We start from the raw sequence: 144,179 nt of genomic DNA on the forward strand, positions 1-144,179 counted from the left end.
AATTTTGTTGAATGATTTCTTTTGATTAGTAACTTATTCTTCTTATTCTACCTGTTCTTATGGAATTTTTTTTTTTATTATTAAAAAAACGGGGGGGGGGACTTCAAATGTGGTCACCCTAGGGCACTACACTGTGTTAATCCGGGCCTGTCAGTGATGCAAATCAGAATTTGTATCAGCTGTTACTCCAGTTTTCAGTGTAATATGATCCTTCAGAAATCATTAAAATATATTGTTTTATTACCAGTGTTGTTGAAAAAAAACAAAAACAAAAAAACAGCATATGCTGGTTAGATATGTTTTGAAGCTGGGATGCTGGTTTGTGCTGGTCATGTGCTGGTCTTGAGCAGGTCGGACCAGCTTAGGACAAGCAAAGGACCAGCTTAAATCAGTTCAAACCAGCATCCCATGCTTCAAAACATACCATACCAGCATATGCTGTTTTTTTCAACAGGGAACAGTTTTGCTGCTTAATATTTTTTGGAACCTGTGACATTTTGTTCAGGATTCTTTTATGAATAGAAAGCTAAAAAAGAACAGCATTGATAATAAATCAGGCTGATAAAAATTCTGATTTGCATCACTGAAATAAATTACATTAAAAAAAAATTAAAGGTATTTTGAACGGCTGTGTGTGTGTTGTGTGTGTGTGTGTGTGTGTGTGTATATATCTAAATAAAAATAGACTATATTCAGTATATGATCCAAAGTAACTAGTAACTAACTACTTGAGTAGTTTTTATCCGATACTTTTTTACTCTTACTCAAGTAACTATTCAGACTATTACTTTTACTTTTACTTGAGTAAATATTTCTTCAAGTACTTTTACTTTTACTTGAGTACAGTTTTTGGGTACTCTACCCACCTCTGGCAGTTATTGAAAGCAAAGGATTTGCAACTAAATATTAAGTCTTATTCAGTTTAATCTAGTTTAAGTCAATCTGTTCCGATACTTTTGCTCACATGAAAAATGGGTGGGTTCAAACAAAAGGTGATGTCTTCTAAGTTGTGTGTCAGATCCAGATATTAATACCTGGAAATAAAAGCTGAAATACTGCTCTCTCGTCTCATATTCATCTTTTGATGTCAAACCCAAATGTTTTCAGTCTACAACAAAAATAAAGGAACTGGCCTCACTGTTCCAATACTTTTGGAGGGCACTGTAAGTGCTGTATATAAGTGCGAATGAAGTGGACATTTCTCACTCAGTGCAGGAGAAAAAATCTAATTTTGAAAGAAAAAATAGTACAGTAGTTTAAATCTACAGATGCAAATAGACAAAGAAACACTTAAAGGGACAGTTCACCCCAAAATGAAAATTTGCAGTTTATTTGCTTACTCTGTTAAACGGTCCGGAGTGATGTCCGGTTTGTGAATGAATCACTTGAACTGGTTCTTTTCAGTGTACTGGATGAATCAGGTCATCAAATCAGACTGAATCGTCTGAATCAGTTCACAGCTCGAGCAGCACAGATCTACAAGTTACTCAATCAAAACTCACTTGCGGTAGCCTGTTAGCTTGTCATTCGCGGTTCCATTAGCATTTCTATTTGCACCTATTATTCTTTTCTTTTTTCTCACTCTGTTTCATTTCTCCCTCGCTCCGTTTTTCACAAGTTCATCAAACAACAGTGGTAAGTGAATCATTCATCAATCACGGTGAGTAATGGCTTCTTGTTGTTTGCACCGCTTGCCACATGTAACATATAGTTTATCTCTCTCTGTCGGCGACGAGGGATTCACATGTGATAAATGCAGGGAAATAGTTAGGCTGACAGAGAAGGTTTTAGAACTAGAGACACGCATCTAAACTTTAGTTGAGGACAGTAAGAATGTGAGGGCTGTAGATACTGCTTTGGATGCGACTAGCTCAGGGAGTACCGTACATTGTTCAGTTCTGGTTACAGAGCCTCCGCAGCAGGGCAACTGGGTGACTGTGAGGCGGCATAGTCGTGGGTCAAAACACAGCTCTTCCATTCCGATCAAATCATAAAACAGTTTCTCCCCACTCAGTGAAGCACCCGCTGAGAAACCTGATGAAAGTGCTCTAGTTATTGGCTAATGATGTTCGACTTCACCAGTTGGAGATCACTAAAAATTATGTTAAAGAGATGATGTCAGACACTGTAATATGCTCTGGTCCCCTCCCTGCTTACCATGGTGATGAGATTCATAGCAGACTGTCGTCACTCAATGGCTGGATGTCTAAGTGGTGCCCGCAGAATAGCATAGGTTTTATAGACAATTGGACATGTTTTTGGGGAAGACCTGACCTGTTGAAAAGAGATGGTCTTCATCCCTCCTGGGGTAGTTCCACTTTTCTCTATAGAAACATGGCACATAGTCTTAGAGTTCATACTTGACTAACTGGGGCCCAGGTCAGGAAGCAGACCGACCATCTGCTAGCCGCCTCACATCACAGAAGTCAGTTCATTCTCAGCACATAGAGACTCTTCCACCTAGATATCACACTATAGAGACTGTGTCTGCTCCCCGAACTATAAAATACAAAAAACGTTCAAACCAATTTAAGAGTAACAATTTAATTGATGTTCAACAAATAAAAAATGTATATACGGTAATACAAAGAAACAAATGATAAAGCTTGGCTTACTGAATATCAGGTCCCTTTCTACAAAAGCGCTTTTTGTAAATTATATGATCACTGATCATAACCTAGATGTGCTCTGTTTGACAGAAACCTGGCTAAAACCAGATGAACACATTATTTTATATGAGTCTACCCCCCAAGATTACTGTTATAAAAATTAGCTGCTTCCAAAAGGTAAAGGGGGAGGTGTTGCTACAATTTATAGCAATATCCCCAGTATTTTTCAGAGGGCAGGCTTTAAGTATAACTCCTTTGAAGTAATGGTGCTTCATATAACACTATCTAGAGAAACAAGTGTTAATGATAAATCCCCTGTGATGTTTGTACAGGCCACCAGGGCACCATACAGACTTTATTAAATAATTAGCTGATTTTCTTTCAGAGTTAGTGCTGGCTGCAGATAAAGTTTTAATTGTTGGTGATTTTAATATCCACATTGATAATGAAAAAGATGCATTAGGATCAGCATTCATAGACATTCTGAACTCTACTGCTAGATCTGATTACTTTTTGTCTCTTTTAGAAGAAAACAAACATAACCCCAGGTATTTATTCAATACAGTGGCTAAATTAACAAAACATAAAGCATCAGCAGGTGTTGACATTTCCCAAGAGCACAGCAGTAATGACTTTGAACTATTTTATTTCCAAGATCGATACTATTAGAGATAAAATTGTAACCATGCAGTCGTCAGCTACAGTATCGCATCAGATGCACTGTAGATCCCCTGAGGAACAATTCCACTCATTCTCTACTATAGGAGAGGAAGAATTGTTTAAACTTGTTAAATCATCTAAACCAACAACATGCATGTTAGACCCTATTCCATCTAAACTACTAAAAGAGATGCTTCCAGAACTCATAGATCCTCTTTTGGCTATTATTAATTCATCATTGTCATTAGGATATGTCCCCAAAACCTTCAAATTGGATGTTATTAAGCCTCTCATTAAAAAACCACAACTGGACCCCAAAGATCTACTTAATTACAGACCGATCTCAAATCTCCTTTTCTGTCAAAGATACTAGAAAAGGTAGTATCCTCACAATTATATTCCTTCCTAGAGAAAAATGGTATCTGTGAGGATTTCCAGTCAGGATTTAGACCGTATCATAGTACTGAGACTGCTCTCATTAGATTTACAAATGACCTGCTTCTATCATCTGACCGTGGTTGTATCTCTCTATTAGTGCTACTGGATGGGAATTAGTAGAAGTGCATTAGAATGGTTCAAATCATACTTATCTGACCGCCATCAATTCGTAGCAGTGAATGAAGAGATATCATATCAATCACAAGTGCAGCATGGAGTACCTCAAGGCTCAGTACTAGGGCCGTTACTTTTCACGCTTTACATGTTATCCTTGGGAGATATCATCAGGAAACACGGTGTTAGCTTTCACTGTTATGCTGATGATACTCAGCTCTATATTTCTTCGCGGTCCGGTGAAACACACCAAACTGAGAAACTAATGGAATGCATAGTCGATATAAAAAACTGGATGATGAGTAATTTCTTACTGCTAAATTCTGAAAAAACAGAGGTGTTAATTATCGGACCTAAAACCCCCACATGCAATAACTTAGAACACTGTCTAACACTTGATGGCTGCTCTGTCAATTCTTTGTCATCAGTTAAGAACCTAGGTTTGCTATTTGATAGCAATCTTTCCTTTGACAGCCATGTTCCTAGCATTTGTAAAACTGCATTTTTTCATCTTAAAAATATATCTAAATTGAGACCTGTGCTCTCAAAGTCAAATGCAGAAATGTTAATTCATGCGTTTATGACCTCAAGGTTAGATTATTGTAATGCTTTATTGGGTGGTTGTTCTGCATGCTTAATAAACAAACTACAGATGGTCCAAAATGCAGCAGCTAGAGTCCTTACTAGAACCAGGAAGTATGACCATATTAGCCCGGTTCTGTCAACACTGCACTGGCTCCCTATTAAACATCGGATAGATTTTAAAATCTTGTTAATTACTTATAAAGCCCTGAATGGTTTAGCTCCTCAGTACTTGAGCGAGCTCTTATCACACTATAGTCCTCCACGTCCACTGTGTTCTCAAAACTTTGGTCATTTGATAATACCTAGAATATCAAAATCAACTGCTGGTGGCAGATCCTTTTCCTATTTATCGCCCAAAATCTGGAACAATCTACCTAACACTGTTCGGGAGGCAGACACACTCTGTCAGTTTAAATCTAGATTAAAGGCACATCTCTTTAACCTGGCTTACACATAACAACACTAATACGCTTCTAATATACAAATCCGTTAAAGTATTGTTAGGCTGCATTAATTAGGTCAACCAGAACCGGGAACACTTCCCATAACACCCAATGTATTTGTTACATCGTAAGAAAAATGGCATCTACGCTAATATTAGTCTGTTTCTTTCTTATTCTGAGATCACCGTAGCCACCCGATCCAGTCCGTATCCAGATCAGATGGTCACTGCAGTCACCCGAATCTGTCCGTGTCACCGTAGCGCCATTTTGGAGATTATCTACTGACCGAAAACTGCGTATGCTCTTCTGTATCAGCCACAACACAAGGATACACTATTTCCATTCAAATCAAAGCGTAAATGGATAATATCCAAAATGGTACTACGGTGAAGCGGAGAGACAGAGAGGAGATGAATTGTTGAAAAAAAGTAGTTATTTTTATTTTCTTTGCGTATGAAAAGTATTCTCATCGCATCATAAAATTCAGATTGAACCACTGATGGCAGATGGACTATCCTGATGATGCTTTTCATACTTTTCTGTGCCTTGACCGAGGTAATTACTTGGCAGTCAATGGAACAGTCACAAGCCTCCTGGTTTTCATCTGAAATATCTTAAATTGTATTCCGAAGACGAACAAAGCTTATACAGGTTTAGAACGAAGTGATTAATGACAAAATTTTCATTTTGAGGTGGCGTAACCCTTTAAGCATAAAAACAATAATAAAATATTAAGAATATAGTTTTTTAAATGTATAAAAATGATGTGAGTGTGGTAAATGGTTTTAGAAACACAATGAAGCTGAATCTACAAGTGTGCTCATGCTTCATTTCAAATTTGAGGATGTTATCTTTAAAACTGTGAAATTTTCTAAGATCATGTCTTGTGTGATTTTGGAAAAGGCTAATAAAACGCTAATTAAAAAATGTGTTGCCCCGATCTCTCCTGCATGCTGTTGTCTCATGTCTGGCCCAGCAAACTGCTCCATTCATGTGTCTGTTGTTCTCACTCGACAAACCTTTCACACCTCTGCCAGGTATGAGACATAATCCTCATTATTCTCTTCTTCTTATTATTATTCTTTTGTTTTTATTCAGCCACTATTAGCCTTTATTCTGGCATTACATGTCTGACCAATCCACACAGCTTTGATCCCAATATACATTTAGCCACCAATTATCAAAAGTCTAAAAGTCTAAAAAATACATCAAAATGTTTTCTTGTGATCTTGCGTGAATTATTCTGACAAAATACATCATGAAGTAAGATTGCACCTGTTGTTCTGCAGGTGCATTAGAGCTAACATTAGCATCAAACTATAGGACAGTTTATGAGATTCATAGTATGTTTTTATTTAAAACTCACGTTTGCGATCTCATGTGAATTTTGGTCATTTAATGTAGTTGAAATATGCTATTTATAGCATTTTATAAGCATCTAATCTCTGCACCAGCATTTCACATGTACACATTCTTTACTGTTATGAAAAAAAACAAAAAACACATTAGGAAAATGTGAAAACTTACCAAAGTTTTTTGCCTGTATTGTGTTTGTAAGAACCTTTGGTTGGAGAACCTTTCCAGAACATTCTGAGTCCATTTCTTATTACAGTAACTGGGTTTATACCTATTGAAATGAATCCACCCACAGATGTAGCCACAGTAACATCTATTTACATGCATCACATGCAGATAGAAAGAAGCACCTGAATCCCTCTCAGAAATGCGCATGTTTGTAGACATAAGTTATGTTTACACAATGTGACCAAGCATCACTGATACTGACAGTCGACTCTTTCATAGCAGGTTGATTCGAAGACAATCCTTAAAGCATATCACATGCTGACTACAATGTAAAAGTGGGCCTATAGCATTCTCCGGTTTTAATAACCAACGGTTCACAATTCCTCCAAAAATAACCACCCTGCACTGGCAAGACAAAGCAAGCGAACTGAAAGGCTTTTGTCAGTGTTTTTTCTCATGGTCTCACTGCCTGATGAGACTCACTTCTCGACCCGCAGCTCCTGAACTGGGCTCTCATTGGACTCATGCAGCGCTAGAAACCCCACAGACCAGCTAACGCTCCCCAAAATAGAGCTTTTCATGTGTAGCAGCACCTGCACTGATTGCCTCTGAATGGGCTCAGCTCAGATGAAATGACTGATTTTGGCGCATCAGGACACATCAGCTCCCCTTTCCTGTTTCCTGTTGAGTGACACCATGCTACACTGCTTTTATGTGTAATGCATTCAAACAATGTATTGATGGTTATTTATTTATTTTTTGATAGAAATGTGTGAAAAAGCTCCAAAAACATATTTCTTTCCACTGCCCCTCAATATTCCTAGAAGAAATGACTTGGTATATCATTATTTTTGCAAAATTGAGTGTAGAATTATATTCATTCATTGATCAAGGTGCACGGCACGTTCACATTTTGTCAATCTTTGAGGATCCTTATGCTAGAGAGATACAATTTGGGAGTCATTATGTATTTTGAAATAAATAAATAAAATGTATATATATTGTTTTTCTTTTTTTCAGAATATACAAAAAATGGCCAAAAAATATATTTGCTAAAATATGTTTCAAAATATATTTACGTAAAATATATTTTCTACCAATGGCCATTTTTTAAAACATTTTTGAAAACTTTTGGAACTAATAAGTATTAATATTAAATAGGTATTAATATGCACCGTTTAGGCGTAAATAAGGCACAAAGGTGTATCTTTTGAAAAGGTTTACCACCACAGTGACAGCATTTGTACCTTTTTTTCTGACAGTGCATCAAGTTTATATATTAAATTGTGTATATGAAATATGTGTAATGTAATGTAATGTATAATAACGATGGTAATAATATTTAATTCTTTTGCAATTAGAGCAATACGTTTTAAAATAAAATCATCCTCCTAACATAAAAACATTTCTTCATTTCTAACTTATTTTTGACACACTTTTTTGAGGTTTGAGGTTTATAAGAGAGTAGAAGGATAGGAAAGGATGACAGAGGGCCGTGACGCACACTGGACTCAAACCCACGTCCCTGTGAGCCGCTCCGCTCTCCCGGCTAACCTGCTGGAGCATCAGCAGTGACTCACATACGGGAACATGATGACTCTGCCCTGACTTCTGCTCACATAACCTACTTCACAAAATAAAGCCAACACAACACAACACAAATTATAACTGCAAATTCGCTTGAAATACAGCAGGCGTTAAACCAGACAATTTGAAGTTTCTACCAACATATTTTTTGGCCATTTTTAAATTTTTTGAAAATACATTTTAATTTTATAAATATATTTTTAAAACTATATTTTGCCCTTTATATATTTCAGTCCAAGATAATGCAACCACATATATGTCACATTTGAAGAAATGGTGATTTGTTGTCTATAACATTTGAATAAACTTCAGCAAGGAACAATTTAAAATGCTCCAAAAATATTGCAATGTATAAATGATTAAGCATTACTAAATCATCATAAATATGCTTTTGAACTCTAGTAGGCCATCCACATTTGTATTTACCTAAATGTAGGGTACTGTAAGACATTTAGATACATTTAGATGTAAATACATTTAGAAATACTTTTTGGTATATAAAGGTTGAAACTAAATATATTTTCTATTTCAAAAATATATTTAATTGAACTTCACTGTTTGCAATAAATATTTTAAATATATTTTTTGGTCACATGGGGTTTTGGGGATGGTCACTTGGTCTAGTCATTGGTCTAGTCATTGAATATCAGTGTTGGGGAGTAACTAGTTACATGTAACGGAATTACGTAATTTAATTACAAAATAATTGTAATCAGTTACATTTACTGAGTAAAAATGTGTAATTAAATTACAGTTACTTATGAAAATGTTAAGGATTACAAAGGGGGTTACATATGATTTTCTTTCACACACACTATGTGATTAATAAATATATAGATTTAATTGATTTCTTTCATAAATTGCATTGACTGCTCTAAAATATGAAACACCAATGTTTCAAAAGTTTATAACGTGCTTATCCAATAACTCTTATATTTAATATTCTATATTGTTTTAAGATTAACTCTTTTTTCTGAGGCATTGTTAGATCCAGTGTTTCCTGTCATAGCTATGCAAAGATTTGATTTCAAAAACAGTATCATAACTATTAAATTATTTCTTGTTATGATTTTAAATCTGTATTTGTCACGCAGTCGTGGTTGTGGAATAAGGCTCACAACGAAAAGAGATCTTTAATAAACATCAACTCACGTAGACCATTGAGAATGACATTAAACATGAGACAAAGACTAGACAGAAACTGAAGGCTTATAAAGACATGGAACAAAGGAGCAAAATGTACAATATGTAGTTCTGATGTTTGAGTTTTTACAGAAATTTCTCACCACAGCAAAATTAGAGATGCTGTTTATATACATGTATAAATAATGAAAATGTTATACAAAGAAGTGAATGAGTCTTTTGAAACACGTTGTCTCATTCTAGAAGAGAATTGAAAAATGAATTGAAAAAATATGTATTTATTTTTTCCTCAAGGAGAAATTATTCTTTTAAGAATATTCAGAATCTATTTGAAGGATTCACCAAGGCAGTAAAATAATAATTTAAAAGAGACTGAAAGTTGTACTTGTAGTTCAATCACAGTCTAATACAGTGCAAAAAGAACAAGGCAAACATAAAGCATTGTTGTACAGTATAAAATAAATTAAATAATGAATAAGAACAACAAATATACAAAATGAACATATGTCAAAATAAACAAGCAATACGTGGGCAGTTACATAAATTTAGGAAATAAATTACAATTTTGATTTAGTTCCCATGTTTGTTTTAAGATCAGTATTGTTTTTACAGTTGGTTTTGTCAATATAAAAGCCAAATTAATGAAAAGAATAATTTTGCTTTTCAGAAAAACATGGGTCTTGCAAATCAAGTAAAATGTCCAAATGCAACATAAAAATAAGTGACGGACACTAGGTTTAAAAATAACAAATGAAATGAGACACAAAAGTAGTTTATAACAATAGAATTAAAAATATATACAATAGAAAAACTAAACAAAAATGGACACGAATAATGATTTTTTTTATAAATAAACAAACAAGCATAAAATCATGAGATTTAGGGATTAGCTATTATAAAACAAAAGCCAAACTATTATTATTATTGTTTTTTAGATTAAAACACGTTCTGTGGACGTGTGCCTTCAATTTATTAAAAGATAAATACAGATTCTGAGTGTACAAGACCAATTACAATTCGTTATGCAAATAAATACAACAAAGAAAGAAGACCAATCAGAATTCAGTATGTAACAAAAAAGTCCAATACGAATTCAGCATGAGGAATATTAATATATTATTCCTTGCGAGTGAACTAATAATCTGTTTTAAAACAAAACAAAACAAAACAAAACAAATCCCTACAGAAGAAGACTGATTTGAAGTCCAGCGTTTTAATGACCGGAAGAAACTCCATTTCCCACATTTCCAGGCGATTTAAGTAGGTCAAAGGTAAACTGTCATGTCCGCTGTGTTGGTAACATTAGCAAGTTCCTCAGCATTTACGGCTATAACAGTGTTTATGGTTTACAGTGAATGCTGGTGACATGCTGCTGAAAGAGAGCAGGCTGTCTGTTTGAAACACGGTTATTTCATGAGCGCAGAGTCGCTGTTCGACGCAAATCCCGCGCTGGATTGCTGTGGAGGCTTGAATAACGTGGATTACAGTCAGGTCAGGAAGAGCAGCCTTTAGTTTCCTCTCTGCTCATGCGTGTGCTGGGCACTGCTCGTTTAATCCCGATCACTGTGTCGTAGTATTTTTCAATGCACTTGTTTGCTCAATTCATATTGTGAAATATTTACAAACGTGCGTTTGATTATTTCATGCACCCGAGCGCTGATGTTGCACGTGCTGTCATCGGGTTTATATTGCAATCTGATCATCTACAATATGAGGAGCTGTTGAGGGAATTGATTTATGTGTACCGATGGTTTGCACAAATTATATTTGAAATGCATTCTAATTAAATATTAACACAATGCAGGAGGATCTGGAGTGCTTACAGTGACTGATGAGTAGCCTACAAGAAGTCATTTTTATGTCTGGACATAACCAGAATTATTATAATTAATAATTATTATGTTCAAGCACGAATAATAATAATAATAAAAGATTAAAATGCATTTCAAACATGCAGTTAATTTAATATTCTTCTTCTTTGATATATACATTAATTTCTTAATTCAAATTTGTTTTTGTTTTTTTGGGGCATAAAATATGATATGATCATCTTTAGATGATAATGACATAAATAAATAAATAAAATTAAAGGCTGGAATTCTTCAAGAAAATTAAATGTATTAATTTGTTCAAAATAGTTTCTACATGCATGTTATTATAATTATTGTTATTATTGTCATATTTAAATATAAATATGTGAATATTTAAAAAGTAATGTTTTTGTTAAGCATAAAACAAAAACATGCAAATAAATACAGAAGGAAACAAACATCTCGGAGAGAAAGAATGAATGAAAGTTGCTAGTATGATTGAGTAAATTGTTGGATAAAAGAGCAAAATTGAAATTTTTCACTATTCATGATTGAAATATTTAAGCTATTTGTAATTGAAAAAAAAAAAAAAAACTTTGTGGAAAACCTTTCTGAAAATGATCTTCATGTCCATATTTTAGTTTGTAATACTGATGACGTCTTTTATGGAGAATGTGGATTTTTATAAAATTGAGATGCTCTTGATATTTAATTACTATAATGAGTTTATTGTTCCTAACAATAAAACAAGTTTGATGATTTGCAAAATGTACAGCAGGCCATAGGCATGGCATGACATTTAATTTAATGTTTTTTTTTTATTTTATTTTTTATTTTTATTTTTTAAAGTATAACCCAGAATTATGTTTTTTATTTATTTTATTTTATTTTTTTGGAGGCCGATTTCACTGACCACGTGAAGAGCGGTGCTACAAGCGCTTCAGGTGTAGAGCCTAAGCTGTATCCGAAATCGCCCCCTATACCCTCAAATAGGGCACTATTTAAGGGGGCAGCCATTTTTAGTGGTGTCCGAAACCATAGTGGACTTTCTCGAGTGCAATCATTCAATCCCACAATGCACAGCAATAACGAGTGTACAACCGATGTACACTCAATAAGTGTGTTCGACTTGAAGCGGCGCTGCGCAGAATGATCAATTCAATTCAATTCAATATTGCTTTATTGGCATGACTGTAAAAAATACAATATTGCCAAAGCTTGAAATATATGTGGAGAAATATAATACCAATGAAAAGATCAAAATAATAGAATGATCACTGTATGACATCAAAGTACCGCGAGAGCGATTAGAAAGCATAACCATCCATCTGCTCTCGCGGTACTTTGATGTCATGCACTGATCATTCTGCGCAGCGCCGCTTCAAGTCGAACACACCTAATGGCTAGAAAATCCCCATAATGCACTGTGTGAGTCGCGCGTCGAATGAATTGCCGCGTCTCGCCAGAAGAATCATCCATCCATTCATTTTACAACGTGCGCTCGTCCACAGTGTAATACGGCTTAATACAACACAGGTACAAATTCATTGTATATTGATTATTATAAAATGAGTAGTTCCGGTCCTTGATTCTGATTGGTTGAGTAAATTACACTACAAACCTACACCTTTGTTTACTTTGTGTGTTGCTTGGCAACCACTTTGTTCCAACCACAACTGTTTCTGAGGAACTACATACATTTTTATTAATATCATTACACTTATTTGCTCTGTTGTATTTTGTGAAACTTTACTAAGTGTAAGGGAAACGGGTCAGTTTAGCTCAAAGGGAATCATTTATGATTTTATAGGGAATTTGAACAGAATCATTGTTTTACGGCTCACGGAGTTGTACAGCGATTCACTGAACGAGCCGCATAACATCAACTCTGCTCTGGATATTAAAATCCAAAATATAGTGAAAACACTATTTAATAGCACAGTAATAAGATCGGCAGTTTAAGACTAACTTGTAAGCACAAAACACAAGATACTTCTCTTTTCAATATAAATAAGACTTTATTGGATAAATCTAAGACATAATCTAACACATGGACACACACATTCACACACGTTGCAGGAAGAGAGAATGTGAGGAAAGAATGAGTTTAAGAGAATGAAAATGTGAAATCCCAAGTTTATGGAAATATGTGCTATTGCATAGACCTGAACGACCATCAATCACTTATTTAACCCTCGCATTGAGTTTCTCAATGAGGCTAAAATTTATATTAAATGCACCTGCTCAGCCTGGAAGTTTGTACTTGCGTTGCCTTTGTGTTAAGGGATTCCCTTCTGTTGTTGTTTTTGCAGAAAGGGGGTTTCCCAAGTTGCTGATTGGCTTGAAGTTCAGTAGTCGTTGAAGTGATGTCTTGGGAAGCCAATGGTTGGGCGTCAGTTGCTGGTTGAAGTTTGAAGCGGGTGCAGTCGGAGCTGGACTTTGCAAACTTAACTTAACGAAACTCTCAACGGAAAGAAAATAAATTAAAGTAAAAGAATAAAAGGATTTAACGGGACTAGATGGGCTTTCTTCTCATCGTGGTTAAGTAGCAGCTGGCATATAGGCCAGAGCACGCTGGAACGGCACTCGAAGAATTCACGGGCAAACAGCAGTGAGAATATGTTCTGTGAAGACCAAAGAGGTCAAAAGGTCTCCTAAGGAATTTCAGTCTGGTTCTTGTCCTGTAGGTGGGGGGAAAACCAATCTAAGGAAGCTCATGATTTTAATGATGTGATGTTCATGCGGTGCATCTCTTTAACCATTGGGGTTACTTGCCCCAAATTTGACAATCTCCTTTCTGAGTTGGGATTATCAATAAGTGTTCTTTGTGTCAATGTTGTACGATGTTCTGTGAAAGAGGCTTGTATGTTAGGCTTGCTTCAGACTGGCTGGCTCTAGGGTATCGTGGACGGATTCATGACGAACATCCTGTTGTCTCTGGGCCTCTTTGTGGAATTTGCTCTTTTGGTGGTTCTAACACCAATCTGATCGATTCTTAAATTGTCTGATTTGCTCTGATATCCTACATAAGTATATGGAATAACCATTTTATAAAAGCAATAAGCCCCGTGGTTTAGAGTGAATTTATAACAGCTAAGGGGGTTTTAGGCACTCTGCATCGCCTAGTGCCTAACAACGCCCCTTAGCAGTTATAAATTCAATGTAAACCATGGCTTCACGGGGCTTATTGCTTTATTAAATTGTCTAACCAGAGTCTATACATAATTTCCATGACGGAGTACAAGATAAATCCTGGAGTTACTACAGGAGCTGCCAGTTTTAAATGATTATTAAACAGCAGCACAAACTCACTTGTTTTCATTCACTCCTTCAAGTGAACTATATGAATGGACTAAAGTAGGGAATAGTGAATGAGGGTATAGGGGACGATTTTGGATACAGCCCTAGTTTATACTCCCTTTCACAGAATTGAAATTACAAATAATACTACTGATGAAAAAGAACGGGTTGAATGTTAACCACTTTCGTACCTACTATAAACTATGATAAAAGTTCATCAGCATGCATTGATTAATCCCATGTTGTAGCAAAAATAAATAAATAAACAATTGTGACCAAATTATGTGCTTGTGTGACCAACTGAGAAAGTTGGTTGCAAAAGAGCGACCATTGGGAAAAATGAGTCTAGAGCCCTGCTGAACCAGATCTTCAGGATCACTAGAAACTTCTAGACAGGTGACCGTTGGAGCAGGTATGCCAGCTTTATCATTCAGATCTCAAGAAATCAGAAAATGCTTAATCTGGTTATGGCAATCAGGTTAATGTGTTGCTTTGCTCTTAACATGACCGTTTTTGTGCATGTAAGTGCAGTCAGTGGGCTTTTGTGATGTTGGCCTATCTAATATGTGTTAGTGAGACTATGAAGTGTCGATTGCTGAGGGCGAAATCAGTCCCTCTTTGCACAAACAAAGAGCTTCAAACAGTAAGTGTTTTAAAGGCTGCTTTGTTTCTTTCTAATGCCCTGTTGTACTCAGTGGCGTCAATAAATCACAGTTCGTTGCATAATACAAGAATCCCCTGAGGATAAAATGGTATGGTTGCGACTAAACAAAAGTCTTCTGTGTAAACACATGGGTGTCTGATTAATTGGATTAAACTGCATTTATTTGAACAGTCATGTGACCACATCAAAACAGTGACATTGTTGCTGTTTTATTGAACTCGACATGATCAAATGTTCAGATGTTTTGCTCAGTCAGCATGCTATGATTGTACTATCAGTAATGGGTGTTCAGCTTTAAAGGTGCATTATGCAACGTTGGCCTCTCCGTCGCCTTCTGTGGTGGAACGATAAACTTACAAGGCATTTTTTTACCTCAAAAATCTGCATTTGATTTAAAGTGATGTGTGTAATTTTTCTGATGTTATATTTTTAATCATGTCACCGTCCATCCTAGTTTAATGTGCAGAGACAACTATAAGCTAATTGTAGTTTAAGTGTAAACACTGACTTCGACTTTATAGTGCTTTGTTTGAGTGGTTATAAAACAACCACTCGCTCAGCAGTTCAAAACAAAGCAAAATCTACGGTTCTGCTCAAGCATTTCTAGTTTATCTGCTACTAAATGTCTCAAACAATATCTCTTGGGAATGGGAAAGGGATGAATGTACTGTAATGTGCTGCAGTGATGACGTAGACCAACCCATGAGTTAGCATCGCTTCCCTCCTCAAAAAGGCAATAGGAATTTGGATTATTGCTGAAAATGAGCTCTGTGACCAATAAAAAGTTTATGATTCTTACACATTTTGTTTTGTCAAGATAATCTACACATGAACAACTTTAAGGCTACACTGTAAAATATCAAAAGTTGAGCTCACTTAAAAGTTTAAGTTTGCCTTAAACTTTTCAATTTTCTCAATTTTCGATTTTTTAAAGTGTAAATGCATTGTAAAAATCAAAATTAAATGCGGTCACATGACACCACTAAGCTTCTGAGATGCTTATTTAATCTTTATTTAAAATCAGAAAGTTGTAAAGTTAGAGCTAAGTCACATTTACTGCAGTTCAGTGAATTTTTGTGGGCGAAATCCAGTCATTTCAATATGCAATTGGGGATTTTTCGCATGCAGAATTTGAGACTGACTAACAAAATGCTGCCTGTTTGGCCTTTGACCGGTTCAGTAGTTAGGGTAAATGCTGTTTAAGCATTTAACTAGTGAGTAGGCAGACCTTATTTCAGGCATTTAACCACAAACCCATTAAAAGACCCATTGACAGTGAGACAAAGAACCTAGAAGTGCTAAAATGCTCCTAAGGGCCAGATACCAAACAGGGCAAATCAGTGTGAGACTGTAATCCCATAAAAACGCTGATGGGAGTGTAAAGTTCTGCTTTTTGATTCTTGTGAAAGGAAAGGATGTGACGTGTGGCTAAGTATGCTGACCCATACTCGGAATTTAACCCATCCAAATGCACACACACAGCAGTGAGTAGTGAACAAACACATACACACACCGTGAACACACACCCAGAACACAAGCCATTTATGCTGCGGCGCCCAGGGAGCAGTTGGGGGTTCAGTGCCTTGCTCAAGGGTCACACCTCAGTCATGGAGGGAGCGCTGGACATTCACTCCCCCCACCTACAGTCCCTGCCGGACCTGAGATTCGAACCCGCGACCTTTGGGTTACAAGTCCGACTCTTTATCCATTAGGCCAACTGCCCCCAACTAAGTTCACGTATGCTGTAAAATAAAGTGTAACCAAGCTGCTGATAAGTTACTAACAACACAGACGCAAAATGGGTTAAAGGGGACATCAGATACAAAATTCACTTTTATATTGTGTTTGAATATAAATGTGTGTTAGCAGTGTGTGTACACAACCACCCTATAATGATAAAATCCACCCAGTGTTTTTTAGAATCCCCTCAAATTATGAGCATTGTCTCAGATCAAGCCGTTCTAAGATTCTTGGCAGTGTTAAGTAGTTCTGGCATGACTATTGACGAACACTGCTGTTTTAGCACAGACCCGCCCTGAGTGAGCTGTCATCAGTCCGCCATTGTTTCGGCGCCGGAGCAGGTGTAGACAAGAATGTCTCCTAAGTGATTGAGGTGTTTTGTTGTTGATGTTTCACTACGTGTCTTTAGTAAATCCTGACGGTAGTTTTTTAACATCAATAGGAGGTTTACACTGGTGCATTTCTGGGTTCCAGGAGAACTATATAAGGTTATTTGAGAAACCTGTTTGCAAACTGTTTGATGTTGCTAGTGGCTTATAGCAGTTACACTTAAAGAGGACATCAGATGCCTATTTTCCACAAGTTGGTATGATTCTTTGGGGTCTTCATGGAAAGTCTATAACATACTTTGGTTAAAATTTCTCAATGGCAGTGTAAAACAACAGCCTTTTTACCTTGTCAAAAACAGCTCCTTTCCATTCCCTTCAAAAACAAACGTAATCCACTTCGTCTTCAGCAGCTCAGATGTCGGGAGTAAATGACGACTGCTATGTTCATTATTACATCCAACAACAAAACCCCTCAATCACTTAGGAGACATTCTTGTCTACACCTGCTCCGGCATTGAAACAATGGCATCTGTGCTAAAACCCGGGTTGCCAGTTGGTGGAAAAGACAGCTACTGCAGCCATGGAAGCAAGCAAACAAACTAGGTCAGAGATTGCAGATTCTACCCGACCTAAAAATCCTCGTCAACCATCTAAAAAGCTCTGTGAATAGAGGTGTATTAAAATACGGCTAGAACAACTCATCAACTTACAGTGTAAGGCACATTGCCTTCTATTGTTAATTGCACTCCTTCCTTTGTCACTCTCTTTATTTTTTCAGTTGTCAATATTACATACTGCACTTTTAACATCTTAAATTGTAAAAAAAAAAATAATAATAATAATAATAATTTAAACATCTTTGCAGTTCAAATAAATGGTGTGTATACAGTAGATAGATAATTAGTCTGAACAAAAACAGCAATACGTAGAATAACAGACATACTGCGGTTACCCCTGCACACAGTGTTATAAACTCTATTATTATGCATCATACAGAGGTAAAATGATGAGAATTCCATTGAAAGTAATCAGTTCCCTTCAGATATAATGTACATTCATACAGTCCCCAAAAAAACAATACCCCCCAAATTAAAAAATCTATTTCAATGTCAGAATGACAAATTTCAACTAAATGCAACGTGTTGTCAGAATGCACATTCATGCATGTTCTGTGTTTTACCTAAAATATCATGAGAGCTCACACACTTCTGTTGGGTTTTATCGTCTCTTTCTGTCCTCAGATGGACATGTCCGTGTTGGAAGAGCTGTGGCGGTTAATAGACCTGACAGAGCCCCGGTTCTGCGTGGCTGTTATTGCCATCATCTTCAATCCGTTCTTTTGGAATGTGGTGAGTCACTGTATCTGCATCTCTTCAGCTTCAAGGGACGATCAGGTTGTGTTTATGAAGCCTTCCATGATCTGTGTGTTTCTTGTTAGCTCACGTAATGCTGTTACGTGAGCAGCTCTTTCTTGCATAACATTCATAAACATTACTCCGATATCTGCCATGCTCCCGCTGTCTCAATTTTAAAAACATCTACAAACCATTGGGAACGCTGAATGTTCCTGCTGATTGCTCTTGTTTGAAACAGAAAAGCGCAGGCCTGGATTACAAAGCTGCTCTTTTATGATCATATAAATGAGTGTAGTTGCAGAACAGATGTGTTTGTAAGGTGTAAAAGAGAGAGTGTTTATATTTTATCTTTTATTTTGGCAGTTCTGACAATAGATGTTCAGCTTTCACTTTGGCTGTAATTTAAGGATTTGTATATATCCCTGAGAAACACAACTAATTGGTGGGCCGGTGGACATGACATAGCCTTATTATACTTAATAATACTGACTAGTCATTCAGACAACCTACCGACTAGTTAATTAAGAACATTTATAGTTTTGCACATCCCTAAATAGAAGAACCACATGAAGTCATTTGATATGCTGATTTCTTTCCTGTGTTAATGCATTTTCTTCTGAAACATGAAGTTTGGGTACATCACAACAATGAAGCAGGATTTCCTGCTTGATAATTGGTGGTTTTGTTGGTGGGAGGGGCTTTCTCATTTTACAGAGCATTTGATTGGCTGCAAATCTAGTGCAGGATGAGTCATCAACGATTTTGGTAATCTGTTATTATTGTTAACACCTATTATTGTTGTTTTACAATAGAGTTTTGTTTTTTGTTAACATTACACTGTAAAAAATATTACAGTATTACAATTACATTTTTACAGCAAATAGTTCTATCTGCTAACATTAAGTAACACGCTGTGAACTACCATGAATGTGTTTTTATGAATATTTATTTATATTTCTCATTATTGGTTCATGTTATCTAATGCATTACCTTATTTTAACGAATGGGACATTACTGTAAAGCGTCACCATGTTATTTAATTGACCAGAGCTCATATGAACTAATAACTGAATTAGTTATGAACTAAATATGAACTGTATTTTTATTAACTAACCTTAAAGATTAATAAATATTGTAAAAGATGTAAAAAATGTATTGCTCATTGTTAGTTAAGTTAAGTTAAGTTGTGACGTATTGTCAAGTATGGTGACCCATACTCGAAATTGGTGCTCTGCATTTAACCCATCCAAGTGCACACACACAGCAGTGAGTAGTGAACAAATGCACACACACACACACACAGTGAACACACACCCGGAGCAGTGGGCAGCCATTGCTCCAGTGCCTGGGGAGCAATTACGTGTTCGGTGCCTTGCTCAAGGGTACCTTAGTCATGGTATCGAAGGTGGAGAGAGTGCTTGAGAGAGTGGAGAAAGTTGATGTTACTTATGGAACTAATGGGACCTTATTGTAAAGTGTTACCAGTTGTTTATTCAAATCATTGAACTCAAATTGTGACTTAATGAGGTCTTTAAAAGCATTTTTTACTGTACATTACTTGTAATGTTAACCCAGAGGAGTCCATTTTATTACATTAAAACATGATCTTGAACATTTCTATTCATAATTCACACTTCAAGCACGTTCCTATTTTTGGGTATATTTGCATTACGTCCCATTAACACATCATATCTCAGAGATTTCCCTTCCTCTGCTTCGCTGTATTTGTGAAGTGAGTTTATTATCTGTGACTGTGAATATGAGTCATCCTTCATGCTGAGCTGGGTTGTGATCGTGTATAATTCAGATCTGTGTACCATTGTCTGGCAGGATCATGGGACTCAACTAATCTTTAAGCTGCTGATGATCAGAATCAGTCTCTCAGTGTGGCGTCTTTGTGCCGTTCCCAGGTGGATCTGCTTTACGGACGCACTTGCTTCCTGTTGTTTTGTTGTCAGCCTACGTGAAGGTCTTGCTGCTGTTTTCAAAATCAGATCCGGGATCTGGTTTAGATTGATTTAGGACAGGTGGTCAGGCTTGAGCTGGTTAGCATGACCCAGTTAACCTCTCATGTTAGATGCTATGCCAACGGTACAAATGGAAGTTAATCTCAATCGATAGAGCTTGTGAGATAATGGTGATTGCTACAAATGACTATAATTTTTACTTAACCCTGGTGATGAGGCATTTACAATGGAAGTGAATGGGTCCAATACTGTTATAGTAGGCACAATAAGTTACATTATCTATATTGTAAGCGGCGTTCAGTGCTCATGAACCCGCTGAGAGCCGCCTCACCTCGGGCCAGATCTTCTGGAATTTGCCACTGGCTCTGATGCCTGTATAGTGGCTAAACATGAGATATAATTAGTTTTGCCTAAATCTAATAGGCACTCTTTGGTCTCATTAATCTATTATTTGTTCCAGAGCAAATAGTTTTGGCTGAGGGCAAAATCACATCATGTTATATTTGATGTAACTTCAATGCTGTATATCAGAGCGCTGCCTTTGTACTTTTGACTGAATTGCCTAGCAACATTTATAATGCTTTTTCTTGTAGTTTATTGTGTTCGTGATGATGATTGGTTACATTGTTCTGCCATTAGATGGTGACAAGGGACTGTTTTTATGTGTCAGCAGTAAAGATTTTTATATTGAAAGAGACTGAAACAGGGTTGCAAAAGGAAGTTATTTTTACTTTCAGCAACAGCTTGTAAGACGCAGCCAACAAATGCGCTGAGCAATGCTGTCATCGGAAATCACCCACAATAGATGAAAGGATAGTATGACAAAGAGCCTATCGCTTTGCTCAGCGGACATTCAAACTAATGTTTTATTGTGAATATGAGATTGACATGGAGAATGATTGCAGACACAGATGCAGATGCACAGATGATACAGATGCAGGTAATCAAACTTGCTCAGTTCATCTCTTTCATAATTAACTACTCCACATAATACACTGCTTTTAATACAGTAATACAGTAAGCTTTTAATGAAGCAACTCAACTTTCCTTTGTTACTATTTCTAAAGTGACATTTTCAAATTCGGAGGCTTGGGCTCAGCTGTTAAAAAGATTTAAGGAGAAGGATGAAGAAGGAAGAAGTAGGGAGAAGTTTGGGAGAAGTAGTTGTTACGATCGCCAGCAAGAGTGACCATGAACTCCACCCCAGACTCTCGCCATTGTTTGAGATTGAGGTCTCTGCAGAGCAAAAGAGGGCGTTTCTGAATTTCTAGGTGTTTTCAAACCGCAGGGTGTTTCTTAATCATGCAATCAAAATTATCCCCCTTACTTAACCCCACCCCTAAACCTACCGTCACTATGACGTAAGCCAATCGGGTAACATGGTCCGATCTGGTACATATTACTTTCCAGCAGAGACCTATACTTGCAATGCTCATGTGATCTTGTCATGTGCTATCCTTGTTTGTGTGTTATGTTCTGATTGGTCCCTTGGTTGCATTTGTCTTGTTCTCATTGGTTGGTTTTGTCATGTGTTCTCCTTGGCTAGTATAAAAGATGCTCACACACACTCTAGAGTAGTGTTGGGCGATATGCTCAATTTTCATATCAGCCTATCGTCAGCCTGTGAGATGGCCGATACACAATATTATCGTGCTAAATTATTTAATTATTTATTTACATAGTTTCATTGCGGGAAAGTGAACCAACACCAGTGTAAGGCTAAAAACAGCCTAATGTTTTTAATATGACTGAATTTGTATTTAACATTATAACAAATTAATAGAAACATTGTAAGTAGGGCTGCACGATTAAATCGAATGTGATTTCCATGCGCATTTTGTCAGTAAAGCCGGTTCTGTAATCAGCAGTAAATCTCCATCACCTGCTTTCAGATGGAGCAGCATTTACTACACAGGGCCGTAGTTCACTGACAGGTAACGCAAAAAAATCGGAGACGATATTATTTCACGATTATGAAATCGAAGAAATCGTCCGCCATAATGATAGTTGTTTGCCTAGCTTCTCAGTGAACTACGGCTCTGTGTAGTAAATTCTGCTCTATCTGAAAGCATGCGAAAATACCACATTTAATAACATGTTTTTACTCCAAACTCACTTCATAACATCAGTAGAGTGTTTGAAATAAATCCTTCTGTGAGAAGATGTGGCTTCTTACACAGAATAAGGCACGCAACATATTTCATAGTATTCTAAGCAGTGATAAAGGCATTGCATTGCTTTATTATAATGAAAATTCTAATAATAAGAACTCAGATAAACCATGTATTGTCGTAGTCGTGTGTTTATTAGTCATGTTGAATCAATGAAAGCAGTTAAATTAATTTTTAATTTTAACAGTAAACCTCTGTTGTGCAGCGCTGTGTTTGCCAAAAAATAAAAGGGTTTAATTTTCATTTGATTAGGATAAATTAAATTAATGTTTTATGCCTTCATCTGATTACCAGAAAACTTAAGAAGAACATTTAATAGGGCTCTATTATTGTTTAAGAAAGGACCCTATACAAAAAAAGAATTGGTTTAAAATACAGGCCTGTGGTTCTTAATTTCTTTTTATTAATTCACCATTTGTAAACTGATGTTTACTGTTCATTTTTTAGACATATCAATAGCTTTTGTATTAAAACTATATTCCCTGAATGTAATCAAAAACAAGAATCGAATCGAATCGGGACATCTGAATCGATACCCAGCCCTAATGATGAATAAATCTCATATACTTACATCACACGTACATCTGCACTTTGTTGTTTATGATGAGAGAACTCGCGAGTCAGAATTCAGTCAGCGCGCGCTGAACAACGGAACTCCGCTGTTTCAGCGATGACTCATCTGAATGCCTCTGATTGGCCATTGCATTCAAAAGCTCAGCATAATCGTGTGTGATTGGTTATAATAACGCGCAACACTGCAAAAATGCAGAAAAAGAAATCTAATGTAACAAATAAGCCCTAATATTAATTAGGTTGATATCAGGTTGATATCTCTGACTATCATCGATACACGATACAATCGTCTATCGACACAACCCTACTCTAGAGGGCTGAATATTGTATAGCCATCCCTTGTTCCATGGTTTCCATGTTTTCCTTTTCCGTGTTTCCTAGTTTACCTGTGTTTTTGATTCTTGGACTGTTTCCTTGTTTTTTGATTGTTTGCTGCCTGCCCTGACCATTGCCTGTTTGTGGATTACTCTTTTGCCCCTGCCTTGGATTATACTGTTTGCTGGTGTTTGACCCTGCCTGTTTTGACCATGTTTCTTAACAAAGCCTTGCATTTGGATCTCCATCTCCGCTGTTATGACTCCCACATTACAGTAGTTCGCACAAAAGAGGTTTCTTAAAGACACTGTTTTCATTTTAATTTTTAGTAATTTTTTAATTGTTTTACTTTTTTAAAATCTTTACTTTTTTTGTAATCCTTGAATTTTTAATATTTGGTATGTTTGTGTGCTGCTGCGCGTCCTTGTGTGTAATAAGCAGACGTGCGTTGTGGACCTGTCTATCGCCGCATATTACTAACACGCTCTTTAAATAACAAAAGTTAGTTTTGAGTTGACAAAACCAATCCACTCCAATCCAGCTTTGTTGGTACCATGATGCTGATCATCAACTTACTATGTCAACTCAGGCTTTGATCCTGAGTTTGTGGAGCACGTGCACATGAATGTGTGACATCACTGGCGAACAGCCAATCACGAGCCTTGGTTAAAGGTTTTGCTAAAGGTTAAGCGATTGAAGAATATGATGAATTTAAATGCATTTACAATGAAAATAAGTACTTGTTCATGAAAGAGGACAAATAATAGAAATTATCTTGCTTTATCAGTCACAAGTGAAACTTGTTAAGTTAGTTTATATAGTTGGAAATATACAGCGATAGAGACTCGAACATGTAAGGTCACATAGACATTTTGAAAGCGTTATCTATTGATTCTACAGCTTATTTATATTATATACGATCTGTATATATTAACATTCATTTAAAATAAATTATTTATAATAACTGTTAAGCTAAAATTGCTTGTGTGTAATGGATTAATAATAATATAAATCATATTATTATATAAATCTCATAAAATAACTCTGGTTTTAGCCAGACAATTTTTTTTAGTACTATAGTGACCTTTAATTTGGAGCGAGAGAAACTGGGGAGTGACTTTTTTTGTGTCAGACATGTGTCACTTTGCTCACATCTGATTGGTCCAATTTCTTTTTGAGCTCTCTAACTCAGAACATAACCTGCCTCAGAGCAGGTTATGTTCAAAAAGAAATCTAATGTAACAAATAAGCCCTAATATTTCAAAGCCTCAGAGCAGGTTAGCTGTGGAGTGTAAGTTACTATGGCAATGAACGCAGCTAAAAGCCAAGCCACTTTCATGGTACCTAAAACCCAGGATTGGTGCAAACTAAACTGAACCTTAACTAGCCTTAACTAATCTGGCTTCATGGTACAGGCCCCAGGTTTTAGTTGGTCAAAGGCGCAGTCTATTTCAGTTGCCTCAAAATAGCACTGCGTCAACAATGCACCTGAGTAACCAAATTATAAAATTATAATAATAAATAATATTTATTATAAAATATAATATTCATTCATTCATTCATCCGTCTTTTTTAGGAAAAACAAGGCACAAGCCAAAATGATTTTGTTGTTTTGTTGTGTAATTGTGTCACAAATGCTTGATTCAACTTAGCTTGTATTGAACCCAGTGAACTGATCTGGATCTGTTGTGTAAATCTAGAGTTGAATTCTGAGGCAGTTCAGCAGGGATGTGTGTCTTATGGATGCAGGTTTGCAAATGGTGCACACACACACACACACACACACACTTACTCGTATGCTCCTGCAGACACACTTAAGTGCAGCGCTGAGTGAGGTTTCAATGGGAGATGAGTTTATCAAAGCATTACCAACACACATCTCCACTTGTTTTTTGTTTTTCTTCTATTTAGCACTTTCCCTGCTTTCAAACTGCATTATAAGTGCACACCACTTACAGTCTGTAGTTCTTTTAAAGAAGTTTTGGGCAGTTTTTTTTTTAGCTACGGCTTTCATGTGCTCTCAAGCAAACATTAGGCTTCCTTTTAAAGGAATTACTGCAGATCAAACCGATGCAGGGCTGTTTCAGAGGTAATGCGTGCAGTGCAGGTCATGTCGAGATGCTTTATACTGCCTGTGATAATACAAATAAAGCACAAACATTGCCTGTCTGTGCATTTACAGTAATTGGCAGAGTGCTGTACCGTACATGTTATGCTCATGTACATGCATTTTTATACTTTGCAAACTTGAACATTTGGTGTTCTGTATCATTTGGTTCTGCTTATCAGTGTTGTCAGGTTAAAATGTTGTCTTGCTGATTGATGTAAATTAGGTTTTGTTGAAATTGTGACTGTTGTGATAGTATTGGGTTATTATATAAATAAAACTGAATCTAAAAACCATTAAAAAATTTATATTTTTGAAATAAAATAAACGTTACCTGAAATAAAATATATTTCATAAATAGTAAATTAAATCAATTTAACTGTATTAACTAAAACTGAAAGTGATTTATTTTTTCTTTTTATACTATATAATGCAAAACAAATAATACAAAAATGACAAAAACACAACAAAATTACTGAAACTTTAAAGATTAAAATAAAAACTGATTCAAAATATTAATAAAAACTATAATAGTATATCAATGATACTAAAATGATGCTGCTTGGTAGTGATGCACCGAAATGAAACTTCTTGGCCGAACAGAATGAAACACTGGGCCGAAGGCTGAATGCCGAACACGGTTTTTCACATTTTTTTCACCATTGCATAAATTAAATAGCCAAAATGTGCTTTTTACTGTTTTGTCCATCTTTTCAAAGAAAAAATCAGTTACAAAACAACAATTTAAAAATATTTACTTAACACTGAACATTTTTTAACATTCTAGCAGACATTATACCAAAAAGCACAATTTAACTTATTAATAAGTTAGTAAAATAATATTTTACTAACTTAGAGATCCTTCTTCTTGAATCAGGCATGTATTTGTTTTTACTGTACAAAGAAATGCAGCCTGACTGAGCAGAAGAGAATTCTTTTAAAACATTAGAAAATATTACAGATCCCAATTTGAACACTATGCGTGAGTGTTATAATGTATTATCAGAGCTGTTGTAATTATTATTATCATTTATTATTGCATTAGTGCACGCCTCTATTTGACTGCGTCCCGTCATTGTTCGATTGTACAATTTATTCTGTCTTTTCGCTTATTCTTCAAGTGAACAATTTCGGTTGCCGAACATTCGGTGCATCCCTTCTGCTTGCAAGCATCAGTATATTTATGTTTTCTTATAAGAATGTGTTGAACATTAACAAACAATTTTAGTTTAATTGTATTGTTTCAATTTTTATAGTAAAAATGTAACTTTAAATTAAATTAACAGCAAATTTTCATTTTGGGGTGAACTATCCCTTTAAGTGATGAAAAACAATTCAGTTCATACACTGTTTTTTGCAGTCTCTTATGTTGCATTAATTGTATTTGATCAAAATACAGTTAAAACAGTAATACTGTATTTAAAATAACTGTTTTTTTATTAGTATATGTATTTTTTTAAATATATTCACATAGAAAAGTTATTTTAAATTGCTATAACTCATATGTTTGAAAATTATAAAAACATTTTTAACAAAATATTGCATAATATTATAACATGTTATAAAATACACAAATTATATACAAATTAGACCTCAGGTTAAAATTTAAAAGGTAATTATGACATAATTTGTATACATTTTGTATTTGATAAAATTTTCATTAATTCAAAAAAATTAAAGTCTGTCATTTTTGTTTTAGCACTAAAAAGAAGCAGGATTTCAGAGATCTGAACTTCATTCTGTAGCACGGGTGTCATGCCGCAGGACGAGTTACTGTGCAAAACTTCATGAGCATTAGTGTTAGTGATGCTTGTAAGTCGTTTCACACCACACTGAAAACACACTAAAATGAGCTGCAGTACAGCGCAACTGAACCTAATGTGCGAGGGATTTTGCTGGTGTGGACAAACATGGATGTGCAGGTTCATTTTCCACGCTGAGGGAACAGCCTGTTTGGTGGTGTTGTGAAGGGGATCGAGATGTCCTCTCCTTCAGCCTGACCTTTCCATCTCACACAGATCCTGCCTGAGCTTAGCATTCACTCCTGTATGATGTTCACTCACTGCACAGAAAGCACACAGTGAGGCCTGTGCAGGTCATTGCATAACAACCTGATACAATTATTTCACTTAATTAGGATTATTGTGCATTTTTAATGTGAATTGTACTTTTCCATCTAAATATACCCCATGAAATGAAGTGTTTTGTGGATTTTAGTCCATTTGCTTTAAGGCATCAGTACTGTGGTGGCGTTAACACAATAAACTATTGTAAAATATCTACGGTCAGATATACAAACAGAATCTCTGAGGTCTTTGTTTATGCAAAATGAAACTGATCACCTTAAAATGACCTTAAAATAAAATGTGAAATTGAAGAATATATTATATCATATTGTATCATATTATATTATAATTTATATTATATTATTCTCTGCTTAGAAAGTAAACAGACAACAATAGTGTTAACAGGAAGTGGACTGAAAATAGTAAAAGAACAAATATTTAATATTTAAATATTCCCGTCTTTCTGAAGAGACATTAAACTGAGGTCCTGACTCGCTGTGGTCATTAAAAATCCCAGGATGTCCTTCGAAAAAGAGTAGGGGTGTAACCCCGGCATCCTGGCCAAATTTGCGCACTGGCCTCTGACCATCATGGCCTCCTAACCATCCCCATATCTGCTGATTGGCTTCATCACTCTGTCTCCTCTCCACCAATAAGCTGGTGTGTGGTGGGCATTCTGGTGCACTATGGCTGCCGTCGCATCTTCCAGGTGGATGCTGCACACTGGTGGTGCTTGAGGAGATTCCCCCCTTCTATGTAAAGTGCTATATAAATGTAAGGAATTATTATTATTAATTATTATTATTAAAAGATTCATGTGATTCTACCACTGTAAAATATTTGTTTACAAAGGCTTTTTGTATTTTTTTTCTTGAAATTTCTTTATAAAGAAAATGAAACATTTGATGAATTTTTTAAATATATATATTTTAAAATAAATAATAAATAATAAACTTTATAGAAAATATAACAGCAGTGTTAATGGGAAGTCAACCAAAAAAACATTAAACTAAAAAGAAAAAATTAAATAAAAAATGTTTTAAAAAATATATATTTAATTCTACCCCTGGGCAATATTTGTTCACAAAGTCTTTTATTGTACATGTTATTGTATGATTCAAAAATGTCTTTATAAAGAAAATTTGGCATTTGATGAAAAACTTTTTTCATCAAATGCCAAATTTTCTTTATAAAGACATTTTTGAATCATACAATAAAATGTACAATAAAAGACTTATTATTATTATTTTTTGTTGCAAAACCATTATTGTATATAATGTTAATGCATATTATTGTATGCAAAACCATTTTATTGTATGATTTCAAAATTAAAAATCTAATGGAAAATTTCTAAAATTAATATTAAATAATAAATGTCAAAACTAAAACTTTATATATTTTTTAATTCATTCATTCATTTGATTTGACCTCTGTGAAATATTTGTTTGCAAAGCCTTTTATTGTCTTTTATTATGTGATTAATAGTAAATCTCCATCACAGGCTTTCAGATGAAGCGGCAATATCGCATTCATAATCGCAGGTGATTCATCGCCGATAGTGAACGTGATATTGCGTAGCCTGTCACTGAACTACGGCTCTGTGTAGTGAATGCCGCTCCATCTGAAAGCAGGTGATGGTGATTTACTATTAATCGATGATGAGATGCGCATGATCATCGAATTTGATTAGTTGCACGGCCCTAATTTCTAGGGATGCACGATATTATCGGACCAATATCGGAATCGGCAGATAATGGCTTTAAATGTAAGTATCGGCATCGGCCCGATATGAAAAATTACGCCGATATGTCTTGCCAATAAGAAGAATACATTGACTCACATGTGCTCAGGGTGTGATGATGATAAGATCACATCAGAAGTGTGGTCATTCTTGATGCGAACTTTCGCCTGAATAGTGATTAGATTCACTGTTTTGGATTGCTGAATATAAACTGAGAATGCACATACAGAATGACACGTTCAGTATGTGATAGAGTCAACAGTAATAGCACGTGCAGTGGCAGCCTCCCCCGGGTCCTAATGCCCTCTCAGTAAGGAGTTTTAATTCCGTAGGGGGCGCTGTTGGCCTACTTCTAATAAAATGAAAGAAAAATACACAAATAATATTTAGACAGTTTCTGATTAAATAAAGCAGTAATTGATGCCATAAAATCATGAGTATGTTTTGATTTAGAGGTCAGAAGCTATAACTTAACATGACACTTAAATTAAATAATTTTATATATACTGATTTATTAATGTGTAATATTTTTTTAAACAAATTATGAGCTCTCAAAGATATTCAGGACTCTTTTGCTTTAGACAATATACAAATGTTAAATCTTAAAATAAAATAAGGTTATCACTGCATCTTTCTGAAAAAAATGCAGCGATTTGATATATAGTTTATTTATAGTTATTTTCAAATCTTCAGTGTACTGTCATTATAAAAGAGCTTCATTATTGTTTATTTAATTTGAACAAATAAGTTCTTGTTAAAAACTAACAAAAATTTAAAATAATTTGCTTATAATTTCTGCACAGGAGAGACTTGGTGTTGTTTCCAAACAACAGGAAATATATCAGCACATCGGATATCGGCAAATATCCAATATCGTGCATCCCTACTAATTTCAGTGTGGATTAATGACTTGTGTATTGTTGAAAAGTATTAAACTTATGCAAGTGACATGAGCAAAGCATTTAAATCATTCACAATAATCAGTGTGATCTAAAAAAAACTCTCGCACGAACTAAAAAAAAATCTGACGTCAAAATCGTTTCCACACCAAACGCTGTAGTGTGAAAATGCCCTAAAAATAAGCCTCAGTCTCCTCTGGTGCTGTGCTTCCTCATGCATGTCTAATATACAGTATGGCATCTTTTCTTGAGATTTAGCACTTCATTGTCACAGGCAGATTGATTTTTATTAAGAAACCATTAGGAAACAATACAGAGTGTATATAAAACACATCAAAACTCAGGGAAACACAATAAGCATATCGCTGAGAACAAAAATAAAAAATTAATATAAATAACTAAATCGCTGAGAAGAGAACACTGCATAGCCCATACACCACTACATTTGACTGCACACGGGAAATACATTAGCCTAAGCGTTTAAACAATTATAAAGAAAAATTTAATATATTTTTTTAATACATTTTTTATATATACAGTGGGGCAAAAAAGTATTTAGTCAGCCACCAATTGTGCAAGTTCTCCCACTTAAAAAGATGAGAGAGGCCTGTAATTTTCATCATAGGTATACCTCAACTATGAGAGACAAAATGAGAAAAAAAAATCCAGAAAATCACATTGTAGGATTTTTAAAGAATTAATTGGTAAATTCCTCGGTAAAATAAGTATTTGGTCACCTACAAACAAGCAAGATTTCTGGCTCTCACAGACCTGTATCTTCTTCTTTAAGAGGCTCCTCTGTCCTCCACTCGTTACCTGTATTAATGGCATCTGTTTGAACTCGTTATCAGTATAAAAGACACCTGTCCACAACCTCAAACAGTCCAACTCCAAACTCCAGCATGGCCAAGACCAAAGAGCTGTCAAAGGACACCAGAAACAAAATTGTAGACCTGCACCAGGCTGGGAAGACTGAATCTGCAATAGGTAAGCAGCTTGGTGTGAAGAAATCAACTGTGGGAGCAATTATTAGAAAATGGAAGACATACAAGACCACTGATAATCTCCTCGATCTGGGGCTCCACGCAAGATCTCACCCGTGGGGTCAAAATGATCACAAGAACTGTGAGCAAAAATCCCAGAACCACACGGGGACCTAGTGAATGACCTGCAGAGAGCTGGGACCAAAGTAACAAAGGCCTCAAATCCTGCAGTGCCAGACGTGTCCCCTGCTTAAGCCAGTACATGTCCGGCCCGTCTGAAGTTTGCTAGAGAGCATTTGGATGATCCAGAAGAGGATTGGGAGAATGTCATATGGTCAGATGAAACCAAAATAGAACTTTTTGGTAAAAACTCAAAGAATGCTGAGTTGCATCCAAAGAACACCATACCTACTGTGAAGCATGGGGTGGAAACATCATGCTTTGGGGCTGTTTTTCTGCAAAGGGACCAGGACGACTGATCCGTAAACGAAAGAATGAATGGGGCCATGTATCGTGAGATTTTGAGTGAAAACCTCCTTCCATCAGCAAGGGCATTGAAGATGAAACGTGGCTGGGTCTTTCAGCATGACAATGATCCCAAACACACCGCCTGGCAACGAAGGAGTGGCTTCGTGAAGCATTTCAAGGTCCTGGAGTGGCCCAGCCAGTCTCCAGATCTCAACCCCATCGAAAATCTTTGGAGTCCGTGTTGCCCAGCGACAGCCCCAAAACATTACTGCTCTAGAGGAGATCTGCATGGAGGAATGGGCCAAAATACCAGCAACAGTGTGTGAGACTTACAGAAAACGTTTGACCTCTGTCATTGCCAACAAAGGGTATATAACAAAGTATTGAGATGAAATTTTGTTATTGACCAAATACTTATTTTCCACCATAATTTGCAAATAAATTCTTTAAAAATCCTACAATGTGATTTTCTGGATTTTTTTTTCTCATTGTGTCTCTCATAGTTGAGGTATACCTATGATGAAAATTACAGGCCTCTCTCATCTTTAAGTGGGAGAACTTGCACAATTGGTGGCTGACTAAATACTTTTTTGCCCCACTGTATATATTATTAAAAAGAGTATATATATATATATATATATATATATATATATATATATATATATATTTTAAGACGAATCACCTAGTCCTAGCCACAACCTACAGATCCCACAACACAAACATAACATTAACAAACATAAAAGCAAGCATGCAGTGCTGCGTGCATGATTTGGCATGGCAGAATGCGCGCATCAAGTATGCATCAGTTTAATAACTTTGATAATGTTAATTCTTACAACTGTTAAATTAATGGGCAAAGGGTAAATATTTCGAAGAACAGATAGAAATAGAAAAATAGCCAACGTAAACTAAATATTATAAACATCGGAGCAACCATAGAAAATGTTTAAATGTATCTTTATTATAACAATTTTCTTCTGCTGTCGCTGTAACCACGGTCTTTAGCTGAAGAAGGGACGACGTTAGCAGACTGGACAGCAGGACCAGCGTTGACAGGGCCGCCGGTGGTGGAGCTGGACACGGAGTTGGTGGTAGTTGAATCATCCACGCTCGTCCTTGAAACTTTAATATTTTTAGGGTTTTTGAAATACTCAGAAATTCTCTTTTGCGACATGCTCAAATTCACACTGCGCTTCGTGTGTCTAACTGAAATTAGGTCCCTCAGGTAACCTTAAAGTTACGCGTTGTAATCGGCAACAACAGATCTGCTTGGTTAATAATACACATCTTGATTTGATTTGAATTATTGAATAACTCAGAACTCAAACATAATCAAATCTCTTTTCATAGTCAAATCCCAAATATTCCAGTATAAATATACAGTGTATAATAATATACTTTTTTTTTTAAACAGTTGCCCACATAAAAAAATATGGGATGCTGCAGCGTTCTCAGCACTCCCACTTTCCGCGCCTGTGGTCACAGGCCCCCGCTGTGGTTGTGGATATTGTTATGTGGGCCACAGCACTGCAAATTTCTCATTATTACAGCACATCCGAGTTCTTTACATCCTCTGACACACTAACACACTGCCATAGGACTCCATCTCGTCTGGGCAATTAGGTTTTTAGGACAGGAGATGAACGAGTCAGAGATCATCATCCTCTTCTTATGTCACCGCTTACAGGCAGGGTAGATGATTCAAAAACATTTTTGCTTCGATACGCCGTCCTTCCTGCCTGTCAAGCAGCACTTGCTTACCATTTTGAATATCAGTTATGTTTCTTCATTTTAAGCATCTCATGTTTTTATGAAAATATTCATGTACTGGAATGCTCGGGTAAGATCAGGTAACATTACAACAGCCTTCTGTCTGTGCCGTCTTGACCTACTTGCTCGTTTTCATCTCTTTCGCTTTAATTCTCGGCGACTGACTTGTTCGCTAAACTGAACTGCCAATCAGAGTTCTCACTCTCATCGACGGCCCTGATGCGGATTCAGCATGCTGAAACGGGCGGCTGTTGCTGCTGTGAGCCCGTAGAGAGCCTTAATGATTTTGATTCCAGTTCTGCTTAATGATTCTGGTTACTTAATGCTTACATTCTTTATTTTAGTGCTTTTGGGGTAAAAAAGAAATTCCATTACTGCTACTTTTTTTTGCAGTTCAACTGCATTGCATTAATTTAACCCTATATGGCATGAATTTTTATTTTAAGTGGAAATAAAATATTTCATCCCATTTTTTGGTAGCTTGGGGGTCCCTGATAATATATCCATCATAAAATGTGTGTGTGCGCGCACATTATATGTACTGTTAATGAAGATCGATACATTTTGCGAGAAAACACCACTCATTTAACCAGTTCATGAGCTGATATGCTTGAGTGACAAAATTACATTTCCCATAATTCTCTGTGGCATAATAATAATAATAATAACAATAATGCACATTCTTTAAGTTTTCTGAGCTTGTAAAAACTGCCCTGGAGGACATGAATGCATCATATTCCTGATTATGCATCTGAGCACATCTCCACTCTATAGCATGATATTGGCTAAACAAAAGTGGTCTAACTGCACAATGTTGCCCTGAGGCAACGAACAAAAAACCCCCCACTGTTTTAGTATATAAATAAAAATAAAATAAGTCTTTAAACAATCAAACATACTTCCTTACATACTAATGCACATGCATTTTAAAAAAAAAATAAAGTTATTTAAATTTAAACATGTTGAAAAGTGATATTTATCTTACCAATTGTTGGCACTGTGTCCCATGTGGCTTTGTTTCCTGAAAGGATTGCCCCACACCCCCAAAAAAGGCCACACCCACTTTAGACCCTCATTTCATTGAACAAACATGTCAGGTGATTTTATATATGTATATTTTTTTTATTTAAAAATTAAAGGGGCGGTGAGAGGTCCAAAAAGGTAGTTTGTTGCCTGAGGGCAACGCCATAGAGGGTTAATGATTTTGGTTGTTTTTAATTTAATTTAACTATTTTGTTTCCAGTACTTTTTAATGATTTTATTTATTTTGTTTTATTTTATTTTGACAGTTCAACTGTAGAACATTAATTTAATTATTTTGGTTCCAGTTAATTATTATTTTTATTTTATTTTTTCAGTTCAAATTCAGGACATTAATTAAAAAAAAAAAAGTTGCTGTTTTTAATTTAATTTAATTTAATTTAATTTAAACTACTTACTAACTAACTAATTAACTGACTACAGTTCAGATGTAGGACATTAAAGGATTAGTTCACTTCCAGAATAAAAATGTCCTGATAATTTGCTCACCCCATGTTATCCCAGATGTTGGCTTTCTGTCTTCCATTTTTTTAAGAAAAAAAATCCAGGAATTTTTCCATATAGTGGACTTCAGTGGTGGCCAATATAATCATAATGCGTAAAGATGCACTTCTCGCTAAAGGCGTGTCTAATGAGATGGCGAGTCAGGATCGGCAACTTCATCCTTGCGACATGGACTCAGAAAACACTAGTTTACTAGTAAATAATTCAAATATCTCCTTACTATTTCCCCCTGACACATTCATGGTAATTACTTTTGACGGTGCTTTGCGGCAAGCTTTAGCCTATTGCGTGCATTTGAACGCAGAACTCTTCAGCTGTGCTGACGATATTTGCATTCGGGAACTGTTGTGAACCCACGTCATGCGGTCAAATGAGCTCTCCATACAAGTGAAACAGACAATTGTTAGGCTTCAAAAACAAAGCAAATCCATCAGAAAGATGGCAGGAACATTAGGAGCGGCCAAATCAACAGTTTGGTACATTCTGAGAAAAAAAGAATGCACTGGTGAGCTCAGCAATATCAAAAGGCCTGGACGTCCATGGAGGACAACAGTGGTGGATGATCGGAGAATCCTCTCCATGGTAAAGAAAAACCCTTTCACAACATCTAGCCAAGAGAAGAACACTCTCCAGGAGGCAGACATGTCACCGTCAAAGTCTACAATCAAGAGAAGACTTCACCAGAGCAAATACAGAGGCTTCACCACAAGCTGCAAACAAGGCCAGACTAGACTTTGCAAAAAAAAACATCTAAAAAAAAGACTGGAATTAAGATCAACCTGTATTAGAATGACAGGAAGAAAGAAGCATGGAGAAGGCTTGGAACAGCTCATGATCCATGATAAGACCCTTATTCCTCGGCTGGGATCATGTAGAGCCCTTTGAAGCTGCATTGAAACTGCAATTTGGACCTTCAACCCACTTTATGGAGAAAAATCCTGGAATGTTTTCCTCAAAAAACTTAATTTCTTTTCAACTGAAGAAAGAAAGACATGAACATATTGAATGATATGGAGGTGAGTAAATTATCAGGAAATTTTCATTCTGGAAGTGAACTAATCTTTTAATTCAACTATTTTGTTTCCAGTTCTGCTTAATGATTTTATTATTCTGTTTTATTTAATTTTTTGCAATTCAGCTACAGGACATTCGTTTAATGATTTTGGTTCCATATCTGCTTAATTATTTTTTGTTTTACTTTTATTATTTTATTTTATTTTATTTTATTTTGTAGTTTAACTGCAAGACATTAATTTAATGATTTTGGTTCCAGTTCTGCTTAATGATTCTGTTTACGTCTGGGGAAAAAAGAACAAAATAACATCTTTGCTATATAATTCATTCATTAATTCATTCAGTTCACTGAGTCAAATGGTGTCTATGAAATGGTAACTATGGAGTCTATATTTAGGTTTTTCATTGTTTTCTGCTTCATGCTAGAAATCATGTCCAGTCAGTGGCATCCGTTCTAATTGGTGCTCTACTCCACTTTATTTGACTGATAGAGACTTAATTGATTTCTTGGATGCCGTCATCTCAGTAGATGTGGAGGGGTTGCCATTTTTGGATGCATTTTCTACCTTACTGCAGCCTGAAACAGCCTTACATGGGCATGAAAGTGCGTCACGCACTGCATTCTGGGAGAGACACTTGTGGCAGAGTCAGCCAAAAGCATCGCTCTGTAATGACAGTCTGAAAATAATTACTTGGAAAATCTAGTCCTGGAATAGGTTCAGATCAATGAAGTGAAATGCATTTAAAGAAAATCTGTACGGTATCAAATTGCATGTAGATTTATGAGGATCCCTATTAGGGCTGCATGATTAATCGAAATAAAACGGAAATCGCTTCATAACTTAGTGCGAATAACATGCATGTAATATAAATTTTTAAAGGAGCTTTAAAGGATATTGATGTATAATCACAAACACAGCTAAGGGTTTTTTTTTTTTTTTCATTTTAAATCCATTTAAAATTATATTTAGCAGAAAAATTGCAGTGAGCACCCATTTGACATTAGTAATAAAAATTCATCATCTGTATCACAGATCTTTAATGTCCTACAGCATGTTCCAAAACACTGTTGTACAGTAATCAAAATACAGAAATCCACAAAAACAGCCTGAGATGCATATAAAATATGGCACTTAAGTGAAAGCCGGGACAGCTGACCTGCAGCCCAAAACAAATAAAGGAAACCAGATCAGATGACCTCAAATGACTGAATGTTGATGAAGAGCTACTGATTATCTTACAGGAGAAAAGACGAAGAGACGTGAGCTCTCGACTCAGACTCTGTGAATAAATGAAAGTTTTCGAGCTCTCAGTGATTGCAGGAACAGCTGCCGTTGGCTGTAGTGTGTGATACAGAATTGAAGAGTTCATGAGAGGTGATGTGAGGAAGATGGGATCTGTGATTACTTCTCAATCAGTATATACTTGAGAAATGATGTCACCCTCATTTGTTACTTTCATTCTTTAGTAAAACACAAAAAAGATTTTGTGTTGAAAAAAAATTTTTTTATTTCATAGAAAACACTGAAAAGAAGTCATATAAACCATATTTATGGTTGTAATAGTATAAATTCCTTGTATGGAAAAGACAGTAATTAAACAATCAATAAATCAGTCAGTCAATTAAAATGACTGATTTTGTGGCTGTAATTTCCAGAATTTAGCAAATAATGCACAAATAATGAATACAAAAATTATTTTCGCTACTTGAATTACAATAAATGTTACCTAAAATGAATAAAAATAAAATAAAAAATTGCATGCTTCTTCACTGTATGAATGCATGTGTGATTGCATAAGTTATGTAGTTATGCAGTCAAGAGCAGTGACTGATTTTCTTCTTTTCTTTTGTTTGATTAACATTAATGCATGATTCATCACACTATCATGTCAATAACTTGAAGTAGTGCTGCGCTTTTTGAGATTGTTTTGTGGTTAAATGGTGGATTATGCAGGATCTCATTTTGTTGAGGTATTTAGTTGATTTTGCATTGTGTTCTGTGATCAGAATTGTGAAAAACTGGAGGGACTAAAAAGAGCTGTTTAAACATTCAACATTTGTCTGTTCAAAACAAACGCATCCAAATTTTAAACCACATGAGAGTCAGTACTGTAAATAATGAGAGAAAAGTGCATTACTCCGTATAGTACTGTCCACCATAATTCAGATCTGAAGATCTTCCTGTCCATCAGTTCATCACAAGCCTCTCAAACAAGAGAAATGGTGTGAGTGAATCTCTCAGGCGGAGTGTGTTAACCCTATATCACATGTTGACTGGAGTGTGTTAACCCTATATCACATGCTGAGTGTGTGACGCATCAGCAGGCATTCATGCGCATCCACACCAAAACAGCAGAAAAGCCTGGAGGACACGAGACGCTCTCTGAGTTCAAGACAGTCAAACTCAATCCACAGATTCCCCAGGTTATTTTAACGCACTGGGTTTCTATGATGTGCAGTACAGAACTGAACAAAGAAATCTCACTTAAGATTCAGAGCCAAATTGCAGGGGGGGTAAAAATGACTTCAGAAATTTTGCAGCATCACTTTATTAATTTTACACAGAGATTGGTAGGTCTATTAGTAAAATCTGTTGACTTTAGAAATCTTTGTTTCATTATATGCCAATGGTGACCATTCAAAAATGGGGAAAAAGCACTTTTCAAGTTTTTTTTTCTCCAAAGTTTGCATGCCTGTAACTCAAGAAGTCTTAAAGATATCTTAATGCATTTTAGATTTAGCTTTTTTGCAAACTAGTCTTTTGACATCTTCATTTTTAAGGCCCTATATGGTTCATTTTTAGAGATACAGGGTTCTCAACATGCCTCCAGGAGTAAAATTGTACACATTGTCAGTGGTCAAAAACCAAATGTGAGTCACTTTGCAGACACTTTTTGTTTTTAAAGAATAATATCTGAAGAGCAAATAATATTGAAAGTAGAAATGCATCTTGTTTCTCTCTATCAATACAATTGCATAGAATGAGTGCCAAACATGTCCTTTTTCCGAAGTGTGATATATCGGGATCTCAATGCGGCACCAGGTCCAAATGGTTGAATCCCATTTTCACTTGCTGAAACTCATGTGATTTTGTGTTTGTCTAGTCATGTAAATATACTATTGTTCATTGTTAACTAGCATTATTTCATAATGCGTTAACAAATATACAGCATTTAATTTTTAAATTTATTAGAAAATGTAGAAACTAACATTAACAAAGTATTGTTCGTGTTAATCCATTGTTAATGGTTGCATTTAATCTTAATTTATAAAAAATAAAAAATATTGTAAAGTGTTACCAGTTTCTTCCGACACTGTAAAAAAGAGATTTTTGAAGCTGTAGATAAAGCAAAGATTTCTGAAGTTAATTTCAAAATAAAATAGTTTCATCACTATTCTACTTAAAAATGTCATGTTCAATTCAATGTTACTTGCTTAATATACTTAATAATTAGTAATATTAGATACATGTGTAGTTTCACAAGTTCAGTCCAGTGATCTTGTTTGTTTCTGATAAAGCCTTTGGGTTTGTTCTGTTGACCTGTGTTGTGTGTGTGTGTGTGTGTGTGTGTGTGTGTGTGTGTGAGAGAGAGAGAGTGTGTGTGAGTGTGTGTGAGTGCGTGTGTGTGTGTGTGTGTGTGTGTGTGTGTGTGTGTGTGTGTGTGTGTGTGTGTGTGAGAGAGAGAGAGAGAGTGTGTGTGTGTGTGAGAGAGAGAGAGAGAGAGAGAGTGTGTGTGTGTGTACTGGTTTTTGTGGTTTACGGGGACAAAATTTGTATAATAACATGGGTATGACAGAGGTATTACAATTTGAAGGTGGTTTATGAGGACACTGCCTATGTCCCCGTAAAACAAAAGGCTTAAAAAACATACTAAATGGTGTTTCTTTTTTTATCTAAAAATGCAGACAGTCTCCTGTAAGGGGTAGGTTTAGGTGTAGGGTTGGTGTAGGACAATAGCACATACAGTAAGTACAGTATAAAAACCATTACGCCTGGAGAGTCCACGTAAACCACTAAAACAAACGTGTGTGTGTGTGTGTGAGTGAGTGAGTGTGTGTGCGTTTTTGTGACAAATGAGGACATAAATTTGTATAACGACATGGGTATGACATAGGTATTACAAGGAGAAGGTGACTTATGAGGACATTGCCCCATGTCCCCACATTTCAGAATGCTTATAAATCATAAAGAGTGAGTTTTTTTGAGAAAGTAAAAATGCACAAAGTTTCCAGTAAGGGGTAGCTTTAGGTGTAGGGTTTGTACAGTATAAAAACCATTACACCTATGGAATGTCCCCACTTTTCACAAAAACGAGTGTGTGTGTGTGTGTGTGTGTGTGTGTGTGTGTTTCTGCTCGTGCATTGTTGGCGTCACATGATACATTTATCAGAAAATTCAGTCAGATTCTGATCCACAGTATATGACATAATGCTCCATTTGCTCTGATATTTGAAACACCCAATACAAGAATGATGCATGCACTTCTCAGACACTTCTTAACCTAAAAAGCATGTGGGTCAGAAAATAATAAAAAGATGAAATAAAAAATAAAGTCAAAAACTTTTTTACTTTATTTTTTGGGACAACATAATTCATCTGACATTGTTTGAATTCCTCAAGAATTTTTAAAGAGTTTATATATATATATATATATATATATAATATGTATATACAGAAATGGTCAGAATTATCGGCACCCTTGGTAAATATGATCAAAGGCGGCTGTGAAAATTAATCTGCATTGTTAATCCTTTTGATCTTTTATTTAAAAAAATCACAAAAATTTAACCTTTCATTGGATAATAAGAATTTAAAATGGGGGGAAATATCATTATGAAATAAATGTTTTTCTCTAATACACAATTAACGGCACCCTTTTATTCAATACTTTTTGAAACCACCATTTGCCAGTTTAACAGCTCTAAATGTTCTCCTGTAATGCCTGATGAGGTTAGAGACACCTGACAAGAGATCAGAGACCATTCCTTCATCCAGAATCACTCCAGACCCTTTAGATTCACAGCTCCATGTTGCTGCTTCTTCTCTTCAGTTCACTCATGTTCTACAGGGTTCAGGTCAGAGGACTGGAACGGCCAGCAGAAGCTTGGTTTTGTGCTCAGTGACCCATTTTTGTTTTAGTTTTGGTGTTTGTTTGTGGATTGTTGTACGGTTGGAAGATCCAAACATGGCCCATTATAAGATTTCTAACAGAGTCAGTCACTTATTGATTTTTTTTATCTGTTGGTATTTGATAGAATCCATGATGCCATGCGTCTAAACAAGATGTCCAGGACCTCCAGCAGAAATATAGGCCCACAACATCAAAAATACAGCAGTATATTTCATTGTACACATGGGGTACTTTTTATCCCTGTGTTCACCAAACCCATCTTGAGTGTTTGCTGCTAAAAAGCTCATTTTTTAGTTTCATCTGACCATAGAAGCCAGTCCCATTTGAAGTTCCAGTCGTGTCTGATAACTGAATATGCTGGAGTTTGTTTTTGGATGAGCGAGGAGCATTCTTCTTGAAACCCTCCCAAACAACATGTGCTGATGTAGGTGCTGTTTGACCAATTTTTTTTAAGGTTTTCTGACCCCGAGACAACTATTTTCTGCAATTCTCCAGCTGTGGTCCTTGGAGAGTCTTTAGCCGCTCAAACTCTCCTTCTCACCGTGCATTAGGACGATATAGACACACGTCCTCTTCCAGGCAGTTTCCTAACATTTTATGTTGATGGGAAATTCTTAATTATTGCCCTGATGGTGTAAATGGGAATTTTCACTGCTCTAGCTCTTTTCTTAAAGCCACTTCACTAATTTGTGAAGCTCAATTATCTTTTGCTGCACATCAGAAATATATTCTTTGGTTTTTCTCATTGTGATGGATGATGGAGGGAATTTGGGCTTTGGGCTCCTATTTATATTTCTGTGAAACAGGAAGCCATGGCTGGATAATTTCATGTTCATAATCACCCTGGAGAGCTCAAAATTGTGAATATGAATGGGAATATACTTCAGAGATATTTTAATTTCTAGGGGTGCCAATAATTGTGTCCAATGTGTATTTGAGAAAAAAACATTTATTTCATAATGATATTTCCCCATTTTAAATTCTTATTATCCAATGAAAGGTTAGACTTTTGTGAATTTTTTAAATAAAAGATCAAAAGGATTAACAATGCAGATTAATTTTTACAGCCTTCTTTGATCATATTTACCAAGGGTGCCAATAATTCTGACCACTACTTTTTATGTATGTATGTTTATATACATGTGTGTGTGTGTGTGTGTGTGTATATATATATATATATATATAATTATTATTATTTTTATAATCATACCAGTAACCTATAATATACTGTCTAATCTATGGATAACTGTTGATGGTCCTGATATTTCTTGCATGTGTGTATATATGTATATGTGTGTATACAGCAGGGTTATTATAGTTAATTAAAACTGAAGCTAAACCCTTTCATTACTTAAAATGAATTTTAACTGAAATAAAATAGTATGAAAATAATCTATTTGCCAAGTCAACATTTCTCATGTAATTTCTCGTAAAAAAAAAAAAAAATTACTAAAACTTAATAATAAAATAGAATGAGTGCCAAACATGTCCTTTTTCCGAAGTCTGATATATCGGGATCTCAATGCGGCACCAGGTCCAAATGGTTGAATCCCATTTTCACTTGCTGAAACAATAAAACTATATTGTCATGTAAATATACTACGAGAGTAATGTTTTATTAGCATCAGAAAATATAAAAGTAAAAATTAATTCAACATATTAATACAAAAATATAAAAGTATCTAATTTATTCTAAACTTACACTGATAGGGTCCTGTAAAGCATTTGTAGTGTTGACGAAGCATCAGTATATTTCAGATCTTCTGATGTGTTTTTCCATGAAATGCTGCTCTCAGTGTGAAATGAATGCAGTATTTTGTAGTGTTTGCAACAGGAATGTTTTAAAACGGCCACTAAAGGCTTCAGAGGTGCCTTTGATGGAGAAAGCAGCAGGGAAGATGGATGGAGATGCTGTGTGTCCAATTAGACGGCAGGATTATGTTACATAAGGTTTTTATGGAGCTCTGGAGACAGAGACGCCCTCCTGATGAGTCTGAACCGGGCGCCGTGAATGAGCGCCGCTTCAGCCCACAAAATCACATCAGCAATAGAGAAAAGTGGATGAAAGGAGCATGGAGGAGAAATAGACAAATGGTTGGATTGGTGAGGTGTGGCTCACAAAAGACAGAGAGGAGACTTGCTATAAAGCGGCCACACTTAAAAATATATAAATGTATGTGCATAATACAAGAAAAAACAATCTAACTAAGTGACATTTATTTATTTATTCATTTATTTTGTTTATTCACTTGTTCATTTACCTATTCATTCATTTGTTTTTTATATATTTATTTATTCATTTATTGATCAATGTATGCATTATTATTAATTATTCATTAATTATTTAATTTTTTTATTAATTCAGATGCACATTTTTTAAGTAACATTTTACATAGGGTATCGTTTTTAAAACATTAACACACTTTTTGGACAAAAATCACTGCAACACAATTTGGTCAAAAAATATTTGCAAAATTGCAAACAAATAAATAAATAAATAAAATAAACTGACAAATAAAACTGACAAAATAAAAAAATTTTAAATTAGTGAAATTAGTTATGAAAGTATTTTAATTTCATTGTTTTAATATATTTTTATTTTTGTATTTTACGTTTTTTAATTTTAGATGTGTTTTTGTAATCGGTAGTTATTCTTTTAATGTCTATTTAGTTTAGTCTATTTAGTATTTTTTTTTATTAATTTTTTTACATCCAGTTGAACTAAATTAAAATGAGAAATGATGTTTTGACAACTAGATATAATAAAATAAATTAAGTTTTAAAATACAAAAAAAGTGTTTTATACTTTATTTCAGTTAAAGTATATTTTATTTCTAGTTAACTATAATAACCCTGACTTGTAGATGACACTTGATGTAAGAGAGTGACGATGCTGCAGAAATCTTCTGCATGTGCCAGTTTTATGAAGAGCTGATCTCTTCATGCAACCCTTGATGCATGATGGTATTTGCAATCAACTTATTAGAAATACACTGACATTTGATGCAATCATGAATCGAATGCATTTCCAGGTTTTGTTGAGTCGAGTACATTCCTTTCTGTTGACGCCACAGATACACAGACCTGAAATAGCTAGTAATAACAGTTTAATCAGATATAATACGGACCGAAACTCCTCAGAGAGCCGGCTTACGCAATTCTTAGCTTTTTAAATGACTTTTAATATAACCTGGTTCTCTCTAGACATTCATAAGCCGGATCATCTCAGTCTGTACAATGAGAAGTTAGTGTTTCTTAAATGTTTCCCTCTGAAACACAGTAAAGTTTTGTTATTTTCTCAACAGATTGTCTTGAATAACAAAGTCACATGTTGTTGTTTTTATTCGGCATACAGACGCAAAAGCATTTCTTCAGCTTCATAACATACTCACTGTTGGCATGTAATTTCCATAATTTAGTAAATGCTAATTGGATCCTAAGTGGTTTAGTTCATATTTGATATTTCAGCATGGGGACTTGTCATTCTCTGAAGCCACAGAACAAGTCAATTAACAAAAACTCTAATAGTCTTGTGAATCTTTGTTGCTTTGGCTGTGAGTCATGGTAAGCAGCTCTCGTAAGCAGACTTTAATGAAGGATATTTTTAGTGTAATTACAGAGTGCAGGCTGATGGTGCATGCGTCACTTGAGGATTGAGTTCATGAGAGGTGTCAGAACGCCTGTATGTGACGCTTCACCTTTGACAAATGTGTATGTGTGTGTTACCTGCAGTATCTTTTCATATTCATCTCTGGCATCATATGCAGACACTGTAAACTCGGTGAGATTATTGTGAGCTATTTTGGTAAGAGGTATGAATATGGATGTTTCTGCCATAGAATAAAAATAATAATAATTGTGACTTTATCTCACAATTCACACTTTTTTGAGAAAAAAAAAAGATGTTATAAAGATATAAATGACTCAGAAAAGCTCCAGCACAATATATATAATTATATATTTATATTATAAATATATATATAATTTAAATTACATATAAAACTCTCATCCATTTGAGTTGCAAAATTTAACAAAATAATAAACTTAACGTGATATTATCCATATTTGTCAGTAATGCTTAATTGAAACAAGTGACATTTCTGTAATACTAATAAACTAAATATTTTTTTTAAATACACAATAACTAGGTTTATATTTATATCATCAATAAATCCACATAGTTTCAGTCTCTCTCTCTCTCTCTCTCTCTCTCTCTCTCTCTATATATATATATATATATATAAAATCTATATTCATAACTAAATATTGTTTTACTAACTTGTTTTTAAGCATTTTGTTTAACTAGCCATATTTTTGATTGATTGATTGATTGACTTTATTAATCCCAAAGGGAGATTCACGTTACAGCAGAGCTCACCACACAATAAATAAATACAAAAAGTTACAAATACTGCGTTTCATGTAGCACCACTTTGTTTCAAGCATACACACTACACCATGTTTGTACAATATACAATACGATACAATATACAATTCAAGATTTCTAAAATCAATCATCTTAAATGACATCGATTATACAATCTAATAGCTGTTGGTAAAAATGACTTTCTATATCGTTCCTTGTAACACAGGCTGAATTAATCTTGAGCAAAAAGAACTCAGACAGGCTCGACTGTTTCATGAAGGGGATGACAATCATGATTCATCGTACTGATTTGTTTTTTCACAATTAACAGATTTATGCTCATTCAAAGCAGCTTGAATAAATGCATTTTAAAAAATATTATTTAAATAAAATCAAGTAGATACAAATAAGTAAATAATTTTTCGAGTGTAGAAACCTTACGTTTAATTTATGAATGACTGACAAATGTGCATCCCATTAAGTTTTTTTTTTTAAACCGTGTAACCCAAATAGAAATTTATTTCAAATACATATATCTTAAATTTAGACCCAAATATTTTTTAAATGCATCGATGCAAGTAAAACTTTCACCTTCAGCCTTTCTGCTGTCTGACGTCAGATGCACTGCCACATCACTCACACCTTTCACAATCATCCTTTCTTAGTAATTAACCCTGGAAAACATGCAAATTATAACGGGTATAGCCTGTTATCAGTGTCTGTTTTTACATTTACATCTTCATTTACAGTGAATATGAATTCATATGAACTATTTTAATGATGCATTTTGTTATCTTTGGAGCTATTTTTGCAACTGCATACCTAAAATAGAAAGTAACTTTGTCTGTGTGTCTGAAAAATGAAAGTGCATGATTAAAATCAAAAAAGGCTGAAGTTTGACCAATGTAATTAGTATCTGGCATCACATTCGTGTTTATTGGGTCAGAAGTCTCTCGTTTCTTGAGACGTTGGCGATGGTGGCGCCGTCCTGACATCATTACACTGTCTCTGCATGTTCTGTTCTGTTCTGTTTGAGCGCCGGCCTGCATAATACACTTCTAATGAGGACTGGACGCTGTAACACACGCTGCCGTTGCTGCATGGACTTCTGCAGAACGCATGCTAATCATCTTTAGTTTCATCAGATTTATATCATCATTTCCATATACAGGACGTTCAGTCCATTTAACAAGCATATTAGCCATCCATAAATTCTTCAGAAGTAGTAATGAAATGATTTCGATGGGGCACACACAGTTACGGTCATCTCGCGAAGCCTTGATTGAGATTACGAAACGAATGAATTGTGCAACTGTTTCTGGAAAGTCGACATGCCAGGATTGACACTTTAGTTTTGGGACAGAACGACCATTCTTAACAAATCACGTCCTGTTAGCGCTTTTCAGTCTCAGTTTAGAACGGATAATAGTTTAGATCGTGCTTTTTGCCATTTGACTAAAGTTCGAATGGAGTCCCAGTCAAGTAAATACATACATACAATTTTTTCATGTAATTGTATGGTGCAATGACTTGACTGGGACTCAAAAGTTTGGAGTAATTTAGATTTATTAATGTTTTTAAATGTAGTCTTTTGAATGTATATTAGAATGATTTCTGAAGGATCATGTGACACTGAAGATTGCAGTAATGATTCTGAAAATTCAGCTTTGAACACAGCAATAAATTACATTTGAACAGATATTCACACAGAAAAGGGTTATTTTAACTTGCAATACATTTTCACAATATTACTGTTTTTACTGTATTTTTGATCAAATAAATGCAGCCTTGGTGAGCATAAGAGACTTATTTCTGAGACTTTGCTTTGGTGAGCAGGAGAGACTCAAAACATTTGAAAATCTGAATTATTCCAAACTTTTGACATGTAGTGTATATATAGTTTATATAGTATTTTTTAGTTTTATTATTTTGTAGTTTTACTATCTTTTTAAATGAAAAAATATTGCAGTAGTCTATGAATTCATATATTGAATTATACAACCCGAATTCCAGAAATGTTGGGACATTTTTTAAATTTTAATAAAATGAAAACTAAAAGAATTTCAAATCACATGAGCCAATATTTTATTCACAATACAACATAGATAACATAACAAATGATTGAACTGAAAAATTTTACAATTTTATGCACAAAATGAGCTCATTTGATGCCTGCTACAGGTCTCAAAATAGTTGGGACGGGGGCATGTTCACCATGGTTTCTTTTCAAAACAGTTTGAAGACGTCTGGGCATCGAGGTTATGAGTTTCTGGAGTTTTGGTGTTGGAATTTGGTCCCATTCTTGCCTGATATAGGTTTCCAGCTGCTGAAGAGTTCATGGTCGTCTTTGACATATTTTTCGTTTAATGATGCACCAAATGTTCTCTTTAGATGAAAGATCTGGTCTGCAGGCAGGCAAATTCAGCACCCGGACTCTTCTACTACGAAGCCATGCTGTTGTAATAGCTGCAGTATGTGGTTTTGCACTGTCCTGCTGAAATACACAAGGCCTTCCCTGAAGTAGACATCGTCTGGAGGGGAGCATATGCTGCTCTAAAACCTTTATATATCTTTCAGCATTCATAGTGCCTTCCAAAACATGCAAGCTGCCCATACTGTATGCACTTATGCATCCCCATACCATCAGAGATTCTGGCTTTTGAACTGAACGTTGATGACAGGCTGGAAGTTCTCCCTCTTCTTTAGCCCGGAGGACATGGCGTCCCTGATTTCCAACAAGAATGACAAATTTGGACTCGTCTGACCATAGAACACTTTTCCACTTTGAAACGATCCATTTTAAATGAGCCTTGGCCCACAGGACATGACGGGGCTTCTGGACCATGTTCACATATGGCTTCCTTTTTGCATGATAGAGCTTTAGTTGGCATCTGCAGATGGCATGGCGGATTGTGTTTACCAACAGTGGTTTCTGGAAGTATTCCTGGGCCCATTTAGTAATGTCAATGACACTCTGCCTCTCTTAAGACATCCCTTTTATAGTTAATCATGTTACAGACCTGATGTCAATTAACTTAATTAGTTGCTAGATGTTCTCCCAGCTGAATCTTTTCAAAATGTCTTGCTTTTTCAGCCCTTTATTGCCCCTGTGTCAACTTTTTTGAGACCTGTAGCGGGCATCAAATTTGAAATGAGCTCATTTAGTGGATAAAAGTGTAAAATTTCTCAGTTTAAACATTTGTTATCTATGTTCTATTGTGAATATAATATTGGCTCATGTGATTTGAAAGTCTTTTAGTTTTCATTTTATTCAAATTTAAAAAACGTCCCTACATTTCCGGAATTCCGGTTGTATTTGAAATGTACATCTTATTCTTGGAATTAACTCCTATGTTATATTATATTATATTATATTAATGATTTAATTAAACAATGAAAACACCAGCAGCAACATGCAGCTGTGAGCTTTCAGTCTAGAAATCGGTTTATTAATATTATATTAATATTTAATATCTTAACTTTTAATATCCAACTTTCAATATCCAAAATGAATTCACAACCAGTGACAAAAAAAAAAAAAAAATATATATATATATATATATATATATATATATATATATATATATATATATTATTCAGGTCAAAATTCAAGATTATTAAAATAATTTCAGTAAATGTGTTGAGATATGAGGTGTCATGGAAAATGTTTCTCTTGGAATTTGAGCTGATTTACAGCTGCTGGTGAGTTTTGCATATTTGGTATTTGATATTTGGCAACATTGGTATTTTATTCCACGCTCTGCTTCATTTTATTCTCATCTTGTGAAATGTGAGTGTCGACATTATCGCAGCTATTTGAGAACATGCTACAGTCGAAACTTTTATTTTCCCAATTAGCAGATTGGGTCACCCGGATCGACCTGCAGGATCTGCAGATTTACAAGCAAAGCGAGCGTGTATGACTGTCTGAGTACAAACCCACCATCTGGTTCCTCATGCTTCTCTCAGAAGTTGTTAATTAGGCTCTGTGCGGTATTCTTAACGATTTTATCTGCTGTAATGGCGATGCCAGTGACCTGGCCTGAACTGAGCCTCTCTGCTCGTTAATTACGCGGTTCAGCAGGCCACAGGTTTGGCTCTAATTCAGATAAGAGCTGCTTTCCCAACAGGTCGCTGTCTGCCCACAATAGAGCTGACTATGAATATCCATACAGTAGAGGAGAGCCATTACAAACAAAGCCTGCGAGAAAGAGGGTTTGTGGAAGAAATGCATTAATGATTTGGAAAGCTGAAAACAGGCTGCTGTTTGTTTATTATGCATGTAGGAAAGGTAAGAGAGACTCAGGTGTTCTGAGGTCGGGGCACTTCAATTATTGTCAGAAAGATGCATGTGAAAAATGTACAAATGTAAGATTGTAAAGATATTTAGTAATTAAACAAGATATCCTGAAGTTATTTTAAGAATTCAAATTTCAGGTTTACCAATGCAATTTCCCATATGCACATGAAAACATAATTTTTCATTCGTATTTTATGTTTGAACAGTATATACACACATTAAATTGTCTGTTTATTTATTTATTTACTTGTTTTCTGATTATTTACTCTATCTATCTATCTATCTATCTATCTATCTACTTACTTACAAAAATAAAATAATAATATACAAGAATTGGACTGGATAATACAGAACTCATTCAGTACAAAAAAGCATCCTAAGATAAACTGTAATGAACATAATTTGTGCTCAAAGACTATTCCACTGATATATCTATTTTAATATACAGAGATAACTTTGACATTGTCATCACATAAATAATATAATGTAGGTTCCAAATATAAGATTTTTAATGTTTTTTAAAAAAAAAGTCTCTTCTGCTTATCAAAGTTGCATTAATTTGATCAAAAATACAGAACAAAACCCAGTAAAACCGAAAAACAGTTTTCTACTTAAACATACTTTAAAACACAATTTATTCCTGTGATCAAAGCTCAATTTTCAGCATCATTACTCCAGTCCTAGAAATAATCCTAATATGCTGATTTGTCTGATGTGTTTGTTTCAGGTGGCCAGATGGGAGCACAGGACCAGAGGTCTGACCCGTCTGTTCGGAGGTCCATATGTGGCGTGTTATGCCCTCGCTGTGCTCATCCTGCTCCTCAATGTCTACCGCAGTCACAGGTAACCGCATCCACCGCTGTATTATTTATTGTCACAGGTTAACAGCAAAGCAGTACTCAGAATCGCCATTATTGGTGTGACCCATTTTGCATAAGAGTAAAGGTTCAGTGTTTACCTTTCACCCTTTTATTGATTTCATCAATAATAATAGTGTGGCATCTGTTTGATGCGCTCATCTGACCAGCGGCACATTCAGCCGCTTATTTCATTTGCTTTATTCTCATGAGGATCTGGCTGTTGCCATGGCAGCCTTCGTCTCCACGCTGCTGATGCTGGTGTCATCGACGCCACATGTGACCACGAGTGTGTGTGTGTGTGTGTGTGTGTGTTAGACGGGCTGCTGCTATTTTCTACCCTGTTCTGAGAGAGTGAATATGTTCTCAGTAAAACTGCAGTACAAACACACACCGGATTGACTCCATCAGGATCAATCCTGTTACGCTTTACACTTTAAGCTCACGACTTTTCCAAAATCAGGGTTTCTGCAGGTCTTAAAAGGCCTTAATTCACCCTTCCAAAATTGAAGGCCTTAAAAGGTCTTAAAGGAACACTTCACCCGAAAATGACAATTCTGCCATCATTTACGCACCCTCATGTTGTTCCAAACCTGTATGAAGTTTCATTCATTTCTGGTGAACACAAAAGAAATATGGTAGTCATTGACATCCATAGTATGGGGAAAAAATGCCATGGAAGTCAATGGGTACCGTCAACTGTTTGGTTAGCAACATTTTTCAAAATACCTTTTGTGTTCAAAAGAAGACAGAAACTCATACAGGTTTGGAATAACAAGAGGATGAGTAAATGATGACAATTTTCATTTTTGAATGTAGCATCCTTTTAAATCAGAGTGGAAAGTCTTAAATTCTTAAAGGCGTGGCATTAAATGTTGCATGAACTGAAAAATCTTCCTCCATATTTTTGTCTTGTTTTCCAGTACAAATATCTGATCATCCTTATATCAAGATACATTTACTTGAGATGCAAACTGAACACATGAAGTCTTGTATTAAATGTCTGTCAGCGGAATATGAAAACTTCAAAACTTCTTTTTGAATTAGGTTTATTTTTATTAGCATATTATATTTTGATGAAAACAAGACTTCTTATGTCATTTTCCTTCTCCAGTAAATGCATTTTGATTTAAGAATCAAAAAAGAATCAAAATTTTAGCACTGGAAAACATTACATTTTTCATTTTTCATTTTGGTATTTATTTTATTTTTAAAAAAAAATGTAAATCAGACATTTCATATACAGATTTCTCTAATTTGATCAAACAGGATTGATTGTTTTATAGTGAAACAAACTAACTAATACACATTTATGTTATTTACTGATGTTTGTGCTGCTGTTTTAAAAATAATGTCACTTCCTGGAGGATGATGTCTTTAAGGAACTGGCTCTTTTTTCTTTATTATTTAATTATTTTATTTTTTATTAAACACCAGGCCATGGCCTATACCTGTTTTAAACTCTGATGCTGAGCATAATAATTAACTCATGTTCAGGAAATTTGATTCAGGTGTTTAGTCACAGGGCGGAGGCTGAGTCTCTTTTGATGCTGATGTGATTCTGGGTTGGCAAACACATTAGTTTCAGCTGCATCTTCTGCATCAGTCATGCTTGGTTTCTGTTCTTTCACCTCATGTCTTTTCAAGGAAATGACATAAAACAGTCTATATTTGTAATTATTTTGCAAAGTCTTTATTATTCTTTAACTCCTTTTTTTTCTGGTTAACCATAAAGCACACTGCGACTCTTCAAGGAGTCTGTGGAAATGTTCCGTTCTTTGTTAAGAAGGCGGCGTTTCTTGGGCTACTATTTTTTCCACCTTCCTGATTTACGTACGTACCACCTGCGTGCAACTTTTGTCAGAAGGTTTTTGTCACAGTGACTGTATGGACATTTTTCCATGCCAATGGAAATTGGCCATCTGTGTGTTCACTCAAGCATGTGAGAATCTGAGACAGGAAGAAAAGAAAGAGAGAACATTAGTATTATAACTGTGGATATAATTATTTATGAGAACAAACAATGCATTATGATGTGCTTAATTAAAGAAATAGTTAACCTAAAAATTTTAATTTGCTGAAAATGTGCTCACTCTCCGGCCATCTAAGATGTAGAGGAGTTTGTTTCTTCATCAGATTTGGAGAAATGTAGCATTGCATCACTTGCTCATCAATGGATGCTCTGCAGTGAATGGGTGCCGTCAGAATGAGAGTCCAAACAGCTGATAAAAACATCACAATAATCACACAAAGTTATCCACACCACTCCAGTCCATCAGTTAACATCTTGAGAAGACAAAAGCGGCATTTATAAGAAACAAATCCATCATTAAAGGCCACCTATTTTGCCCCTTTGGGTGTGCATAAGACTGACATGACACCTTCATAATTATGACATGACACATGTCATGAATATGAAGGTTTTTTATGCATGTTTATGACAACTGTCATTAAGTGTCATTCGCTCAGTTAATGAAAAGATGACATTGTTTGAGATGTCTTTGTTATGGACTAGGGTTAGGGGTAATAATCAAATCTAGGGGTAGGGTCAAATAATGTCATCTTTGCATTAAAAATGACATAACTGAGCGAATGACCCTTAATGACAGTTGTCATAAACATGCATAAAACCTCCTTCATATTCATGACATGTGTCTTATGCACACCCTTTCAAGTAAAGTGTTACCACCCCTTTTTACAAGATGTAGTAAGTCTCAGGTGTCCCCAGAATGTTTGTGAAACTTCAGCTCAAAATACCCCACAGATCATTTATATAATTGTCTGAAGCACGTGCACAGAAAGCGACTGTCACATGGCATGTGAGTACTAAGTTCTCTTTCATCTCTTATTGCGCTTAAATGGTCAAATACACACAAGTTTATGTTAAAAACACACAACTTTAAGGTACAAAAACACAGTCGGCTATGTTTGTGAAGTTAAACAGCTGGGAAAGAAAATGCATGTTTATATTAGATCTGTGTATCAAGTGACAGCAGTGTTATATACAGTACCTACCGCTGTCTATGCTGTTAATATAACCCAAACAATAAAACAAAAGCAGAAAATCACTCACTGCTCTGGACTAAATAACACCTATAGCTTTAATAAGAAGACATTTCTTATTTGAATGCTGCTTTTAAATGAAGATAAACATGGTGGATTGTGTAGCTCACTCAGGGCGGAGTCTCGGCTAATAGTGCGGTGTCAGTCAACAGTTGTGGGTGGGGCTTGTAAATTGTGATGTCATATTTTACGGATTCTGTGATTGGTAAACTCTGAGACACTGCTTTTGATTTATGGAGATTAAAAGAAAAAAAGTAGGTGTATTTTTATCATAATAGGCAGTACCGCTACTCCCTATATGCAGAGTATGCAGTTTGCTTAGGGCACCAACTCCCTGGGGGGCACCATCCAAGTTGCTCAAAAAAAAAAACTTTCATTCTATATTAATAATAAAATTAACATATACATAAATAAAAATCTAAACATGAAAACACACACACACACACACACACACACATATATATATATATATATATATATATATACAGTGAGGAAAATAAGTATTTGAACACCCTGCTATTTTGCAAGTTCTCCCACTTAGAAATCATGGAGGGTCTGAAATTGTCATCGAGGTGCATGTCCACTGTGAGAGACATAATCTAAAAAAAAATCCAGAAATCACAATGAATGATTTTTAACTATTTATTTGTATGATACAGCTGCAAATAAGTATTTGAACACCTGTCTATCAGCTAGAATTCTGACCCTCAAAGACCTGTTAGTCTGCCTTTAAAATGTCCACCTCCACTCCATTTATTATCCTAAATTAGATGCACCTGTTTGAGGTCGTTAGCTGCATAAAGACACCTGTCCACCCCATACAATCAGTAAGAATCCAACTACTAACATGGCCAAGACCAAAGAGCTGTCCAAAGACACTAGAGACAAAATTGTACACCTCCACAAGGCTGGAAAGGGCTACGGGAAATTGCCAAGCAGCTTGGTGAAAAAGGTCCACTGTTGGAGCAATCATTAGAAAATGGAAGAAGCTAAACATGACTGTCAATCTCCCTCGGACTGGGGCTCCATGCAAGATCTCACCTCGTGGGGTCTCAATGATCCTAAGAAAGGTGAGAAATCAGCCCAGAACTACACGGGAGGAGCTGGTCAATGACCTGAAAAGAGCTGGGACCACCGTTTCCAAGGTTACTGTTGGTAATACACTAAGGCGTCATGGTTTGAAATCATGCATGGCACGGAAGGTTCCCCTGCTTAAACCAGCACATGTCCAGGCCCGACTTAAGTTTGCCAATGACCATTTGGATGATCCAGAGGAGTCATGGGAGAAAGTCATGTGGTCAGATGAGACCAAAATAGAACTTTTGGTCATAATTCCACTAAACGTGTTTGGAGGAAGAAGAATGATGAGTACCATCCCAAGAACACCATCCCTACTGTGAAGCATGGGGTGGTAGCATCATGCTTTGGGGTGTTTTTCTGCACATGGGACAGGGCGACTGCACTGTATTAAGGAGAGGATGACCGGGGCCATGTATTGCGAGATTTTGGGGAACAACCTCCTTCCCTCAGTTAGAGCATTGAAGATGGGTCGAGGCTGGGTCTTCCAACATGACAATGACCCGAAGCACACAGCCAGGATAACCAAGGAGTGGCTCTGTAAGAAGCATATCAAGGTTCTGGCGTGGCCTAGCCAGTCTCCAGACCTAAACCCAATAGAGAATCTTTGGAGGAGCTCAAACTCCGTGTTTCTCAGCGACAGGCCAGAAACCTGACTGATCTAGAGAAGATCTGTGTGGAGGAGTGGGCCAAAATCCCTCCTGCAGTGTGTGCAAACCTGGTGAAAAACTACAGGAAATGTTTGACCGCTGTAATTGCAAACAAAGGCTACTGTACCAAATATTAACATTGATTTTCTCAGGTGTTCAAATACTTATTTGCAGCTGTATCATACAAATAAATAGTTAAAAAATCATACATTGTGATTTCTGGATTTTTTTTTTTAGATTATGTCTCTCACAGTGGACATGCACCTACGATGACAATTTCAGACCCCTCCATGATTTCTAAGTGGGAGAACTTGCAAAATAGCAGGGTGTTCAAATACTTATTTTCCACACTGTATATCAAAAGTTCATTTCTGATTAGTAATATGCATTGCTAAGAACTTAATTTGGACAACTTTAAAGGTGATTTTCTCAATATTTATATTTTTTTGCACCCTCAGATTCCAGATTTTCAAATAGTTGTATCTCAGCCAAATATTGTCCGATCCTAACAAACCATACATCAATGGAAAGATTATTTATTCAGCTTTCAGATGATGTATAAATCTTAAAAAAATTGACACTTAAGACTGGTTTTTGTGGTCCAAGGTCACATATATTGTGGTTATAAAAACAGACCTAAGCCAACAACAGCCTTTAAAATGACTTAAAATGCATTATGTAAAACAATGAGGCAATAATGATTGGTTAATTAATAATTATATGGTTTCATTGAAGCCAGTGACGCAATGCTACATTTCTCCAAATTTGATGAAGAAACAAACTTATGTTAGATGTCCTGAGGATGAGGACAATTTTATTATTTTTTTATATATATATTGGTGAACTATTCCTTTAATGCAGTAAAAACACTTTCATAAAGCATTATATAGACTTCAAGTAAACATGCAACCTGTTGAGAATTGCTCCTGTTTCTTTGAAAGAAGGTGATTTACTGTATGCCTCTTACAGTCACTTGGATGGCTAGATTTTATAACGGGGAATTATGCACAAGCACGTCTTTTCATTTTTCTGTATCTGTCTATGGGGACTCATTCTGCTCTGGTACGCTGAGCGCCGTTTCAATCCCCAAACAGACCAAACATTATTAGCATACAGATTGACATCTATTATATTTAGCTGCATTCCATTTATAATTACATTTACATTAGTGATGAATCATACACAATAATAAAGAAATTATGCATGCAATGATTAATTACACTGTGGTTGCGCACGAATCCTCCAAGAATTGATGCACTGAAAGGCAGTGGATAAAAGCTATTCATAGAGTCTCGGAGGATCTGAAGCTTCCCGACTCCTTTGACAGTTGAACAAAACCATCCGCCTGATGCCTTTCTTAACAGGATTTCATGTTGCAAGCACAAATAACTTTCCCTACGAGCATCATAGTGATGGTTATTATTGGTTAATCTCATGATAAAGTTAGTTGCACTGTTCAGTATGTTCTGCCAAGATACAATTTCAGCACCTAATAGCACTGAAACTCAATGCATTTATTTAATTTAAGGAATTTAAGAGCATTTATCACTTTATTTTTGTAATTTTAGACATCTCACCATGTTCTCACACAATGTTGAACTGATTTGCTATGTTCTAGATCGTAAAATAACCAAATAAGCCATGAGAAAACATAATTTTCATTTTGCAATAGGTAAGGCATGATACAAAGCATAATCGGTTTTTAATAAGTATTTTAAAAGCTACATGCATGCTTACCAATGTTTTTAACTTTTAGCTTTGCACCAATATGTGGTGCTGCAATTAAAGTTGTATACTATTATGAAGGCACCGTGGTTTCGCTTTGTTTCGAAAGAAACATATTTTAATTTGAATACACAAAAATGTGTTACTCCCTCAGCTCTTGTTTGGCAGCAACTTTTTATTTTTATATTTTCCATTTTCATTGTAATATTACTTAAAATTTTAATCATAATTTTAATCATTTTTATTTTATTTTATTTTTTCAATATGTCTATTGACTTTTGACCCTTATTTTGGTTTGGACCAGTAGGTGGTGCTGCAATAAAATTGGTTTACAATTATGAAGGCATTTTTGTTTTGTTAGGTTTTGAAGGCTGTGTATTTTTGTTTGAATACACAAAACTTTTGTGTAGATACTGCCTCAGGTTTTTGCCAGCAACAAATATTGTAGGGAGAGAGTAGCAAAAAAACAGTATGTACTGTAAATCCATGCAAAATGGCAGAAAGGTGTATAACACAAAATTATGGCCATTAAAACCTCTAAAAAATATATGAAGAGAAGAATAATGACGTTAAACAAAGTGAATATAAAGTTATAAATATTTTACCCCCCTTTTTTGATCAATATGTGGCGCTGTTACTAGACGTCTCTTCATGGTCAAATTTGTTGAAAGCAAATGCTTTGGCATATGAAAGACAAAAATGACAATTCTGTCATCATTTATTCACCCTCACGTTGTTCCAAACCTGTACGAGTTTTTTTTTTTCTTCTGTTGAACACAAAAGAAGATATTTTGAAGAATGTTAGTAACCAAACTTGAGTTGACGGTAGCCACCGACTTCCATTATGGAAAAAATAGTATGTACGTTAATGACTACTGTATCAACTACTATGTCAGTGTGTTTTTTAACACATTGAAAAAAAAAAATGTTGTAGGATTAGGACTTGGAGACCATTTTCATTTAGAAAGTGCTTGTAAATTTAACAAGTATTTAAGAAAGAAACAGCAAGTATATCAAATCTCGGCTGCTTGATTTTTTTTCATTGCAGAATGTAACTATATTATCGCCCAGCTCTAATCTGCTATGTGACTATAAAGCATGAAGATATTAAGATATTATAAACATGAACATCATTATTTTTTTGTAAAGCTGCTTTGAAACAACGTGGATTGTTATAAAGTAATAAATAAATTTGACTTGACAGTTTTCGTCTATGCAAAGGTAATCAAGCTATAAACACGAGCAGTTAGTCTGTCGGAGGAAACTTTCATAAGGTGTTGAAAATCCACAATTTTATGCTTTCATTGAGTCAAAGATTTAATGAGATTCTGCTGCAGATCTGCAGTTTCCCTCAAACAACTTTCTGAGCCAAAAAGTTCAGCTTTTGTCTCAGTGCTGGAAAAGGCCTTTGAAACCCTGAGAAGCCTCTCATAAGCAACCTGTTCAATGTTTTTCTCATAAACATATGTAAGTGCAGGAGAAAGCAGCAGATAGTTTCTCTTGGAGATGATCCACAGATCTTTCTGAGACTCCCACACCAGCAATGCTAAAGGTCTTGCGTTGGTAAACTACACCTGACTGTGCTGATAAAGGCTGGAGAAATCCTTCGGTAACCTTTTCCAGTCTTATGAGCATCAGGATCCTATCACCTGCTGTCCATAAACATGTTTAACAGGCTTTATTTCTCTGTTTTTGTTGAGATAGTCTTCTGAAGGTCAGGTCAGGTCAGGTCTGGTCAGGTCAAACCCACGCTGGAAAATGCAATTTCAATGTGCTTAATTAAAAATCTCTGAGGTCTCAACATGCTGTACCCACTTCTGATGCCTACAGATTTCAGCAAGAACCTTTCAAAACTGTGATGTTTCTCAGTCATTGCAATGAAACGGAGCACAATCTATGGAACTTACTGAAAAACAGTCATGTACAATATATTGGTATCATTTGTGTGTGTGTGTGTGTGTTTTATTTTTTATTTATTTGTACATAAATATATTTTTATATTTAGATTACCTTTGCAATCATTGCATTCCTAAAGTTAAAAACATTAACATCTAAACATAATGTCTAAACATAATTTAGACAGATCTTTTAAAATTCAATAGACTGCCTTATATTCATTAGATGAACCAAAGTTTTTAAGTTAATTTAACTTATCAAGTTGTCTGTGATAGGTTGCCTTATTTTATATTTTTCTCGCAATTGCTTTTTGCCATCAGCGAACACTCATTTAAGGTTAATCATTAAAGGCATTAATTAAATGACCGTTAAATGAAATCTTTAGCAAATTTCAAACTGAAAATCAAGTTTTAATACTGTATTTTATACTGTGTTTTGAAGCCTAATTTCCCTTTTAAAAGAAGTGATTTTAGTTTTTTGACCAATAAATAAATAATAGTATACAATGTTAAAATCAGCTATTTTGGCATATTAATATCATTGGGTTAGCAAATGAAAACATGAAATTAATTAACAAGAATAGGCAGAATTTAATATTGGTGCATTCTCTACATCTGAGATTAATTTCAGTGTAAATAAAGAGCAGAAATATATTTTGGTTAATTAAATAAATAATTAAATGTAAAATTAATAAGAAATGTTCTGCATTATTTCTAGGTCGCTAATCTAATCAAATTTGTGACAATGATAATGTGAACTGATGTAAACTGACAAAATATTTTATAACTCAACCAATGTAACCCTCGTGTAACACCCTTGTGGAGACTTTCCACCGGAAAAGGTACACTGCGGAAGCCACATCCTCCACAGGGAGGTTCTAAGTGAAAGTTACACATATGGACTAACCCCGTAGGGCCGTACTGCATGTGGAAGTCATCTCTGGGGTTGCCCAGACCCAGTTAGGGCGGCCACACCTTTACAGAAACAGCAGAGCGGTCTCTGCCAAGGGAAGACACGGGCTTAGAAGCTATAGCGTGGAAGAATACACATATGGGATCCCCTCAGGGTCACTACATATGGGCACCCAGCCTACAACCAGTTTTCAAGAATACGGTGAATGAAGGCCTGGCGCCTGACTGCCGAAGGTGATGGAGGAACTCAACAGGGTTTGCCCAACAAGGAACTCTCTGGATCAAAATAAGCATGTATTTTGATGCATCGAGCCGACAGCCAGAGATGGCATTCCTGGACTACAAGCGTGGACATTGCATGACCCAGCGAATGCACAGTGAACATCGTCGCTTGAAGCGTGAAGTCAGTTGTCGTCCATAGCTCTTTCAGAACCGCCGGGTTGTGACCACCCTCGTGCAGGTCCTTCAGTGCTTTAGCCTGATGGACCTGCAACAACGCCATAGCATGTAAGGCAGAAGCAGCCTCTCCACAGGCTCCGTAAGCACCACCAGTTACACTGGATTAGAGCTTACAAGCCCGGGAAGGGAGACACGATTTACCCCGCCAGGTGGCAGCGGAATTTGGACACAATTGCATCATAACCGACCGCTCCAATGGTTGGATCTCCGTTTACCCCCGGCCGCTCTGCCGTCGTGAGTAGTGAGGAAGGAGGAGGGATCACCAGGCCGGTTTCTGGCAGTGAAAGGTGCCATCCATGACCTGGTAAGCTTGTCATGCACCTCCGGGAAGAATGTCACCGGGGTGGGGAGCTGAGAACCAGTGGGGACACGGTGGAGGTTTCCACCTGAACCCAACCCTCTCGGGGGCCCGGGCAAGCACAGCCGTCAGCCGTCCCAGAAGGATGCATCGATTGACACCTGGACGTCGGGGGAGCCTGAAGGATACGGCTGGTATACTCAGAGAAGGTCCAGGCTTTTACCCAGGGCAGAGGCACTGGAACTCCTCCCTTTTTAGGTATTGGAGCCTGGTCCGAAGCTCCGAGATGGTCATCCTCATTCAATGGGAACATGACTCATCCACGAACACCACCTCAGCGTGCTTAATGCCCAGACATGTGAGGCAGCGATCGTGACCATCCGCTGACGCCAGGTAACGACCGCATCCAGAAACGCACGGGTGGAATGACATCTTTAAAAAGATGCAGCATCGTCTTTAAAAAGTCGCAACATCACACCCGTGTAATGCTCTTTTAGGGAAAATCACTCTTTTATCAGTGCTGAAATGCTCGCCACTACATTGGTAGGGATAAGTGCAGCCTGCCGTGTGTGCACACTCTCGTTGATCCGCACTCACGAGATCGCGACCACCATTGCAGCGCCGTCACACCAAAACAAAACAATAAAAAAAGGCTTCTCCCAAAAGCACTGGTTCTTCTCAGATAAACAGCGCTCTGCTCCAAAGCGAAAAGCTGAATATGCTTTGCACCTGCTGCCTATTTATACCCATGCTGCAGGGCATAGTAATCAGATGCAAATATCGCATGCCAAGATGCATTGGCTCAATTAGTTTACACTTGAAGTAGATTGGTCTCTCTGGTGAGTTTCCCAATTCATCGTTTACCGAAGTGACGTCAAATGTAACTGACTGAAAGGGAACTCAACAATTCTTATGACAATATACCAAATTACAAATTGCACAAGGTGACAGGGGGAAAATAATCATTTGCACACTGTACAGACTCTGTATACATTATATAGTTTTGTTTATTAGTTCACAAAAATCTCATTCTATATATTGAATTATTTTAATATTAAATAAAATATTTATTTTCTATTTTATTCACACAACTTAATTTATTTAATATATACAATATATATATATATATATATATATATATATATATATGTATAAAAAAAAATATATATATATATATATGTGTGTGTGTGTGTGTGTGTGTGTACGTGTTTCAATTCCAGTAGGATGGACACTATGTAGGTCAACAACCACAAGCATCTTCAAATCTTCAAGTGTTAATGAATGGCGGAGGATCAGAGGAAACAGACAGAATATCGACCGCATCCCATGATGCATTGTGTTCGTGTGCATTAAACTGAGGAGGCAGTTCTGAGACGAGTTTCTCCAGACAGAAATAAGACAAAGAGAAATGAAAAGCATATTATTATCAAGCAAGGCTTTATATTGATCATTGGGAGCCTGTGCGTCACACCTTAATGCTTTCCCTTTCCTTCACATCCAGACATTTCACAGACATTCGGACGAAACACACTGAGATTGATCACAACTCAATATCAAAGCAAAGTCTGCCTGTGAAGACTCTTGGATTGTGATATGCCTGCACTTTATTTTCCCATGATGCACTGACTCTGTGAAGCACAAGCTTCTGTTCATTCAGCACCAGACATCAATAAAATGATAAAATGCTGTAGAATGGGTTTCTTTAATGCAGACGTGTCAATATATTCAATTATGTTTAAACCGCTGCATTATCTTCATATGAAAGCCCATAATATTCTGTTTTTACATGGCGAAACATGATTTTCCTACTCAGTATTTTTGACTTGTTTTAAAGTACAAATATCTAAACACTCTTAAATAAAAAATAAAAATTTGTATTAAGGTATTTAGTTTTCTGAAAACAATAGCGAAGTTAAGTAAGTTTTTTTCTTAAAACAAGAAAATTGAATATGTCAGAAGACATTTTTCTTCTCAAGTAAATTATCTTGATTTAAGATTGTTTGGATATTTGGATATAAACCAGTCTTAAGTATAATTTTTTTCAAAATTGAGGTTTATACATCATCTGAAAGCTGAATAAATAATCTTTCCATTGATGTATGGTTTGTTAGGATCGGACAATATTTGGCTGAGATACAACTATTTGAAAATCTGGAATCTGAGGGTGCAAAAAAATCAAAATATTGAGAAAAACCCCTTCAAAGTTGTCCAAATGAAGTTCTTTGCAATGCATATTACTAATCAAAAATTAAGTTTTGATACATTTACGGTAAGAAATTTACAAAATATCTTCATGGAACATGATCTTTACTTAATATACTAATGATTTTTGGCATAAAAGAAAAATCTATAATTTTGACCCATACAATGTATTTTTGGCTATTGCTACAAATAAACCCCAGCGACTTAAGACTGCTTTTGTGCTCCAGGGTCACATTTTATTTTTTATTTATCCAGCCTGAAACAGTTGCTAATTTTTAAAACTGTTTCCCCTGCTTTAAAATCCAAAACGTTTCTCAACGTTTCAATTTGAGTGAAACAGGACCGTTTGTACTGATGACACACATTTAGTTGTTTAGAAGGTGATCCTCTTCTGTTTCTTTGCTGAAAAACCCAAAAAACTCATTCAGATGTGCAGCAAACCCAGGGATAAAAATAAAGATGGCCTAAACTATATAATCTTTCATGAAAACTGATGAAAAACATTACCTACATCATCATTCTTACATAATCCTTCATAGAAATCCTGTGGCTGCAGATGTAGGACTGCTGAAGCGCTATTAGTCTCTGACAGTCCACGCAGGTGTGTAATTGGCAAAATGAAGGTCAACAAAATAAACGGGCTACATTTTCAGGCTCACACACACACACACACACACACGGCCTGTAATATCAGCAGCTCTATAGAGGTCAATCTCCTGCTATCTTCAGACTGAGGTCAGGTAATACTGACGAGGAGAGTGTGGACGTGAAATCACACCACGCCGCTTCAGATCTCTATAAAACACAGGATGTAATAGAGACAAACGTCTGAGCAGAGAGAATAAAAAGGTCATGTTCGGGTTCTGGAGAGACGGCGCGCAGTTTTACGCAGTCTCGTAAGGTGAGGAAAAGCGCATTTTCTGAAAGGATTACAAATGTAATGGTATATTGAACTTCATTACTTGATGAAAGGAGGAGAAAATACTGTAAAAACTTATTATATACGCTGGTTTTCCTCTTATTCTGCTGCTTGTTGATAGGAGTCTATTGCAGCCTTTCAGAAACACGTGCAAAAATGTTTTTTATGTATGTAGTATGTTTTACAAGAAAAAACTCTTTTTTTCTATTTCAGAATTTCATATTAAAACTAGTAGCTTTATGTGAGTGTACTGAATGAATGTGGATATAAAAGAACAAAAAAAGTGTATTGCCAGCTTCAATTTCGCCTAAGTATGAAAGCATATTTCCGTAACAGAATAAACTTTCTATCTCACAACTCTGACTTTTTTTTCAATTGTTAAAGTACTTGATAAAGTACGTCTGTACTTTTTTCACAATTTCAATATAAACACAATTGCTAGAAAAAAAAAAAAGTATGAATTGTGATATAAACTTGAAATTGTGAGGAAAAAGTGCAAATTGTGACACATGAACTTGCAATTTGCAAGAAAAAATGCTAAATTGTGAGAAAAAGTATGAATTGTGAGATAAACAAGGAACTACAAGAAAAAAGTCACTGCCACATAATATTAGACTGGACAAATCCATGTTGGCAGCCACTGAAAAGTAATCATTTATTGTGGGCAACTGAAATGATTTGATCTTTTAGTATTTAAGCGGTGTGTTTTTGCAGTGATGATTTTCTCAGGCCTCACAGAGAGGGATTTGGCAGCTCTTTTTGGCATAATGAATGTTCTGCTGGTGTCATCTGTATTCCTCAGTGAATTACATACAAACCATCAGGCGTGTGGAGCTGAAGCTGAACTCATTGGCGCCTGTAGATGTAATAGTCCTCTGAAAGTCATAATTAGCAACATTGAGGTGGTTGAACTTAACTTGAGGTATATGAGCTCAGGATGAAGACTCATTTAAAGCAGTCTGAAAGTGAAGTATGTCATTTCGGCCTAGTAGAGTCACCAAAGAGAATTGCAAAAAAATACTCCAACTAAACAATTGTAGGAGCCAAATGCATCTTTCTCCATTGATACCCCTTCAGAAATAGGTGTAAAAAGCCGTTTGTACAAAAAGTAACATTTTGAAAGAAACATAAATAGCTGCAGCCAAGCAACTACCATTGAGATAAATGATTCTCCAGGTGTTATAGATCTTTTTGATACACACACACACACACACACACACACACAAATAAATAAATAAATAATTCTAAACACTCCTCCCATCTGCCATTGGTCAAAACAGATAACCCCGCCCATATTCAGACATCCCCGCCCCCAGTGTTGACATTTTTTTTTGTAGGCCAAACCATAAGTTATTGTCACCAAACAGAATAGGATTTTATTTTCCATTGGCTTTTGAAATAATGCAGAAAATAAGCTCTGTATGCATGTAAGAATCATAAACTGTTGATAGTCACACAGCTTATTTTCTGCAATATTTCAAAAGCCAATGGAAAATAAAATCCTATTGTGTTAAATGAAGACCGAAAGAGTTGTCAAAGCAAAAATATGTTTGTCACCACCATTAAGCTTTGACAACTCTTTCAGTCTTCATTTAACCCTCATAATGCATTCGGGTACATTTTAACCCAGAAAAGATACACACACACACACACACACACACACACACACACACACATAATAAATATATTTATGTAATAAAATGCATAATTTTTTAGTAAGGGAACAACATTTTGCAAGAGCTATAAGACCCTCAAAATACACTTTATTTATTTATTTTCTAATCATTCACTGTATTTTAAAAGAGATATTACCATTTAAAAAAAAAAAAAAAAATGTTATGTTTCATGTTCGGGTTATTTTGACCTGGGTATGTATCAACAGGTGTCAAAAAATACTTTTTGTAAAATTATCTGTAAAATTATAATGGTGTAATGGTGTGAAAACCTTTGTCTAATGTATTCTGCCTTCTTCTTTTTTTGCCACTTTTGTGACTGAATTCTGTTGATGAACATGATTATGTACACCTATTGATGAACCATTGCAGCATGAAAAATGTATCACTGTTTTCATCCTAAAGTGAAAATTTATGCAAATAGAATGAATTTAGTTTGTTTGAAAACTTTTAGAGTCATTTTTATGTTGTTCTGATGTTGTTTTGTTAGAAATAAATGTAGGTTTCATAAATTTGGGCTGTTCTTGAGCAATCATACGTTATAAATTCAAAGCAATTTAATTGATTTCCACTCATTCCAATGGGGTTAATATTGGTAATTCTGAGATTATATGTTCTTATAAATTGCATAAAATTATATATTCAAATATAATTTCTCATCAATATTGAAAAAAATTATAATTAATTTTCTTCATATATTTTTGTTGTTGTTGTCATTGTAGTTCATTTGTAATTTTACATTTTAAAGAATTTCTCAATTTTTTCAATTTGGATAAATGCGTAAAAACATGGTAATAATGTGGTAAAACTCTAGTGAGTGGATGAGTTTACCTGTTCGGTTTGATGACATTTAATGTCGCAACAGCCTTTGTTTATTAAGATACTTTTTCAAGATTTTGAACAGTATTTTAATGTTCAAAACTGACACTTTAACTTTAAGATGTGTCTTTATCTTTGTTGAGGTGGTCAAATCATCGTGTAAAGAGACCCAGAGACCCAGAAAACAGACATTATGCTCCCCTCCGTAACACTGACCTCTCTTTTTGTTGTTTTTCTACGTTCTCGAAACTTCTTTATCCCTGACCAGGTGTTTTTCAAAGGCAGTGAAGGTTCAATTATTTGTTTTCAGGGCCTAAAAGAGAGATGCAGGAGAAATGCTCAGGGATAACTACTCTTCTCCTGTCTGAAAGATCTTCCCTGCTGATAGAGAGAATTAGTCCGGACTGCTGGACATGTTCGGACGCTTCTCTCCTCTGTGTGGATGTAGGATATAGAGCAGTGGGACATGAGCTCTTTATAAGGCTTTGTTAGGATTCAGCTGGTGTGATGTTTACAATCTCTTCACGCTGTTTCAGTTTAGCATTGTTTGTTCACTAAAGTGGTTTTAAAGAACACTTCATGTCATTTGATGAAACGCCATCTGTGGAGTGGACACTGTGAACCAAATATTAATGCTTTTTGCTGCATTTCCGCTCATATCAAGTTGTTTGTGGCAAAGAAATAATTTTTTATTTCTAATAATTAAAAAATAAAATAAATTGTTTTCCAGTACAAATATCTAAATGTTCTTCAAATGACGAAAATTAAGTGAATTTATACTTAAAACAAGAAATAAATATAAAATTACCTCTTTGAATTGTTTATTTTTCTGACCTCATTGACAGATTTTTTTTCTTGTTTATATTTTGATTTAGGAATTTTTTGATATTTGTAGAGGCAAGCAAGACAAAAATGCCTTTGCTTTCTGGGAAAAAACAGAGCATGCAGCAAAATAATAATAAAAAAAAAAAACATCTGCCAGTGAGGTCAGAAAAATAAACTTAATTCAAAGGGAAAACAAGGTTATTATTAGATCCATTTAGCAGATATTTGTTATTATAAGTAAATAAAAGCATATATTTCTTGATTGATTGACTGATTGACTGATTGTCTGTGCATTTTAGTAGTTTTGATGTTTTTGTTTTACTGTGTAAAGCAGCTCCTTTCAAGACACTATAAAAATAATAATAATTATTATTATTTTGATAATATTTCATAAAACAAGACTTTATATCAAAACTTTAGTGAAATACTATTACAGTTATTATTAATAATTTGAATTAGTTTTTGTTTTTATATTTTGTTTTCATTTTAATTTTAGTTTATAGTCATTTTGTTGTTTTTATGACTTTTTTAATGTCTATATAGTTTTTATCAATTAAACTAAATGAAAAATGTTGCATTGGCAACTAGCTGAAATACAATAAGCTCAGCTTTTTATATTTTAGTATATTTCAGATATTTCTATTTCAAGTAGCACATTTTAGTTATATGTAAATGTATAATAAAGTATAATGACCCTTCTTGTGGCTTCTTCAGAGGCATATATTATGTCATAATCTCATATAATCACAGAGATCACAGTAAATCTGTCAGGATTACCCAATCTCAGCACCTCAGAAACAACATGTGCTGTTAAAACTGATGATGCATCACTTGAGAACCCTTTAAAATAACAGCATCGCATGCTCTTGAATAATAATTTCCATTCACTTTCCATTGAGGTCAGATGAGTTGGAGTTTTCCAGTGTGCAATCAGCTTCATTTCAATCAGTCTGTCTGACAAACAGTCGAGTGACTAAAGCATCGAAGCAGCCTGCATCCCATCTGTACCTCCACACGGGCCAAAGGAAAACCTCCAAGCACAGTCTTACCAGACGCTTCTATAAAAAAAATCAATCTTTCTGACCCACTTTTGCTTCGGAACATATAATCAATTTACTTTATGTCATTCAGACAAAGAGCTGCGGTGGGATGCATCACTTTTGTTTATTCACACAACCGTATTACGTGAGCAAACAAAGGCAGATTGGAAGGTTATATTTGGACCCCTAGTGATTTTCACTCTCTCTTACGTTTGCTTTCTGTGTTTGTCTGACAGTATTACAGTGGCCATGAAGGCTCATCCTCGCTGGGAGCTGCTGGAGAACGCACACATGTTCTACACAGGAGCAGCTCTCATGGCGCTGGGATCGGTGTTTGTGATCAGCAGCTTCATGGCTCTGGGCGTCACTGGCACTTTCCTGGGTAAATCATTCACTCATGCTCCTGTACCACATACACACTTACATACACTAGGGCTGTGCAATTAATCGAGTTCGATTATCATGCGCATCTCGTCAGTAAAGCCGGTTTCGTGATTAGTAGTAAATCGCCATCACCTGCTTTCAAATGGAGCGGCATTTACTACACAGAGCCGTAGTTCACTGACAAGCTAAGCAATTCGTCTGTGATTATAAACGCGATATTGCCTAGCTTATCAGTGAAGCACGGCTCGGTGTATTAAATGCCGCTCCATTTGAAAGCAGGTGATGGAGATTTACCACTAATCGATATTTTTGTGGAAACTGTGATTGAAATTTGGTTGAAATAGAAATATCTTGTAACATTATAAATGTCTTTATTGTCTCTTTTGATCAATGTAATGCATCCTTGATGAATAAAACATCTTAAACGGTCAGTCATCTTTTAGTCCACATCTCCAGGTTTTGGTCCGTGTTCCATCTCTACCCGAGGTTAACAATGCTAAACCTACACGTCTAGAAGGCACGTAATGTTCTGTGAGGATGTTCCAACACACTGTGATTGTCAGCATTCACACCTCTACAGCTGACCTATACTGACTATGCTGTACCTCCAATTTAGTCCATGTTCAGCAGGGATCCGACACCTGCATCTGACCAATCACAGTCAAGCACTCACTAGAGCCCTGAAGTGGGTCAGCCGCTTTTACTGACGCAGTTGGTGGACGGAAACATTTATTGTGCCTTTTGCTGTTATAAAACCTATGTTGTGCTTTTTTAGTTCTGTTTCTGTTTAAGTCTAATAATGAATCTGAGTGCAAATTCAGTACCTGGATTGAGATGCACAATTACTGTTTGAATTGTAATTGTAATTTATTAGGAAGTAATGAAGTATTTTTTAAGAAAGTTTATAAACACACGCATACTATTTGCAAACTAAAAATTACAGTTATGCATTATATATAGGAAATATAAATAATAAATAATATTTATAATAAAATAAATGAATGAATGAATGCTATCTGTCAGTCCTCTGTCGTGTGTGTCATGTGTTCCCGCCTCTTGTGTCCATATTTGGTCATGTTCCTGTCCTTGTTAAGTGTGATTATTAGTTAAGTCTTGTCCAGCTGTGTTTAGTCATTATCTGTGATTGTCATGTGTATTTAGTTCCTGCCTGTTTAGTTAGTTTTTGTTTGGTCTACTCGTTATTCCCTGGTGTTTCTGTCTGTGTCAACCTTGCCTTGTCTTGCCCTGCCCTGCCCTGATGTCGTAATTATAGACTATTATTTTGAAGTTTATCCTTGTCTCTGTGTTCCTCGTTCTTTCCTGCTGTATGCACCGTGACAATATCAATATCCTATTTGGTCATTTGCTTAACCATTTAAGTGCCTTACCATATAAAATAAAATATATTATGCACATTTTATAATTAAATATTATATTTTAAAAGACAATATATGTAATATTTTAGAGTTTTTATTTTTAATCATTAGTTTCACAGTAAAGATCTAGTAACAACACCTACTATTTTTTTTTTTTTTTTTACATTTTATATGTAACAATAAAATTTTCAGTGTTGTTTAAAAGGAAAAATGTATAATTTATCAGAGTTCAAATGAATCTGAGGACAGTTGTGTCACTTTGTGACACTCTGATTTTTATGTTAAATTAATGGGTAAAACTTTACAGTAAGGTCTCATTAGTTAATATGAGTTGATGCATTAATGAGATTTTAATTTGTTACAGTATTTTTTAAATTTTGTTAACATTGGTTTAAAAAAAAAAAAAAACTTTTCATGATTAGTTCACATTAGTCCATTAAATAATATGATTATTTAAATAAATAGAAATAAAATAGCAACTTTTGTATTAGTAAACACTAAAATGAGCGTTATCTGAGATTAATAATGTTTTAGAAGTAGTTTATATTGTTAGTTAAAGTGTTAGCGACGAATGACTGGCAGCACAAAGCTCCTCTTCCACCTGTTGACCTGCATTATCATTATTAATTGCATGAGTAGTTTGTATTGCTTTGTATTTGTGAATGAAGTGTGGTTTCATTCATAACAGCTGAGCGGTATATGCTGTATTGACAAGAGTGATGGCAGGGCTCCCAAATGTATGAGCTTAAATAACGACGAATGTGCACTCTAAAAAATAAAACCTAAACAAAAGAAACTCGGACAAACAGGTGCATGTTACCTTCAGACTTTTGTCCTAAACTGGGTCAGAGAGAAAGGGGAAAAGAGGGTTACAACCCAGATATTGCAGGGCTGGTTACATAGTCCTGATGACAAAAGGTGCTCTACTTCTCTGAAGGGCAGCGATTGGAACCAGATCACGACATCCAACCGGCCTTTTGTTCAGGATGACCTGGAAACAGAGCAAAAGCTAGTGAAGTTATGAGTCGTCGACATGCACATAATCACTTTTCTCCCTGCATGATTATTATTACAGCATATCGCTGATTCACTCCCCGCTGAATTGTGATCCTTCATTAAACAGCTGAATTTTCATAAAACTGATTTGCATGAAGCAGGAAAGAATCAGTGATTGTTCCTGGAAATCTGCCTTCCTGCTGAGGTTTTTTTCCAGGCCTGTTCCAGCAAACCTGGAGATTTGGGAAAGCAGTGTTTGTGTAACATCTCATCCTTCGTCTGCTCGGTTTTTGAAGCAGCACAGATGGATCCCACAATCTTGTTTGTCTGATTCAGCATTTTGCAGAAAGAATTAATATGGCGCCTGATAGAGCAGTTGAAACAAATATTAGTAAATCAGAGTAAATACTAGAAAATTAAATGTTATTTTATTTATTTATTTATTTTGTTTGTTTGTTTCAGTTTGTACTGAAACATTCATTGCAGCCATTGCTTTTCATGCAAACATAACCTGTTATGTCTTAAGTAAATGTTTGGAGAGCTGTTGGGGAAAACATCTGCTATGTAACATAATATTAGATCCGTGCAGTACAGTTAGGCTTAATGCATAGGCCGTCTGTCTCATTAATCTCATAATGCTAATCAAACAATAAAAGAAAAGATTGCCGCTCCAAGTGATACTGGCCTTCAGTAATAAAAAAAGATGCTGTTGAACAAATATTAAAAATATACTGTCATTGTTCTTTCTACATTCATTTGAAGATTTAATGCGATGAAAATTGTGCAATTAATTAGCCTAGTTAATTTTTTTTCCCCTCATTTTTTTCACTAAAAATATATAAATAAATGCTGTTGCACACAAAATAACTTTATTTTATTGTTATTTTGTGTGCAACAGCATTTATTTAAAATGTTTTTGATATTTTTTGATATACTGAATTGAAATCATGACCTGTTTCTATAATTGCAATGTATTTATAGAGCTGAGAGCTGAGGATATGAAGTCTCTACAGAATATAAAGATGTTAATTGTGCAGCTATACATTAGGTTGTGTAAGAAGAGTAAATAGGAGGGAACATTGAACAAGATTATTTATAGTCTTGACACTAAATTTAGATGTACATGATGCCTTCTTTCCTCCATATGCTGCCTGTGAAAGCAGTGTTTTTCAGGCTCAACATGTGACATTCAGGGCCATAATTAGCTGCTTCCCTGGAGTTTGTGTGTGAACGATACATGTGGAATTATTTGATTCACGATTCTCTTTTTTTATCCTTAAACAGGGGACTATTTTGGCATCCTCATGGATCAGAAGGTGACTGGTTTCCCTTTTAATGTGATAGAGAACCCCATGTACTGGGGCAGCACTGCCAACTACCTGGGCCTGGCGTTAATGTGAGTCTGATCCGCCACACGCCATTCATAATGTCTGAGTACACTAGTGAAAATACTTGTGCTTTTTATACTATTCATATTATATTATCAGCATCATTTGAGTGAAAATTTGAATTGAAAAACTGTCAAACTTGATGATCATCTTCACCAACATGATTTAAGAATGATCACATGATTGTCATCAATCGTATGATCTAAAAAATATTTATTAAAGTCAGCATGAAATTAAATGCATGCTATAGATGTTATTAAATAATTCATCCAGTGTGTACGTTTCTTTTTTTTAAATTTTTTTATTGTCTCCTAATATGCTGATTTGCTCCTCAAGAAAAATTACTGATCATTATCAATGTTGAACCATTTTTGCTGCTTAGCACTTTGTGTAAACTGTGATAACCCACAAAACCATTGTAAAGTTTGGGGTAAGAATTTTTTTTATATATATTTATATATATATATACAGAATATATAATAAAGGCTATATATATATTTTTTATTTATTTATTTATTTTTATATAAATAGTTCAGTCATGAAACTCTAGATGGCGCAGGCTGACGGATTGTTAACGTTAGTAACTGATGATATCAGTTAAACGACTTGGCATAAGCTGATTGGTTCACGCTGCATATGCAGCCAATGAGCTTACTGCCTTCTTTGCATTTATATGGCTGGCTACACTGTAAAAAAAAAAATTATTGAGCCAACTTAAAATTTTAAGGCAACCAGCTTCAGCAGATTTTTGAGTTTTCTCAACTTGTCGTTTTAAGTTTATACAAAAAAAATTTGAGAATCTCCCACAAAAATAAGTTGAGCAAACTCAAAAATCTGCTGAAGCTGGTTGCCTTAAAATTTTAAGTTGGCTCAATTTTTTTTTTTTTTTTTACAGTGTAGTATTCACTTGAGATTCCTGCAGCGCGCTTTCAGAGTTTCTTTGAAGCTCAACAGCTAGATAAGTAAACGGTCTTCACTCTGATTTCAGTGCATTATTGCGTTTGTCAGATTTAAATTTTTAAACTAGAAAATATACAGGTTGTAAAACTACGAGCAGGATATTCGCGTGAGGAGTAATTACTAAGCATGTATTGTTCATATAACAGCAGCAGCATTAGCAGCAGCAGCAAGCAGTTGCCTAGTTCATGTAACGTTATGTGATAATACAACGAACAGAAAAGTGAATTGGGATTACCTTATTTGCCTGAAATCTTCAATGCTTTTAATATCTTCTGTGGGCATTAATTTCTACATTAACTGCGAACGGATCACTTTCAGATGCACACCTCACTAGTGGGGTCGGTTTGCAGTTGGCGTTTCACAGTTGTTCACAGTTTTAAGTAAAGGTGAACCCATATAACTGTCTTTCATAAACGTCATAATGCCAACAGCCTTACTTATTTAACCATAACAACCTAATGAGCAACAGAAAATTCTCATACATGCACTCCTGCCGCATTGCAATGCAGTTCAGAAGAGGGAGCCCTCATTCTTAAAGGGGCCACATCTCTTTTTCACTCGTTACCTTGGTTCAGTGATAGTGAAGAGTTTATTATGAAAGTCATGTTTAGTGATAATTTAAAGATAATTAATCATAAATTCATTTAAAATATAAAGATACTACTAATAATAAAACATGTCCAATTAGTAGCCTATGTACAATATAGCTAATAGTTTACTCTTAAATTGGAATTTAGTATTTTGTGTATTCATTTGGGTTTACAGCAATTATAGTACTTTCATGGAGTGTACTTTCATAGAATACAGATTGCGTTATTAGCGAATTATTAATAGCAGTATGCATGTTTTTTTTTTTTTTTATCCTACAGGTGACGTAATGGGCTCCGTACTATTCAGATCACAATGTTAGCAAATTATATAGCATGCATAGCAAATTCAGATGCAAGGTTAGAAATAATATTAGCAGCAGCATGCATAGCAATTCATTTAATTGTGGCTAATATAGCAACGGCAGCAGAAAGTGCATGCAATTTTAGTGATAGGCATAGAGTGGGCTAAAACGCCCCCCTACTATTTTTCCCAAAATAACCACAAGATAAAATCAAGATATATTTTTATTGTAACTATGGACTATGTTGGCAAGAGTGATGTAGAAGTTTTCACCATGAAGCTCACACTGGTGATGTACCGGTGAGAAAACGGATTTCACAGTAAATGATCTAATTTTCAACAGTAAAAAAAAAAAAAAAAGTGTTTTAAAGCTTGTTGTTTGTAGAACATCACAGTTATATATGATATGAGAACAGTACGGCCTGTAGATAGGGAGTATGTGTTATTTAAGAAAAAAATAATTATATTCTCAGAATGACATAATTTTTGTCTCAAACATAGTGTGTGGGGTAAAACGCCTCCAGGGGGTAATGGGATATTACTCTAGTTATTCTGTTCTGAACATCAAATTCTTTGTTTTTCCATCAAATGTATTCTAACTAGTTGGTTGAATAAAAATATTTGGATTATATATTTAAAAAATTACCTCAAGTTAGCATCAGGTAGCTAATTAGCTAGCCAGTTAGCATCAGCTAACAAAATGTTTCAAATAGCCTATTATAATTTTGTAATTCATAATTATTGATTATATTATTTTAAATGTTAAGCTAAAACTGCCTGTACTCTGATTTTGCTGTAAATGTTTAAAGCAAATTGCTTTGTCAGACTGGGGGGCATTTTACCCCACCTATGGGGGTGTTTTGCCTTATAGATGGGGTAAAACGCCCCCTTTGGTAGCCTACAAATTTAATTTTTGTTAAAAATCTAATAACTTGAAAACTCTGGACATTTTTCATACTTGGTTTATAATTTATGCCACTGTCACTAAAACTATTATAACTTTTTCTAATAGTATCACACTGCATACATTGCGGACAGCTTTACCTGTCGTAACGGGTCTATTGACTTTTCATATTGTGCCGCTCACATCTGGCGTAGATACTGCATTAGAGTAAAATAGGCATTTGCCTACTTGTATGCCTATTTAATGGAGCTCTCAGCGGTTCAGTAGCAGCAGCTTGCATAGGCATTCAGTCATCGAGATTTTCTCAGCAGCAGCATGCACAGCATTTCTATGTTGCAATTTTAATTTGGACACAGTTAGTTTAAAAGCAGACAACTGCATTTAAATAAAGTCACTGTAGTGTCTTGCTCAAGACCATCTTGGAACGAGCCATGCATTTAGCAATGATGTGTTCATACAATGCAAACATTGTTTTTCTTAATGTGCAATATAAATATTTTAAACGATCAAAACAAATGAGCAGCTGCTTTTGAGGCAGAATTAGTCCTGGGCATATTACACCACAACTACAGGGTGTACAGTGATTTATTCTTTCGCCAAATATTTTGTTAGCTTATTAATAAATTAAAGGTAAGTATTTCCATTGCAGTAACGTTGATGAACGTTAACGAAAAATATAAAAATTACAACTCTTGAATGACAAATTTAAAACTATTTGCTCAGGCCGCCCGAGCCTGAGTCAGGCTTTCATCTATCAGCCTACAGTGTGATTCCTGTTTGTTAATGACACACATAGTGCGCGTTTCTACCTAGGTAAGTTTGAGCTATTGGCTCAGACACACATAGTTATTTAGGTCATTAGTTAAATAAACCTAAGGGTACAGCACCCAGGTTCACATTGTTAAGCCACTAGTTAATTTATCTGGGCTCCATTTGCCCAGAAACACATTTAACTCAGGTCACTAGTTTAAGCTATCTGGTCAACCGATTAAGTACACACAGTAATAGTTCACTAGTGTTAAGCCATTCGGCAAAGCTGGCCCAGGCTCACATAGATAGTAAACACACAGTCTCACGGCTCTCCGGAGCAGCAGCAGTACATATGTCTTGGCAATAGATCTGCTTGTTCTGGGGGGTTTTATCTTTTATATTCCTTCTGCCTTATAGGGATTATTTTAAGCATATTATTGTATAGCAGCAGCATACATAATTAATTGTTTTGTTTTCTTCTTCCAGCTTTGTTGGGGGGTTATTTTATATGCTATTTGTGCAGCAGCAGTATGTCTTACATACTCATGGCACCGTATCGTCATATGCATTGGCAGTAGCAGATCTATTCCGCCAAGACCAAATACATTAACATTGTCATATCCATCACCATGCTAAAATCTTCCGAGAGTTATCATGATTGAAATTTATAGATACATGCATATGAAGGATCATGTGACACTGGAGTAATGTTGCTGAAAATTCAATTTTGATCACAGCAATCAATTACATTTGAACATTTTCAAATAAAAAACTGGTAAAAATATTTCACAATTTTACTGTTTTTACTGTATTTTTAATCATATAAATGCAACCTTGGTTAGCAGAAGAGACTATCAAAAACATTAAAACATTTATTTATTAGTATATTATATATGCTAATTCACATGTGCAAGTCTCAGCAGAGTCAAGTATGTTAATCAGCTGTTATTTGATCACGGTGTCGCTCTCCCGGGTATTTCTGTGTGTCTAAACCATGAGCTTGTTAATAAAGTACACTCCGCTCCCAAAATCCCCAGAACGCCCGTCTCTATCCTTCCATGATCCCATAAGCGCAGAGAGAGAGCAGACTCTGTGTTTGAGCAAAGCAGATGTTATTTGCACTAATGGATTTCTCAGGAGCTGTGTACTGCTATTTCTGGCTGCTCTCGCTCCTAATAACACATACAGCCGTCTCGCAGGTTGATAAACCTCTCTATTGCCAATCAGAAAAGCGGAATGCGCCTCATGCTGAGAAAGAAATGTGTGTAATTTGAAAATGGCTTGAAATGATGCAAGAGTCGGGTCTATTTTATACCGTATTTATGCAAGTGTTTGACGCCACCAAGTTTGACGTGTGAACAATTAGTGCATTTATTTATGCAGTTGTGATTGTGGACTTTATAAAACCTTGACAACAGTGACCGGACTGGCTTGTTTGTTCACTAGGCAACGGCTGATGGAGCAAACGGCCCGTGGTCTCCTAAACTATAAAGCTGTGTGTGTCTGTGTGTGTGTCTTGGTTTTCTGTTGGTTTCTAAAATCGATTGGGTCCAGCGCAGTCTCTGCCCGTGTGTTTGTGCGTCAGACGCCCCAGGGATGAAAGAAAGGGACCGGCTGCCAGCCATGTGTAGAGAGAGAAATGTGGACACGTGTAGCCCGTTGACCCTCAGATGCTTGTGCCAGGGATGTGAAAACGATTGTGCCAGCGTCTGTCTGCTACGTCATGACATGAATCATCAGTCCACCTGTTGAAAGACTCGCAACGCAGCGGATGCGTTGAGTCGGGATGTAAAGGCCAATTGGTCAGACGGTGAGAGTCAATTTGTCTGGTTTGTGTATCTCACATTATCAACAAACAAACAATAATGTAACATTTTGGTATGCTAGTATTAAAGGAATAGGTCAGCCAAAATGAAAATATGCTGAAAATGTGCTCACCCTCAAGCCATCACAGATGTAGATTAGTTTGTTTCTTCTTCAGATTTGGAGAAATGTAGCTCTGAATCACTTGTTCATCAATGGATCCTCTGCAGTGAATGGGTGCCGTCAGAATGAGAGTCCAAACAGCTGATAAAATGTCACAACAATCCACAAGTAATCCACACCACTCCAGTCTATCAGTTAACATCTTGAGAAGACAAAAACTGACACAAATCCATCAAGACGTTTTTAACTAAAATAGGAGTCTATAATCCATAATAACGCTTCCTCCATTGAAAAAGTCCATCTCCTGTAGTCTCACTTCAAAATCCAGCCACATACTTTTTTAGAGCTGTTTTGGACACTTTTGTCTTGTAAACCCTGCTTGATCTGTTCAGATTTCTCTCCTGATTCAGGAGGAAGCATTATTATGGATTATGGACTCCTATTTTAGCAATGGTTTAATGTTAAAATGTCTTAATGATGGATTTGTTTCTAACAAACATGCAGCTTTTGGCTTCACAAGATGAAAAGAGGTCCAACTATATTATCACAGCTTTATATTTAAAATTTGATATATAAACATGTTTAAGTTTATCGCCTTTCATATTGTTAGCTATGCTGAGATCTCGAGAAAACAATTTAAGAAACATAAGATACTAACAATCATAAAAAGAAGACCAAGAAAGTAGTGTTTCATGGTATCTATGGGCTTCCATATTTGTGGGCATGAGTATCATATTGGACATTGTCACTTCAGAAAAAAAACTGATTACTGAAAAAATTGGTACTGTTGTTTAATTATTTTCATTGAGGAGACCCTCTTTTTTTAAAATAATGAATTAAATAACTCAGGCTCATTTGAAAAATATGACTGACATTTTTGTAAATTAAATTATGCTGCTTTTTGGGCATTTTGCAACACTTTCCAACTGAAATGTCCAGTGAGTGGCACTAAAAGCGAGTTCAGTTTTATCTGAAGCTGATGAATGTGAATCTGACATTGTTTTATTATCACCAGGTGCGCTACCGAGCAAGTTTACTACGTCAGAAAAGACAAACACATGAAGCTGGTTACTTGATGCAAACATCTAAATGTATTAGTTTGCAAATCATGCACTATGGTAAAAGTGTTTTGAGATCATAACATAGTATTGTGCAAGGAAATGCATGAAAATTAATAAGTTAATCAATAATCTGCTCCAGTAATCACACTTTGTGTGAAAAGGAATATAAATGTTGGTGTTTTATTGCTGCTAGTGTTCATTTCAGCTGCTGTATGTACTGTAAATGTACTCTAGGTACCTTTTTGGTGAAATGTAGGTTTATGCATGTTTTTCCAAAGCCTTTGTTTTTTAAAAGCCTCCTCCACCAGTACGTTTTAGTGACCAACGAAAAAAAGCTAATGCGGTTTCTTCCACTAATCGACGTCAACACACACGCTCACTGTTAATGTTTCCAAGCCCTCTTACATGTCGTCTAACCTCTCTGCTCAGGAAGAACCACGTAGGCACTACGCCAACACACAGCACACTCTTAAACCACCTCTCATGCTGTTCCTCCTTCATCCTCTCCTCTTTTCCATCTACTCTTTGTCCATTCACTGGTAGAGTGACCAATGTTCCTTTTACTCTGTAGGAGATCAAGCATCTTAATAATCTTAATAACACGATCATACAAAGGTGCACAGCTGTATCCACACACATCAGCCACTTTCAAACAGCCTATTATGATCTGCTTTTCTTGATTTGAAGAACATTGTAGTGTGCTTCTTTTCTATAATCTCGTATATAGTAGTATCTATAAAATATAGCAATAATATACACATCTGTTCAATGGGTGTCGGTCTTTAAAATGTGTTAATGAAAGAAGCCTCTTATGCTTACCTGTTGCAGTAAAAACAGTAATATTGTGAAATATTATTACTATTCAAAATAGCTGTTTTCTATGTGAATATATCTGTTAAAATGTAATTTATTGCTGTGATCAAAGTTGAATTTTCAGCATCATTACTCCAGTCTTCAGTGTCGCATTATCCTTCAGAAATCATTGTAATATGCTGATTTGCTGCTCAAAAAATATGTCTGATTATTATTATCAATGTTGAAACCAGTTGTGCTGCCAAGTATTTTTATGGAAACGGTGATACATTTTATTTTTCAGGATTCTTTGATGAAAAGAAACGTAAAAAGAACAGCGATTTTGTAATGTTATTAATGTCTTTACTGTCAGTTACCATCCCAAACTTAGTGTAACTAAAACAGATGAAAATCAAAAATTTGACTGAATAATTCATCAGAGCCGTAGGGGATTTATTAGATTTAATACCAGAATGACATGACTTCTTCCCCCATGTCTACATCTTCTTCCTACTTCCTATCTACCTTCTTTCTATTTTATGCAAATGTCCCTGGAAGTATTTTTTTTTTTTTGTCATTTATTTAATTTTATTTTGCAATGAATTAAATGCAATTGGACTTTTGAAAGCAGGAAACAGAAGAGTACAAACAATTTTCACACAGGAATTGCTAGTGAATTTCACAATTACAAAGAAACCGCAAGCGACATTAATTATAAGTTAAGTTGAAGTTTTATTTTATTGTAAATAAAACTAAGGTGATTGGAGTAGAAAAATATTTTTTACAGTGTATAACATTCTCTTCTTGCTGTGTGAAATAAACCACACAGATTCCATACAAACATCGTTTGTATGGGTTTTGAAATCTGGTTAACTGAGATTTGATTGGCAGTGCAGGTGGTTTATTTCATCATCCCGGTCCTGACACGTGTGTGACGTCACACTGCCTACGCCACAGAGGTTAAGAATAGGTGCTGAGAAGAGAACACAACAACAAGAAGAAGTTGGTAAATCCTCTGATGGCTTTAGCTTTGGTCTGGCCTGCACAGTGATGAAGCAGCTCCTGCCCTCCAGCATCACAGCTCTACATACAGAGCACAAATTTCCCAGTTTGGCCTCGTGCTAAAAGCTGACGTCATTACTATAGCAACCAGGGTCCACACGCTTTAAACACCTACTGTACATCCCATCTTATCACCTGCTTATATTAGATGTGATGTTCAGTCCTAATGATTGGGTTTGTCTGCAGTGTTGTTTTCAGTATTGTTCTGCCACGAACACACTGTGCTGTTTATTTTCTGTACTAATTATCCGTCCACATGTCCAGGTTAAACTGGAGATTGTGTTCTTTTATTTGTACTGCTGCGTTCACATGCATTAGTGAAAAGAAACTTGTAACTTTTCGTGAAATGCCAGATGAGAGTGGCTCTTACTGCCCACATGTAATGAAGGTGCACTCACACACACACTTTTATATTCTTTTCAATAATTCTGTCTGGGGAAATTAATTTATTTACTTTAATATTAGTAAAAATGTATCTTTTTAACGCATCTGCTAATGCAGGTCGAATTTTGAAAATATATAGATCATGAATATTTCTTACTGGCCAGCAAATCTTAATTGTCTCATCTTGAACCTTTTCTAATGAATTTTAATATTATTTGCTCTCATTTAATATTATTTTAGATCATATATGGATGTTATTATATCAAATAATATTATGTGTGTGTGTATTTTTTATTTATTTAATTTTTTTTTTTGCTTTATCACTTTTTTAATACACACCTCCTAACATACCAGTTGAATTAGATATGTATTATTATTTAATAGTATGTTAGTTCATATTTGGCTGTTATTATATCAAATAATATAAAAATGCTTTTTATTTTAAACCTCATCTAAGAAAATGTATGAATCGTTAATATTTCTTCCTGGCCATCAAATCATAATTTTCTTAATTTTCTAATCATGTTGTCAGGAATTTTTAAATTATTCAGTATTATTTTAGATCATATTTAGCTGATATTATAGCAAATGATATTATATCAAAGCAATTTGCATTTTGTTTTTTACTTCATCAAAGAAAATGTATGAATTGTGAATATTTCTTACTGTCCATCACATCTTAATTTTTGTAATTTTTTAGTGTTGTTGTAATGAATTTTAATATTATTTAATATCATTTTAAATTTTATTTTATTTTATTTCATCTGAGAAACTTTATGAATCATTAAATATCTTACTGTCTATCACATCGTAATTTTCTAATCTTGTAATCATGAATTTTAATATTATTTGATATATTATTTTGTAGATATTTAGCTGTCGTTATTATTACTTTTCAGTATGCATGAATTCATTATATTGCTTTATTTTAAAGTTTCACTCCTGACAAGCCTCACATTTTGAAAAAAACATTGATATACTGTAAATTTATACACCATTACTATTAGACATATGTCTTGAATATTGTCATGAATAAACTAATAACAGGTGTGCGGGTCTCTCATATAACTGCATACAGTGATTGTACGATTTCAGACTCAAGAACTCAGCCTGAAACTGAGAGCAATATTTCTTTGTGTTGTTCTGTTTTTCAGGTTGCGAGCCCTCTTTTTTGTCAGTAAAGCTGGTTAAATTGCATCTGTCCTTCAGTAGATGTGTATCAGTAACTGTGACGTGTGAGCTGCGTTTGCTTTGTGATTTCTGAGGATCGGTGAGCGATAGACAGGCAGGTTTACATGCAATCTGTGCTGAAAGATCTGCAGCTTTCATTGTAGTGTTTAAAGGCTGACGTTCACAGAGCTCTACTGCGCATATAACTCGTCTCTTGCATTTTTGTTTTGGTCAGATTATTTGCAGTGCAGTCGCAGGGCTATTTAACCCTCTCCTATACTGTTTAGTCATTTTATACTTAAATAAATACATTTATTTATTTATTTACATTTTTTTGCTCTGATTGGTATACGAAAAAAGGTCTATAGAAAATATTCACCCAAATGACCGCCATGGAAAATTAAGAGGAACTAGGGAAAAATACAGGTGCTGGTCATATAATTAGAATATCATCAAAAAGTTGATAACAGATATATTTCAAATGTTTATTTCTTTTAATTTTGATGATTAGAGCTTACAAATATTAGAATATTTACATTTGAGTTTGAATAAATGACCATCCCTACAGTATAAATTCTGGGTATCTCTTGTTCTTTGAAACCACAATAATGGGGAAGACTGCTGACTTGGCAATGATCCAGAAGACGAACACTGACGCCCTCCACAAAGAGGGTAAGTCACAGAAGGTCATTACTGAAAGGTGTGGCTGTTTACAGAGTGCTGTATCAAAGCATATTAAATGCAAAGTTGACTGGAAGGAAGAATTTGGGTAGGAAAAGGTGCACAAGCAACAAGGATGACCACAAGCTTGAGAATACAGTCAAGCAAAGCCGATTCAAACACTTGTGAGAGCTTCACAAAGAGAGAACTGAAGCTGGAGTCAGTGCATCAAGAGTCACCACGCTCAGACGTCTTCAGGAAAAGGGCTACCAAGCCACTTCTGAACCAGAGACAACGTCAGAAGCATCTTACCTGGGCTGTGGAGAAAAAAAACTGGACTGTTGCTCAGTGGTCCAAAGTCCTCTTTTCAGATCAAAGTAAATTTTACATTTCATTTGGAAATCAAGGTCCCAGAGTCTGAAGGAAGAGTGGAGAGGCACAGAGTCCATGTTGCTTGAAGTCCAGTGTGAAGTTTCCACAGTCTGTGATGATTTGGGCTGCCATGTCATCTGCTGGTGTTGGTCCACTGTGTTTTCTGAGGTCCACAGTCAACGCAGCCATCTACCAGGAAATTTTAGAGCACTTCATGCTTCCTTCTGTTGACAAGCTTTATGGAGATGCTGATTTCATTTTCCAGCAGGACTTGGCACCTGCCCACACTGCCAAAGGTACCAAAAGCTGGTTCAATGGCCATAGTGTTACTGTGCTTGATTGGCCAGCAAACTCGCCTGACCTGAACCCCAGAGAGAATCTGTGGGGTATTGTGAAGAGGAAGATGAGAGACACCAGACCCAACAATACAGATGAGCTGAAGGCCACTATCAGAGCAACCTGGGCTCTCATAACACCTGAGCAGTGCCACAGACTGATCGACTCCATGCCACGCCGCATTGCTGCAGTAATTCAAAAGGAGCCCCAACTAAGTATTGAGTGCTGTACATGCTCATACTTTTCATTTTCATACTTTTCAGTTGGCCAAGATTTCTAAAAATCCTTTCTTTGTATTGGTCTTTAAGTAATATTCTAATATTTTGAGATACTGATATTTGACTTTCATGAGCTGTAAGCTCTAATCATCAAAATTAAAAGAAATAAACATTTGAAATATATCAGTCTGTGTGTAATGAATGAATATAATATACAAGTTTCACTTTTTGAATGTAATTAGTGAAATAAATCAACTTTTTGATGATATTCTAATTATATGACCAGCACCTGTATATATTTAAAGCTGCAGTCCATAAGTTTTGCCTCTTTGTCGCCATCTCTGTTTGAAAATCTGGAATTGCAGCTGCTTGCGGAATTATCTCACTTACGTGGGGTTGTGCGCGTGGCTCCAGCTCGGATGAATCTAATGTTTTGAGGTGAATGCTTGGCTGTCAGTCACCGCACTGGTGTGGATGTTTATTGTACTTCACGATCACAGATTCTAGCCTACGTCTTGAATATATGACCCAAATAAGAATTTTCACCATATATTGCCATCTGAACAAGTAAGTAACAAGTCTGCCACGTTTGTTCTGACCAACTGAGGAAAAAAGCATTACCGTAAATCGCGCTACCAATGGTGATTATATCTAACGATCGGTTAGCTCATATCACATCTAACCGTGCAAATTATTATTATCGTTATTCTTCATTCTTAAATAATTAATGTTAACAACATCAGCATTGCTTCACTATGAGTATAGTGTGTATTAGTGTGTAGATTTCAATTTCTTTACAGTCTAATCCAGGGGTGTCAAACTCATTTTAGGTTGAGGGCCGGATCGAAGAAATTGTCCCCTTGTGCAGGCCGAATTACCTTTTGTTAAACCCTAGTTTGCTCACAATTACAAATAATATTAACCATACATACTATAATATATATATTTTTTTTAAATCTAGGAAAACATTTTTCAAAGATGATGCTATATTTTAGGGGTGTGCAATATTGACACAAAATGTCTTTTTTTTTTCTTTAAATATTAATTACCATATTTTGCAGAGTATGTTTTTGAGATGATTGGTTTAAGGCTGTCATGGATAAATAAATAGCCGCCAGTAGGTGGCAGCAAGTCCCCGTCTTAATGAGTGATTCATTGACTCATTCATTCAAAACGTTTGGTTCGTTTAGAAACTAAGCTAGTTGTCTTTATGAAATGGCAAACTGAATCATTGACTCAAAAAGACAGATTCATTCAGTAACAAAATACACAGTGCTGCTCGTTGACGAAAAATTGGTCTTACTCCGGCTTTGTTAAAAACTTTTCCTTGCCGAGACAGAGATAAACAGACAGCGTTGTGACTAAAATGTAACACGCTTAATACTAGCACCTTGTTTGTTGAGCTGTTGTATAAAATCAATTCATTTGCGATCGTGCTGACATTCGGGAAAGCAACACTCTTGTTATTAGCGTTACTTAACAATCATGACATAAATAATAAAAACAAAAACTCTTACAGGGCATTTTTGCCTCCAAATCTTGAATTATATTATAACTGTATTCTGATTGCCTTCATCCGGCACTGAAAAAGTCCAGTGCACTTGCAAAAGTTACAAAATGTCAATTAAAACAACAGTTCAGTATTAGTACACAATAAATATCACACAGCCCTAGCTCATTTACTTTTTCTATGCTAAGCTGTCCAGTGCACCGCAGTGTCGTTTAATATTGCACACTTTTATCACAGCAATGGGTTGTGATTAAACATAACGTTACCTGTCTGCGTTGAGATCACAGAACCTTTCTTTCCATTTCTCCTCAAATAGCCTGTCCGCACTTCCAGGTCATTTTTTTTTGTTCTTTTGGGCATGTTTAAAATAATGTTTTATTTATTATTTTATATTATTGTTCAAATCATCCCGCGGGCCAGATTGGACACCTTTGTTTGCCGTATGTTTGACACCTCTGGTCTAATCTAATCGTCATGCCATTTGAATTTCATATTAAGAAATTCTTTTAACCCAAAAAGCAAATTATTCTTTCTTCGAACTGTTTTCTTTAAAATACAAACCTTGTGTAATCCCAGGCTATCTGTAATCAGAAGCACATTTAAAACGGTAATATAATTTAATTTCATTCACATGTGTTTCATAAACACATAATCCTTTCTGGATTACAATCCGCCATCAAAATGATACATTTAATTATTAGCTGCTGTGAGAAAAGGCTATAAACAATCTGCCACCTGCAGGATCCTCACATGAGATAGTTTAGTAGCCGGGACAACTTCTTTATGTTTACAGACATGACATAATGACGCAGTGCCATGCTCGAATTTCACTAAAATTAGAAAACATTATTATAAGCCAACCGTTGTGAATCGGGCTAAAGTAAGGTGATAGTTTTGAACACTGGCTGGTTATGTACTTGCTCAAATATTGATTTCGGATCATTTTTAACCAAAAGAAGTTACGGACTGCAGCTTTAAATATAATTATAATATACATATATTTATTTTTATTATATATATATTATAAAATCAGCTCATAAAACATGGGAAAGTCTGCAGATTCTGCTTGTTTTCCTACATGTAGATGAAGTGGATGACAAACCAACCTGCATCAAATTAACCTACTTCCTCTAGTGATGCAGAAGGGCCTTTGTTAGGTAACTTATGCATGAATATGAGAGGACAAGAGGAAGTCTTTGAGGAGGTCATTTTAAGCAATTGTGGTCATTATTTTACAGGCCTGTGAATAAGACTGTTCTGTGAGGACGGCTCTGTACATCAGCATCCGGAGCTCAAGAACGGGGTCAATCAGCAAAGTAATCATAAAAGATGTTGTCTAAATGTTGAAAAGAAGCGTTTCATAACCATAAAGATTGGTCTGATCACCGTTGTCCATGCAGTGAGACTCAAAAAAATATTTCGGCCTGAATTTAAGATTTATGCATTCGAGTTGCATATAAAATTTCCATCCATTTGGATTACACAGTGTCAACGTGTAAAGTAATACATTTGATTTATTGTGATTCCTTCTGCATTCAAAATATAGACCTGGTTATTGTGTGTTTTAAAAAACATTCAGTTTATTAGTTCTGTTACAGAAGTCTGACCTGTTCCACCCGCTTCTTTTTTTTTTCTCCCCATAAATCATAAGCAGTGTCTCAGAGTTTACCAATCACAGAATCCGTTAAGTGTGACATCACACTTTACAAGCTCCACCCACGACTGTTGACGGACACCGCACTATTAGCCGAGACTCCGCCCTGAGTAAGCCGCACACAATCTGCCATGTTTATCTTCACGCTAGAGCATTTAAAAGCAGCATTCAAATAAGAAATGTCTTCTTATTAAAGCTGTAGACGTCATTCTGGAGGAGCAGTGATTGATTTTCTACTTTTATTTTATTGTTTCCAAAATTTTAACAGCATAGACAGCAGTAGGTACTGTATATTGTACTGTCACTTGATACACAGATCTAATATAAACATGCAATTTCTTTCCCAGTTGTTTACCTTCACAAACATAACCGACTGTGTTTTTGTAACTTACGCATGTTTTTAACATGAACTTAGTTTAATGCTCACATGCCATGTGACAGCCGCTTTCTGTGCGCTTGCTTCAGAAGTTATATCAGAAGCTTAAACTGATGTGGCATTAAAACGCATGATTTTAGTCAGATATACATGATTATCAAAACCAAACAGATGTTTTTATCTGAGATATGAGCTCTAAAAGGGGGCGGGGAACAGCAGCTCATTTGCATTTAAAGAGACATGCATGAAAACAGAGTGTTTATGCATCCACTCAAAATAGGTGTTTTCAAAATGATGTAATATAATTGATCTGTGGGGTATTTTGAGCTGAAACCTCACAGTCACATTCTGTGGACACCTGAGACTAATGTTACATATTGTAAAAAGGGGCATAATAGTTGGCCTTTAACATTTTCGGAATGCTCTGAAACAAAATAGTAACATTAAAAAAATTTAGATGAACGTCCAACTTAAAAGTTTCAGTAGAAAGTTCCATGAACAGTTTTTAAATAATGTTTTTTGTGCTAACGTTTTGAGAACATTAGTGAAGCCCAGATAGCATTCTACTAACGTTTATGGTTGTTCATAAGAGAACGTTTCCTGTTAGCTGAGGGAAAAAATGAGGGAATCACATGAAAACATCTGATATTTCACCCCAAAATCAAGAGAAAAAAAATTACATTTTGCAAATGAAGTAAAATGTCAGGACTTCGCTTCCATTTTTATTTTATTTATTTATTTATTGTACTTATTTATTTTTAATTTTATTTGATTTTATATGACAATTAAACATTTCCTTCCTGATTGTCATTGCTGTAATGAGTCTAGAATTTTCATTATTATAATTATTAATATTTTTGGTTGTGTGTTTTTATGTTTTGTTCCCATTATTCTTAATGGTGATTTCATTACTGAAAATATAGAATTACAGTGTAATACAGACAATATTTTATTTTTCGGATCTCGGAATCACCTGATTCAGTTCAAAAAACTGGGGTTAAATGATTCGTTCATGAATCTCCAGTTCAGCTGCTCTGTTACTGATCCGTTTCTAACACAAAGCAATCATATAGCTTCAGAAGACATATGGAGCACTCTTATGAAAGCTGTTCAGGTTTATAACGACATGAGGGTGAGATATGATGACAGAAGTCTCCTTAAAACTTCATATTAACCCAGTTTCCAGTCTTTTATTCCCTCTGTGAGGCTGCAATTAGGTCAAGACTTGAACTGTCATTACTATTTATTGCAATGAAGGCTGTCGTTTGGGTAACGAGCGTAACTATATTACGTTATACTGCACCCGGAGGAACTTCACATCACTGTCTTCATTAGATGTTCTGCTTGTGATTGGCCAGTAGGATGTGATTAACCCGAATGACTCGAATCAGATGCTTGTGGAGAGCATGGAAGCGGTCATTAATGAACGGCACTTGATGTCTTTCTCTGAAGATGTCAGATGTTATGAGGAGCATATTTGCAATGAATGAATGTTTCCCAGAAGCTTTTATAATGTACTTCAGAGCTCGGTTTCACAGCACGAAAAAGTTCAGTTTGCACTTAATATGAGTTCAAGGAAAAGGTCAAATCATGTGAATATACCATATCTGTCGTTTTCAGTAAGTGCACTCTGAAGTGGTTCAAAGAAAAGAAAATGTGTCAAACACAGACTCCAACTGTGAACATGAGTCGTCTTAATTATTAAACTCAAGTCATAGACCTTCATAAAATCTGTTTTCTTGCTTGTTTTATATACACGTTTACTGCTGAATCACTGACGAACATTTTCTACTGTTTAATAATTAAAACTTTTTTCATTGCAAATAACTAGCAAATAAGCTGCTCTAAAAAGTGTCTTGAAGGCCATAGACTGCGTAAAAGTGTGAGGAACGAGCTAAAGTTGATTCAATTCAGGCTGTAAATGTGAAGAGTGAAGCTGAAATGCTGTGATCACAGGAGGGAACCTTAACCAGGTCACACCGTTAAAGCTTCATCTGTCCGAGCTAATAATTAACCAGCAGAAACGCAGGTGAGACGCCTCTGTCAGGAGAAGACACAGTAAAAATGAATGAAATCAGAGAAGTGGAGCAGAAATGTGCATGTTAGGCCACCCTGACCTCACGAAAATGAGATAATCGCATGAAAACATCTGACATTTCACCCCAAAACCAAGAGATTTTTTTTTTTTTTTTCATTTAATTTAATATTATTTCATTTAATTATTTTTTAAAATATTTTATATTTTATTTCATTTTATTTATATGACAATTAAACATTTCCTCCATGATTATCATAACTGTGGTTTAGCAAATGGGTCTAGAAGTTTTTTTGTTTAGTTTTTTGTTTAATTTTATGATTATTAATATTATTATATATTTATGTAGTATTATGCTATTATTCTTAATGGTGATTTTCATTACTGAAAATATGGAATTACAGTTTAAATCAGTATGAATTAAGATACAAGAAATAATACCATGATAAATAAATACTTTACAATTGAGATAATAAATTGTCTTTATTTTCTATTCTATTCTATTCTGCGTGACAATTAAACATTTCCTCCTGGTCAACATTGTTGTATTGAGTCTAGAAGTTTTACTTTGTAATTTTTTTTGTAATTTCCTTTATTCTCTATAGTGAATTCCATTAGATTTTCATTAATGAAGATTTAGAATTCATTTGAAATTGATATGAATTAATGTACAACAAATAATACCATGATAAATAAATACTTTATCATTCAGATAATATATTGTCATTTTTATTAATGACATTTTATTTTGGTCACAAAATAACTTAATCTACAAAATATCTGCCATTCTCTGTCTGGTAAAGTATTCATCACTGATCTTCTAGTTTAAGACGAAGGTCATACCGTGATTATTCAGATCTGAAGTGTGTGAAGTTGTGGAGGATGGCATGTAATAATCTGAAACTCACGCTGAGCTCCATAACGTGTCTCTGTGCCATTCACATTAAAATCAGATTCACAATCAAGCCAGAAGTGGTAGAGCTTTTGAACGGCAGTCTTCAAGGATGTGAAAAGAAGCTCTGATGAAAGGAGATTGCTTTTAAAGTGCAGTTTGACAGAGTGAAAGCAGCTGACGTTTGATGTGCGTCATGGAGATTTTTACACATACAGTATTTTCCTTCCAGCCGTTCAGTTTTGTTCCTCTACACTGTAAAAAAATAAAAAATTCAGCAAACTTAAAAAGTTTAAGGCAACCAGCTTCAGCAGATTTTTGAGTTTCCTCAAATTTTTGTTGTATAAACTTAAATCAAGTTGAGAAAACGCAAAAATCTGCTAAAGCTGGTTGCCTTAAACTTTTTAAGTTTGCTCAACTTTTTATTTATTCATTTTATTTTACAGTGCTGGAAAAAAATCAAAAGTTGAGAGAACTTAAACGTTTAAGGCAACCAGCTTCAGCAGATTTTTGAGTTTTCTCAACTTGATTTAAGTTTATACAACAAAAATTTGAGAAAACTCAAAAATCTCCTACAAAAATACGTTGAGATAACTCAAAAATCTGCCGAAGCTGGTTGCCTTAAACTTCTTTTTATTTTTTACATTTGGTTATGGGTGTATCTTCCAAATTGTGATTCTGAATTAATCACTTTTTAAAATTATTTATTTTAAGAAAAGTGATGAAAAGTGGCAGTAAAAAGACAAAGTTACAAAAGATTTATATTTAATTTAAATGTTGTACTAATCGTTGGACATTTATATTCGTCTGATTCATCTGTGAAAGTTAAACTATTAAGAAAATAAATGTTTTATTGGCAACAAGTTCAAATACAAGTTATTTTATTTCAGCTATTGTTTATTTTACAATGTTTGGAGATAAGTTTAGTTAACTATTAGGGCTGTGCGATTAATCGAAATCGAACCGCAATCGCGATTTGAGATGTTGCGATTTTACTAATCGCAAAGCCTGCGATGTGGACGCGATGTTCCAGATCAAACGCAAATGCATGACTGCCAGTCTTGAGTGGCAAAAAAAAAAAATAGAAAGCGCGCAAGTAGGATTATGGCATCTACAAGGTCAAATCAATAGTCAGGCAAAGTAATACTAAAGAAAATTTTATGTAATATGAGATTACTTCGGCTTCGAAATGACAGACACCAAACAAAAAAAGTTTAATTTGCAAGAGCTGTGCCACAACGCAAAAGAGCTCCCTTATCGGTTCTGCTTTTAGTACTGGAGAATAAAATATACATTTTCTTATTTGTTTTTATTAGTACATGAACGTTATCTTACACATTTTCTTACGAGGCTTGACGCACGTGCGCAACCTGTGTCAACTCGCGCCTGGCTCCGCGTTTGAAACAAATGTAAATTCAGTCTAACTGCTTTGCTAAATTCACTTGGATGAAATTAAACATTCAGCACATTTTCCACTTGTTTTTATTATTATTATCAATTAGATATTTTCCCCAAATCGCACAGCCCTATTAACTATAACAATATCTGTTTTTACTGTATTTTTTTTTTATCAAACATAGACATGCTGAGCATAAGCATTTCTTTAAAATAAATAAATAAACAAATAAATAAAACATTAAAAACTAAAAACCTTTGCAGCATTTGTATGACCTTCCAAATAATTAAATTAAAGGGAAATATCTGGATTGTTAATCCTGTTGCTTTGTTGCACTGCAGGTTTTTCCTTTACTGTAAGTTTACTGCAAATTACATATTCATAACTACAGTAATTCTTATCTCTTGTATTGAATATTTGTCATGTCATTCTATTTAATTCGCTTATGACCATGAGGTGCAGATAATTACATTGTGGCAGAACGGAAGCCAATCGCCACATGATTGTTTACGTTTCTGATCAAACGGATAATTAGGGACAAACTATTTAAGGAGGGTAAGACCTGGTTCACGCATGACAGAAGTGTGAGTAGCGCATGCTACGGTGCGAAGAGTGAGTCTTTTTGGAAGAAGGAGTGAAGTGAAGGACGAAAACAGTGACCTGCAGGGGTAACTAGTACTTACCTGGATTTTGGATGCCATGTCAGGTGTGTTGTGGGGTTAGTTGTGTGACGCAGACTCTCTATTTTGGTTGCTGGCTGAAGTGCGTGCCCTGGATTATGCCTCATTACCGCTCTTCTAGTTCGTGCTGTGAATGAAGACTCTGTTGTCCACCTGTACTCCTAATGCTCCAAGCTGAAGATCAGCTGCACACGGTATAAGTGAAACGCATACACGCTACACACACGCCATGTACTCTTGGGGGCTCAGGGGCTCCATTGTGTCTGAAACGTAAGGTTTCACGGGAGCGAAATCGGCATTGAGGAAACGGCACTACATCAACCTTACTCAAGTCGGGTTTCTGAAAATTAGTATTATTGTCGTCTTTTCCCCTCAGTCTTTACCTTTCTCCTTTGTTGTTTATTTTTACTTCTTCTTTTTCCCTTCCCTGCACTGTAAAGAATGACTGTAATTTTAACGGTTAAAAACTGTGAAAATGCTACAGTAAAAACCTGTTAAATGGTTAACGGTAAGTTCCCCTAATATATATGGTGAAAAACTGTAATAGACATTTCAGACAATTTTACGGTGAAATACCGTTTTTAGAAGTGAAAAAGAATATAAAATTTACAGGGAAATTGACATTCCCAGAATTCCCTGCATTGCATTTCAAATTTAGTTTGAATTTGATGTTTTTTCTTTGAAATAACTGTTTTTTCTTAGTTTTTTCTCATCAGTTATGTTTATTAGGGTTGTTTGTTACATCTAATGTTGTTAAATTAATGTTTATTGCAAATTTCAGTTTAATGAGTCTCACCATTATGGTGTTTAGTGTTTGTGTGAATGACACTGTGCACCTTCTATATATGTTATTATTTAAAAGCTGCTTGTGATGGGCTTTGGTTCATCATGTAACTCTCTCATCACCACCTGCATTTGGTGGTTATCAGTGTATTTCAAAGGTACAAAACAGATTTCAGTACTTCAATAGGTTGGTATATTAACATTATATCAGTTGATGAAATTACGGTATTTGACTGTAAATTTAAGTTAAAACCGTAAAACCTAGAATGTTGCTACCGTGTTATTTACGGTAGAATTCCGGCAACCACAGCTGCCAGTTTTTTACCGTAAATTTTACGGAATTGTTTTTACAGTGTGGTTTATATGGTGTGGTTAAGTGAAATGTCAAATTGACTCAAGGCGTCTTGGTTGTGTTAGACCATTGTGTTGTATTTGACACGTGGTTTTGCTGTGTAATAAATTTGCATATGCAGTGTATTGTACGTGTAGTTTGATTAATTTCCCCTTTAAGACTTTCTTATGTACTTTAGTGGTTTTAATGAGTTATCTGGAGTTTATTTATTGACAGATTTTAAACCCTGTCTGGCGCCCGAACAAAAGTATTGAGTTTTTTGTCCCTACTCTCAGGACCACCACTGTTACAACATTTAAAATGACTTTGACTCGCTTCCTTTGCATCTTTTCCAATTCTTGCTCAAAAAGCCTTTCTGTCAGGTGTTTGTCTGGTCGTATTACATTATGACTGCAGTTACTGCACTGACGTACAAATGGTTTTCAATTATGTTCTTATCAAAAGGTGTTTTGGTGAACAGAAGGGAGGAAAATTCAGCAATATAAGCAGTAATTGACTGTATTTTATGCTCAACAGTTGTAGAATCAGGTCAGGGGTGAGACTGAGACACAAATACGCTTAAGTAACCGGCCATTTTATTGTTTGCATATTCAGATACAGTCAGTGCTTTTAAACTTGATTGTAAACAGTAAGTTGGATAAACTTTAATACTGTGTAATCATGTGTATGAATCGTTATTTGTTAGAAACTGTTTCGATTGGGTTATTTACGTGCCTGTGACCATTACTAAGTTTCTTAAAATAGTTAGACTGCTGTTTCATAAGAAACTTGTTTGCATTGCAAGTAATGAGGCATTATCTGATAAAATATGCACTAATTTGCATACATTTCCAGAACATAAATCTGAATGATGTTCAGAATATGGATAGGAATGAAAGATGTCATGTGTTTGTCTCTTAGGAACGCCAGTCCTGTCGGAGTGATCCTGACCGCAGTGGTCTACTTGTCCTATAAAGTAGCTGTTGCATATGAAGGGTAAGTGTCAGTTTTCATATTCCACATACTGTCATGACTTATTATGAAATAGATTTACCTTACCTTTTTTTTTTTTTTTTTTTGGCAATTCTTTAATCATTCTTTTGAGTCCTTCAAAAACCTCAACCAGTGTAGATCACTCTTAAATGATCAAGAACCGTGCAAAAATTATGCATCTTAATTTTACAATATTTTTGTTTATTATTATGGTTGTTTTTAATGGTATAATTTTTTTAATTAATTTATTTGTTTGTCTGAAAGCTAAAGATCTAAAAAAAAATTACAATAATTATAAATTAAAAATATATAAATTAAAGAAGTAAATATAAATTTATAAACAACATTTTAAATAAAAATGACCCATTTAAAAAACTATTAACAATACTAATAATAATCATTTTAATAATAATAATATTCTGTTTCCAATTTAGTTACAGCTTAAATTCAATCAATTGTTAGCCTGAATTACATTTTGACAGATTTACTGTACATAAGACATCGGAAAGTTATGCAAGTGTGGAAGGAGCCATTTATGCAGCTCAATTTCAGTAAATGTTTTTGTTTGAAGCTATAGATTATTTCAACGATTTAAAAAAATTAGGAAAAAATTATAAATAGTTATGAAATAATATATAATAATTTGGTCTCCTTTCTCCTTGCTTCTTGATGTAAAATATCTTATACAGTATTGATTAAATCAATTAACCATAGTAAATAATAGATTCAATTCCATAAATTAAATTTTCATAAAAGGATATCTAGAAAAGTTGAAAAGTTGCTGTGCTATTGAAACAAAACGACGTATAAAAAGCATGCCTTTGACGCACACCCGTGTTCTTGTTTCTTTTTTACTTCTGAGACACAAGCGATCGTCTGAGACGCGCTAAAAATGATGCAAGTAAAGGTCAGTCCTCTCCTGCGGCAATAAAAGGTTCAGCAGAAAAGCTGCCAACTTTCCTCCGTAGAGACAGGAATAAATATGGGACTCAAACTCACACATACGCTGTCAAGTCTCTATGGCGACCAAGACGGACAGAAAACTGCACTTTAATAGCACTAAAACAAGAACAACAACAGCTTATTAGCAGTCTGACCTGAGCGTGCTGACCGATAATTACAGGAAGACAGAAAAACCCCCTCCGAGGGGCCGCACTCTTCTGTTCATTGTGTCCGCAGGTTTTATAAAAATGCTGAATGGAGCTACGAATCATGATTATTAAACCACTTTTGTCACTTGAAATAGCATAAACTTTAACAAAAATTATATATATATATATATATATATGCTGTCAAATGATTAATCACGATTAATTGCATCCAAAATAATAGTTGTTTAAATAATATATGTGTATGTACTGTATATATTTATTATGTATATAAAGACACACACATACAGCATATATTTTGAAAATATTTACATGTATTTACATGTATATATAAATATATTTAATATATAAACGTTACATATTTTTCTTAAATATATATATGCATGTGTGTGTATTTAAGTAATGTTTAATTTTGCAGTTTTTTTATTTGTTTTATTTAATTTTTTAAATAATATGTTTAATATTAGATTTTAAGTCAATGTTGGCAATGTTTAAAACTGTATTAAGACAAAATTGTGGTCCTGTAACAGGATTGCAAAACTTGTGAACCTCATTTATAACAATATAGACAATAAAACTGCTCAAAAATGTTTTCGTAACATTTCCTTAAGATTAAACACCTCATTTCACTGACAGTTAGTTAATTATATTGTTATTTATTTAATTGTATTTTATTTTATTTTGCTTTGTTTTTAAACACTATCTCTAATTTTGGAGTTAATGTTTGTTAATTGTTAAAATTGTGACACCCAGGTAGTAGAATCAATTGATTAAATTTTTAAATTTAAGTTTTATATTTATTTTATTTTAATTTCATATAAATGTATCATTTTAATTTTACATTTTAATTTGTTAGTAGTAGCCTCATTTAGACCTTTCTGCATCACTTTTGATTTGATTTATTTTATTTTATTTTATTTAGTTTTTTAAATAATGTTTAATTTTCACGTTTGCAGTTGTATTTAGACTATTCTGCCCCAAGTTAACAGGGTTGCAAGAATTTCAAACCCCATATATAATGAATAGACAATAAAGCTGCTCGTAAATGTTTTCTTAACATTTCCTGAAGGTTAAGCACCTCTGTGTCATCAGTGACTAAGGCCCTATTTTCTGCCCTATTTGTGGCGAGCGTCTCTCTCTCACACACACACACACACACACACACACACACACACACAGGTGCCAGGCACAGGCTGGTACGCCTCACAGCTCTTGAGATTTACAATCTGTGTTTGCACTCACCTTCTCGTGTTTGCAGACCGTTCACCGAGGAGATCTACCGGCGGAGGAGCCAGCGCTGCAAGCACAAGTAAAGATGCTCAGATTCCTGATCCACGCTGACGCTGCTCGCTCTGGGTTGGGAAACTGTGGAAGGAGATGATTTCAGAGTTAAACACCTGCAGCATTTAAATGACTGTGTCTGATTTATCGGAATAATATACTGACGGTATAAAGAGAGTTAAAGAGCAAATTGCACATTGATGTTTAACACTTGTACCGCAATATTGAATGCAAACTGTGAATGCAATGACAATCTAAAGCTGTAGCAATCAAATATCCAGCTGCTGGTAATCTGTAGTTTGCTCACAAATGATAACCATAAAAGATGCGATTGTTTTTATTTCCTCGATCCATTCCTAATGCACATCTAGGCTGAAATCAGCTGTTTTAAGGTCCATTTGATTCATGTGAATGTACTTTGCTCTGTTTTATTTGAGGATGCATGTTTTTCTTTCCAAAGGTAAAATAAATGGACACATCCTGTTCTTTCACTATGTACACACTCTTCTTCCTTTTCTTCCTACTCTAATGGTACACATACAAATCAGGGCTTCCCAAATGGTTTTGTCAGCTGAACCCCTTAGACGTCATGTATTTACTTGAAGTCCCTCTGAGAATTTAAGCTAATATTCAACAACGCATTTGCATCATTATGGCTCTCTGATGTTGGTTGACATGCAATTAAATGAATAAAATATTTAATCTTTAATTAGTATGTTTCATTTTGATTTCATTTTATTATTATTATTATTATCAAACTCTAATTTCAAAAGAATGCCAATATATTACTGCTGTACTATTTTATTTACAACAACTGTACTATAAAATAAAATAAAATATTATATTATATTTTATAATAACTTTCCCACATGCACATTACACTCACATTAAACTGCCATCACAATGAGAGTCCAAACAGCTGATAAAAACACCACAATAATCCACACCACTCCAGTCCATCAGTTAACATCTGGAGAAGACAAAAGCTGCGCGTTTGTAAGAAACAAATCCATCATTTTTAACTAAAATACGAGTCCATAATCCATAATAATGCTTCTCCAGTGAAAAAGTGTTCTGGTCTGAATCAGGAGAGAAATCTGCACAGATCAAGCATCGCTTACAAGACAAAACAGCTCTAAACAAATATGTGGCTGGATTTTCATGTGAGAGACAACAGGAGATGCACTTTTTCACTGGAGGAAGAGTTATTATGGATTATGGATTTTATCTTAATGATGGATTTGTTTCAGCTTTTGTCTTCTCCAGATGTTAACTGATGGACTGGAGTGCTGTGGATTACTGTGATGTTTTTATCAGCTGTTTGGACTCTCATTCTGACGGCACCCATTCACTGCAGAGCATCCATTGCTGAGACACTGATGCAATGCTACATTTCTCCAAATCTGATGAAGAAACAAACTCATCTACATATTGAATGGCCTGAGGGTGAGCACATTTATTACTTAAAAGCATTAACAGACCATGTTAACCACTCAAACCTTGAGCCCTTGACCCGGCCAACAGTCCGCTGTTAAGAACAGTCTCTCAATGATTTTGGATTCTGCTGCAGCCGTAAAGGATCCCATGAGCGTCTGGTATTTAATGTCGTCAGCATGATAACACAATCAATCCTGAACCCTGTGCAGCGTCTTTGACATCATATCTCTGCTTGATAATCTCTTGAAGAAGATATTACACATGCAGACGTTACATAATACGACCTCCAGACCAGACTGTTTTCAAAACAAAGTAATCAATCCATGTATTTGCACACTATGCCGATAATTAGTTTTGTTAATTTCTTGTCATATAAAAGAGATCAGTATCTAACTAAAATACATCCATTATTGCATGCAATAATATTTACTGTTGTTATCATGGGGTTCCCTGCCGGAGCCGCTCTGTGTTGTCTTGACTGGGACTGAGGAGTAGAAATGCATCAGTTTTCTGCTTCGTTTCTTCTTTAATTTATGCCGTAATCACTTTTCTCTTCCTCTGTTCCAGTTCTGTTTAGTTTGTGTACTGATAATATTCGCCCTTTGAGGCGTCCTCATTATTCAGCTGTAGATTCAGGATTGCAGTTTCGTGTGCTGCTCAGTCTCTGACACCACAGCAAAAAGGCCATTTACCCCAGTTGTGAACTTTGCAAAGAGTTCAAGTGAGCGGACACTGCAAATGAAAACCCAAAACCATGTTCTATCTATTGCCTTGTCTTCGCTGGCTTCACATAAATACAAACGTACAGCAAAACCACTGCAGAGTCACAAAGAAATGAGCTGTTTTTAAAATGAATCGGTCAAAAAGATTCACTAACACCCAGTTTAAATCATTTTAATGAACAAATATCATGTCATAACCTTCATTCATTTCTGACTCTCTGCAATAAACCCAAACAGAAGTACTTCTTGGCATGCTTGTAAAGAGTTTTATTACAAATATAATTTACTTTGAAAAGTGTGAACTAAATGCAATATTTTCAGACACTTATTTATAATGAAACAAAAATGCATTACATTTTAAATTTATATTAAATGCAATTTTTGAACTTAAGAATGCTTTTTTTACCCACTTAAATAGGACTTAAGTACATTATATGTAATTTCATAATTCTATTTTCTTTGTAATGTAACTGCTGAATGTTGTGACGAGCATTTTTGGTAAACTAAAATATACTTTAATGTCATTTTAAGGCAACTGGTATGTAAATGTAACACTTTAAATCATGACAAAAGATGATTATAATATTTTTAAAACTTAAAACTTTTAATTTGCTAATTTTCAAAGTGCACTTTATAATATAAATATAGTCATGAAAGTGTCTCTCTTTGAGTGCACTTATATTTCTTTAATCAATACAGTTTTTAAAAACATAATTTTAAGATTTGAATTACACTGCAAGCACCATTTTTCACAGGGGTGTCAGATTTTTCGTTCATATAACACTCTATAATAAATTGGATTGAAATCAAAGAAATGCATATGTTACAAAAACTGGATCGTTTATAGCTCATATTAGTCATTATATAATTGTAACTCATTATAGTCTCATCTCATTCTTGTCTTTGAGACTTCCTTGCATTCATCTCTCTTTTCTAATAAACTCTTATGGATTGAATTACATGCAAACAAACAAACCTCTCAGGGTCATTATAGATTTCGGGGCTGAAGGTTTGATTATGCAAGACTGGGTTTAATTGCAGGGCTCGTACTCATTTAATTAGTCATTAGCCTTATTCAGAGCTTAAGAGCACTTAACAACTCAAATTCTTGGAAAGAGCCATTTGAAACTCATTTACAATGTACTTGTTAAGAGCATTAACTCTCAAACACTTGACCCATTTAAGTCTATTACAATAATTTTTCTTATATAACAGTACTGATAAATAATGTGCATCAAGTTTAAGTACAGTTTTAGGTTGACTTCCAATATGAAGTGTGTTACTACTTATTTTACAGGCTTATTTTGTTTATTTATTGTTATATATAGTATATATTCTTCTGATAAGATTACAGTAAAAATTGTGAAATGTTATTACAATTTAAAATAACAGTTTTCTATGTGAATATATTGTAAAATGTAATTTATTGATGTGATCAAAGCTGAACATTACTCCAGTCTTCAGTGTCGCATGATCCTTCAGAAATCATTCTAATATGCTGATTTGCTGCTCGATTTATTGTATATTTGTATATATAGTTATACTTTTGTGTTTAATGGAAGGAAAAGAAGTCGCTGAACTGGTTTGGACGACATAAGCTTGAGTAAATGATTGCAATTTTCATTCTTGAGTGAATGATCCTGTTAAGAGGGGTTCAGATAATGGTCTGGCTCTCAAAAAAAGTTCATGCAATCTACAGAAAAATCTGAAAGATTCATGCATGAATCTGAAAGACGGCATACCTAAACCCTCTCTGATGGGAATGAGAAATAAAATGAGAAATGCTTGTGATGCCGGCGGAGATGAGCTGTGCCTCTCCATGGCCTTTTGAATGTCAAGCTGTAGAGATACAGTCAAAAGTTTTCTCTGGTTGTAAAGGTCATTGTCTCTCAGAATGTGTGTTGGTTTGTGAGGGCCTGATTTGCACAGCTCCTGCATTCGTTTTCCATGTAGTTCTTCGCTTTTTCTCATTCTCATTTGTGGCCCTGCTTCTGTGCGCGGTACATCGGCTTTCATCCGTACTTTGAAACAGATGTGTTTCAGGCCAGATCTTTGAGGATGGTGGAATCGATGGCAGCTGCATGCTGCTCTTTCTCCCTCTTCTCCACACTTCTGTTTCTCTCCTGTAATGAGCTGAAGCTGTGTGCATTTGCAAACCGGGTTTTGTGTCAAAGAAAAACTCATTATAATCGCTTGCTCTTTCTGCTGCTCTAAAGAAAAATCATCAAATTGTCATTTCACGCTGACTTTTATCTTTGAGATGGTATTGCTAGTCTGTATAATGCATCGTTTTATGAATGCTGCATGAAGAAAGAATACAAAACTATTTAATGCACATATTTGGACATGCATAAGTGGATTGTTGTGTTGTTTTTGTTTTTTGAATCAGTCTGTGACCTGTGGCTGCATTTGATGAAAACAACTGTATGTCGAGGATCATTATCTATGTCCATTAAAAATTATGCTTTAAATTGTTTGTGATTCTCTAATATTTTGCTCTTACAATGTAGATTAAGGAATAATTGCAATGCTTGGGTGAAAAGTAATTCAAACCTTCATGCGGTATAAAACAGCCATGTAGAACAGTCCCAGAAGCATTCTGTCAAGGTTCTCTCAACGCTATGAACAAACGTTCTTCCAGTAATGTTCATAAAATGTTCGATCAAAGTTATGTGATCTTTAATAATGTTCTCAAAACGTAAGCAGAAAAACATTATTTATACATTGTTCGTGGAATGTTTTACTGAAACATGTTAATAAGTCCCTGTTTGTTATGTTTTCATTAACGTTGACAAAACCAAAAACTAAAAATAAAATAAAAAATGAATATAATTATAATGAATATAATCACAGAGCATTCAGAAATGTTTTAATGAATTTTTTTCCAAAACATTTTAATTGGACGGGCTGCTGTCCTCTGTCATGGAGGATGGCACTCCACTCTTAGTCTTTGGCTATTTCAACATTCTTCTAGACAAGCCTTATGCTACAGACTTCCACTCACTCCTAGCTTCATTTGATCTCAAACGCCTTACCACTACTAGCACGCACAAATCAGGCAACCAACTTGATTTAATTTACACACGCAATTGTACTGCAGATAACATTTTGGTACAACCAACACTACATATCTCTGACCATTTCTTCATTACATTTAAATTACATTTTGCTACCCGTGCGCCACCAACCCCTTTACCGGTTACTTTTAGACGAAACCTACGCTCCCTTTCCCCCTCCCATCTTTCCTCTGTAGTATCATCCTCTCTTCCCTCACCTCCATTTCTCATCTCTGGATGTGAATACAGCTACTGACACTTTATGCTCTACTTTAACCTCTTGTCTAGACGACATTTGTCCTCTCTCCTCTAGGTCAGCACGGGCTGCCCCTTCTAACCCCTGGTTATCTGATGTTCTTCGTGAGCATCGGACCAAACTCAGAGCGGCAGAGAGAAAATGGTGCAAATCAAACGATCTGTCGGACCTGAGTAGGTATCAGTCTCTGCTCTCATCTTTCTCTGCTGAAGTCCACACTGCCAAATCCTCACATTTCCACAACAAGATCAACAGCGCTCCAGACATGCGTAATCTCTTCAGAACATTTAATTCTCTCCTCTGTCCCCCTCCACCATCTCCCACCACTTCTATAACAGCCGATGACTTTGCAACTTTTTTTACAGACAAAACTAGATCGATCAGTGATCAGTTCTCAGCTCCACGCACACAGGACCCTCAACCAACCACATCCACTGCTAAAACTCCCATCTTCTCCTTCTGTCCTCTCACTGAGGCGGAAGTATCCAAACTTCTCCTCTCCAACCATCCTACAACATGTCCTCTAAACCCAATCCTCTCACACCTTCTCCAAGCAATCTCTCCCACACTCTTACCAGCACTCACACACATCATCAACACATCCCTCCTCACAGGCATCTTCCCCATTGCATTCAAGCAGGCTCGGGTAACCCTGCTGCTCAAAAAACCTACATTAAACACTTCTCTTATAGAAAACTACAGACCTGTCTCTCTCCTTCCATTCATAGCAAAAACACTTGAACGTGTTGTCTTCAACCAGGTCTCATTGTTTCTTTCACAGAACAACAAACTGGACGCTAAACAGTCAGGTTTCAGGAGTGGCCATTCAACTGAGACTGCGCTTCTCTCGGTCACTGAAGCCCTGCGAATTGCAAAAGCCCAGTCCAAATCATCAGTCCTCATTCTGCTGGATCTATCTGCCGCGTTTGACACTGTCAATCATCAGATCCTCCTGTCCACCCTCTCATCACTGGGCATCACTGCGATTCCACTTCGCTGGTTTGAATCCTATCTCACTGGTTGGTCTTTCAGGGTGGCCTGGGGAGGGGAGGTATCCAAAGCACATACACTGGTCACTGGGGTTCCTCAGGGATCGGTTCTTGGACCCCTCCTCTTCTCCATATACACTACATCACTGGGTCATCATACAGGCACATGGCTTCTCCTACCATTGCTACGCTGATGACACACAGCTCTATCTCTCTTTTCAAACAGATGATCCAACGGTAGCTGCACGGATCTCAGGCTGTCTGGCGGACATCTCGGCATGGATGAAAGAACATCACCTTCAGCTCAACCTGGCAAAGACTGAGCTTCTTGTCTTCCCTGCCACTCCAACTCTACAGCATGATTTCACCATCCAGCTAGGTTCTTCCACAATTACCCCATCAACTTCGGTCAGAAATCTTGGTGTAATCTTTGATGACCAGTTGACCTTCAAAGAGCACATTGCAAAGACTGCTCGATCTTGCAGGTTTGCACTACACAACATCAGAAAGATCAGGGCCTTCCTAATGGAGCATGCTGCACGACTTCTTGTCCAGGCCCTTGTCATTTCTAGGCTGGACTACTGCAATGCTCTTCTAGCTGGACTTCCATCAAACACAATCAAACCTCTACAAATGATTCAGAATGCGGTGGCACGACTGGTCTTCAGCGAGCCCAAAAGAGCCCATGTTACACCTCTTTTTATGTCCTTGCACTGGCTACCAGTTGCAGCTCGCACCAAGTTCAAGACACTGATGCTTGCATATAGAACAGCCACAGGCTCAGCACCCGCCTACATGCACTCACTATTACGAATCTACATCCCCTCCAGAAGTCTGAGATCCGCTAGTGAGCGATGCCTCATGATACCATCACAGAGAGGCTCAAAATCACTCTCCAGAACATTCTCGTTCACCATTCCTGGCTGGTGGAATGATCTTCCCACCCACATTCGGAGTGCTGGATCCCTGTCAATCTTCAAGCAACAACTGAAAACTCATCTCTTTCGACACTACATGACTTCATCCTAAACTTTAAAAAAAAAAAAACATTCTTTCTCTTTATTTATTCCTTCCCTTGCTAGCTTGTACTTATTTGAACAATGCCTGAGACTTGGTGTTACGAGCGCTTCCTCTGTCTGTTTGCCTCTTGAAGATGAATCGCTTTATGTGTTCCCCAATTGTAAGTCACTTTGGATAAAAGCGTCTGCAAAATAACTAAATCTAAATCTAGGTTTAAAAGTTTAAATAGTGGCTAATGGTTCAGAGAACATTTGAAAGTAACTTTCTCTTAATATTGTTTTTAAATGATAAAATGGAATGTTCCTTTAAAGGTTTCTCTATCATTTTCACATAATGACCACAAGAAATATATATTGCATGTTTTGAAGTTTTAGGGGAATATTCAGTAATAACTGGAAGCATTAGCAAAATATTCTTAGAACATGTTTTTGTTAGCTGGGGTCCACCTGCATTAATTTTCGGTTCAGAGTCATAATTACGGTTCATTCAGAGTCCAAAATTCCGCTTATACCACTGTCTTGTTTGTGAATTAGCACTCTTACCTCACTGATTCAGCATCTTGGTAACAGCACACACCTCCTTTAGGGCTGTAGTTCATTTTGGGGTGAACTATCCCTTTAAGGCTCTTTGAAACAGCTGTTCGGCTGATATGTGGAACTATAATGCTGTAATGCAAAATTTGGAACTTTAATTAACACCTCAGAACGTCTGTCAGCCAATCAGAATGAAGCATTCTAGAGCGCGTCGCTGTGATTAACACTTGCGCCGCTGTGCGGTGACGCGCGATGCTGCGCTTCTATAGAGAGACTGCTGCAGAACCACTGAACCACAGTGAACTGACTTCTGTGTTTTTATTTACCTGTTACTCGCACATCCAGGAGCTGTTAAACACTAACGACTAATGTTGCAAACGACGCGCCTCCTTCCGTTCCCAAGTTTGCGGTCACGAATAATCATTAACAAACCAGAACCACGTACATTATTAACGCATACATTAATTAATGTTGTTTAGGACAGACTGTTGCATTAAATGTTAACAAACAGCTAGAACTTACCAGAACTGTCCTGCAAAAACAGTTTTGTTACAAGTATTCCTATCTTTCAATGAATTATGCCTAATGTTAATAAACAACCCATCTGAGCTATTAAATCTCAGCTGTTACTGTGAAACGTAGTGATAAATAACTGGTACGATGGAAGGAAAAATAAATTCCAATATAGGCTTCGCCAGTAATGTGGTCAATAACAACACAAAGACAGCGCACGGTGTTATGCATACAAACACTAAAAGCCTACTATCCGAGTACAATGGCGTGAACTAAATAACATACCATATGTATGGATCAAAATTTTTATTTTATGCCAAAAATCCGTGAAGACATTTTGTGAATTTCCTACCGTAAATATATCAAAACTTCATTTTTGATTAGTAATATGCATTGCTAAGTACTTCGTTTGGACAACTTTAAAGGTGATTTTCTCAGTATTTAGATTTTTTTGCACCCTCAGATTCCAGTTTTTCAAATAGTTGTATCTCAGCCAAATATTGTTCTATCCTAACAAACCACACATTAATGGAAAGCAAATTTATTCATATAAATCCAGGGTAAGAAAATATTATTATAAACACTCCAATGTATATATAACCGAGAAATAAAAGAAATATGTAAATATTTGAACTCGTCGATTATTATTATTAATATTATTATTATTTTTTTGTTTACATGAAATAATAATTTAACAGTGCAAACTTAAAGCGCGTTTTGCAGAAGAATGACATATTGTTTTGAAAAATAATGTACAGTATAGGCAATTCGTTACACGACGTGAAAGTACTTTTCCTCTCAGTACATTTTCGTGGTATTAGCTGCACCCAAAATCTCATCCACACGAACTGACGCATCACTCGCCCAGCACCTGACGCGCTCTGGAGGAGGAGCCCAGGCGCGTTTAAATAGCCGCTCCGCGCCGCTCAAAGCTTCAGAGAGCCTCAGCGCGCTAAGAAACAACCAGATATTCTTCATCAGTCCGGCTCAGACCCGCTCACACACCGAAACATGATTAAGAAAATGAGTCCCTCTGAGAACGAGTTTGACATCCCTGCGAAAAACTGCTACAGGATGGTCATTCTCGGATCCACCAAAGTTGGCAAGACGGCGATAGTGTCTCGCTTCTTGAACGGACGCTTCGAGGAGCAGTACACGCCGACCATAGAGGACTTTCACAGGAAACTCTACAGCATTAAAGGAGATGTATACCAGCTGGACATTTTGGATACCTCGGGGAATCACCCGTTCCCAGCTATGAGGAGACTATCCATTCTCACAGGTAAATATCAAGTCCTGTCTCGTGAAAAAAAAAAAAATGTGTATAAATGGTACGCCAAACATAAACTTGTGCTACTGACACGCACTTTCATGAGATCAAGTTGAAATATCAGACCGATTTTGACTAAGCATTAGACTGCATTTCTAATCTCTCCCTTTATTCTTTTGGCCACAGGTGATGTTTTCATCCTGGTTTTCAGTCTGGACAACCGCGAGTCGTTTCATGAGGTGCAGCGGCTCAAGCAGCAGATCTACGAGACCAAGTCCTGCCTTAAAAACAAGACCAAAGAGAACGTGGACGTTCCCCTGGTCATCTGCGGGAACAAAGGCGACCGCGAGTTTTACCGTGAAGTTCAGCGCGAGGAGATCGAGCAGCTGATCGCCGGCGACGAGCAGTGCGCGTACTTTGAGATCTCCGCCAAGAGGAACACTAACGTGGACCAGATGTTCCAGAGACTCTTTACCCTTGCAAAACTGCCCAACGAGATGAGCCCTGACCTCCATCGCAAGGTGTCCGTGCAGTACTGCGACATTCTGCACAAGAAGTCCCTCCGAAACAAGAAGATCAAGGACGGCGACGCGTACGGCATCGTTGCGCCTTTTGCGCGCCGTCCAAGCGTGCACAGTGACTTGATGTACATCAAAGAGAAGACGATAGGAGGCGGCCAGGCGAAGGACAAAGAGAGATGCGTTATCAGCTAAAACCCGAGCCGCTTCCAGCGCTGCTGCGGTCATTCTTATGGGATGCAGCCGTCTCGCTGCAGTCTCTTGGCAGAGGGAGTTGTGCCTGTTGCGGTGACTCCGGATAAATCGCTTTCGCACCGGCGGTAGAAGTCATCGGCTTGAGCTCTCACCTCGCGACGTGGAAGCGCATGTTATGCTCGCTCGCGAGATCTCCTGTACAGAATAAAAACCGACTTTGTTCTGTTCAGTCAGAGCGCTCTGTGATGTGGCTTATCAACTCCATGCTTCAAATGTGCTTTCTTAGAACATTTGCCTTGTTGAGTGCTGAAGGGAGAACGCGGAGTTGAGTTGCAATGTCAGCTGTTTACATTTTTATTTTTATTTTTTGGTTAGATTCGATCACAAAGAAATCAACTTGAATGTTTTATTGCAATTTGAACAATTTTTTTATTGTCAATGAATGTATATTTATTCTTCTATGTCGATGTTGAATTTTGACACATGGAAAATAAAATCATTTCTCAAGAACGTGCACGTTTCCTCGTTACTTTTCAGAGACTTAGAAGACATTTCTTTAGTTTCCCACACACCCACGACTGCAAACTAGTAGCTAAATCCAAAGTAGTCAATACATAAGCTTTAAAACTGCAGAATAATATGGAAATAACTAGAACGCTCAATGTACTGTCGTTTGTATGTGTGCACACTAGACACCTCCTTGATCTATTATGTCTTGGAATGAGGCGGGAGCAAATAAAAAAATAATAATAATAATATATATATATATATATATATGGTTTCATATTATCTGAAAGCTTGAAGAAAGCTTGTTCCAAATATAAGGAGGCTCAAACTATACTGTCATTGTACACACTTGATACCAATAAAACACAGATGGTAATTCATCTATTCTCTGAGCACATTAAAAATGGTTTCATGATATATCTGAAAGTTTGCAGATAAAGGCCAATGAGTATAAACATTCCAGGTATGTTCCTTAAAACTGCAGAATAATTAGAAAATACCTTACAGAATTCTTAAACTATTGTCTTTCGTTGTGTACACACTTGACAGCAAAGCAAAACCTGCTTGGAATGAGGAAGTATTGTCTCTGAACACATTAAAGCATAGTTTCATCCAAGCATGCAGCTAAAGATCATCTTTTCTGAAAACTGCAGAATAATATCAAAATACTTTCTAGGAAGCTCAGGCTATTGTCTTTTGTTGCGTACACACTTGGCGCCAAGCAAAAACAGCTTGGAATGAGACCTGAATATTGTTTTATCATCCAAACTTGCAGCTAAAGCTCATCCAGAGTATAAATATTCCAAATATATGCTTGAACACTGCAGAGTTATCTGCAAATACCTTCTAGGATACTCAAACTATTGTCTTTTGTTGTGTACACTTGGCACCAAGCAAAAACAGCTTGTCACCCATCTGTTGTGGCTTGGAATGAGACCTGAATATTGTTTCTAAACATTAAAAAAATATATGATTTCATCCAATTTGCAGATAAAGCTCGTCTTGTGTATAAATATTCCAAATATATGCTTTAAAACAGTGGTGTAATGTGAAAATATCTTCTGAGATTCTCAAATTGTTGTCATTTGTATGTTGTGGACACACTTGACTCCAAGAAAACTGAGTAATCTATTATGGCTTGGAATTAGGCCTCAATGTTGTCTCTAAAAATATGGTTATACCAAACTGAAAGCTTGCCGCTAAATCCCATTTTAAATATTCCAGGTACAACCTATAAACTGCACAATAATATGAAAATATCTTTTAGGATTCTCAGACTATTGTCTGTTGTTGGGTAATAAAAAAACAAACAAACAAGACTTGCAATTGACTAATCTATGCTTGGAATGAGGCCCCAATTTTGTCTTTGAACACATCTTTGAGCTCATCTTGAGCAGAAATATTCCAGATACACTCGATACATATTGTGGCCAATGTGTATTAGAGAAAAACATTTATTTCATAATGATATTTCCCCCCATTTTAAATTCTTATTATCCAATGAAAGGTTAGATTTTTAAAATAAAATATCAAAAGGATTAACAACGCAGATTAAATTTCACAGCCGCCCTTTGATCATATTTACTAAAGGTGCCGATATTTTTGGCCATGACCGTATATGCTTGAAAACCACAGTAATCTGAAAATGTCTTCTTAGATGCTCAAACTATTGTCTACTGTTGTGCACACACTTGAATGAGCACATTAAAATCTGCACCTAAAAGTATAAATATTCCAGATATAGCCTTTAAAACTACAGAATAACCTGAAAATACCTTCTAGGGTGCTTCAAAATGCCATTTCACTCATTTATTATGGCTTCAGTAAGACCCAAAATATAGTTTCAGGTCACACATTAAATATGATTTTACATTGAAATGCAAGTAAAAACCTCTATTAAAGAAGTGATTTAATTTAACGCACAACTATGACAAAGGTGAAGTATACAGAATCCAGTCACTGATTACAAGCACGCAATCTTTCATATGCTATTCCCAAAGTAAAGACAAAATTTTTCATACAAATAATAAAAAAATAGAGCAATATTACAAATATAAGAGTCGCATCAGTGAATCGGTGTCGCCTCTAGCGGTGGGTCAGTTAGTTAAACACCAGCATGGACAGGCAATCGTGTAAACAGTGGTTCGTGTTTGTTTTTTGAATGGTTTCAGTCTCAGGAGGGTTTGGGGATGTCAAACATGCACAGGCTCTTGTATTTCTGCAGAAGCTGGTTCTTGGTCTGGACCTGTTCTCTGAGCGTGCGCAGTCTGCTCTCCTGCAGCGCGGGACTCATGTCGATCCCCGGCATCGCCGCGATCTGCTCCCGAGCCTCCTGGATCTTCGTCTTCAGTTTGTTCAGCTCCTGGTGGACGTCGGGGCTGTCTTTGTCCATGCTGTTGACAGGTGAACGCAGACAGGACGATAAAATTGAGCGACGCCAAACACACAAGCTGTTGTTTACACAGAGCCGACGGTAACAAGTGTGAGAACATAGCGAAATATGCCTTCATTTTGATTAAATCAGCATCGAGACATGCTCATTCTGTGCCTTGAAACATAAAACAGAAGAATATTTACTTCTCACCATTTTATTACGTCGTGAATGATAGGCAAAAAGGAATAATCTTCAGCCTCCTCAACAACCGCTACAGCAGACGCCATGTTTTCACGCAGGGCTTATACGTCATCAACGCGCGTCAACGTCTCTGCGTAAACAACGTCACGATGCCTCTGTTTTTATCTGTTTTAGAAATTATCTATATATGTCCATTTGTTTGTCTGCCTATATTATATTATATGTTTCTCTTCATGCAGGGAAAGTTTACAGAGAACAGTGAAACAAACTAACCAATAAATAAAACATTGATTAAAATAATAAATAAATAATAAAAGTTGATTTAAATAAATAATACAATAGCTCATTCTGCTCTAATATGTACTTTATTCGTGCTTTTATTGACCTCAATCTGAGACGCTCAGCACATGATTGATTGTGGGAAAAAGCAAACATTAGTACGCATGAAGTTTTCACACAGCCTCCATTGTGTGTCCAGACAGCGTTTTCTGGTCTAGAAAGAAACAATCGCTGCTCATTATTTGACCATGATAATGTTTTGGTTGTTGTTATTGGCTGATTTATGTCTTGCTCATCCGCTGAAGTTGAGATGCGTCCAACATAACAAAAGATCTTCCCAAATCCTTCCAGGAAACCTAATAACTATGGCATGCATTGACAGATATGTGTTGTTGTCCTCTATTAACCCTTCATCACACTCTGGCCCTTTGCTCTGAATATCTTCAGTCACATTATATTGATCAAGGCCTGAACTGCATTCCTAGATTTGGAGATGTTTGCTTTGGCATTCCTGTAGCCTAATATTGATTTTCATAATCGGTGTCCCAGATATGAATGCTATGAAAAAGTTAATCGTACACCAGGTTTTGTCTGTTTGTGTATGTATTCTTATGGCGGATCTGTGACTGTATGTTTGCCATTATATTCTCATAAATGGACTGTACAGAGTAAATCGCCAATGTTTCATATTTCATGTCAGTTTTTGATAGATCTCAAACATTCACAGTGCTGTGCATCGATCAGAATGAGACTTTTCTGTCAGTGCCATGAATAGATGCACTTTTATTGAATATGAATGCATGATTAATTAAGTGTCTCTCACTTTGACCTCAGACGTCTGTGATTCCCAACGAGGAAACCTTTTAAATTTGCTTTGTTAAACTTATGAGCAGAAATGAAAATGATCATTCAAATATATATATAAACTGTATTTTCCTTCTCTTTAATGCAGATTGCTTAGTTTAGACAAACAGACACACAATAAATGATTGTTTTGTAAGAAACAGAAAGAAGTCTTTAAATTCTGTTTGCAGGCTTTGTTTATTATCTTGCTTTCATTTTATTATGTTCAACTAATAAAAAATGACAAACATGTTTTCTTTACTTTGTTATGTAACTTAGACAAGTCTGTTTTGCTCTGTAAAGCAGATATTTATTCATGGAACAAGTGAGGCATTCAGGCATGTTCATAACAATCTAACTGAATTTGAGGTCAAATGAAAACACAAATTTCAGTTATAGTGATTAGTGTAAACATGATATTCTAAAAATAGAGTTTAATTTTAGTCTCAGGAGTGTTTGCATCACACAGGATGCCTAGTTGTTATTGAAAAGGGAATTACGAGTGATTGTTGTTGTTTAGCTGCTATAATAAGGAATTCCAGGTATAGATGCTTTAATAATAATAATAACTTGATTTTATATAGTGCCTTTAAAAGTTGCTTTCTCAACATGTTTTATAACACAGGCAAAACACACATACACACACAAACAAGGCAATAAAATAGACACTAAATTAAACAAACTGGCAAAATTGAAGCAGTTATCAAGTAAAAACAACAGTTAATGCATTTCCAATGAAATCTTCCACTCTCAAGAAACAGCAGTTCCCAAAGAGGCTTTGGAATCAGTCAAAAGTATGTTTACAGTTTTATTAATATTAAGAATTTATTTTATTTATTTATTTATTCCATGTTCTACAACACACCAAATATATGATCTATTATTATTTATTTTTCTCAATGAATTTAAATAATTTCAAATGCTGAATTTAAAACAGTAAAACTCATTTTAAACATTAACCAGAGTTTCAAGCAACAGAAAATCAACAGAAACCATACTTGATTATTTCTTAGGAATTGCAACATATAAAACACACGTGACAACATGCCCCATAAAAAGTACCTGACATAAAAAGTAATCTAAAATCTTTTTTTTTTTTTTTTTATAAATCTTTTAGTTTAGAAGTTTATTTATTTATTTTTTTTAAATCTGGAGGTGTGTGTGTGTGTGTGTGTGTGTGTGTGAGAGAGAGAGAGAGAGAGAGAACATCCTGTCAGCTCACAGTAAGGTGTTGCTGTGTTTGTTGAACAGCGTGATTGTTCTAATGTGATGGTTAGCAAACCCTCAGAACACGTGCTCCATCATCAGTTATTATTCATTAATGATGCCTCCTCCATCACTTCTCACACTGGCTTGTCATTAACAGGATGTTTTGATGGAAGCACATTGTTTGCCAATCATGTTTCCTCATTGCAATATTCTGTCTGATCCGTTCTGGAAAAAAGCAAAATCAATACTTCCGTCTGTTTGCTTGTTATGCCACTGAGATGATGAAACCACATCATACACTGGATCACATATTATAATGCTTCATGTTTTGTAAGATTGTAAGATGTTGAAGTGTGTTGTCGTGCTGCAAAAAGAATAATTCTACTTGTTTTCTTTAAAAGAAAGAAAGAAACAAAAATCAAAGTTACAATGGAAGTGAATGTGGCCAATTTAGAAGCTGATATTAAGCTTATAATTTAATAAAAGTATAAAGGTTAAAAGGTTATAATTTTTACAGACATTTAGAGGTTGTCATGGTGACACATTCGTTATACAGTGGTGTGAAAAAGTGTTGGCCCCCTTCCTGATTTTTAAATTTTTTGCATGTTTGTCACACTTTAATGTTTCAGATCATCAAACAAATTTAAATATTAATCAAAGATAACACAAATAAACACAACATGCAGTTTTTAAATGAAGTTTTTTATTATGAAGGGAAAACAAAATCCAAACCCACATGGCCCTGTGTGAAAAAGAGCTTGCCCCGTCCTATTAAATCATGAAAGAACTGTGATTAACCACATTATTTTAGAAAGCTGAGTTAAATTTCACGAGCCAAACCCAGGCCTGATTACTGCCAGACCTGTTGAATCAAGGAATCACTTAAATAGATCCTGTCTGACAAAGTGAAGCATGTTTAAAGAGCAACACATCATTCTGCAATTTTAAGAAATTCATAGACAGATGAGAAACAAAATAGTTTACATGTATCAGTCTGGAAAGGGTTATAAAGCCATTTCTAAGGCTTTGGGACTCCAGCGAACCACGGTCAGAGCCATTATCCACAAATGGAGAAAACTTGGAACAGCGGTGAACCTTCCCAGGAGCGGCCGGCCTACCAAAATTACTCCAAGAGCGCAAAGATGACTCATCCAGGAGGTCATAAAAGAACCCAGAACAACATCTAAAGAACCGCAGGCCTCACTTGCCTCAATTAAGGTCAGTGTTCATGATTCAACAATAAGAAAGAGACTGAGCAAAAACAGCATCCATGGGAGAGTTCCAAGGCAAAAGCCATTGCTGACCAAAAAGAACACAAAGGCTCGTCTCACATTTGCCAAAAATATCTTGATTATCCCCAAGACTTTTGGGCAAATATTCTGTGGACTGATGCGACAAAAGTTGAACTTTTTGAAAGTGTGTGTCCCGTTACATCTGGCGTAAAACCAACACAGCATTTCATAAAAAGAACATCATACCAACAGTCAAACATGGTGGTGGTAGTGTGATGGTCTGGGGCTGCTTTGCAGCTTCAGAACCTGGATGACTTGCCATAATTGAATTCTTCAAAAACCATGAATTCTGCTCTCTATCAGAAAATCCTGAAGGAGAATGTCCGGCCGTCAGTTCGTGATCTCAAGCTCAAGTGCATTTGGGTTCTGCAGCAGGACAATGATTCCAAACACAGCAGCAAGTCCACCTCTGAATGTCTCAAGAAAAACTAAATGAAGGTTTTGGAGTGGCCAAGTCAGTCTGGACTTAAATCCAACTGAAATGCTGTGGCATGACCTTAAACAGTCCATTCATGCTCGAAAACCCTCCAATGTGGCTGAATTACAACAATTCTGCAAAGAAGAGTAGGCCAGAATTCCTCCACAGCGCTGTAACAGACTCATTGCCAGTTATCGCAAACGCTTGATTGCAGTTGTTGCTGCAAAGGGTGGCACAACCAGTTATTAGGTTTAGAGGACAAGCTCTTTTTCACACAGGGCCATGTGGGTTTGGATTTTGTTTTCCCTTCATAATAAAAAACTTCATTAAAAACTGCATGTTGTGTTTACTTGTGTTATCTTTGATTAATATTTAAATTTGTTTGATGATCTGAAACATTAAAGTGTGACAAACATGCAAAAAACAAAAAAAACAAAAATCAGGAAGGGGTTAGTATATACTTTTTCACACTACTGTATATATATATATATACATCCATTATATAAAGTTGGATATAAGTCTATAAGTCTTGCAGATATAAGTAAGTAAATTTCCAATTTCAGAAAACAAAAAACAAATAAAGATGCACAAAAAATGACACAAAAAATAAAAAATAAAACTTTTAAAAAACTATATAGATATTAAAAACAAAAAAATGGCAAAATTACACAAAAATAAATACAAACTTTTTAAAAAACCTTAAAAAATTACAAAATTATGCACAACAAAAAATAAAGAATAAACTTTTTTTTTTTTAAATAGACATTAACAACTAATAAAAATTACACAGAACAAAATTAACTACTAAAACTAAAAAAGAAACCCTATAAAAACTAATAAAAATTTAAAACTAAAACCTTTAAAAATTAGACATTAAAATCTTATTTTAAAAAAAGGACAAAAATTACACACAACAAAATTAAAAAGAAAACAGAATATATATAAAATAAAAATGATAAAATAACACAGCTCTTGTAATGTGAGTCAACTGAGTCACATTTTATATCTATTTCTTTCTTTCTTGTGACTTTTACTCATTTAGGGCAATGAATGTGCATGCAACATTTCAACACACACATATATCTCTGTTATATTAAGTTGGATCTTTACAAAAGAAAAGATTAGCAACTGATTTTGTTCACACCAACATTATGTTAACACACATATTGTTTATTTATTTTTTTAAAGAAAAGGAAGCAAAGGTGGAAATTATTTTTTGTGGTAATCGACTTAAATGTGACCCTGCCTAGACAACAAAAGCAGTCATGAGTAGCACAGGTATATTTGTAGCAATAGCCATTGTATGGGTCAAAATTATATATTTCTCTATCATGTTCCATGAAGATATTTTGTCAATTTCCTTAAGTAAACATATCAAAACTTAAATTTTGATTAGTAATATGCATTGCTAAGAACTTCATTTGGACAACTTTAAAGGCGCTTTTCTCAATATTTAGATTTTTGTTGTTGTTTTTTTTTGCACCCTCAGATTCCAGATTTTCAAATAGGTGTATCCCAGCCAAATATTGTCCAAATATCCAAATATCTTAACAAACCATGCATCAATGGAAAGCTCAATTTAAAAAAAATGACCCTTATGACAGGTTTTGCAGTCAAGGGTCACAAATGTTGTCGACTGAACAACTGAACCCTGAACAGTCTAAAATAATGAAGTAGTTTAAAATAGTTTGCCGACAGTGATGCAGACCAAGTTCAGACATGCAAGCTCGGTCTCATGTCCTTCAGGGGAGTGTCAGTCACATGAAAAGGTGAGGAAACAGATTGTACTGTACTGACATCGACCTTCTCTTCTGGCTTCAATGACATTTGAGTTGACGCCTAGATTACCACATCACGCCGATCTTTTGTTTGGAGGGAGAGACTTTGGAGAGCTGTGTTTAGTTGAAACCTCCCTAGACAAATTTACTAGACTAATTCACAGTCAATAGGAACTCTGGAAACCTTGAGCAAAGAATTTGTTTATTGGAAAATGACTCTTATGCAACACAAAAGGAATCTGAAGCATATTAATAATTGAGTGCAATATGTGGAATGTGCTAGAAAAGCATTGGCAAAAAGTTAATAAGACTTCACGCCTACTCTTACAGTTTTAAGAGTGGCCTGAATTTGAGGTCAGGTCAAGACAGCAATGAGGGGAAAAACAAGTTGTTCACTTTTTTTTTTCTCCAGCTGCTTATTAAATGTTCTATCTGTGCGGTTTCACACTTCATTGCTTTGCAGCATCCGCTTCCTGACGCTTTAGATCCAAGAAAGCTCTGGTCTGAGTCTGTCTTAATCATAAACCAGCTACTGACAGCTCAGCTAAACACAGTGACCGCATTAGTGACCGTTTGTTCCATTAATGGCACCCGTCAATCTTTGACCGACCTGCAAAAGAGTGAGTTTAAAACCCAGATGACATGCTTGCATCAAATCTTCATCCTGTTAGTGTATTTAAAACTGTAGTAAAAACTATAGTTTGGGGTGTAATGCATTACCAAGTAAATAATTACTGTAATTTAATTTAATTACTTTTACCTTGAAAAGTTCATTCTTACTTGTTCTGCAATTTAATTACAGTTGCTTCTGACGTAATTGCATTTTGGTCAGTCCTAGAATAATTCATGCAATTTTATTTGAAGGAATTAAAAGAGGCGTTTCCATCCCATTCTTTTATTATTTAACTGGTCGAGGCTGAAGATGTAATTAGTAGCTAGTAATTAATGACTTTTTAGAGTAACTTACCCGACTTACCCTGATAGTATCTCAATAATGCTAAAATTACACTGCTTTTGTGTTGTGGGTCAATTTGAACCACATTTGATTTTTGAACTGCTTGAAATGCTTGTTAAGCTATTTATTTAATCTTGTAATATTGTGGGTCATGAATTTTCATGCAAAGATTCAACAGTGTTTTGAAAAGGCTGTACAAATTTGCTTATTACAGTTGGTTCACATGCAATTCACCAAAAAAACATTGCTTTGAAAAAATCGTGTAGAAAAACCTTTATTGTAGCTTATCAAATACTAAATAGAAAATATAGTGCTTCATACATGTGAATAATTCATAGGTGCATCGGGTAAAAGTATCCCACCTCAATAGCGGCAAAAGTGTTTTGCAATGCAATATGAACACGATAAGTACACTGTACTTATTTTCTGATGTAAGCACATAGTAGTTAATGAAGTGGGACCTATTTGTATAATAAACCTGACTTGTGTGTAAATGACTGTTGACTGTGTTTCTCTTTTGTAAGTCGCTTTAGATAAAAGCATCTGCTAAATGCAAGCTTGCATAATGTAAATGTATATGAATCTCATTCTCAGCATCACTGATGAGACGAGCTGGTCTGAGTCCATCGGCTGATCTGCACACGTCACAAAAACACTTGTGTAGTGGCTTAATGTGAGGAATATTCCACATATGCATCTCCAAATGCAGCTCTGGAGAAATAAAACCTAGTTAAATCGGTTTGAGATGTTTTCTACAATATCGATTGAGTCTGATCACGTCACTAATGTAAGTGAAGATGAGATAATCAGTCTTACAGTTCAGATTAAACTGTTATTATGTTACTGGCAACTCTAAAAAGTTACTTTTGATCAGAGCAGATGAAGAGAGCAATGTTGGAAAGTAACCAACAACATGCAGAGATGTCTTTAAAAAAAACAAACATTCAGATTTGATCATTGAACATTTTTCAATATATTCACATAGAAAACAGCTATTATAAATTGAAATAATTTTTCAAATTTTTTACTGTATTTTCAATCTAATAAATGCAGCCTTTGTGAGCAGAAGAGACCTATTTCAAAAACATTAAAAATCTTACAGAACCCAAACGTTTGTATGGTAGTGTAGTTTATGAATTTCAGCAAAATATGATAATATAATCAGTATATGATGAGGCCTATTTTCTTATCTGGCACAATGACAATAAATGTGACCCTGGAGCACAAAACCAGTCTTAAGTCGCTGGGGTATATTTGTAGCAATAGCCAAAAATACACTGTATGGGTCAAAATTATAGATTTTTCTTTTATGCCAAAAATCATTAGGATATTAATTAAAGATCATGTTACATGAAGATATTTTGTAAATTTCGTACCGTAAATGTATCAAAACCTAATTTTTGATTAGTAATATGCATTGCTAGGAATTCATCTGAACAACTTTAAAGGTGATTTTCTCAATATTTAGATTTTTTTGCACCCTCAGATTCCAGATTTTCAAATAGTTGTATTTCAGCCAAATATTGTCCGATCCTAACAAACCATACATCAACGGAAAGCTTATTTATTCAGCTTTCAGATGAAGTATAAATATAAATTTCGGAAAATTGACACTTAAGACTGGTTTCGTCGTCCAGGGTCACAAATACTTACCAGTGTGCTTTATTGAGTTCTTATCATCTTCTCTGATGTGGAGTGATTACATTTTTTATATTTTTTTAGGCACAGCATTAAATTAGAAATGTATAGATTTATCAAAATTATTACAGAAATGTAATGTATTAAATACAGAGTGAGCCATTTCTATGTAAATTGTGCTGTTGAACCTATAAAGCTAATCACGTCACTAATGTAAGTGAAAATGAGATAATCAGTCTTACAGTTCAGTTTAAACTGTTATTATGTTACTGGCATGTTATTTACTCTCCAGATCCAACTTTTCCTCTCATTTAGCACTTACTGAGGGTTCATTTGAGTCTGGGCACCAAAGATTCCTGCTCCCCTCCTTAAAATCCAGCTCGGACCAGCACGGAGTTCAGTGCGGGGATTTCTTGAATAATGTTTGAGAAATGCATAGTTTAGTTTAGTTAAGTTGAATACTTAACAAATTTTAAGGTACTAATTGCAACATTATTTTTTACAATGAATATGATTAGTGTTTAATTATTCCATTTTAATTTTAGCATACTTTAAATATAAAAAAATAATCATTTATTTCCAAGTAGCAAAAAAAAAATTATTATTATTTTTTTTTTTTAGGTTAATTATAATATTCTTGTTGCATGGATGATCTAGCTGCTGGACCAGAGGTGATGATCACCAGCACAAAATACTGATCAAACAATCTGGTTAAAGCACACAATCCTCCTGAACTAAACACACACTGGTGACTTGTGCTGCTGTTTTTCAGCAGGGTAATTACCATCGGTTACATAAGCTCACAAAACTCACTCACCCAGGCCAGATTCCGGAGGTTTCTCTCTAATTTCCATTAAGAGTCCATAAATTGGATCTGTGTTGTGGCAGGCAGGACCGGCGGACATGCCAGTCTTCGCAGGCACCTCCACAGCACACACACTGTCTGATTGTATTCAGACTCTCCTTTCGCTTCTCCATGACGTGTGTGAGCAGATTTTCTGTTTCTGGCACTGTAGTCGTGAAATAGTTTGCTGTTTTTCCAGACTTTGAGTGAGTGTGTGCATCTGCATATGATGCCCTCTTTACGTACTGTATGTACATGCAATGAGTTCCAATGAAAAATTGTTTTTGTTTAAGCACACGAGTGTATATATTTCTAAAAGTAAGTAAATCGTTCATAAACCATGCATATGTAAATTGCAGCATTAGGTTCAATAGGACAATTAACATAGAAATGGCTTACTGCATCATTTATACACTTTGTATTTAAGACATTACATTTCAATAATAATTTTGATAAATCTATAAATTGCAAATTTAATGCAGTGCCTATGAATAAATATTAATATGGAAAATGTTATCACTCCACAATGTAGCTGCTATCAGAGAAGAACGAATGCAGCCAGAATACCAGTGAAAATATACAATATTTAACTTTCAGTAAAACCTCAATAAAGCACACTGGTAAGTATTTATTATTATTGTGCCAGATAACAAAATAGGCCTCATCATTAATGCCGACTGTCTTATAATATTTTTCTGAAATTCTTAAATTACATTACTGTACAAAAGTTTGGGGCCAGTACGTTTTTTAATGGTTTTTTTTAAATAGGTCTCTTCTGCTCACCAAGGCTGCATTTATTTGATAAAAATACAGTAAAAAAATTGGAAAATTATTTCAATTTAAAATACATGTTTACTATGTGAATATATTACAAAATGTACTTTACTCCTGTGATCAAATCTGAATATTCAGCATCATTACTCCAGTCTTCAGTGTCACATGATCTTCAGAAATCATTCTAATATGCTGATTTGCTGCTCAAGAAACATTTCTGATTATTATCAGTTGAAAACAGTTGTGCTGCTTCATATTTTTTGTGGAAACCGTGATACATTTTATTTTTCAGGATTCTTTGATAAATAGAAGCTTTAATATTTTTATAAGAACATCCATAATAACGCTTCCTCCAGTGAAAAAGTGCATCTCCTGTTGTCTCTCTCATCAAAATCCAGCCACATATTTGTTTAGAGCTGTTTTGGCTTGTAAACGGTGCTTGATGCAGATTTCTCTCCTGATTCAGACCAGAACACTTTTTCACCGGAGGAAGCGTTATTATGGATTATGGACTCGTATTTAAGCCAGAAGCAGTGGTTTGAAGTTAAACATGTGTGAATGATGGATTTGTTGACTTACAAACACAGCTTTTGTCTTCTCCAGATGTTAACTGATGGACTGGAGTGGTGTGGATTATTGTGATGTTTTTATCAGCTGTTTGGACTCTCATTCTGACGGCACCCATTCACTGCAGAGCATCCATTGCTGAGACACTGATGCAATGCATTTCTCCAAATCTGATGAAGAAACTCATCTACATCCCGGATGGCCTGAGGGTAAATGTTTAGCAAGCTTTCATTTTTGGGTGAACTATTCCTTTAACATAAACTAACAATGAACAATACTTAAAAATCTTAGTTAATTTTGTAAAATTTCAACGTTTAAAAATGCATACAAGTTGTATCTGTTAAAAATGATTTAATGCACTGTTAGCTAATGCATTAAGAAATGAGACCTAACAAACACACAGAAAGTTTTAGTTTGTAGTTAACACTCTTATGTAAAGTGCATTGAAAAAAAAATATTTAAAACCTTGCACCGTTTCAAATAAGGAACCATATGAAAATATTATTAGATTTATATGAAAAATTAATCATCTCAATAATAAAAATGCAAAACCAAAGCATTTTCTCTCCTGCTTTCAGACTTTGTGAAGTCTTGTTACTCTTTCATTACGTGCCTCTTTTATTAATGTTCTCAATTTGCTTTCTGCTCCTTTGCCGATCTATCTTTCTACACAAACTCTTATGTAACAGTGTTCAGAGGGAGGGTTTCAAGTTTCCTTCGATTGCCATCTCCACGTGGAGGGTCCAGAAACATGTGTTCGGGCGAGTGCATGTGCGAGGAAACGGAAGGCTAGACTGATTGAAATGGACCTCCTTTGATGGTATCACAAATAAATTGGATTATTTCATGCTATATTTGTATTTGTTTGTGTGGTCGTGTTGTATGAGTAAGAAGGGTTGTACATCTAAACACTATTATTAAGCTATAAATACCATGCAAAGCTAAGAATAGGCCTATTAAATGATAATTGTTTAGAGGCCTTGCCACCGTCTGAATGAATCCTCAAGGCAGATGACATCAAAAACAACAATTTTATATCAAGGATGTTGCGTTTCTGTGGAGAGATGGGATGTGACACGTTTACGAGCAAAAGAGAGCGAGGGAGGAATATAAGCATGTCAGTCCATGTGACTCATGTACGTATTCTGAGTACGTCAAATGATGTGACTTGCCAAGCAATTCAGTGCCATTTTAGTCACAAAGCACCATCTTTCCCGGAGCACTTATATGAAATCAACAGACGTATACATTATGAATCGCATAAACAAGAATTATTGCTTTTCTGTATGCTTGATACACAGCACAGATGGATGTTTTAAATATTGTCACATTGACCTGCACGTCAGTCTTTGACATAGCAAAAGAGTTAAAGTCATCTCAACCTATCTCTCCTACGCTTAGAAGATGTGATCATCCGGAAAGCATTTGGATGTTATCATATCGCAAATAAGCGCTGTTTTTAAAGGAAAGGTTCACTCAAAAGGCCATCCAAGATGTAGATAAGTTTGTTTCTTCATCAGATTTGGAGAAATGTAGCATTGCATGATCAATAGATCCTCTCCAGTGAATGGGTGCCGTCAGAATAACTGGATATTTTGGACTGTTTTGTCTTGTAAACGGTGCTTGATCTGTGCAGATTTCTCTCCTGATTCAGACCAGACCACTTTTTCACCGGAGGAAGCAGTATTATGGATTATGGAAGCGTATTTTATTTAAAAACATCTTAATGATGTTTTTTTGTTTTTTTCTTACAATCACGCAAGTTTTGTCTTCTCCAGATGTTAACTGATGGACTGGAGTGGTGTGGATTATTGTGATGATTTTATCAGCTGTTTGGACTCTCATTCTGACGGCACCCATTCACTGCAGACCATCCATTGCTGAGACAGTGATGCAATGCTATATTTCTCCAAATCTTGATGTAGAAAGTTTGCATTGTTGGATATAATTATTCTGCAAATTTAGTCGATCATCCAAGTATTACATGCATTTAAAAAAGTTGGAAACAATTTACATAAACACTGCAGAAACAGCAACACTGTATGTTTTATGCTATTCTGAGCCAGACTGACTTTCTCATGTTGTGCTGTTACCATAAGCAGTGAAGTTAAAGTTTAAAGATAAAAGCTTCATATTTGGCCCAAATTATGTCTTAGACTTTGACTGCATGTGCAAAACAATAGAAATTGAATAGACGAGTCATGGGAGTGGTTCTTCAAGCTGTGTTTGTAATTCTGGTTAAAGGAGCAGCAGAAGAATACATATTTACTTTGCTGATTAATTACACACAAGTAAACATGGGCAAAATGTTGCAATGCATAATGCAAACTAAAAGTAATAGTGAGAGTAATAATTTATCAAATTTTCATTGAAATATCTTATATTTTTGGAATGTTGTTTTATATTCATTCTCAGTAACACTTTACAGTAAGGCTCCATTTGTTTACTTAGTCAACCTGAATTATGTTAAATAATTCTAAAGTATTTATGATCTTTATTTACATGATTAAAATCAGAAGTTGTATCTGTTAATATTATTTAATGGGCCTGAACTGACATTTTTATTTCCTAGCATTAACAAAGAATAATAAATACTGTAAAAAATGAATTGCTTATTGTTAATTAATTTTAGTTATGCATTAACTAACATGACCCTATTGTAGTGTTACCAAATGTATTAATGCACTATGATCTAACATGAACAAACCATTAACAACTGTACTTCAACTAATGAACTAATTCACAAAGATTAATAAATATTGTAATAAATGTAAATTAAAATAGTATTAGATTATATATATATATATATATATATATATATATAAATCAATATTTTCAATTATAAAAATGGAAAACTGAAGCATTTTCTCTGCAGATTTCAAAATGTTCATTACGTGCCTCTTTTATTAATGTTCTCAATTTGCTTCCCGCTCCTTTGCTGATCCGTCTTTCTGTTTAAACTCTTATGTAAGAGTATTTTAATAGAAATATATATATCTCTCTGTTATTTCATGTTAACAAAGTGTTGCTACTCTACTCTAAGTGTTGCTAAAACTTCTGATTTTAATAAATGCTGTGGACATATTGTTAGTTATTGTTAACAAATCAGACCTCAATGTAAAGTGCGACCGGGGAGAAACCATCATGGTGAAACATGACAATGTGTCTCTGTGTGTGATTATGTGGGAGTGTGTGCATGTTATTATTTTCATAAAGCTGTGCAGCAATGGATATATTTTGGCCTGCGTGACACTGAGTTTCATTCTGGTTGCATGTGTTTATCTGTTCCTCCAGACAGTGGAAGATAAAATCATCTCTCTCTCTCTGTGTGTGTGTGTGTGTGTGTGTGTGTGTGTGTAGTATCACTGACAGCTGGAGTCCAGTCACTTATCTAATGACCCAGAGAAGTGAAGCACAGACTGCTTTCCCTCAATGACCTTCCCTTGGTACAACAGATTGTCGACACCCACACACACCCACACCCACACACACACACACACACACACACACACACACAGACAGACAGAGTGCTTCAAATACAAATATGATTAACCTACATGCATTAAGAAATGCTCATTTCTGTAAATATGTCAAACAACATCTGTGGAACCGGAAACATAAAACAGCCCAGCAGATCCTTGAGAAAAAGAAGGATACTTTTTATTACTTATTATGTATATAATATACTTTAAAATACTTTAATTGCATGTTCTTTACAATTAAATGAAAATCTATTTTAGTTTACTTTAATATAAATGCATTTATTTGAACTCTGAAGTGCTTTTTTGACACACTTAAATAGAATTTCATAATTACTTAATTTGACTTTGAAGTATGGTTAAAGTGCTGCTGAATGCACTGACAAGCGATTATGCTAAATTAAAATATACTTTAATGTAATTTCTGTTGAAACATGTACTTCATGTATTTAAATGTTTTAAATGTTGTAATTTAAAATATATTAACTTTAAGTGTAATAATGAATAACACACTACAGTCACATGCTTAAGTATGTTAATCGACACACAACAAAATAAGTGTACTTATACATAAAGACAAAATAAGTGTACTTATACATAAAGACAACATAATGATTTAAACTGTACTTAGAAGTAAAACTTTTCATTTAATGTTTTTGCAAGGTGCACTTTTTAAAAGTGTGCTTAAGTGTGTTAAGAAACATAGTCATGAAAGTGTCTCTCACTCACTTATTTCATTAATATTATGTTATCTGCATACACTTTATTTTACAATATCCTTGTTACAAATGTTACAAGTACATATAGTAAAGACATCTTAAAATAAAGTGCAAATCAGTTAAGTGCACATCAAATACAATTAAATGCACGTCTGACCAGTAAACTACATGAAAGACCACCAGTACAACCCACGATTACCTCTGTGAATCAGCCACATCTCTGTTACTACCAATTATCCAGCAAGAACAGCCTGATAATAGCTGTGATCAGCTCTCAATGGAAACACATGCTGTAATTCAATACTGTGCTGTCTGTGAGTGCATCAGATGCAGCTACTGAGATAGTCTTACAGGATCATATCATACATCATTTGATTGTTTATTCTGAACACCATTTATAATCTTAGTGCAGTTGTTTGGCATCAAAAACAGTTTTTCATGGCCCTCAGGCCATCTAAGATGTAGATGAGTTTGACTGGAGTGGTGTGGATTATTGTAATGTTTTTATCAGCTGTTTGGACTCTCGTTCTGACGGCACCCATTCACTGCAGAGCATCCACCGGGGAACAAGTAATGCAATGCTACATTTCTCCAAACCTGATGAAGTCTGGCTCATCACCTCACTGGACAGGTCGAGTGTTGTTGACGTGTAAATGTGCGTGGTGGTGTGTTAATGTTTTAGCTTCTGACGTCGCTGATCCAAAGTTTTCTTAGTATATAAAAGGTTTTTATTCATTCGGGAAGGATGTTTGCCTTCACTGTAGCTAATATCAAGCTTATTTACCATGATTCCTCATGACTTAAAGGTCGAGTTAAGCATAATTTTTGTACAGTTACAGGCATTGTTTATTAGAAAGAAGCAGCGTGCAGTAATGTGCAAAGTGTAACTATTGAATCTGTTTATGTTTCTGTACAGTGTATGAATGTTGTCAACATACTCAAAACCCTTGATCCGCTGCTCCAGAAGAACTGCATAAAGTGCAGTGAGCTTCTCCAGATCATCTCTGAAGAGTCTCAGCATTGATTATCATGACAGAGTCTTGAGCTTTACGTTCTCACAGACTGTGATACTGTGACTTTACACATTCAGCTATAGAGATACAAATGGGTGTGTGTGTGTGTGTGTACTGGTATTCACTATGTTTTGAGGATAAGGATAGTAATACCAATAAATTTTGACCTTGTGGGGACAGTTTTTTTGGTCCCCATGAGCAAAACAGCTTATAATTCATATAGAAGGAAATGTTGTGAAAATCTGAAATAGCAGAAATTTTTGTGTGAGGGGTACTGTTAGGGTAAGAGGATAGAAAAAAACAATTCGTACAGTAGAAAAACCATTACGTCTATGGAAAGTCCCCACAAAAAAAAAAAGGAAACCCGTATGTGTGTGTGTGTGTGAGAGAATGTGTGCGTGTGTGTGTGTGTGTGTGTGTGTGAGGTGGGTGGAGGCTCTGTTTTGTCGTCAGCTCTCTGTCGTTAGCGTAACTGATAGAGTTCTGCACAGGAATGCCAAGTGCTCTGTAATCAAGACTCTTCAGATAAGAGTCCATCAGCACAGCCACTGATTTTAACAGTGCCAAGAACACATGACTTTATCCTTGAAGTGTTTGGACTCTATATATACTGTGTATATATATATATATATATATATATATATTACTGCTGTCACACAATTAATCACGTAAATACATGTAAATACATGTAAATATTTTCAAAATATATACATGCTTGTGTGTGTAATAAATATTAATAAATATATTTTTATAGACATAAGACAAAATGTTACGTAACGTGAGTCAATTTATTATATTTGTTTTAGCTTTTTACAACTTAATTTCACTATTAACAAAACGTCCCAGGTTACGTATGTAACCATGGTTCCCCGAGGGAACAAGACGCCTTGCGTCGATAACGCTTTGGGAACGCCCCTGTGTTCCCACGCTCTGAAACACGTGTGTAATCCGTCCGAGGGAATCCCGGCTGACGTCACCGGCGGAGATGACGTAGCGACCAGGAAGTTATAAAAGCACCTGCGGTGGAGACAGCGGCAGCTTCAAAGTGAAGGAAGCGCTCGCAGGGGTGCAGGAAGTATGGCATGCGACGCAGCGTCTCGTTCCCTCGGGGAACCATGGTTACATACGTAACCTGGGACGTTCCCCTTCGGGAACTCGAGCTGCGTCGATAACGCTTTGGGAACGACAATGCCCACGCCACCATACTGACAAATCCCTGCCTAGTGTGGAACGGCACAGCTTAGGCCGAGAGGACTGAGGAGCCAGGAGTGGCATCAAGGTCAAGGCTGTAGAACCTGACAAAGGTCAGAGGGGTGGACCATCCCGCAGCATTACAGATATCGTGCATTGAAACACCAGATGAGAAGGCCTTAGAGGCCGCCATACCTCTAGTAGAATGAGCCCTGATCCCCAGAGGTGAGGGGAGATCAGAAGACTCATATGCAGTGGTAATAGCATCCACTATCCATCTGCTGAGGGTCTGCTTGTTAGCAGGAAGACCCATCTTATAAGGACCGTAGCACACAAACAGTTGGTCCGACTTTCTCCACAGGGCAGCTCTGTGGACGTATGTGTCCAGTGCTCGCACTGGACACACACAATTAAGCTTTTCCTGGTCAGAATCCCGAAAAGGAGGTGGACAGAATGCCTGAAGAATCACTGGCCGTGGAACCACTGAGGGCACCTTCGGGACATACCCCGGCCTGGGGTACAGAAATGCTCTCGCCATACCAGGCGCAAACTCGAGACATGATGGAGCCACTGACAGGGCCTGCAAATCACCGACTCTCTTCAAGGAAGAGATGGCTAAAAGAAATACAGTCTTGACTGTAAGAAATCTCAAAGGAACCTCTTCCAGGGGTTCGAAGGGAGCTTTAGAAAGGGCCTCTAGAACCACAGCCAAATCCCAAGTCGGCATCCTTGGGCGAACCGGAGGCCTCAGCCTCCTGGTACCCCGGAGAAATCGTGTTACTAACGGGTTCCTCCCTAGAGACTGCTCACCCACAGGGGCGTGGTGAGCAGCAATAGCGGCTGTGTAGACACTCAACGTGGAGGAGGATAACCCTGAGGCAAATCTGTCTTGCAGAAATTCCAACACTGACCCGATAGGGCAAACTACTGGGTCCAGCTGACGGCTGTGACACCAGGAAGTGAACAGTTGCCATTTAGCAGTGTATGATTTCCTCGTAGAGGGAGCTCTGGACTGGAGGATGGTCTCCACAACCTCGTTAGAGAGACCGGATGCTATGAGTTGTGCCCCCTCAGGGGCCACACCCACAGTTTCCACAACTCTGGGCGAGGGTGAAAAATAGTGCGCCCTGCCTGTGAGAGGAGATCCCGCCGGACGGGAATCTCTCATGGAGAGTCTTCTAGAAGGGCTACCAGGTCCGCAAACCATGGACGGCCCGGCCAGTACGGGACTACTAACAAGAGACGAACCCCGTCCCGGCGAACTCTCGCCAGAACTCCCGGGAGCAGAGCAATCGGCGGGAAGGCATACAGACGAAGCCTCGGCCACGTCTGTACCATGGCATCCAGCCCCAGTGGAGCTGGACGAGTCAGAGAGAACCAGAGGGGACATTGTGAGGTCTCTCGAGACGCAAACAAGTCCTCGGTGTGGAGCATCCATTCCCCGGGCCTCAGCCCCTGTCTCGACAGGATGTCTGCCCCCTGATTGAGGTACCCAGGGATGTACACTGCTCTCAAGGAGTGCACAGTTTCCCCTGGGCCCACAGAAGGATCTGGCGCGCCAGCCTGTACACAGACCCCCCTGGCGGTTGATGTAAGAGACCACCGACGTATTGTCTGTGCGAACTAGCACATGATGGCCTCTCAGGTCTGGGAGAAATTGCTTCAATGCTAGAAATACTGCCAGCATCTCCAGGCAGTTGATGTGCCAGCCGAGATGGGGACCTTCCCACAGTCCTTGGGCGGAGCGGCCACTCATGACCGCTCCCCAGCCCATGTCTAAGGCACGTAAGCATCGCCGCGTGACCTTGATCATGCGAAATGGGTTGCCCCTCGGGGAAAACCCTGTGGTCCTGAGCCACCACTGCAAGGGTCTCATGTACAGCAGGCCAAAAGGTATCACGTTGGACGCAGCTGCCATCAGACCCAACAGTTTCTGAAACTGCTTCACAGTGAGTGACTGGCCTTCTCTCACTCTCTTGACTGTCGTGAGGATCGACTCGATACGAGCAGGGGACAGACGTGCCTGCATCGTGGTCGAATCCCACACCACGCCCAGATAAGTGGTCCTCTGTGCTGGAGGAAGCACACTTTTCTTTGCGTTTAGTCTTAAACCCAAGTCTTTCATGTGAGCGAGAACGACATCTCGATGCCGAACTGCTACCTGCTCTGATTGAGCTAGAATCAACCAATCGTCAATGTAATTCAGTATGCGGATGCCCTGGAGTCGCAAGGGAGCCAGAGCAGCATCCACACACTTCGTGAAAGTGCGGGGTGAGAGTGCTAGACCGAATGGAAGAACCCGATATTGGTACGCTTTGCCCCCGAAAGCAAACCTGAGGAACTTCCTGTGTTGAAGAAGGATGGATATATGGAAGTAGGCGTCTTTCAGATCTATAGTCACAAACCAGTCCTCGGACCTGATTTGGGACACGACTTGCTTGATAGTAAGCATCTTGAACTTGAGTCTCATGACTGAGCGGTTCAACAATCGCAGATCTAAAATTGGACGCAACCCCCCATCCTTCTTCGGAACGATGAAGTAACGGCTGTAGAACCCGGACTCTCTGTCAAGAGGAGGGACCACCTCGATGGCCTCCTTCCTCAAGAGAGTAGCTACTTCTTGTTCCATTACCAGAGCCTGCTCGGGGCCCGCCAGAGTGGGAAACACCCCGTTGAATAGAGGCGGACGCGACCCGAACTGAATCTTGTACCCTCTCTCTACAGTGTGCAGGACCCATCGAGATACATTTGGCAGAAGCTTCCATGCTGCCATATAATGTGCTAAGGGAACCAGTCTCTCGAGACTGGCCTCTGGTGTACTTTGAACTGCTAGCTCGGTGCCCTGAAGCGGAGGACCGGCAGGGGATGGCCGATCTAGCTGTTCTAGAGACTTTATTGGGGGTAGCGAGCCCCTTAGGACCGCTACGTTTCCGGGCGGAGGCTGGGGGATATACTCGCCGGAGACCGCTGCGCCCTGAAGCACCGTGGGTGGCAGGGTTGGCAGACCGATCTCCCGAGGGCACTGAGGAGAGACGGGCACCATGTAATGAGGTGTGTACCGCTCTTCCCCAGAGGGGCCTGCCCTCCGACGTCCTGGACTGAAAGCGTCAGGACCTTTTGGTCAAGTTCTTATTGAAAATGACGGTCCTCAGATCCGTCATTTCCCTTGCGGACTTCGACCTGGAGCGCCGCCCCCCCTCCTGACTTTCTCTTTGAGGAGGTTTACGAGTGGCGACACTCCGCTTTTGGACTTCTCGATATGAGGAGCTGGTACACGGCTGGGGCTGATTCCGCCTATCAGCTCCACTTTGAGAACGGCGAGGGAGAAATCGCTGAAAAGCTGCCGCCTGTTTCTTAGCCTCCTGAAACCTGTCGACGACTGTGTTTACCGCGTCGCCGAACAGGCCAGAAGACGAAATAGGGGCGTCTAGTAGAAAGACCCTGTCTTTATCGTTAATATTAGACAGGGTCAACCACAGATGTCTCTCTGTGGCCACAAGGGCTGCCATAGACCGCCCAATTGCTTTGGCGGTCTCCTTAGTAGCCCGAAGAGACAAATCTGTGGCTCTACGCAATTCAGCGATATATCGTTCTTAATATCTTCTCCCTCATCCATTTCTTTTAGCAGGTCAGCCTGGTATGCCTGCAACACCGCCATAGTGTGCAAGCAAGCTCCAGCCTGACCCGCTGCCGTGTACGCTTTACCCACCAAAGTCAAGAAGTCCGGGCGGCTTGGTGGGCAACACCGGGCCTTAAGGGAAGATACACCACCAGGCGAAAGATAGCCCGCAAGCGTATCCTCGACCTGGGGAATCTTCCCATAACCGCACTCATTCAGCCCTACTACGTTTGAATAATGCGAAATATGTGGACTGAAGAGGCGGGCCGAGTATGGTTTATCCTACGATCTAGATACCTCAGTATGCAGATCGGGGAAAAAAGGCAGGCCCCGGCGTGGAGGCAGTGACTTAGAGCGCAGGAAGCGTTCATCTAGCTTGCTTTTAGAACGCTCCTGCCGATCTTTCTCTGCTGGCCAATCGATGTTTAACTTGGCCACAGCTCTAGTCACTACCTCCAACAGCTCCTCAAACAAGACAGACTGTGGTGGCAAGTCCACAGACTCGTCTCGATCGGCGCTCGTATCATCTCCCTCCTCAGAGGAAGACAACACAAAGCCGAGCCCTCTCTCGGGGCGGAGGAAACCGTTTCAGAACGTGCCTCCGTCCCCAAAGAGTGAGAGCTAGATCTGGCAGGGGAAGAAGGAGAAAAGGACGTGCCCGTCTCCTTTCTTCGTGCCAGATCCATCTGCGATCCCCATGATTTAAGGCGCCGCTCTGCCTCGGCAGAGGCGGGACCCGAACCGCAGGGGAACGCTGGCGAGATCACCCTCCTCAAAGAGCGATCTCCGGGAGCGAAGCATATGCATTGAAAGACGCACACAATGCGGACAGTCAGCTCCCTCGAGAGCTGACTGCGCGTGCTTCGCTCCCAGACAAGCAACGCACAAACTGTGTGTATCCCCGCCCGTAATGAAGCGAGGGCAGGGAGGAACACACAGCCTGAAACGCTGCTTGTCAGACTCATATTTCTTGCCAGATGCCATATCAATAATGATAATACGGGACAAACAACAGTAAATAGGACGTGACACACATAGAGTGCTTACTGAACAACAGAAGATGCCGCTGTCTCCACCGCAGGTGTTTTTATAACTTCCTGGTCGCTACGTCATCTCCGCCGGTGACGTCAGCCGGGATTCCCTCGGACGGATTACACACGTGTTTCAGAGCGTGGGAACACAGGGGCGTTCCCAAAGCGTTATCGACGCAGCTCGAGTTCCCGAAGGGGAATCTAAATTAAATTAGCTATAATATGAAAATAATTTTCACTTGTTTAATTTCTTTGAAATAGATGAATGTTTATTGTGATGTCTTATAGAAACACCAGAAAAATTAACAAAACCCATAATAAATTGTATTATATTATTTAACTATATTATACCAGAAAAAATTGTTTCTTTTATTTATTTATTTATTTTGTGGAGTGTTATTTGCTTTTAGACAAAAAAAAAAAAAAAAAAACAGGTTTGAAATTTTCAATTTTGGTAGATAAGTACAGAATAATTTTTAAGAGTCCTAAGAGTCCTTCATGTTTTTCCCCATCTTTTTTATTGACTGGCCCAGTTTTTTTTTTTTTTTTTTTCATCTTTTCTTTCCATCTTCAGCATAAGTGCCTTGATGTAAAAATGCCTGGTCATTGTAACATAAGAAACAAGCAGATCTCAGCGCGGCTGCTCATTATTTCTGGACAAAGCCTCCATCTGAATCATGCCATTAGCCGAGAACATAGTGAACATCGACTTCAGCCAATTATTCATCTTACTAATGCCATTAGCACATGTTTGATTTAGTTATTTGCATCCTGTTCAAATCGTCTGTTTCTATCTTCCAGTTTCTGACAGATTCATTGTTATCAGTGACTTGTTTCGCTTTACTGTTCTCCTGCTGATGCCGTCTGCCATATTTCTCTTTAACAGGCCCTTAAATATAACAATCAAACAAAACTTTCAAAACCCCTTTCTAATGTATTACCCTAAACTCTTTCATTTGCACTCACTCGTGTATCAGAAATGGGTCGGCATGAATTAAATATGTACTGTGATGTATAAAGTGATATGCCGTTAATTCAAAACAGGCCGGATCGCAGTGAACCGGATCAACACTAACATAAACAACCAGAGCGTAAAATGAATGAAAGATGCAACAAGCGCTCTGTGAACTCGCATAACTGCAGTTTTTAAATGACCTTGCTTTACTAATGCACCAGGTCTTGTTGTTGTAGTATATGAGCTCATGTTATTCGGATATTAGCTTCATCTGATGAGTGTTTGTGTGTATGCGTTAACCGAATCGAGTCTGCAGTGACACACACTCGCCGAGATCCAGCTAATGCTCGATTTACATCTTCCTCTCTCACCGTGATAGAAATCTCTGGCAATTATTGAGCGTGAAAAACAGCTTATCAGAAGCTAAAAATAGAGCTATGCTATAAAACATACACGCACTGGTTTATGGATCCAGTGGCTTGGTTTTTCATTTGTCGTTCACACAGAAAATCCACATGCATTCATCCGGTTCATTCATACATCTTGGTCTTGAATACTGGCTAAAAGACATTTTAAGCGTTTCATGTCATAATTAGCTAACGTATGAAATCATAGCTGTAATCTAGGACAGTTCTTCTAATCTGTTTTTCTTTTACAGGACTGAATCTTTTTTGTTGTTGGTTTTTGAGCTTGAGGGCATGTCATACAACCTACTGTGAGAAGCAATACACTAAAATGTGACCCTGGACCACAAAACCAGTCTTAAGTCGCTGGGGTATATTTGTAGAAATAGCCAAAAATACACTGTATGGGTCAAAATTATAGATTTTTCTTTTATGCCAAAAATCATTAGGATATTAAGTAAAGGTCATATTCCATGAAGATATTTTGTAAATTTACTACTGTAAATATATCAAAACATCGTTTTTGATTAGCAATATGCATTGCTAAGAATTCATTTGGACAACTTTAAAGGCGATTTTCTCAATATTTAGATTTTTTTGGACCCTCAGATTCCAGATTTTCAAATAGTTGTATCTCAGCCAAATATTGTCCGATCCTAACAAACCATACATCAATGGAAAGTGCATTTATTCAGTTTTCAGATGATGTATAAATCTAAATTTCGAAAAATTGACACTTAAGACTGGGTTTGTGGTCCAGGGTCACAAATGATCATTTTTATTAATATTTCAAATTAAATTTTATTTTTTTATATTTTCTATATTCACTTTTATTTTAGTTAAAGTTTTGTTGTGTGTTTCTGTCATTTTTAAAATATGTCTATGTAGTTTTTATAAATCTTTATTTATGTTTTAATTTTATTTATTTTAGTACATCAAGTTAAACTAAATGAAAATGAGAAAGGTTGCCGTGGCAACAAGCTAAAGTAAAATACATTTAAATAAAAAATACAGCTTTTAATATTATTATATTTTAAATTACATTATATTATAAAGTTTATTTATTTCAAGTAAAGAAGGTTTTTGTATGGTTTTACTTTTAGTTAAATACAATAGCACTTCTTGTTACAGGCAAATACAGTAGGCTTTTTTTTATCCAACATATTTATTTTCCCAAAAGCATTTATACAAATTAAAATGATTATTTATGATAAAGACTATATATATATATATATATATATATATATATATATATATATAGACATAAGCCAGAATGTTACTTAATGTGAGTCAATATAATATATTTGTTTGGCTTTTTACAATTTAATTTCACCATAAATAAAAATAAAAGCTAAATTTGTTATAATATGAAAATAATTTTCACTTAAGATAAGTGCCAATGTTTAATTTCTTTGAAAGACCTTAATATTTATTGTGATGTCTTATAGAAACACCAGAAAAATGAACAAAACCTATAATAAATTCTACTGTATTTGGTAGCTTTTGGTAGTTTGAGCTATCAGCACTTGATTAAAGGAATATTTTTAATCCAGACGCCTTTTATGATGATGTGATGAATCGCTTGTGGACGGAGACGCATCAGGGTATTTCATAAATAGACAGCAAGAAATACAGTGTATGGTTAGACCTTTACAAGTAATAAGCAGTGAATCAGAGGAAAGGTGTTTATTTGTGGCAACATTAATCATCGCTCCATGGTTACAGTTTTACAGAGATATGTTCTGCGAACAAAACCCCTATTTATCATTTTGATGTGAACACAGAGTTATTAGAGCTGGTGTTGCATTCGTAGAATAAGGGAATATTTAGAGTTTATGTCGTGAGAGCTCAATTTACCATCTAGACCAAAGTATCCCATTCGTGGAGACGGAGAGAGTTTTACAAATAAGAATTATAATGTAATGAATAAGCAGTGAATGAGCAGAAAATATTTATTCATATACAACATGAATCAACGATATTCCAGTTTTTATACTTTAAAGTTGCAATGAAACAGAGGAATTGAAGTGCTAAAATACCTAAGACTAAATAAATATTTAAATAATAATATTTAATATTTTGGATATTTTTAAATATTAAAAATTAATAATAAATATTAAAAATGACAAAAACACAAAACAAAATTACTGAAACTTTAACTAAAATACTGAAAAATATAAAATAGATTATAAAAAACATGAAAATATAAAAAAATTATCAAAACTATATTAATATCTCATTTATACTAAAATAGCGCTGCCATCAAATTATTTGTACATCTTATATGTAAGCAGATGTTGAAAAAGTGACTGTTCTCTGTGTAATCACACACATAAATGCCAGTAAATGTTGAATTTATGAAGTCTGACCAAATTTCAGTGTCATTTCATCAATATATATATTTTTTTTTTTTTTTTTTTCCACTACACTGTAAAGTTGAGCCAACTTAACATTTTAAGGCAACCAGCTTCAGCAAATTTTTGAGTTTGCTCAACTTATTTTTGTGGGAGATTCTCAAATTATTGTTGTATAAACCTAAAACGACATGTTGAGAAAACTCAAAAATCTGCTGAAGCTGGTTGCCTTAAAATTTTAAATTGGCTCAACTTTTTTTTTTTTTACCGTGTATTAATTTTCTGAGTTTAGTTGTTCATCATATTGCTCATCATCTTCATGTCACAGCATCTAAAACAGAAGCATTAACTTACTTTGAATCAAATAAATAATAAGAATATGTGAGTCAGCCTCAGGATTGCTTATAGAGCCGTTAATCTGATATCTGCTGCATCTGAATATGTTTGGCAGCAGGAGGATTTCGTCAGATTAGCGTCAGTGATGAGCGTCTTTGATCTCAGTGTTGCTCCATCATAAGTGTGTATATTATGTACTCATGAGTTGCTGTATTAAGCAGTGAGTGTGGGAGTCACGCAGGGCTTTCCTCCCTCGGCTAGAGCTCAGCTCGTTGGTTCCAGGCCTTAGGGAGTTACAGAGACATATGGCAATACAATACCCCTTCATTTTGAGCTCGGAGTCATTCAATGGTTCGATGTAAACATGGCAAACACATGTGTGAATGCACACGCCTCTGCTGGGACGTCACGCTGAGAAATCTGCAATCTGCTCAAGTCACATGCATTAGATCTGGACCCGACCAGAAATACACACACATGCATCACTTCTGTTTTTAGACACTGGATATCTCAATATCATCTCTTCTCTTCTCTTCTCTTCTCTTCTCTTCTCTTCTCTTCTCTTCTCTTCTCTTCTCTTCTCTTCTCTTCTCTTCTCTTCTCTTCTCTTCTCTTCTCTTCTCTTCTAATATTTCAATTAGCTAATAAATTTGTTAATAAATACATTTTAGAAAATAAATAATAATGATGGTATTAACTAATAATATTATTTAATAATAATACTTTTTTAAAAATAATTATACTTTTATTACTCTGTGATACTCTTTGAACATATATTGTAATGACTGTTGTAACAATGTAATGTATTATTTATTGGTGGTGGTGTTTTTTTGTTTGTTTTTGTTTTACTTTTTAACTATTTTAACTACTTTTTAACTTTTTTAACTATTAGTAATTTTATTACATAATTATTTAATTATAGTTAATAAATGCATTGATGATAATTAATAATAACAATAATATTTTTGCTATGGCCAGCTCTCTGGAATACTTAATTCTGATTGGTCAACAGGAGCATTTAATTTCTTTCTCTCTGTAATTGACATTCGGTTTCCATGTCTGTTTTAGTTTCTTCTGTCGTGTCCCTTGCTTATTTATTCATTTGTTAAATAGCTGTGTAATGAGCGGGATAATACACAGTCAGCCGGTCAATCAGAGCGATATCAGAGCTGAACAGCTTTTATTCAGTGATAATGAGCATCTGACTCTACATTATCGCTTACCTAGACGCCGTTTTGTCATTTTAATCGCTGAGATAAATGTGCTCTTCATTGTTTGGAGATGGTGGAGCTGCTCTACTTTAAGACTCACACACACACATATCATACACACACACACACATCATATACACACACACACACAACAGCAGCAGCAGCTCGCCGGCTTGTTGTTTATGCCAGACTTTCACAGCTGACAACATAAATGTATTGATTTTATTTCTTCACGCCTTCTGTGGTTTCCCTTCTGCATAATTTATGCTGTTTCCGCCTCTGGAAAGTTCCACTGCCTAATTTTGCTGACAGACACTATTATTATTATTACAAAAACTTCAATAGAGCATGTACTTTGTGCTGTTTTCTTGATCAAATTTTCATGAGGTAAACAAACATTGGTTCTGAATGGAAAGTTCTTCAGAATAATGTGTGAATCGGAGGCGTCCGCTCGACGCTGGACAGACTCATTCATTGGTTTTTCTGGGTCTGTGTTTCACGGGTCAATAGAGCAGTGTTATTAATCAGAGATGGTATTTGTGCTTTTGTTTAGATTGAAACCTCCATTGATAAGAGTGATCAGTTTGCAGGGGTTATGTCATGTTTGTCTCATTCAGGGTGTTTTCTGGATCTTGATTAAGGGTGTTTATGTTGAGTAAGGATGTGTCTGTGTGACTCCAGGTGTGTGCTTGTTTTATTGCATTAAGGCTGGCGTTATTATAATCACAAACATGACTCAAGGCCAGATCATCCTTTTCAACTCAGCTAACCTGTTTGCATTAGTGTGTGTGTGTGTACCTGGTATTTATCATGTTATGGGGACCAATTGTTCCCACAAGGATAGTAATACCAGTCAATTTTGACCTTGTGGGGACATTTTTGGGGGTCCTCATGAGGAAACAAGCTTATAAATCATACAGAATGAAGTTTTTTGAAAATCTATAAATGCAGAAAGTTTCCTGTGAGGGGTAGGTTTAGGTTTAGAAAATACAGTTTGTACAGTATAAAAACCATTAAGCCTATGGAGTGTCCCTATGAAACATGGAAACACAACGTGTGTGTGTGTGTGTGTGTGTGTGTGTACCTGTTTTTCTATTCAGGCCGGGACTTAAACCTGAATACACACAGACTCATGCGGACTCGTGTCACGGGTAAACAAGCTAATAAATCACACAGAATGAAGTTTTTTGACAATCTTAAAATGCCTGTAGTTTCCTGTAAGGGGTAGGTTTAGGTGTAGGGTTGGTGTAGGACAATAGAATATACGGTCTTTACAGTAGAAAAACCATTACGCCTATGGAGAGTCCCCACAAGGATAGCAAACCAGACATGTGTGTGTGTGTGTGTGTGTGTGTGTGCATTCTGACAAACGCTCTCAAACAAGGGCTTGAACACATGATGATGGTGATCACTCCTGACTGTGGACTGAATGCCAAAGAGTCCTTTTCTTTTTTGACGGCTCTTATTGTAATTCTAGCACATCATGCTTTTATTTTTACTCTTTGAGTATGTTTGGAAACTACAGTGAAGCAGCCATCTACACTTAACACTTTACACAGTGCTTTGCAAAAGTATTCAGACCCCTACATTTCATCACATTTTGTTATGTTGCAGCCTTACACCGCTTTAAATTACTTTATTTTTCACATCGATATATATACAGTATATATATATATATCATATACCTATATACATCTATGTAGAAGTATTAAAAAAACTGAAATAATTAGTACAAAACAGTAAGTATTAATAATAAAGTATTCAGACCAGAAATACAGAGACAACTATTATCAATGATATATACTTATAATTTGTAGTTATTTATATATATTTAATATAATAACTATATTTTTATATTATTCTATTTTATATATATCGTAATATATCCATGTTACAAAAATACCTCATGGGAACTTACACTTCTTAATGCATCAACATAATGCATTATGAAAAAACATAGTTGATGTGTTCATTTAACATGTGACTGGTAGATACAATTGGGTGAGACCCAGTCATTTAATTTTAATGTTGGAAATGACAAAAGCAAAGACATTTTTTGAAAACAGCTACGCTTCTGAATGCACGCGCTGCTGCCAGCGACACATGAATGCATGCGCATGACGACAATGGCTTGTTTTTACAGAAAAGGTGAAAATTCATGCTCTAGTCAGGGAGAGCTGGAGTGAAAATTTTCCACATTACGTTGAGTGTGCTGTTACTCCCAGGTCAAGTCCTATTGCTCGAGAGCATCAAATAACATCAGCGGTTATGAATTACAGTGACACTGTCACGCGCTGCGCAGAAGAGAAACGTGCCGTTGGAAGTTATTATACTGCCATTGAGGATGGCACACAACAATAGCGATGAAAAATCCCTTTTGAACATGTGCGTGTGCTGCAGACTCACAACAACAGACACATACGCACTTACACACTTTCATATTCATAATCTTCTGCTTCTCCAACAGCTGCCTGGTTTCGGGAGCTGTGCTCCTTGTCCAATCAGAAACACCAACAGCTCATTATACAAAGCAACTGCTCCTTTTATCAAAGTTTATTAGTTTACTGTTTATGCATGATGTCCTGATTACCTCTCAATGAACAAATTACAGCATTAGAAGCGCATCTCCATCTTTCATAAGCATCACTCCATGTCTGTGACATCCTTCAGCGTGAGACAAATCTGAAAATCGTGATAACAGAGCCTGTAAACACATGAGGGGGGCATTCAGGAACCGGCTGCACTTGATGATAACAACATTTATTGTTTTAATGCTGGACTGGTTCAACAAAAAGGTCCTATACTTTAAAGGAATAGGTCACCCAAAAACTAACATTTGCTGAAAATGCACTCTTCCGAGATATAGATGAGATTGTTTCTTCATCCGATTTGGAGAAATGTAACATTGCATCAGTGTCTCAGCAATGGATGCTCTGCAGTGAATGGGTGCCGTCAGAATGAGAGTCCAAACAGCTAATAAAAACAATCCACACCACTCCAGTCCATCAGTAAACATCTGGAGAAGACAAAAGCTGCGTGTCTGTAAGAAACAAATCCATCGTTAAGATATTTTTAACTTCAAATCTGGCTAAAATACGAGTCCATAGTAATGTTTCCTCCAGTGAGAAAGTCGTTTGGTCCAAAACAGCTCTAAACAAATATGTGGCTGGATTTTGATGTGAGAGACAACAGCAGATGCACTTTTTCACTGGAGGAAGAGTTATTATGGATTATGGACTCATGTTTTAATGATGGATTTGTTTCAGCTTTTGTCTTCTCCAGATGTTAACTGATGGACTGGAGTGGTGTGGATTATTGTGATGTTTTTATCAGCTGTTTGGACTCTCATTCTGACGGCACCCATTCACTGCAGAGCATCCACTGGTGAGACACTGATGCAATGCTACATTTCTCCAAATCTGATGAAGAAACAAACTCATCTACATCTCGGAAGAGTGCATTTTCAGCAAATTTTAGTTTTCGGATGAACTATCCCTTTAAAAGTATCGTTAGTTCATGTTAACTAATGAAGTTAATTAATGGAAACACTTTTCTATACATTAGTTAAAAATACTTCTATTCTTAGTTAAATTAATTTCAAAGTTTACTAGTAAATTTTTTTGGTTTAATGGATATCATATTAATGGATATCTCGAACTAACAATGAACAGTTTTTAATAACGTTAGCAACGATTAATAAATACTGCAATAATGCATTGACTAACATTAACTAACGGGACTTTATTGTAAAGCGTTACCAAAGAATGACAACAGAGATATTTCAACACATTTAGCACCTTTTTAAACTGAATTTTGGTTGCTGTGTAAATAAGATGCATGTTTTTTGCGCTGAAATATCACATAAAAGTGTCGCGACTGTTTAGTGGTGTAACCTTCTGCTCAGAACTGTAGCATTTTCCCATACTGTTACTGATTAACATGTTCAGATGTTATACTGAGAACTCAATGCATGTTTGATTTGTTGTGTGAATTGAAGAGTTTTTCTCATTGTTTTGTGTGCAATAAACAGCGGTGCTATAAACCATTTTATAAGCCGTCACAATTTCAGGGAAGGGATTTAAGGGTGCTTTTGAAATTTGCAAGCATTATAAATCATGATTAATGACGCTTGCTAAGACAAACATCACTTACAGGCATTTGACAAGCAGATGACCTTTAGTATTACATTCCTCGCTTCAGAACTCTGAATGGTAGCTCATATTATTCTGCTTATTGAGCAGAGGTGTGCTATTACTTCTAATTTTCGGTGGACAAATGGTCATACAAATTCTCACAATAGAAATGAACTCAGTATCACCCAAAACACTTCAAAATGTCATCATATATGTGCAGGATTACAGTTGAAAATGATATCTATCCAAAACCTTAATTAACCTGTTTGTCAAAGTATGTAAACCCAAACCCAAAGTGTATGCATAAACCCAAAATATATCTACAGTGTCTCTCTTTTCATCTCCTTTCCTCATTCCTCTGTATATTGTTGTGATGATTTTCTCCATAAATCATCTGACATAAAAACTGCTTTCCAAGAATGACTCCAAATGTGCCACACAATATTGTTGACCTTACTGTGAGGTACATTGTTAATCCACATAATTTATTATGGGAATGATTTCAACAACCTGAAAAAAACATCACTTAATTACACACAATAATTGGAAATCACCTTGCTTTTAAAGAACCAACATCCTTAGTGAGAAAAAAATATATACTGAAATGTATTTGAAATACATTTATTTCGTGCTAAGTATACTACAAATACATTTACATATTTATGTGCTTAATAAAATACCCTGCAATTGTACTTTTTCTATATGTAGTATACCCAAAGTCTGCTAAATTGGAACTAATTTTGTGCTAAATGCACTTTAATTGTGCAGAAGTCGTGCTGAAGTCCAACTAATGATACTGAAGTTTATTTGATTAAAGTGCAACTATTGCAAGTACTTCAGGAACACTTCAAGTATCTTGCATTTAAAGACTGATATTATACAGAGATTGTATAATCCTAATTAAAAGTGCTGTTAAAACACATTTTAGCCTTAATATTAAGAAATGTGCATTGTGCAGTAAAGAGATACTCCAAATAAAGTTTAAATATAATTATTAGTAAGTCTTAAGTGAGATGTCAATAAATATGTGAATGGATTTGAAGATAAATGTACTTTAAATAAATAATGGCATAGGTTTTCATTTACTAGGGATAACTGACCTATATAGCTACTAAATATTTAACACAAAGTCAGCACATTTTCACAAATGTTGTGTTAAAACAATAACAACAAAAAGAACATATTGCTTTGTATCACTGAAAAAAATGATTCATTGAATTTACTCAATTTTTTTAAGGTAAGTGGTTGCAATCAATTTATTTTAGCTACATTTAAATAAACAAATTTAGTTGACTAACTTTCAACATTTTTTTTTAAATTAAATGTAGCTAAAATAAATTGTTTGCGACCACTTACCTTAAAACATTTTTTTTTCAGACAAAATAGACTGTAAATTAAATTAAATATAATAAAATACTGTGTGTATATACAAAAATATAATTTCATAAGTGTTATAAATATTTATGTTATAAACTAACATAAATAAATGTCATATATAAATCCATTAAAATGTGTTACATTAAAATAAACTTTAAATGAAATTAAATAATGAAATAAAACAACATATATATATATATATATATATATATATATATACACACACACATATACATAGATCATTTCATAGTTGCCAAAGCAAGTCAAATTAAATCAAGACTAAATATATAATAATATTTATAATAATTAAATTCCATTTATAAAAATTATCAATCCATAATGGAAGACGTTTGGAACAACCAGGACTCTTCCTAAAGCTGGACTCCTGGACAAACTGAGCAACTGATGGAGAAGGGCTTTGGTTAGAGTGGTGACCAAGAACCTAATGGTCACTCTAGTTGAGCTCCATGATCATATGTGAGGATAGGAGAAACCTACAGAAGGACAAACATCACTGCAACCCTCCACCGATCTGGGCTTTATGGCGGTGTGGCCAAACTCAATCCTCTCCTCAGTGAAGACGCATGAAAACACACTTGGAATTTGCAAAAAAAAAAAACACCCAAAGGGCCCTCAGACTCTGAGAAACATGATTCTCTGGTCTGATGAACCTCAATTCCAAACATCATGTTTGAAAGAAACATGTTTATATATATATATATATATATATATATATATACTAAAATCTGTTTTAGCTTTAAAAATAAAATGAAAATACACAAGTTGTGGTCCTAATCGAGACTTATTTTCCGGCAGAGCTAATGAGGATCGATCATGTCCTGTTATTTTGTATTTACCGTAGGTCCTCTCATCCAGTCTAAGTGTGTCTCTCACTTTATGATTTATTATGCATTTTATGGTTTATTTGCTTGTATTTCTGTAGTAGTTGCGCACAGGTATGCCACTTCCTGGAAGGTGCTCTCGAAACTTGCCGAGTTACATACAGTATTATGTGCACAGACTGAGTCACTGTGCTTCTCTGGAAAATAAATATGGGACCTGATTGGATTTATGTGGATGTTTGAGGGTCAGTATATTGACCCTGACGGTTCCCAAACAAACCGCACTGGATCTGTTAGACTACTTGGCTAACGTCGGTGTGTTTTTCTCGTTTTCAGAGGATATGAGTCAGTAATTAGTGTGGTTTTCGGTAAGCGATTATAGTGAATCTCTTATCAACATCCTAAAATCGCTCCATTCTGGAAACGGAGTGCTGTGTGCACAGGTGTGTCATGTGACCCAGTGCAGCGCTCTGATTGGCTGGCTGCAGCGAGTGACTCCCATTCCGTCGTAAAGCAGACAAAC

At 36.0% G+C, this 144,179-nt stretch overlaps 3 protein-coding genes across 7 annotated transcripts; 2 read left to right on the forward strand and 1 right to left on the reverse strand.

Annotated features, from left to right (window-relative positions):
- The first annotated feature begins 10,355 nt into the window (after positions 1-10,355).
- Positions 10,356-96,921, forward strand: pemt (phosphatidylethanolamine N-methyltransferase). Of its 5 annotated transcripts, none has more exons than XM_058792757.1 (7): positions 10,356-10,594; positions 18,189-18,296; positions 50,448-50,563; positions 68,371-68,516; positions 72,175-72,286; positions 94,343-94,417; positions 96,782-96,921. In XM_058792757.1, exons 1-7 carry the CDS (start codon positions 10,517-10,519, stop codon positions 96,834-96,836), a joined length of 690 nt encoding a protein of 229 aa, XP_058648740.1. In that variant the 5' UTR covers positions 10,356-10,516; the 3' UTR covers positions 96,837-96,921. The 5 variants fall into 5 exon arrangements, with proteins under 5 accessions (XP_058648740.1, XP_058648743.1, XP_058648739.1 ...); XM_058792756.1 differs by lacking the exon at positions 10,356-10,594 and adding an exon at positions 12,312-12,450; XM_058792758.1 differs by lacking the exon at positions 10,356-10,594 and adding an exon at positions 16,993-17,204.
- Positions 96,922-106,281: 9,360 nt separating this feature from the next.
- Positions 106,282-107,842, forward strand: rasd1 (RAS, dexamethasone-induced 1). The gene is made up of 2 exons (XM_058792754.1): positions 106,282-106,612; positions 106,787-107,842. The coding sequence occupies exons 1-2, from the start codon at positions 106,342-106,344 to the stop codon at positions 107,311-107,313; spliced, it is 798 nt and encodes a 265-aa protein (XP_058648737.1). The 5' UTR covers positions 106,282-106,341; the 3' UTR covers positions 107,314-107,842.
- Positions 107,843-109,273: 1,431 nt separating this feature from the next.
- med9 (mediator complex subunit 9) lies at positions 109,274-110,544 on the reverse strand. Its single transcript, XM_058792764.1, has 2 exons — positions 110,405-110,544; positions 109,274-110,213 (listed from the first exon to the last, which is right to left on the reverse strand). The coding sequence occupies exons 1-2, from the start codon at positions 110,479-110,481 to the stop codon at positions 109,994-109,996; spliced, it is 297 nt and encodes a 98-aa protein (XP_058648747.1). The 5' UTR covers positions 110,482-110,544; the 3' UTR covers positions 109,274-109,993.
- Positions 110,545-144,179: the final 33,635 nt, after the last annotated feature.

The sequence above is a fragment of the Onychostoma macrolepis genome, chromosome 12 (assembly GCF_012432095.1).
Source record: "Onychostoma macrolepis isolate SWU-2019 chromosome 12, ASM1243209v1, whole genome shotgun sequence".
NCBI classification, from domain to species: Eukaryota; Metazoa; Chordata; class Actinopteri; order Cypriniformes; family Cyprinidae; genus Onychostoma; species Onychostoma macrolepis.

Bases quoted from the DNA above. Each gene is read 5' to 3' on its own strand.
- pemt (XM_058792756.1), top strand. From the start codon at position 12,334: ATGCACTGTGTGAGTCGCGCGTCGAATGAATTGCCGCGTCTCGCCAGA. The intron at 68,517-72,174 runs GTAAATCATTCA...ATCCTTAAACAG, and splicing joins CGTCACTGGCACTTTCCTGG to GGGACTATTTTGGCATCCTC. The intron at 72,287-94,342 runs GTGAGTCTGATC...TTTGTCTCTTAG, and splicing joins TACCTGGGCCTGGCGTTAAT to GAACGCCAGTCCTGTCGGAG.
- rasd1 (XM_058792754.1), top strand. From the start codon at position 106,342: ATGATTAAGAAAATGAGTCCCTCTGAGAACGAGTTTGACATCCCTGCG. The intron at 106,613-106,786 runs GTAAATATCAAG...TTTTGGCCACAG, and splicing joins GAGACTATCCATTCTCACAG to GTGATGTTTTCATCCTGGTT.
- med9 (XM_058792764.1), bottom strand. From the start codon at position 110,481: ATGGCGTCTGCTGTAGCGGTTGTTGAGGAGGCTGAAGATTATTCCTTT. The intron at 110,214-110,404 runs GTGAGAAGTAAA...ACCTGTCAACAG, and splicing joins ATTCACGACGTAATAAAATG to CATGGACAAAGACAGCCCCG.